General features: G+C 43.2%; 1 protein-coding gene across 1 annotated transcript; it reads right to left on the bottom strand.

Moving 5' to 3' along the window:
* Positions 1–16,901: 16,901 nt before the first annotated feature.
* On the bottom strand, positions 16,902–91,268 carry ELOVL6 (ELOVL fatty acid elongase 6). Its single transcript, XM_083756929.1, has 4 exons — positions 90,926–91,268; positions 28,964–29,095; positions 25,285–25,436; positions 16,902–21,395 (listed from the first exon to the last, which is right to left on the bottom strand). The coding sequence occupies exons 1-4, from the start codon at positions 91,012–91,014 to the stop codon at positions 20,971–20,973; spliced, it is 798 nt and encodes a 265-aa protein (XP_083613055.1). The 5' UTR covers positions 91,015–91,268; the 3' UTR covers positions 16,902–20,970.
* Between the last annotated feature and the right edge of the window lie 42,342 nt (positions 91,269–133,610).

Below are 133,610 nucleotides of genomic sequence, written 5' to 3'. Positions count from 1 at the left end.
TTTCCTATGCAGATTGTGTTACTTATTTGAATATCACTTGTTCTTCAGCAGGTCACCCAGCTAAAATCAGGAGGATTTATATGTGAAACAAAACCATTCACTGTTTTTAAAGGCAGCATTTCAAAGAAGTTCATGCAGACGTCTCAAGGCACTGGGATTTGCACTGAAAGCTATTGTAGAATAGTGTGTGTCGTCTGCTGTCACCTAGAAACATTATTTTCACATTCAGGGATTTCATATTAGAGAAAATGAGAATGGTCCACAGATATCCTATATAGTGTCATTCTGGGTCCCCTCAAACCCCACCCCATCTCTTAGGTAGGGGGTTGGATTCTACAGAAAGAGAGGATGCTAAAAGAGGCCAAACCAATTTTTGGTTCAGTGAATGGCTCTAGCCAAGCATGTTAAATATAACCTTTGTTGTGTTAAACTGGGGTCAAAATGGTGCATAGGAACTAAGAGATGAAGACCTTTCTAGAAGGTAGGCTGAGAAGGACACACTTTCCCCCCTCCCCTGGCTGAAGGTGATGTTGTGGGTCTGTGGACGAAGTAGTCAGATTGGTAACTGGAATCTGGAAAAAAGGGAGGGATTGTGGCCCTCAAAATGTAATGGGGACCAGTACCTGTTGGAGTGCTAATGCTGGGAACCACTTATCCTGTATATATGTGCAAATAGAACTGTATATACACTGGAATCTCAAATGACCTTCATTCTGTGGAGATAATAACACACAGTATGTGTGGAGACCTTTGCAGTCTCTTACTTCTCAGGGACCGGGGTCTGCCCCATACCAATGCTAATAGCAAATTCACTCTCTGAGAATGGATGCTTCTGGAGTTGTATGCAAGGTGACTCGGAGCAGACCAACTGAAGTTAATGAACCTTAGTTATTTTCATGAATTTCAGTGTGCCTACTCTGAGTCAAATATAGTCAAATAATAATAATAATAATGATGATGATCATGATAATAATAATAATAATACCCTACCCATCTGGCTGGGTTTCCCCAGCCACTCTGGGTGGCTCCCAACAGAATATTAAAAACATGATAAAACATCAAACATTAAAAACTTCCCTAAATAGGGTTGCCTTCAGATGTCTTCTAAAAATCAGATAGCTGTTTTTTTCCTTGACATCTGATGGGAGGGTGTTCCACAGGGTGGGGGCCACTGCTGAGAAGGCCCTCTGTCTTGAAGACCACCCTAGATCCAAAACAGCTCCAGTCACATACATAAGTGAGGGAAAAGCAGGCTATGGGGAACCCCAGGATGTGCAAAAGTAAAGAAACCTTAAAGGGAGGCAGGGATCACAAATAGATCCATGAGGACTGAGCATGCTCAGTGGGCATAGAATGTTGATTGACTGCTGGGGAAGTATTGGAGTATCCTACAAAAGGATTGGTTCAAACCCTGAACATTCCAGTAGTGATTCAGATGGCACCATTTTGTTGCAGGTCCTGCTTGCTTCCTACAACGTCTGTCTTGCTGAGGACAATGTGGAACCGTTGTGCATGAGGGGTTCAGTGTGTGGAATAGAGTGACCAGATCACAGCGGCAGTATTTGTACACGTGGCTTAGTAACAGCAAGAGAGCTCTTTGCCAGTTACGTTGGGGAAGCAGGCAACCTGATCCACCAGCAAGAAGTGTAGAGAGTCCATGGATTTAGGTTGGTTTAGTTAAAGTCTCTGTAAAGCTAAGTAAACAAAATCAGCTTAAGTCCACATGACCCAGTTTAACTATTCTGTGAACTGGGTAGCTGTTGGATGAAATCCAGGTAATCTGCCTTCAGTGGCTTGGGGATCATGACTTCTGCTGGCAAAATGGAAGGTTGTCATAATTCCCAATGAGCTGCAGGTTAGATTCTCAGTACTGTTAATAAAAAGTAGATAGACAGACACCAATGACTGTCACAAGTTTCCAGTAAGGTTGTTCAGGTTTTTCTCCAAAACAAAGAAAAACAAACACAATTTTCCACCCTCATTTCTAGTGAATGGGAACAGTGCTGAGAGATATGACAGGATTAAAAGAGAATGGTTTTCACAATGTGTAGCTAAAAACAGATGCTCAGCACTGTTATTTTATTAGTAATGACATTCATGTTTTGCTTCTCAGAGGTGTGCTTTAGATTGATGGGAAGTAAGAGAACACCTTGCTTAACCTGATGTTTTACAACCCAAATTCTGTACACGAGGAGCACTTTTTGCCTGTAACAACCCAGCAGTGGACATGTGAATCCCCTGTTCTTCTGAGATCTGTAAATTCATAGCAGATGCGATGGAAGGAAGACAGGCTTCTCTCTCTGGGCATCGTTCAAGGCCCAAATGCACCCTCCAGCAGGACAGTTTTACAGATCAATTTCTCAAGGTCATAAAAAATAAATGTAAACGCTCTTGGAAGAGTACGTTAACATTTGTACTGCTGCATTATGCATAAGTCTTACCCTCTTAGGGCATGGCTAAACTTTGCTAGATTCCATTAGGCTTTCCCCATTTTATGTTGCTAAGAGCTGGCCAAAAATGAAAAAGAAAAAAGAACTCAAACTGGCAAATGCTGGTTGTTTCATAGCCTTTGCTGAGATCTTTCTAGACATTCTTAATAATACTGTACAACCTTCCTTGGAGTTCTATTCCCGCATTGCATTTCAGGTCGAAACTATGTATAATGTGAAAAGTTATTGTTTTATTCTCCTGAAATGTTTTGTTGTTTGCCATGTTGCTTTTATTGTAATTATCTTTATGTTTTAATAGATTGCATATAAAATATATAAAAGTTTTAATTCTGTTAATGTGTAATTGTTTTTTAATGATCCCTCCTATGTTTTAGCTGCTCCTATTTTATCTGTAGGGACGCGGGTGGCGCTGTGGGTTAAACCACAGAGCCTAGGACTTGCTGATCAGAAGGTTGGCAGTTCGAATCCCTGTGATGGGGTGAACTCCCATTGCTTGGTCCCTGCTCCTGCCAACCTAGCAGTTTGAAAGCATGTCAAAGAGGATAAATAGGTACCGCTCCAGCGGGAAGGTAAACGGCGTTTCCGTGTGCTGCTCTGGTTCGCCAGAAGTGGCTTAGTCATGCTGGCCACGTGACCCGGAAGCTGTACGCCAGCTCCCTCGGCCAATAAAGCGAGATGAGTGCCGCAACCCCAGAGTCGGTCACAACTGGACCTAATGGTCAGGGGTCCCTTTACCTTTACCTTATTTTATCTGTAAGCCCCTGTCAGAGGGAAAAGGCAGGGTAAAAACAACAACAACAACTGACCCATTTATAATTTAAATCAGAAGTGGGGAGCTTGTTGTGAATTTCAGGTGCCAGTACCCTTGGTCAGGGATGAAGAAAGTCTAATTTAGGGTTGACATATGTCCGGAATTTCCCAGGCATAGGTGGCAATCAACTGTTGGAAACTGTGTCTGGATGGGAATCGCGGAAACTTCAATTTTCTTTGGCCACTTTTTTTTTATATAAAGCTCAACAACTTTCTGTTTTTGTTTTTTTAAAATATCACAACATCAGGAGGGCCCACATGTTCCCCAACTGAAACTAAGTTAAAGCAGAGGTGATCATCCAGCAATTCCCAGAATAATTTGTGAATTCCCTGGAGCCTAGGACAAAGGGCATTTTTCAATTCACTGTACCCTGCAGGACATACCTCCCCTTGCTAGGATGGCTGCTTAATTATTGACACCTGAAGCACCTTAGCAACCTGGGAGGGATTGCTTTGAAGACTGAAGCAAGAACTGGCATTACAATGGCTGAGGAAGCTCAAGTGAGTTTTCAATTAGCCAAAGTAGTTCTTTGATACTAGAAACCAATTTTGCTTATATTTTCAACAACAGCAACAAAGGGGTTGGAAGCAAAAAGAGAGAAGAAAGTCTTTTGTTTCTGTATCTCATTGCACAAGTCCTGTCAGGAGAAAGGGGCCGTATTGTTTGTGAATACAGATTATTCCCAGTAACGGAGTAATTACTATTTGTGCATCTGCTTTTTGAAGCCACGTGGATCAAATGTTGGGCCCAATGAAGTTGCACTCGGACAGCACTTTATTCTGTTTCCCTGACATTTCCTTACCTGATAATCCCATCATGTTATATTATCTTTCACTACTGCTTTATTCCACAGGTTTTCCAGAAGTTTGGTACATATTTTCATGTTACTTGCTTCCAGAAAATAATTTCAGATTTCCAGAAAATCTGTTTCTAACCCCACTAATCTGGAAAAGTGTGGGAATTTCTGCTCAATAGCAGGTATTTTCTTCTATTCTTTCTGCGCTATTCAATGTCATTTCCTCTCCCATATGTAAAACCAACAGATGTCTTCTTTTTGCCAAGGCTTTAACTGACCCGTAATATCAGATCCTGATTTATGTTTTTGAAGTCCCCGAATTCCTGTTTAATTTCTTTTTTAAAACAAAGCTCTATACTATAGTTTTATGCCATGTTTTTATTTTCATTATATTGTTTCTTATATTGTACAGTATTTAGGGATTTTTTTAACAAAAAATGCTAAGCAGCTTATACATGCTTTTAAGTGAACAAATAAAAATATAAGAGTAACCATTTCAGCAAATGAGAACAGCATTACTCTGCCTCTTGTGGTACATTGAATGGTCACATTCACAGCATAGATTTAAAGCATTCGTATGCCACTTTAATAGTTATGGAGAATCTAGGAACTGCATTTAAATCTATGGTGCGGATGTCATCCAAGTTCCATCATACTGGGAAATAGCTTCTCCTCACATGAACCAACCTGGATCCTGCGGTCATCATCTGCGCTCCATCTTTGCTTGCCCCCTCCACAAGAGGTCTGGAGGGTGGCAGCATGAGAGCAGTCATTTTCTGTGGTGGCTCCTTGTTTGCAGAATGCTCTGCCCAGGGAGGCTCACCTGGTGCCCTCTTTACATATCTTTAGATGCCAGACAAAAGCATTCCTCATCTCCCAGGGCGTTGGCTGATTGAACAACCTGTGGCCTTTTCAATGTTTTGGGGTGTGTTTTTTGGTCATTATGTTATGTATCTTGTGATTTTATTTTCTGGTTTCATGTTGTAAAAAGCCCTGTGATCTTCAGGTGGAGGGTGGTATATAAATTTAATAAAATAAAAATGAAGAATTAAATATTTCTTGCTGACAGCTGGCCAACTACCAGACCTGACTGCAGCAAACCTGATGAACTGGGAAGAACCCCAGCACCAAGTGTAAAGTTATTTTCTCTCTCTCCAGGCATATTATTATTTTCACCATTTTAAATTTATCCAGTTGAATTGACCAGTGTCAAGCTTTGGACAGAATGAGGAAGTCTATGCAGTTGTGCAGTTACGTAATAACAGACTCTGGGCTGATGGTGCTAACACCTCTACCCTTTTAAAATGGCAGTATGCATTACTCCACCTACTTCTATATTTGGTAACCCAGCCTTGCTGCATTCCAGGATCACCCTGCTCATTCTCCGCCAAAGTCGTGCTTTTATGGCACCGTTGGGTATATGTCCAATCTTCACATAAGAGTATTTTGTCTTTCCATTTGTCATTAGAGATAAATAAATGGCAAAGGAAGCAGTGAATTGAATGAGAGCATCCTGCAGATCCCCAGGAGGACTGTCATGTTAGATGAATATTACAGTAAACGTTGCAGCAAAAGAAATCTTGGTGGAAGCTTTCTGTATCTCTTATGCTGACCTCAAAATAAAGGCTGTGAGGCACTTGATGTGACTTAGAGATTCTTCACTTGGAACATTTGTGACAGAGAATACTCAGGGCCAAGTTCAGCATGCAGAAAGGGCACTTTGTTCCGATCTTCTTTGACACACATTCTCTCTATTTCTTTAATAATATTTTATTAATTTTTTCAAAAACAACAGCTAAAGCTTCATCAACAAATTTTTAAACCATAATTTTGGTCGACTTCCCTCCCCTTCTTGGTTTCATTGTTTAATACTCATTCACACACGTCCTTAAAATCTTATAACTTAATATTTCATTTTTTAACCTTCTTTATCTTATTACAAGTGACTTTTAGGTCTTCTTTGACACTCTAGACCCCACATGGGAGATCATACATCTGAATGCCCCCTCTTGTACGAGAATCAGAGAATCATGACAAAAATGGAAAAAGAAGCAGAAATTGCTTCAGTTCAGTTGTTTGTCTGTAGTCAGGAATGGAAATCAGTCAACAATGTGCAATCAGTATTCATGTTCACATTGTTGTTTTTTTAAGTCTGCAAAGGATAACCAACAAATTACTCTTTTAAATAGTTTTAATGTTTCCTTTGCATTGAAATGAATGTAACCGATAGAGTTATGTAGCTTAAGAAACGAGAAATGACAGTGAGATGAATATCATAGAATTTGACAGTGAGATGAATATCATAGAATATCATAGAATTTGGTGGAAAGTGAACTGTAGTGGAATAGAAACAGGGCTGATTTTGACAAAAAGTGGCGGGAACAGAAATTGTTGCTTACTTACACCCCTAAGTTGTCTAAAACACAAACCAATATCATTCCTGTATGTGGAAAACAAGAATGCCAGGGAAATACTGTACTTTGTGGATTGTATGGCATTTATGTCTTAAAACAAGAGTGTCAGGTGTGCGTGCAGGAGCCAGGCCCTGTGACCAGTAGGGTTTTGCAGGACTGGGATCTTCCTAAGTTTGTTCTGGAGAGGCAAGGTGTGTGCACCTGGTGGCAAGAGCCAGGAAGGGATATAAGGTCAGCATTTCCTTTCAGTTCTTTGCCACAGCAACACGTTCCCTGCCTTGGGCTCCTTGCTTCCTGATCCTTGGACCTCGGCTCCCTGACACCTTGCTTCTTGATCCTTGGACCCATGACTTTGTGACTCCTTGCTTCTTGATCCTCAGACCTCTGACTTCATGACTCCCTGCTTCTTGACCCTTGGACTCCTGACTTCTGGACTCTCGTTCCTGCTCCCACCCTGCCATCTTGCCCCTTGTCCCGACGTCCTCAGCAGGGACTTCGATCACCCGTTGATTAGACCGTGACAAAGAGAGACCTGTAAGAAAGTGCTTCTTTCTCAGCCTAACCAACCTCACAGGTTTTTTGCTTGGGTAAAAGAAGTAGTGGAAAGGAACTGCACGTGTTACCTTGAGCTCCTGGGAAGAAGGGTGGGATGTAAGTCTATTAAATGAAAATGCATATATTTGGAGAGTCACAGAACTTTTGACAATGCCAATGCACAAATTTATGACCCGAGAGCGTGAAAAGCTGTGAATTCCTGGTTATAGGAAAGTGTTATTATTTCAGACATTTTTTGGCAGGGCACGCTGCCAAGCCCTATGGAAGTGGCTCCCTCATTTGGCTTGCTCTTCGTCATTCTTTAAATCCCTCATATACTAATGTAAAATGTAAAGAGTGTATCTATTTTCGTCTGTCAAAGACGATTGGAGGGTACACACTTGATGTGTTAGCCAAATGGAGATCTTTTCAACATGATTTTCATTTTTCTTATATGAATAATGTAACTCTTAAATGCTGTCAAAAAGCCAGTGTATTCATAAGCTTTTAAGGTACATTCATATGCTTGTTCATCTGCATTTTGATAATGGTTGTAGGGGTCTGGAAAAGGTTTTGTGGTCTATAGGTCTATTTGATTTTCCATGGTTCCATCAGCCTAGAATCTAAGGTCTAGCTCATGGAGACCAGGAACAGATTAATTATTGGATAATGAAGGGGCAATTCACCTGTAATTCTGCCTGACGCTGAACAGAAAGCAATTCAAGGCAGAGGAAAGTATTATTTTTGAAGGAGAAAGCTGTTTATTAAAGGTACAGTAGCCCTGAAACAAGGGACGCAGTTGGCGCTGTGGGTTAAAGCCTCAGCGCCAAGGACTTGCCGATCGAAAGGTCGGCGGTTCGAATCCCTGCGGCGGGGTGCGCTCCTGCTGCTCGGTCCCAGCGCCTGCCAACCTAGCAGTTCGAAAGCACCTCCGGGTGCAAGTAGATAAATAGGGACCGCTTTCTAGCGGGAAGGTAAACGGCGTTTCCGTGTGCGGCTCTGGCTCGCCAGAGCAGCGATGTCACGCTGGCCACGTGACCCGGAAGTGTCTCCGGACAGCGCTGGCCCCTGGCCTCTTAAGTGAGATGGGCGCACAACCCCAGAGTCTGGCAAGACTGGCCCGTACGGGCAGGGGTACCTTTACCTTTACCTAGCCCTGAAACACCTTGTTAATGTTTTTCCTGTCCACATTTGAATTGTTTTTAAAGTGGAAAGTAAAGCTGGATCTGAGAAAGGAAGGGTAGACAAGACAGAAAACAGTAGAACTCAATGCACTGGATAGAGTGCTGGATTTATGTATAAGCGAAACAAACTAAAGCTTAGGGCCCCACTCTCTTGGGGGACCCCAAAAAACTAAAGGGAAAAAATGCAATTACTTTGATAAAATACATATTTTGAGCTGTGCAAATGGCTTTAGATACCTATTAGGCCCATAAATTGCCATACTTAACATCGCTTATGGCCGCGTCTCACCGATATGCCTTCATTAGAGCTAGGTTCAATGTCTTTCCAACAAACGTGCTGAGACATAGATTCACTAAGGGCCAAGTCCCTTCAATGTGTGCTTGTGAAATGAAAACAGCTGAATCTCTACATCATGTTACGTTTATCTGCCCTTTGTACAGTTCAGCCCGTGCTAGTATACTAAACCCCATAATCCAGCCTATGGCTGACAAACCAGTAGACCTACAGCTTGCCTGGGTTCTTCAAGATGTGGATCCTTATATTACCCTACAGGTTGCTAAATTCCTAACAGCCGTCCTCTTGTACAAGAGACGGAACGGAATGTTAGCTGATTATTGATAGTTATAAGAATTTTCTATAATGACATCAGATATTGATTTTAGTGTAGTGCCAAAATTTTTTAATCTTAATCTTAAACTTTTCTTATGAATGGCTAATATCCGTCCTTGTGAGTTGTGAACTGTGTTATACTACTTGTGGTTTGTACGAGTCCGCTGTTTTATTTGTTGTTTTGTTGTGTTGTGTTTCATGATGGGTGTAAAGCCGAATAAACATTTTGTTGTTGTTGTTGTTGCCATATAACATATATTCAACATAAAAGTGACAATTTGTTGTTGACAAAGGATAGTGGGACATATAAAGGGCCCCATTACCTTCAGTAGCTTAGGGCCTCATCAAACCTAAATCTGGCCCTGGTTGGATAGCATCTAGGCTCCCTGTATAAAAGTGATTGATTGAAGGGTGTCAGTTTCAAGACAAAATAGCTAGTGTGCAAGCAACCATCAACAGGGAGAGCAGACGAGGAATGGGAAGCTGTGGGGAAAGATCCAGGATGCAGGGGGTCTAAAAGGAAATGGAGCTCACCTGGGATAGCAGAGTGGAAAACAGACTGAGAAGCTGTGAAGATGAGTGGAAGATGCAGACCAGAGGGAAAGGCTGACAAAGGAGTTGGGGAAGGGGGACAATAGGAAAGTTGGAGATAAAATGGCATGCAGAAGGGACAGAAAGGAAGAAAAATGAGAGGAACTTGTACACTGGAAACTCCAGATCAGGAAACAGAGGAGATGTGTTTTTATGCAGTTCATAATCCCAATGATGCACCACGCAACATAGTTAACACACATGCTGTGTGAGAGTATGAACTACCCCAATGAGATCGCTAAAGGTAAAGGTAAAGGTACCCCTGCCCGTACGGGCCAGTCTTGACAGACTCTGGGGTTGTGCGCCCATCTCACTTAAGAGGCCAGGGGCCAGCGCTGTCCGGAGACACTTCCGGGTCACGTGGCCAGCGTGACAAAGCTGCATCTGGCGAGCCAGAGCCGCACACGGAAACGCCGTTTACCTTCCCGTTGGTAAGCGGTCCCTATTTATCTACTTGCACCCGGAGGTGCTTTCGAACTGCTCGCTAGCCAGTCACTTATTTACAGAACATCAGAGCATGGATAGAGCTGCAGAACGCAATGTGCTGAACTTGCTGACCTAATTATGGTCCTCTGCTGCTGTTGCAGGGACTGGGAGTGAACCAGTATGAGCTCAGCTCAAGGCTTCTTTGATTTGCCCAATTTGTATGCACACAGGATGCAAGAGGACTCAGTAATCTTTCTTTTCCTAAGAATACTTTTATGAAAATTCACATTCAACTTTGCTCTCTTACTGGCATAGTATGCTACAGATGTGGCCCCATAAAAGCAGCTATGAATCACCAAATGACATAGAGCTGCCTGCCACACACCTTTTGGTTTTGTAACAAACACATCCAACTGGAGAGACTTGCTGGCTGCAAATGAATAGGGATAATAAATGTTCAGTTCTCTTCCAACCTATAAAAAGAACATTTTTCAGCAGAGGGCAGCACAGCTATTAATCTTTATTTATTTATCAAATATGCTGCTCAGCTCTAGCAATTAGTCCAATTTCCTCAGTTAATGGGGTAAACATCATTGACTGGTGATCTCAGTTTATCAAAAGGTTGGCTAGTAGAGGAGTAGCTAGCGGGATACTGAGCAATGAAAGGCTTTAAGTGTTCCCCCTGTTTATGCATAACATGCCCTGTTCCCAGCATTCAGTGTCTGTGACAACATTAATAACCTTTTTATCAAAAGCAAAAAAGTGCTGTGCTTTGTATATATAAAATGCAATTAAAAGATACCCTGAATACTCATGTTGGATCAATATTTTGCAAAAACTGCAAGGTTTTTAGCTGGGGCAATTAGAATAAGATCTATTATTTGATTATATTGATGTAAACCTCCAAACTATATTTTGTATAGTAGTAGTAGAAGAAGAAGAGGAGGAGGAGTTTGGATTTGACATCCCACTTTATCACTACCCTAAGGAGTCTCAAAGTGGCTAACAATCTCCTTTCCCTTCCTCCCCCACAACAAACACTCTTTGAGGTGAGTGGGGCTGAGAGACTTCAGAGAGAAGTGTGACTAGCCCAAGGTCACCCAGCAGCTGCATGTGGAGGAGCGGAGACACGAACCCGGTTCACCAGATTACAAGTCTACCGTTCTTAACCACTACACCATGCTAGTTAAGTTTTTACCTCTATCTTCAGTACATTTTAGTTTATTGCTATGGCTAGTGGCTGATGCAAATAAATATTCTTCTGATCTGATCTGACCTTGTAATAGTTGCAAGATATGAAGGCCTCCAGAGTTTTGTATCACTCCCTCAGCTCCCATTGAACACACAAATCATGAAAGGGCACAGGACAGGATGTATTTAGTGTCCAAGCCACGAGCCTACATGAGAGTAAAACCATCAGGGCTCAGTGTGTATTGCTATAAACAGCAGAAAAAAGTGCAAGATAACTGAGACAAGAGTCCAGGGGAAGTTAACTTGATGCCCCAATTTATTTGCACTCTTAGCAACCATATGCATACACACATCCATTCTTACACAATGGAATATTGCCAGATAGGCAATGTTGCTGTTTTCCAGCAATGGTCTCAGGTTTACACAAACCATCCCAGTTTCGGATTTGTTCCCAGAATGTCCTGCTTTTCCATAGGACATCAATATTTTCATCAGACATATGTTGGAGGGTATGGAATAGGATGTCCCTATTTTCATTGGAGAAATGTTGGAAGGTATGGGATAGATAGACAGTGTAAGAAGACGCAGAACCATGTGCTATTTTAAACCAAAAATCAACATTTTATTTAGAATATCCATATACCAAAAATAAAATTAAAATCAAAAATTTCCTTTGTGTAGTGAAATATCAATATTTTGAAAATGGTAAAATAAAGCTGTTCCTAGTCATTATCTCATAGATATTTTACAGAACTACTTGAATCTGAATGTACATCTAGCTCAAGCGTTAAGACACTTAAGAGCCTAAAGCACTGAACGGCTTCGGAGAAAGCAGACGAGTGAGTGAGAACAAGGCGGCTTACATGTGGCAACCCACATAACAAATAGAACAGCCTTTGCCAGCCCAGCACGCTCCAGATGTTTTGGACGACAACAACAGCGCAAACATCTGGAGGGCACTAGGTTGGCAAAGGCTGGTGTAGGGAGGACATGGGGTCAATGGCTCCATATTTGATACATGGGAAGAAGGACTCCAGACAAAATTGGGAAGCTGGTGGCATCTCATGCCTGGAAATGTACATGCTGAGGCACTGGGACTCCAGCCTACCCAGAATGTCTCAGCCCAGTCATCAGCAGAACTATGGTGGTGTTCCATACAGCACCTCAACAGCTCAGCTGCAGCTCAGAGAGACTCTGTTGCACAAGTATGGGAAGCAGCAAATGTTGCTGTATGGAATGACAAGTGAGAGGAGATCATTTCATCTCTTCCCAGTTGCTCATGGATAACTTTAGCTGCTTTGGTACAAAATATTATCTGTGCTGCAATAGCCAAAGCTGATCCAAAGGACTGGTCGGAAGTAGCCTCCCTCAGCAAAGCTGATGGAATTAAGCTGAGACAAATAGCTTTTGCTGATTTTGCTAGGTGGTTTAAATTGCTTTAGCAAGGAACACAACATACTACTTGTTTTGACAACAGAATCAAATATACATACATGGACTTTGCAACTTTGAGAGTTAGTCTGCAAAAGCAAAGCGTTCAACAACATGACTTGGCTTCCTGTAAATCTCTGAGATGGATTTAATTGTGGAATTGGAAAAAAATAATAATTACTAGCGTTTTTATTTTAATGCCCTGGGTGTTTTTGTGTGTGTTTTTTGAGCCTTTGAAATGCAATGTGTCTATTTTTAAAAAAACATCACAGCAACCTATTACAGCACAACCAAGCAGGTCTACTCAGAAGTACATCCCATTGAATTCAATGGGACTTCCTCCTAGGTGTGCATATAGCATTGCCGCCTTAGAGAAACTGTTGCTGAGTTTGCTGGACTTTGTACTGACTATTTCATGCGCCCATAACTAGACTCAGGGATCCAGTTTTATCTAGTTGTGCTTTGTCACCTGTGACACCTATGGCCCTGGCTGAAGAGACACCCTCAACCTTACTGGGCATGTCGATCAAGTTCAAGGGGGCACTGGTAAGAATTGTGCAGCATATCAGCATCCAGATGTGCTTCAACATCAGCTTCCTGTGTGGAAGGGGATAGCCCTTAATAGATCGGGGCAACCTTCTATAACAAAAAAGGATGGAGAGAAATGGAGTTGCAGTCTTAATTATGCTATGAAAACAAGCAGCAAATTACCTTAAAAGGTCTAGCTCTCATGCTTCTTTTTTGATGATTGGGTCACACCTTTTACCCATAATTTCCAAATGGTGAATACTTCTAATTATTGCACCCAGTGGACAGAAAGGTCTGAGATTGCTTATGACCTAGAGCACCAGACTTGAGCGTTCTTTATGACGTGACTACTACTCGTGGTGAGAGAGGTAATGTGCATCAAATGAAATAATGGGTAAAATTGGCATTAGTGGAGATTTACTGGGCTAAGACTGTGACTCAGTGGGAGAGGGCATAGATGTGACACCTAAATTTCAGTGTCAGTAAGTCAGCTTTATTGTACATGGCCAAGGGCCTTTACAAGCCAGAGGTCTTTTCATTTTAAAAGAATGAAGGTGCTGGGAATGACCTCTGTCTGAGACTCTGGAGAGACATTGACAGAATAGACAATATCGACAACCGGACCTTGTAAAAATGAAGAGAAACTTGGCTTATTCACAGATCCGTAGCCTTATCTGAGTCCAAGATACGTTAGCGCTTTTCCAAGGGTCAAACTAAGTGTGACGGCTGTATTGCACCCAGTGGACAGAAAGGTCTGAGATTGCTTATGACCTAGAGCACCAGACTTGAGCGTTCTTTATGACGTGACTACTACTCGTGGTAGCCCATTTAAACTGGGACTGCTCCAATTGTGTTTAAAAATGACTGGTTTTAACAGCAAAAGGGGCAAGCAAGTGATGCGCTTGCTCCCTGAATCCAGCTCTTTTTGCCCAGCTGAGTTTTGGCATTGGAGCTTATCTAAGAAGGTAAGTCTCACACAGTTTGCTCTTCCCATCCACGTGAACCCATTGCTGCTAAAATCAGACAGCACCACATCCTTTTAATTGTAGTAAATGGAACTGATGCCATCCCACCTAGTTTGCCCCTAAAGGGTCGCTGGCTCATAATTCAAGCATGCATTTATTTTAGAGGGCACGTATCCATTGCTACAAGTAATGCTGCAAGGGGCTGAGCACCTTCACAACTCACTCAGCCCAATGAGATTTGAGCAGTAGCACAAGTAGCGCTGGGCATAAGAAACTCTTGCCCAGGCAACAGCGAAGTAAAGTGCACAGCTGAAAGATTACAGTTCCTATACACTAATAATAAACTCCCCTTCTCTGAGCATGGAACCTTATGTAGCCAAGATGGCACTATCCATGCACATGAGTGAGTTATCAGCACATTTTGAGAAAGCCCATGATTTGCAGAATGAGAAAGAGAGAGGGTGAGAAATGAAGGAAAGGAAAAAACAGCCCAATGTGGATTTAGCATGCTCAGAGGTAATAGAATGCTGGCTTTTGCTGCCTGGGGGCAGGGGATAGAATGGAGTATCCTGGCAGGCTGGAATGCTGAACAGGAGCACGCTACACTTCTGTTGTAGGTCACATTGATACCTCCTATGACCAAAAGCTAGGGAAATAGTCTCTAAATATGTCCCCCCCCCCCCATTGTATAATGTTTTTGAGTTTTCATTTGGTTTTCTACGCCTGGTTTAAGTGTGATAATATAGGTGTGTGAAATACTTATGTCCCCAGGATGCCATAAAACCTGCAGTCACAGTTAAGGAGTTCTAAGCCCATGTGGTTACCACCAGCAGTCACAGCTTTCCTCCAGATAATAGCTCGCGGATGCAGGTGCCATGCATACAGAGACTGCTGCACCAGTTAAAAACCCTTTAAATGTAACACCAGGCAGAATGGAATCCTGTGCAGCTAAATGCTTTATACATACCAAAAGTGGCTTGTGTAAATTGGGTTCCAGCCACGAGAGATGGGAAGTAAGGACCCAGATTCTGGATTTCTGACCAACATAAAGCAAAGAGAACTGTCAGCCATAGCTTCAAGCCATTTACTACTTTGGAGATTTGGGCTTGAACCAAGTCTCATTACTGAAATCGGTATTTGAGATATCTATTTCAACGTTAGTTAAAAAAATACTGCTTCATACATACTGTGTTGCATAACATTAAAAAAAATCACTGGGAGGTTTATTTTTCTTGCTTTCAGCTACAATTTCTTACTTTCAAATATATGCAAAATTTTAAGAAATGCTTCATGTCCTTTGGCATTCCAGATGTTGGTGAACTACAACTTCCATTAGCCCTAGTAAGTATGACCACAGGCCAGGGGTGATGGGAGTTGTAGTTCAGCATCTTCTGGGGGATATCTGCCCTAAATCAATGGAATGATCTTCAAATTATTCTAAAGTGGGAAAACAAGTGGAGGGCATGCACACCTAAGTAACCATCATTCATGACAAAGTGTCACAGATTTCAGGAGGACTGACTCATGAGTAAGTGTGCTGGAGCCTTTTGCAGGCTTGCGAGCTATGTATGTCATTCTACAGAAAAGAACACTTCACACATGCTTTGTTCCACTACCCACCATGTTGCTGAGTCTGCGAGACAAATCCTACCCACCTTTAAACATGCATTTTGAATGCAAACTTCCAGTTAAATAGCCTGACTATTGTTAACTTGTGCCACAATTTTCACACCTAAGAGGTATCTATTTGTATAAGCAATGGCCAAAAAAATCAAGATTAATGGAAATAATGAGAGCATGTGCTGTTCATATGTAGATCCAGATGTTGTGTTGGCTGGCAGTGTTTTCAGGTAATTTGGGTTCTTAAGGTGTAGAGATCATTCACTTTTACATTGCATATCTGAATCAAGAGATGAACACATGTGGGAAAGCTCTCCTATCCATAATGTTGTGCAGCCCCAGAACAGTTAAAACAATAGACACTGCACATTAGAAGCTGGTTAAGGAATCTATGGGCAATAAACAACTATATCCTAGAGCAGGGGTAGGCAACCTAAGGCCCATGGGCCGGATGCGGCCCAATTGCCTTCTCAATCTGGCCCGTGATCGGTCCAGGAATCAGTGTGTTTTTACATGAGGAGAATGTGTCCTTTTATTTAAAATGCATCTCTGGGTTATTTGTGGGGCATAGGAATTTGTTCATCTCCCTCCCCCCACAAAAAAAATAATAGTCTGGCCCACCACATGATCTGAGGGGTAGTGGACTGGCCCACGGCTGAAAAAGGTTGCTGACCCCTGTGCTAGAGTATACCAATTAAAATCAACAGAAAAGTCCATTTTTCAGTGGGTCTTCTCTGAGCATTTCTTAGTTGGATAGCAAAGACCCTTTCCCCTTATCGAGATTCAAAGATTGAGGTACCATCGGTTTCTGAAGGGCTTTTCTGAATTACTTTGAGTCTCATAATTGAAACTCATGAATGAGTAATCCTTCTGAATTCAATGTGATACTGACCCAAAAGTGGTGGACAGGATGGAGCTATTAATAATTGTTTTTATAGATTTTGAGAAGAAAACTAAAGGAGGTGTAAAATGTCCATTTGTCTCAAAATACTACACATATCAGCATAAGAAAATGGGCACAATCAAGTTAAAATTAAGCATTTTTAAGAACCATTGGTTTCAATGGGAAAGTTAGCTTATGTTTACATTTTCACATTTCAAATAATGGGATATAACAGTGCAGTCCTAATGGGACATAACAGTACAATATACACATCTACTCAGAAGCAAGCACCGTTAAATTAAATGGCACTTACTTCCAAGTAAGTGAGAACACATTTCTTAGAATTATTACCTCTGTAAACATCCTATACTTTTTTTTGTCAATAGCTTGCTTGTTTCTTGTGATGTTTATTTGGGTGTTTGAACACAAAAAGTCTGAATAACTAAATGCAATAGCAACAACAAGAATAGTAATCACTGTTTAATCATGGTAGAAGAATTGAAGCATTTTTCACAAGTGATATTAAGAATACCTTTCTTCACCTCTAAACTTTGAGAGTCTAAATTATCATTGCTGTTAATGCAAGAGTGTAAGTGGAAGAAAAACACATTTTGAAATTTGCAGAGCAATCCTATATCTGCCCACTCAGAAGTAAGCCCCATTCATTTCAATAGGACTTACTCCCAGGTGAACATGTCCAGGATTTTAGCTTCTTATGTATGCTGTGATTACTGTTGTTTGTTCCTTTGGTTTATAGAGAAAAGAAACTATAATGCAGTATTGGCTTCCCTTATGAAATACCTTTTCATTTATTTCAAGATAAGATCTGTGGAAGTGTTGATTCACCAGATCAGTCAGCACAACAGGAGGAACAAGAGTCACAAAAATGAATGGCACCATTGAAAGTTACTCACTACTGCTGCCCAATAATTTTGTTATTCTATAATAACTGGTTTTGGTTTACTTCAAATATTAGAAACTGGGGAGAAATACTTAGGCAGAAAAGGCTCATTGTGGAATAGAATCTACTCCCAAAACTGTAAAGTAACATTATTAATTTTTTATACATTTTAATTGATATTTCCATTTATACAGGAGTCTATAATTTAAGATCATGTCATATGTTTCAATGAACATAACAATTTGCTTGGGGAGGGGGATTTGTACCATATAACAATGTCAGAACATTAATAACTTAAATGACACAGACAGAAACTTCCCCCACCATTTTTCACAGTTATGATTAAACTCCAGAGAGCTTTCCAATTTCCTTTTCTTAAAACACTGTTCATATAATATAGAATGCAGCAGTTTTTCTACACAAGGTGAAACACTAAAAGCCCTTGTTATGTCTAACAGAATATTACATCAGCTTTTTGTCATGAATGGTGGACAGCAAAGTTGAAGCAAAAATAAGGGAAAATATTACTTGGTATTGTACAGTCTCAAAGCAGGGAAGTTGGGAATATTTTGCATTAGCTGGGGAGGGTGGAGATTTTGCCCCTACCCAGGTTTTTATTTTTTATTTTTGGACAGCTCACATATGTGTTATGGTTGTAGTTATAGGCAAGTATGATTTTTCTATGTAGAACAGCAGTTCTTAATTGGTTCCGCTAGTTCTTCTAATTGTTTAGTTAAAACTACCAAACTGATACGATTGAGAATACTATGTTAACACAGTTATAACATCAAGTTTACACACTTGTTTCTTTGAAGTACTAGGAACGTTTACACATTTTATTTGGCTTTGTAAGGACTGAAATCTTACAGATAATACAATCTACTTTTCCTTGTAGAAAATATGGCTCTTTTCAGCTATTTCTCTGAGGTTGTCCTTTTATCTGCAGCTGACTGAAGAACCAGGTGTCTTTTTAAGCGACCAAAGATGCTACAGTATATTTTTCTACAGATTTCATTTTTTTAAAAAAATTAAGAATAGTTCTCTCTGGACATTAGAGTTAATTTGTTGCAGCACAATTACTGCATTTAGGCTTTCAATCCCTTCCCATTTAAAACCCTCAGTGTGATGACGCCAAGCGTATGCCTTTTACTGTAGTATCTCCAAGTGACCAGATGAGGGCACTTTAAACATCTTTGCATTGCTTGTGAGGCAAATGCAGAAGCACAGTGTTACCTAAAGTCACATATAATCCTGTAGAACACTATTAAGGTTGCAGATATCTATTCTTCAAAGTTCATAAAAATATAAAATATGTACCATACCACAGGGTTGTTTTTTCCTGAAGTTTCCATCCAACACTAACAACACCCTCTCTAAAGATATTTAGTTTTCCCATTTGTCTTTGCACCTGTCACTCCAATTGCATTTACTGACTGCTGTAACTTCAGGGCTGTTCTGTGTTTATAGCAGCTGCTGTTCTCGTCTGCCCATGATGGCTCATTGCTTGCTCATGGTTCTTGGGATTTTGGATTTATGTGCTAGGAGCAGAACCGGACATTTTGCATGCGTCTCCTCAAAAATAATAATAATAATATTAAAAATCACAATTTTTCTTTCATGAAAATGACTTTGCAGATCATGTGGTGGGAACCATCATAGGCAGCGCTAGAATCAAAATGGAAGCTGCCACGATCAGGATATTTTAAAGTACCATTTCCTGTTCCAAAGACCAGTCCCACCATAATGTTTTGCATTCACAAGATGGCTTTTGGAACAATTCCTGTGGTGGATGTATGCACACAGGGCCAGCTCAATATACTCTGCTGCCTGAGCTGAATCAGAAAATGGTACCCCCAGGAATTGGAATTTGTTAAGGGTCCTGGGTTTGCGGAGGGATAGGCAATGTTAGGTTCATGGAGGCAGGATCAGGTGCCCCTCCCAGCTTGCAGAGCCTGCTGCCTTGAGGCAACTGCCTCACCTCGCCTCATGGGCCCTGTGCGCATAGGGAAGCATCACATCAGAATCTATTCAGCTTCTCGAAAGAGACTGCATGAAATGGATCTGTCTGTAGGGTGGCCGTTTGCACAGCACCAAAAAAGAAGAAATCACCGTCCCCCCTGCCCCCCGCCAAAAAACAAACAAGAGGGCACAGTTAGCATAAAATTTGCATGTTCTTTTTATAACGATAGATGCCAATTTGGAAAGAATAGCTGAAATTTAAAGAGAAATATAATACTTCTCACTCTAGTGAGAATGGCAGTCTGTTGCCCGAGGGCTGGCTGTGGTTGGGCAACCTCAAGACTCCTTCTTTCCCTTGTTATGGTTCTTACTCTTTAACCTGTGCTTGATGAGTCCCTGGAATTGACTTTGGGCAAGTGATGTTGGTGATATATTCCCAACAAAATGCACCCACAGCAATCACACTCAGAGCCATCCTGTGCGAGAATTAGACTTCAGAAAAATAAATTATATACTGTACTATGACTCTCAAACGCTTCTCACCAGTATTTTGTAGGGCACATTGAGGACTGGCCTACTCTGCCGTTTCTTAGCTCCTTGATTCCTTTTCCCTGCTCTCCTTTATTACTAGCCCCAAGCATATTTAATTATAACTGACTGTATATTAAATTGCTCTTCTATACACATTGCTTTTGACCAGACGATGCACTGGAACACATTCTCTCTGATACTGCATCTCAACAGTATTTAATTCTCAAATCAATATCTCATACCAGGTCTTCTCACAGCATAATACACAGTACTAAAAACAAAACAGAAACCCAACCAATTCCTCTCCATTTATTACTTCAATTGAGCTTAAACGGCTGTCTATAGCAGGCACTCAAGATTAACCTTTCATTTTCACATTGAAGCTTTTAGGTTTCAACTCTTTCAAGGAGATAACTTTTAACTTTGCAAAAATCTGGTATTGTTGGGGGTCAGAGCTCAGTGGGAGAGAAGGTACTTTGCATGCAGAAAATGGCAGGTTTGATCCTGGGACTCTTTGAGTTTTTGTTTTTATTTTTTAATGGCTGTCAGGTTGCAGAACATCTGCCTGAGACCTTGCAAAGCAGCTGCCAGTCAGAGGTGACTCTATGGGGCTAGATGCAGCTCTGACAGGTCAAAGTCCTATGTTCATATGACACAGATTGTGTGTTTCCTCTGCTCAAATCTTGTTCAAGTTTTGTATTTTAAAAACAACACGTTAGAAAGTATATATAAATAATTAGTTTGCTTTTTAAAAATAAAAGTCATCTATGCTCAGGGAAACCATTTATTTTAACATTTTATTTTGCAAAATCATTATCTTCTTTTGCTTTCCCCCCCTTCTTAAAAAAAAGTGTGGTTGGTTTTTTTAAGAGCAGTAAGATGTCTAAGAAGGAAGATGTCTTACAGCAGCCTTTTGAGATGCCAGATCATTCAGTGAGTCCTCACCATGACAGGATCATAAACTTACTGGTTTTGAACAAACTTAGCTGTCCCTCAGCTGCTGAGTTTTAGTTGCACCATATATAAATGTTTCCTTCTTGTGCCATTTCTGTCCCCCCCTCCTCTCTTTCTCTCTCCCCCTCTTTGTGTTTGCCATTTTGTGGATGACCTGAGCAGCTGCTTCTTTCTCTCTCTCCTTTCTAGCTTTACTCGGCCTTCCTTGTTTTTCTGGTGTTGCTAACATATGCGTCAAAGAAGAAATGGCAGAAGAGCACAAAGTAGCTGAGGTACATAAGAGAACACCAGATGACGTTGGAAATGTGTGAGTGACACTGGCCTTGTTGCATCCAGGCGAAGACCAGGTAGTTGATGATGCAGCCCACGAACATCTGTGTGATCTGCGATAGTGTGATAAACATGGCAAACTTCCGGGACACTCTGAAGCCAGCAGCCCGCAAGGCGTAGTAAGTGTACATGAGTGCATGCACTCCATAGTTCATGGTCATAAACCAGCCACCACCAGCTACCATGTCCTTGTATGAGTACCAAGAGTAAAGCAGTACAGTAATATGGTGGTACCAATGGAGGAAGATAAGCTTCTGTTTCCTAAGAACAATAAATATTGTATCTCCTGGGGGGAGGAAAAAACATAAGAAAAATGTTAGAACCCTGAAGCGTACTTGTGAATTAGGTGGCACTCCTAGTCACGGAGGTCACCTGGCCCTCTAATAACAAAGATGCAACCAGGACTACCCCCAAACTATGTACCTGCCCATTTAGACATTTACCTGCCCATCCAACACAGGCAACTTACTTATCTTCCAGACATGGAAACCACAAAACTTCAATCTCCCCAGGGTTCACACTCAGTTTATTGGCCCTTACCCAGTTCATTAAGGCCCTGGCCCAGAATTTGCACAGCCTCTTCTGATTCAGATGTTATAGAGCAGGGATGTCCAACTTCCAAGAGACTGTGATCTACTCCCACTAAAAAAAACCTGGCAGTGATCTACCCATTGTATTGACCAAAGTTGTTGAGCTTTCTTGACAATCAACCAGGATAGACCAGGGACGCCTTGTGATTGACCGGTAGATCGCGATCAGCCTGTTGGACATCCCTGTTATAGAGAAATTGAGCTGTGTGTCGTCAGCATGCTAATGGCACCGTGCTCAAAAAATTCTAATGGCCACTCCTAGTAGCTTCAGATGCTAAGCAACATTTGAGACCAAAGGGTGCCCTGCAGAACCCCATAGCACAAGAGTACTTGCCCAATGTTATTTTCTTGGGTAGGAATGGAACTAACATGATACAGTATCTCTGATACCTCTCCTATTCAGTTGATCCAGGATGACACCATGGTGAATGGTACAAAAGATGCTGAGAGATTAAGTAAGCATGGCAGGGTTGCAATCCCACACTACCTCTCCTGATTCAGGTCATCCAGTGGGGTGAGCAAAGTCAATTCTGTCCCATAACCTGGCCTAAAACCAGACTGAAGTGGTTCTATTGTAGATCATCCATGTCATCCAAGAACATTTGCAGTTGATTATACTGTCAAAACCTATGTAAGGTCGTTTAGGAATTTTTTGTCCAATTTAGTTGCAAAGATCAATTTTTCAATGTGATTGATGCTGCGATCCTACTCCCACTGACCTGGGAGTCAGTCCCATCGAACTCAAATGGGACTTTTCAGTTGACGTGTATAGGATTGCAGTGATAGAACCAAAAGTCAGCTTATGACTGGGTTTTCACGGAATTTAAGCAAAGGTAGACATTTGACATAAGATATTACTGAGAAAAAACTAAAATACATTTTTGAAATAACCTATTATCTTTCTAAGCATGGATAATGGCTATTTATCTTGTTTTAGCCTGAGGAAAATGAAAGTTAAATATAGATGAAGAAAATGCATATCAATCCAAGCCCTAATTATACTATGGTCTCTGAAGTCATTACATTTAGTCATGTCAATAGGTTCCAACACAAATTAACTTTACATTTAGGGAGAAGAAAAGTACTGTGCAAATGAAAACTATTGTGCAACTGGAATCAAATCCCTGAATTTTACCTATACAAATTGCTTTCTGAACAATGTACGACTTTAGAAAGAGCGTAAGACAGAAAATCTCCCCACAACTCAGTTCTTAATACACTACTTAGAAGATTAGATCTACTCGAAAAGACGCTCCCCAGCTAAAATGGCACAGCTCCCTCGTAGACTGAAACATCACAGGCTCCAGTTGGGATGTTCTTATTGAAATTGCCTCTATGGGGAAACTCTATCAATATCTAAACATATCTCTTTAGATACGTTTAGAGAGGAAAAGATTGCAAGTAAACAATGCCCTATCAAACTTAGTTATTCCATGATTCTTTCTAAGATCATTTTGTATATTGTGAGGGAGGTTTGTGTGGTACTAATGCCCCAGCAGAGCCAAACTGGCACCCCCACCAATGTGTGTGCAAAGTGCCAACATTCCCACTGCCTCACCCCTCTGGTAGGCTGCAGAGACACTGGTTCCAGGAGGCCAGTAACATCGCTGCCCTGCCCTGCAGCCGCCCCTGCTTCAAAACTCAAACAAAAGAATACTAGTAAGGGATATGAACCAGTGTCTTCGTTCCTGTAACCCAACCCCATACATGTTTACTTGCAAAGAGGAAGGGGGTGAAATGGTGGTGCTTAGGATGGTAACCTAAATCAGCAGTAAAGCTGATTAGTAAATCAGTGTTCATATTTCGCCAGGTCATTTTGTGACCAAGTGAAGATGCCTGGTCACCAGGATGGCACCTGACATCTCCACCATCTGGAGGTGCATGCCTGGGGATCCTTGGATCTTGACTGTTTTCACACACTAATAGGACAGCCTGTGGAATTATATCCGTTATATTTTATCTGCACAATCAGAATGAATTTCAGGAACCAAAAAGTCGTATTGAAAAAATACAACTTTCGATCAGTTTGGCCACCAAATGGCAACTAGACATTCCATTTTGGCAACTGTAATGCTGGTTTAAGGAAACATTTGGTGCCTAGCTTATATATACATGAGTTTCTAACACTGCCCCATTTCCATAAGCAACTGCAGGACTAATATAGGTAACTCACAATAGGTTTTCACACATTCCCAGTGCTTTTTTTCTGGGGGGACACAGGGGTATGCATACCCCTAAACATTTTGTGAATCTAAGTTTGGGCTCATTGGGGGGCAGTATTTCAATATGAGTAGGAAAATGAGAGTACCCCTAAACGTGGTTTTTTTAAAGAAAAAAGCACTGGACATTCTCACCAGCAGTCTGAAGGGTACAAAGTGGTACCATTCTAAATGATGTGAAGCAGGTCTGGCTCTGGTCAGTGCACTTGGGAAACACAGGTTCCCTTGGGCCCCAAGAGGAGAGTAAGGCAGGATACACAATAAAGTTATTATGAAGGATATCTCCTTCTGGCTGATGCTGAAAATCAGCAATGCACTGAAACAGCATATTCTTAATAGTCATCATTGTTTTGTTGGGTCGGAAGCCCTGTGAGGTTTCCTGAGAAACAAGCTGTGGAACGTCTGCCAAATCACTGCTTCCTATTTCCAGTTAGAATTTGCCTAAGAAGCTTCAGGATAAGCAAACATAGATGTGCAAATGGGTTTGCTACTTACAAACTTTTTAAAACTGCTGGTGAGGAAACTGCTTAGACACATCTTCATAAACTAAGTGATGAAGGGAGACTAGGATTGGCCATTATTTCTAGGTGAGGAATTTGTTAGACCATTCTGTTGGCAGGCATATGAGCAGGCAGTCATATATATGACTGATTTCCGTATTATTGTTTTTTCCTGTTCTGTTGGCCCTTGAGAAGTTTGACCCTTGAGAAGATTGTATTGGTTATATACAATATTTTGATAGGAGTAGAAGTATTGCAGAATGAACAATATATGACTGTATCTGTGTTAGGTAGACTCTGCGCCACCAATGGGTTAAGGTTTTTTGGCTGCATTGGCCATTCACTGGGTTGGTGAATGGTCACTTTGTGTGGTTGCTAAAATGCTACTTTCTTGCTCTTGGAAGATGGTGAGGAACAGCAGCCAATATAGAACCCATGAGCCTTAATAATCCAAACAGTATGAGTTAAGGACAACAATTCCATCTGAAATTTTGAGAGTCTTTTTGTTTGTCGTCGACATATTCTTCATCTTCATATTATTCTTATCTGTATCTGTTATTTTTTTCACAAATGTGACCCACAATGACTTAACTATATTACAATTTTGCTCCACTGAGGAAAACTCATTTGAGACCACAAATACAAGTGGTTGTACGCTGATTAATATATTGACTGAATGCAAAATTTTAAAGGCATTTTTCGAGCACTGTTATGAAGCAATCAAACAAGCACCTTTTTCAAGCACATCAAGGCGATTTACAAATATACCATAAAACAAGAGAACTGCTATGGAACAAACCTGTCACACCTTTGTCCTTTTGCTCCAAATGTACCCTATGAAGTGAAAAAGGAGAGAAGGCACTCACCTAGTTCTGGTGCTTTGCTTAGCACAAATGCATAAGCCCAGAATTTGCTGACAGGTCCATTGTAAAAACTCTGGTCACAAACTGACTGCTTCAGTCCTTTGGTCATCAAAATGTACACCATATAAGCACCCGTTCGAACAGCACCAAATATACTTCATGACCATAAAGAGAAAACAAAAAGCAGTCGGTTATTGTCAGAAAGCAGAAGACAAAATCCTTAGAGAGCCCAGATATAGTTACTGAGTGCAAGAAGCAGGAAGTACCTTCATTGTGCCTATCCTGACCTCCATTTAAGAACATGAGGCGAGCCCTGCTGGATCTGGTCAAAGGCTCATCTAGTCCAGCAACTTGTTCTTATAGCAGCCAACCAGATGCTCATGGGAAGACTGCACCCTTTCTGAATACTTGAATAAAATGTTCCCACAGAAGAATTTAGTTAAGGATGCTGCTATTCAACACATTTATTGGAAACAAGTTCCTTTGATTTTGTTGGACTCCAACTTCCATCAGTCCCAGCCAGCATGGACAGTGGTTATTCCCCAACTTAGAGCTTATCATACAGATAGCTCAGCTGGTAGAGCATGGGACTCTTAATCTCAGGGTCCTGGGTGAAAGATTCCTGCATTGCAGGCGGTTGGACTAGATGACCCTTGTGGCACCCTTCTATGAGTTCAAGGCTACCCCTTTACAGACAGTGGACACTTCCTCCATGTCTCCTGTGTGAGAGACAGGGCTTCTAGTTGTGAGGATGATTGGCGAGTCAATACAGTTTAGCACAGGGGCCTTCCAGTTGTTGCTGGACTCTTAACTCCCATCAGTGCCACTCAACAAAGGCCAGTGGTCCAAGATGATGGAAGTTGGAGTCTAACAATATCTGGCTGTCCATAGGCAACAGAACTCTTGAAATAAATATGCAGCACCATATCCTCTCCATAGCATTTCACATCTAGTTTCCAAGTAACCCCCTAGAATTAATCAATACTGAATTTCATTGCTACAGAAGACAGAGTGTCCTTGCTCTTGTAAGATTCCTTTATTTTGAAATTACTCATCCGCTCAAATACATTTGTGGGTAAATTCAGCATTTACAAATAAATATATCAAAGCTTCTATAATTATGCCAAAGTCTGCCGAAGGCCTTGCGGAGACTGGGACATAACCAAATTTTTTTATTATTAAGGAAATATCTTAGTTCCGCCACATTCACAGTTAACAAGACTGGACAGCTTCTGGATTTTATATGCAAAGGCAATACTCACTTTTTAGCTAAAACTCTGTTTGGCAAGAGATCTCATTGGAATTAAGGAAGCCACTTAATAATCTTGAGGATGGCACAGGAGGGATTCATAAGCATGGTATAACACTGAAATAATCCTTAATGAATACTTCAGGGATGTAGCCCTGTGAAGTTACTGGGGTTGGCAGGAGAGGGCTAGGCTCCAAACAGAATCTGAAAATACTGCAGTAATCTGGAGATTTGAACAGTAATCCGAAAAGGCAGAATACCTGTTTCTAGAGGATACCCTTTAAGGTTCTTACAAGATCAAAGGTATCCAGTTGTTATAGCAACTAGAATACTTAGCCCTGAAAAGTATGTATCTATGTGCCTGTTTAAAATTATCCTGAGCAAACAATGAAAAAAGTAAGAAAGCCTTGAGGTAAATAAATGAACTCAATAAGGCTAAACTATAAAATAGTTTAAGCAGATTATAAATGGTATGGAAAGGTTCAGATGGCTGGAAGGGAAAAGCTGAGTTCTAATACAATTATAATAAATTGGTGAAAAGAAAAGATCTTCAATAGGTGGTTCTAAGCTGTTTTTTAAACTGTGTTTTTTTAATTTATTTTGTATTTCAAATTGTGGCTAAATAAATAAAGGGAGGGAATTTCAAAGTGCCACCACATTAAATCTCTGATTCTTATACGAAACACATGGAACAGTATCTGCAGGAGGCGCTGCCCTGCACAGCATAGCAATCCATTGGGTATATATGTTACATATGATTTTTTTGGTATCCTGGTCCTAAGATATGTAGGGTTTTGCATACCAGTGCCATCACCCTGAATTTAGCCTACAGCTAACTGGCACACCAGGGCACTGTGGAAAATTAAAATGGCCGTTCCCAGACTATTATTATTATTATTATTATTATTATTTATTTGTCAGTTGCTTTATCTTGCACAAGGCAACCCAAAGCAACTTACAACCAAGCAAATCCCACATAGACACTTTAAAACCAAGAGGAAAGAGAAATACATGAAAAACACCCCACCCACTTCTAAAAGGCCACAGATATTTAAAGGCCAACAACCTGGCTATAGAGGAATGCTTTAGCTTATATTAAAGGTGGGGGGCTAGATCAGGCATCAGCGGTGGTAACAAAAATGGCTGCATGCTGATGTCAGGCCTGATTGAAAGTTACACTGTTCTTTTAAATCATACCTTATTGCAACAGCCATTAGGCTCCATGCAGAAAGCACACTTTTTCAGGATGTGAAATCTAGACTCTTGCCACATGGGGGTGCTTTCACCATGTGGGAAACATGTTTGCATGCCTTTCATTTATTTCCATCCAGCCTTTTCAACGCCTGTTCCTGGTGCAGGTACCAACTGAATGCTGAAGTTTGCAATGTTAGGGCAGCTGGCAGTAGCACAATGCAATTTTCTCACTCGTACACTTTGCCTAGCCTTGTGGTTGTTGTCTTCCTTCCTGCTGCAATGCTTGTAGCGTGCTGGAGAAAGCGGTTAAGGAACCGGCAGTAATTAAAGCAGCCTTCCCCCACCAAGGCCAGATTTAGGGCTGTTAAGGTGGCTCCTTCACACAGGCCGCTGAACTGAGAGGGCGCAGAATGGAAGGCGAGAGGGAGTGAGCTCACTGCCTGGACCTCCTCCTTCCTGTCTGTACTTTTGATGTGAAAATGCCCAACCACAGAGGCTGCTAGGTTACAGAATTAGCTTTTCTAAGAACTGACAGCTTCTAGAGCTATCATAGTAGCTGGTTTGTGTTGCCTGCTACTAAGAACTAACTGAGCAGAGGTCAAGTGGTGGGTGCATCACGACTGAACTCGTGTCAAGTGGGTCTGTGACCTGGGTCCAAGTCACAGGAAGGCATGAAAGAAAGGGAAAATGGGGGGGATTTTATCCTTGCTCAAGGTGCCATATGACCAAAGATTGCTCTGGCCTCAACCTGGTACCTTTTATCCTGTGAACCGCCTTGAGACCTGTGGGTATAGGGTGGTACAGTGGTACCTCTGGATGCGAACGGGATCCGTTCCGGAGCCCTGTTCGCATCCTGAAGCGAACATAACACGTAATTGCGCGTCAGCGCGTGTCGTGTTTTGCCGCTTCCGTGCATGCACGTGATGTCATTTTGAGCATCTGCGTATTCGCAAGCGGCAAAACCCAGAAGTAACATGCTCTGTTACTTCCGGGTCGCCACGGAGCGCAACCCAAAAATATTCACCCCGAAGCTACTTCAACCTGAGGTATGACTGTATATAAATTTAATAAATAATAATAATGTAGTTAAACTGCATGTCTCACCATCACTGACCATTGGCCATGGTGTCCAGGACTGAGGGGAGTGGTTGGCTAAAACATATGGAGGATATCAGTTTGGGGTAGGCTGCATTATAGGATATTGATTAAGGGGCATTCTTGTCATATTCCTCAACTTACCTGAAGACTGCCAGGCACAGAGACCAGAGCACTAGTGGTTTCCTCAGTTCAAATTTTGCTCGTTTGTTCATTAGATGTCGACCACCAAATATAAAGGCAGCATAAAGAGCTGAAAACAGGAAAGATTTTTTCCTGGGGGAAGAAAAACAAAACCCACAATCACCAAAAGATATTCAGTGAGCTTTTTAGCTGCATAATAATAATAATAATAATAATAATAATAATAATAATAATAGTTTATTTATACCCTGCCCATCTGGCTGGGCTTCCCTAGCTACTCTGGGCATCTTCCAACAAAATATTAAAATACAATAATGCATCAAACATTAAAAGCTTCCCTAAACAGGGCTGCCTTCAGATGTCTTCTAAAAGTCTGGTAGTTGTTGTTCTCTTTGACATCTGCTGGGAGGGCGTTCCACAGGGCAGGTGCCACTGCCAAGATGGCCCTCTGCCTGATTCCCTGTAACTTGGCTTCTCACAGTTAGGGAACTGCCAGAAGGCCCTCAGCGCTGGACCTCAGTGTCCGGGTAGAACGATGGGGGTGGAGACACTCCTTCACATTTACAGATCATCAAGGTTGCAACCCCAGATCCCTATATCTGTAAGACCTATTAAACTCAATGGGACTTACTAATGATTAGACCTGCATAGGATTGCCTGTTGGTTGGGGAAACACATTTGGTTTGGAACAAGTTAGTAGAGATGTTTCACACAATACATTCTTTTGTCCCTGAAAGCAGGTATATTCCTGGCTCATGCTGATAAAACTTTGACCAGTTTGCCGCCAGAGCATTAACCACAGATTTCCTGTCTAGACTTAAGAAGCATTCACAATGTTCTCAGTTTGAAAAACAAACAAACAAACCCCATAGTTTCTTGGTCTGAGTTAGTTATATATTTATTTCAACAATTTATATGCTGCTTCACATCACCATCTGTTGAATAAGGGTACAAAAAGATACAACAGAGATCTCTACATCTGAACCTGACCAATGTTTCTCATGCACAATGGAAATACATCATGACTTGATAAATCACATGCAGATAAATCTGCCAGTTTTAGTTGCAGAAGGGTTTTTATTTTCTTTTTTTAATAAAAAAAATGATCCAGATCACACACACTGTACAAGTGTGCCTCAGGAGCTGCATGTAACCAACAGGCCATATGTTGTCCAAATCTGCTCTGCTAAGTTATTTTCCATCAAAGACTTGCAGTCATCATACACAGCCTGAACCAAAATCTAGTGAGAGCAATTCACTAACACAAAGGCCAACCCACAACCCAATGGATTTAAGTTTATTTATATATTGCATTTATATGCCACCCTCCTGCCAAGTCAACCCAAGGCAGTTTACAATTTAAAATACATTAGAATAAACAAAATATATTCCCTCCCAAGCTTCAGGAGCTGGTGGCTATTAGTTCCCTGCCCTGCTCTTCTTCACTCCTGCCTTCCCCCTCAGGGCACTGCAGCTAGCAGAGTGACATCTCAAAAGTTCCTGTCACATGTTTCTAAAGCAGCATATATCATGCAGATTCAGGAAGAAAAGCCAAGCCCAGCTTTTACCCTCCAGGAAAACTGGTTTGTAACCTGAACACAGCTAGACACAGTGTTTTGTGAACTGCCTTGAGACCTCCAGGTATAGAGAGGTATATAAATTCAATTAATAATAATACAGTCATACCTCAGGCTGAATACGTTTCAGGTTGAGCGTTTTTGGGTTGCACTCTGCGGCAACCCTGAAGTAATGGAATGCATTACTTCTGGGTTTTGCCGCTCACGCATGCGCAGACGCTCAAAATGATGTCATGCACATGCGCAGAAGTGGCAAAACACGACACGCGCAGATGTGCAGTCATGTGTTACGTTCACTCCAGGATGCGAATGGGGCTCAGGAACGGATCCTGTTCACATCCAGAGGTACCATTGTAATAGCTAGGGCTGGAGGAAGAGGGGTAACTTCTGCCTGAAACCCTGGAAAGCTGCTGCTAGTCAGTGTAGGCTAGGGATAAATAACCCTTTTCACCCCAAGGGTCAGTCTTCTAGGGACCACATACCAGTGATGTGCAGAACCAGAGCAAAAGAAGGTGAAACAATGAATGTTGATTTTACCTTTCTATAGCAGACTAGTTTCTGCACAAACACCCCTTTCTATCCTCCCTCCAGGCAAGCAAGGACACATTCCAGCCAGGCAAAAACTCTCAAGGAGGGCATGAAGCAGAGCAGCAGATGTGCCTAAAGAGGGAGGGTGGCCTGGAGAAAGCCTCAAGGGCCAGATAGACAGGAGTGAAGGGCCACACTGGCCACCAGCCCTGAGATTCTCCTCCTCTAGTATGGATAATACTGATTAAGATGGGCCAACAGTCTGGCTCAATATAACACAGCTTCCTGTGTTCAAATGCTTTATCATTGAGCTACCATCCTTCCCCAGCTGCTTTTCCACCATATTTCCCCCTCCACACCTGAGAAAAAACACCATCTTGTCCAGCATAGTCCTAATTAGCCCCTCACAGAGCTACACATCCCAGAGTGCCCTGGGAAGAGGGATTGATTGTTAAGCCACTCTAGGAGCTGGGGTTGGGGGTCGGGGTGCAGAGTTGGGGAGGCTTGTTCCCACTTTCCTCTTAACCTGCAGTTCATTCTCCATCACCATTCTGGTTGAACCACTGAATAAATAAATAAAATCACCTTGCTGGAATCTTTGCCACAAACCAATTCCAAATTTCTTAATGAATACTGTAGTGTCACCATTTAAAAAGCCACTCTAGGAGCTGTAGCTCTGCAAGAGGAATAGGGGTCTCCTAATAACTTTTGGCACCCTTGACAAACTACAGTTCCCAGAATTCCTTGGGGGAAGCCGGGGCTATCTAAGTGCTATAAGGGTGCTTCAGACATATGGTAAGGCCATGGCCAAGGGCTAATTTGTAGTTAAAACTCAAAGCAAAGAATTGGGGGGTTGGCGTGAAGCGACAAGATGGGATGGAGTCTGACATTTCAGGCTGCTGCCTTTCTCTTTTGACTGCACCCTTGAAGGATTGCTTCCCACACAGTTGGCGCTCCTGATCTGTTTTCTCTTAGCCCCATGAGGTATCTCTTGTGTCTGCCTTTGCAAGATGGTAGGCTGTTGGTGGGTGCCACAACACTGAGGTTTAGCCGATGCTTACATTTCCCCAGGGAAGCCAATTAAAAGCAGTCAGATTTGTTTATAGCCAATCAATGGCATCCTCTGGGCCCATGGGCAGAGTAAAACTACCTACAGCTCATATTTAAAATTTAAAACTACAGGACAGACTCAAATTCTTTCATGTAGCTAAACAGCTCTTTACCTCTGTTGTGAATGTATATCAAGCAGAATAAAATTACAAAACCATTTATACCCTCTTGCAATAGAACTTACATCAGTGCAAGATAATAGACTGGAGAAACCTGACCTCTCTCCCAGTTCTTTGATTTTTTTATAGGCACAATGTAGTTATTTAACAGAAAATGGCACCCAAATTACCCCTATTACTTTGTGTTCAAGCTGTATTAAGTAGGTCAGCATCTATAATTATATCTTAGGTCACTTCACAACTTTTTAATTAGCTCCTTATTTCTGACTTTTAAAGGTCATACATTCTACATTATCTGCCTGTCTACATTATCTACAGAAGGCGTTATTGCTGGGGATCAGTAAAATGAATGTTTTGCTTCCCTGGCAAGATATTTAAACAGCAGGCCCTACAAATGGGCCACTGAGGCCTAAAATCTGTGGGGAAATGACATTATGGAACAAAGGAGTGATGGCGTTCAAAGGAGCAAAAGAAACACAAAGAGTTATGGTGAATACAGAAGACCACATCAAAGTGTGTGTGTCTAGTGGTTGGTAATCCAGTCATCCATACTGTCATTCACAGGAGAGGAGAGCAGGAAAAGACAAGAACCTATACAATAATAATACATGGGGTAGCAGACCCTGAAATTCCATTTGGTTCAGGTGTAAACCCTGTGCGTGAGTTGGACAGGCTGGCAGAAGCATGCAAAACTCTACCCTGGCATCATCCTCAGTGGGCAGTGGGAGCTAGCAGATGCTCCCACCTACCTGGATAGCTCAGCTGGTTAGAGCATGGTGCTGATATCTGAAAGGTTATAGGTTTGATCCCTGTATGAGACAACTGCATATTCCTGCATTGTATGATTTAGAACCCCGATTATGCAGGGCATTATGCAGGGAACTTCTATGAGTAGAGGAGACTTCTCACTCCCTACAGGGGATATCCCCACTTGTCTCCACTCAACCTAGCTGTGTGTAAGGATTACATGCAAACAGAACACCCAAGTAGAGTTGAAGAGCAACAAGAAATTGTGGTAAAAAACCAGTCCATCAGAAAGACTGCTTTTTCTGAGTCATGAACCTGAGTGAACCACAGAAAAGTAAAAAAGCAAGAGGAAAAAGAATGGCCTAAAATGAAAGAGGGGAACTGAAAGCATGAAAAAAGAAAAGAAAAAAAGAAAAAAAGGTGATGCTACAGTACAGATAAAGGTAAGGTCTTTATGCTGTGCCATCAGTGTGTGTTCATGGAGTACAAAATCACAGATCCCTGCCCTCTTACAAACTAACATGTGACACAAGCGAAACAACAGATGGAAGGGAAGGGATACTGCAGTAATGTCTCATTTATATTCTTCGTAAAATACTGAAAAAATTTATGGACCCACCACCCTACTGATCTCATAAAACAGTCTTCTCCGAAACCCCACCAGTTGATGCTGGATTCTAGCTCCCATCAGCCCCAACCAATATGGTCAATGGTAAGGGATGATGGGAGTTGTAGTCCAGCTATTATCTAGAGGCCATCAGGTTGGAGAAGGATGTCATAACATATAGCACTGGTACCAAAAACACTAGACCAGGCACTGGCTGTGGTCAGTATCATGCTAAACCATTGTTTAGCATTACATGCACAAGCATGAGTGAGCCATGTGCTCCTCCTCTCCTCTCTTCTCCTCCTGCCCTGAAGCCAGGATGAGGCCTTCAAAGATATTTATATCCATTTTCTCTGAATTTTGGTTTCTTCTGTTATCCAGAGCAGGGATTGCAGTTTATAACAAAATCTGATTAGTTTAAGAAGTCAGGCTCATCGCTGATAATGACCTTAAAGACCAAATGAATGGAAAGCAAAAATGTATGGAAATGTGTCAACATTTATGGGAATGTGCCAGAGACGTACCATTTTCTCTCTCATTTTCTCTGAAATAAAATATTTGGCTACCACATGCTAAATAATGTGTTTCTGTGGACTACCAAAATTGGTTTATATTTTCTACTCAAGTATATTTTGTTTGAATGAACAGATGGTCCCAGCCGCATAACAGATACATAGAAATATTTTTACATTATATTTGGAAGATTGTGGGTTGCTTCAAATATAAGCATCTAATAGTTGATGTGAATCTCCGTTGAACTCAAGTAAGGGAATTCCAGGCTCAGCCCATCTGAGCTGTATATATTAGAAACCACATAACATCCATTGTGATGGCTTCCCTTTGAAATCCCTTCTGTGCCTTTCTCCACAGTGGACTGACAACACAGCAACAGATTGTAATGGACAGCAAAGCCATCTCATTTACCTCCCTGCTCCATCCACAGATTGATTAGCTCATAGTGAGCTGGACAACATCAGACAAATGCTTGGAGCTGGCTGTGCTCCAGTAGTCTTGGATCAAAGACCTGTCTTCTCTGTAACAGGGGAAAATCCAGCTGTGCATATTTTCTGTGATCAAAATGGGACCTTGTATATTTTGGTTCTGTGGTCCTTGAGAGGTGGGCACCTACAGAAAAGGACTGCAGAGCCAGAAGGAGGGCGCCTATGGTCCAACACATCAAACATTGAGGGAAGGCTCCCAGGAAGACAGGAAAAGATTAAAGAGGGAAAGGGAGTTGGAGGATCTTGAGCGGGGCCCAGTAAGCTGGCTATGAAAGCCCTGACCCCACCCACGGAGAGAGAGAGAGGGAAAAGGAAAAAAGAGAATTGAAAAGAGGCAGCAGAGGAATAAGAAAAACAGGAATTTCAAATCTGGAGGAGGTGTTGAAGGCAGATGCCCTGCTAGCGAAGTCCACATTTGGAGCCACAAAATCCTTCACTATCCAGAGGGCTGCTGAAAATTCCTACTATGGATTTATTACATTTATGTCCCCTCCTTTCCTCCAAGGAACTCAAGTGTCAGGGATTGGCTGGATGAGGAGTTGTGGAAGTTGCTTGACCAAGAGGCTCCCCAGGGAAAGCACAGAAGGGGAGGGTTTGGATCCTGACTCCTGGTGGTGGGAAACCAGCCACACCCCAGAGGAGGGGAAGAGCTGGGAAGTACTGGAGGCTGGGAGTTTGAAGGATGATGATAAGGAAGAAACAGGCAGGTGCCCCAGCACAGGGAATCAGACTTGGCAGTTCTACCACAAAGCCACCCTGACAGCTTCTCTGCTGACAGTCTGCAAGCCCCCCCCCCCTGCTCCCAGAACAAGGGGTCTTTTGCATGTTAAAGAGCAGAGAGCCAGGCAGAGGCAGGGAGGGTCTCTTGGGGCTCGCCATAGGCAGAAGGAGGGGCCTGACACAGAGGAATAGGAAGTGAAGGGGCAGTTACAAGCAGTCTGAGCACACACAAGCAGTCTGTGTGTTCTCTGTTCTGCTTTCTGAATAAAGAAACTAACTGTAAGTTAGCCCGTGTACCTTTGTCTTTCTGTGATCTGCGAACGCCCTGCTCTCTCCTTGACATCAAGTGATGTACATGGTTTCCTCCCTCCCCATTTAACTTCACAACACCCCTGTAAGATAGGTTTGGCAAAGAGACAGTGTCTGTCTCTAGAGCACAGAACACTATCTCTGTCTCTGTGTGATGTGAACTCTCTTTTTGGCCTCAGAAAAGATGATTCAATGCTTCCTATGGTTCTGGGAGAAGGTAAAATGCAAGATGAAATTCACCACAGCAGAAAATTTTACTAACCATGGTCAAAGATGTACAGAATTTAAATGTGAGTTTCCTATTCATCATCTTCCCTAACCAAAAAGATTCAAACTTCCTGGCTGAAATTCATTGCCCTCTTCTACTTCAGATAATGTACATGTTCCAGGTAGGTCTCAAGTTGACCAGATTTATTTTAATACTGTGTTTAAACAGGGTGAAGGGGATATTGGGGAGAAAGGAGAAACATACTTGTTGTTTAATTGCAATCTCATCAACTGCAAAATTCACCAGCCACCACCAGCTATTACCAAATGTTGAATTATTCTTGCAGACATAAGTAAAACCAAAGGTATAAAAGTATCATATTTCCTATTTTATCATTGCTGTTGTTTTGTAGCTACGTCAGAAGCAATGTATTTTCAATGGGAATTTCTACCTCGCCTACCACTGTTCCAGCAATACAGCAAACATTTAAGTTATGTTGCTACTCGAATCTCCTAACACCACAAACATGTCAAAAACTGTAATTCCATAAATGTAATACCTTTCAGTACAACAGGGAGCTACATTAATCCATGCCTAGATGAATTAGTTATGAAACATATAACATATTTTGTACAAACATAGTGCTAAAGCCAGCAATTGTCAAGGCAAATCAATTTTCTACGTCTATAAGGATTTCTGAACTTTGTTGCCCAGGGAAGATTATGGGCAAAGACTATAATGATAAAATTAGAAATTAACAAGACATCCTCTATACAGTCATGTGGACTGCACCCCGCCTCCTGGAACCATTAATTTTAATTGAACAGAAAGCATAGCTGTTCATGGGGGAAGGGAAGGGGGTAGTTGCCTCAGATGAACCATAAACTCCAGATTCTCAGCTTTCATTTAAAAAGAAAGTAAGGGTATAGTCACACTAGAACAGGCATAAGCAAACTCAGCCCTCCAGATGTTTTGGGACTACAATTCCTATCATTCCTGACCACTGGTACTGTTAGCTAGGGATGATGGGAGTTGTAGTCCCAAAACATCTGGAGGGCTGAGTTTACCTATGCCTGCACTAGAAGCTTAAAATGCAGCAAGGTCACTCCCCCTGATAAATTGCATGCAACATTTGCATGGGGTTGTTCACATTGGAGAGGGGTTATATTCACCTGATGTGCACGACCTTCTTGGTTTCCCTGCCCATGGTACCCCCCTGAAACTCCTAACCATTAGGAATTTCTCCAAAATATAGACTTATGGGCCTCCATACATCCAGAATTTCCTGGACATAGCTGAAATGTCCAGGGAAATTCAGACGTATGGCAACCCATAAGACACTTTTGTGTCTGGATTTTCACTTTCTGAAATATGGCAACCCTGCATTAAACTGTAATCTGCACTTGTATGTCTATCTGCACCTGCACAATCAATCAATCATTTTATTTGCATGTCATGTTTCCAAAATAAAACCATGCTCAAGGCAGCTTACAACATATAAAAAATTACGTAGCTACAAAAATAACAAAAGTAGTGATAAACAATAAACCAAACATCAAAAAGTACACAACCAAACTGAACACTTTCCACATACACCATAAGATCCAAAGATTTAACAGCAACAACACTCGCTAAACAATACCTCAGCCCAATATTCTGTTCAGCAGTCTCAGCTTTTGTAGCTGGAGTCAATCAGGGTTCCACCCTCACAGACCTAAATATACCAAATGAGGACAAGCTGACTATATAACAAGCTGGATAAGTTCTGATCTTTCTTCTAGGGCCCACAAAGAACCTGATAAAACTTCTTTCTCTTCTCTTCTTCTTTTTTTCCTGCCTGCCAATGTGGGGAACCCAAAACCTTGGGGTTTAGCTGAAACCTTTTGCCAGGCCAGAAGATATTGCTTGTGAGCAGCAGTTGGTTCAGTGGCAAGTTGCACAGGACAGGTCCAGGCAAAAGGGAGCAAAAGGGAAGCCAAAATTGCCTACATGCTGCTTCAGAAATGAGACAGTAATGTTGTAAGACAAGCCTTGAAACAGAAGCCTCTGGGGAATACGGTTAAGGCGGAACTTACCCCCCCAAAAAAAACTGCAGAAAAGAGCAATGTTGGAGGGGAAGACAATGTCACCTAGAATGAGGTCAGTGAAGGTGCCTAAGGCAAGACTAATAAATATCTTTGCTCCTCGACTCTTCTTAATAGAGACTTTCACCACGATGGCTTTATCTTGTTAAGAAAGACTGACAGAAGTAGAAGACTCTTCCATAGGGGGCTAAACACCCCTATAACTTCTCACCCCATAGTTCAATTGGTAGAGCATGAGGTTATAAGTTAAATAATAAGAGTCTCTATAACTTACATAATAGCCAACATAAACAATGCAGCTTGTGCAAAACAGCCTGTGCTTGAAAAGTAGATTAATTCCGGCACTGAAAATAATACATTATATTTTCAGAAGCATTTTATTATTTCCCCAACTTTTCTTTGTCAGATAATGCCCTGAGAGACCAGGGTTCAAATCTCCATTCAGCCATGAAGCTCACTGGGTGATTTTGAGCGAGTAACCGACTCTCTGCCTAACCTACCTCACAGGGTTCTTGTGAGGACAAAATGGGGAGGAGGAGAACTATGTATGCCATCTCGAGCTCCTTGGAGGAAATATAGGTTATAAATGTAATAAAACAGACAGTCGGATGGACAGACAAATAATAAAAATTGTGATTGCTTGAATTGTTTATACTTTTGTGTTGTTAGCTGCATTGAATTCTACTGTAGAAGAAAAGGAAGATGTAACAAAAATTAAATAAATAGCTGTGTAGCACAGAAACCTGAGCATAAATGTAAGGTGTTATTTTGGATCTAAGAAAACCACTATGGTAAAAAAGAAAAAAGAAACCAACCAGCTTCAGGAGCAGCAGTTATGAGAAAAATTACCTTTAATTATCCTGCACAAAGTTACAACTTCCGACGCCCTTAACAAATTACAGTTTCCGGAATTCTTTGGGGGAAGTCATGTGCTTTAAATGTATGGTGTGAATAAAGCCCTGGTTGTAAATTTTGCAATGCAAATGGATTGCAATGCAATGCATTCTGCAATGCAGAAAAACAGGACAAAAACAAGTAGACAGGTCAGTGTCTTTTTAATTAATGAGCCTACATTATAAATATCTTAAGTACGTATGTAGATAAATATATAAACTGGTGAATATGCAAATGATGTAAACATAATATTTTCCTTTAAACAACCTGTAAAATTTATATTTATCAATATCAAGTGCATAGTCATTTAGAAAGAGAGTCAAAAACTTATTTATAACTGCTAAAAGAGGGCTTAACAGTAACCAAGTTACTACTTAATTCATCTTTCCTTAAAAATCGCACATAGTTTATTCCGATGAGTAATATTCATAATTCTTTATTGATATATTGTGTAACAAAATTCCATCTGTTCATAAAGTATTGACATGTCATAACATCAATGTTACTTTTTAATGTTACCCAAAATGGTCCATAATTATCCTGCCCTGGATTAAAAGTTTTCATCATTTTGTTAGGCCCTGCTCGTTATTACCCTGTCAGAGGAGTTCTATTCACACAAGGCTTCCTTGCCCCTTCTCCAGCTGTAGGCTTCTGAAATCCTGTTTTTAATGGTCAGGGTTAGGGGCCTCCAGAATGGTATGCCGGGGCTGCAACAGGTGAAGAAAATGTAGATTTGGGGTTGGGGAAAACCCAACTTGTATGGAATTGGCTTTCTACTCACAGAACAAGCCACTTGCATTGGCAATACTATATTTTGTTAATGGTGGACTTCTATTTATTTCTTTAATAGAATGTTGTGTACAGTGTTTGAATGTATTTTTGCAAATTTTGCATTTTCTGGTTCTTGTCCAATGAATGAATAATATTAATATTTTATACTGGGAACTGGGCCTTGTGCATTTTAGTGCTGACCTTTGGTTTTAAGCAAATAAATGACTGACTGAATTAACAGTTCATTTTTATTGATTTTTATTGTTCAATCAATACTGTTTTTTTTAAGGAAAAGTAAGCATATAACTAGTTAATAGCTTTAAATAAGAGCTTGTGAGGTCAAATGCTCCTGCTGTAATAATTGTATCACATAATGTGCCTTAAAAAGGAAGACATTGATGAATCTGTACATTTTACTTAGGCATGTAATTTCATTGGCATCGTGACAAGATGCCATTATTACATGATTCCCAGCTGTAATGATTGTTTAAAAACAATTCATTGACCTTTAAAGTGTTGTTAGATTTTTTAAATTGTTTTTATTTATTTGTAGCTATCCTGGAAATGGCAATGACCAAAAATGTCATAAGATGGTGCATAAACTTTTGAATTCTCCAAAATTCTTCATCAGGCTAAATCAGTTGTGAGGAACCTTGGGCTCTTCAAATGTTGCTGTATATCTGCCATCATCCCTGGGGACTGACTCCGCTTACTTGGGCCGATGGGAGTTGTAGCTCAATATCTGGAGGACCACAGATTGTCCACACCTGGGCTAGATGAACAGAGTAAGGGAGGCACAGAAAGAGCCTCATTTGAATGTTTGCTAGCTCCTCCCATATTCCATCTTGGAATGCAACTCTTATAAATGAACAAATGCAGTTGTCATGGCTCCAACATTTAACCAACACCCTCCCACCCCGGCCCCCAGTCCTATCCCTTTACCATCAAGCCTGGTGACATTTTGGTTAATCTTATTAAGGTATTGTTCAAATATGGATTCCGGAATTTTCCTCATGGGCAAGCCATGCTACCATTTACATTTTGTGTATAAATACAGCAATACTAAAACAATGTCATTTCTAGTGTGGCTGTTGTGAAGTTAGGAGGGAATGAAGTAAATTCATTACACCACATTATTCTTTCATTCTTTTTGGGTGTAAACCCAAATCTCTCCACGTGTAAACAAAAACATGAAGGGGATCTGAGGAACACTGCCATGCTCCTGCCCATCACTTTCACACCATTTACAGTTCTCCACAAGTTTTTAGGGTGAAAGTCTGAAGTGGGGGGGTGGGTGAACCCTTTACTTATCAAGTCTCCCAGAGAGATATATAACCAGGGACATAGGAAGGGGTGGGGTGGGGTTGCGGTCCGCCCCCGGTGCCATCTTTGGGGTGTGTGTGTGACAAAATGGCACACCACGGGGGGCAGCACTTACTGCAGGGCCTGGCCTGAAGTGTGCCCAAGCCACACTTCTCTCCTGGGAGTGACGTGGTAGCTCAGGACCCCATGGTGCCCGAAACAGCAGCAAGGGGCTTGCGTCCACCAGACAGACTCTGTGGGCAGCTTGCCGCACCCCCACCCAGGGCGGATCGCTCCAACCCACTGCTCTGGGTGCTGGAGCAGATAGCTACGCCCCTGTCTACAACCTTGTTTGTACTCATTAGCTCTATTTCAAAACCAGTGGCAAAATGTGAATACAGTGGTACCTCAAGTTACAAACGCCTCAGGTTACAAACGCTTCAAGTTACAAACTCTGCTAACCTGGAAGAGTTACCTCATGTTGAGAACTTTGCCTCAGGATGAGAATGGAAATTGTGTGCCAGCGGCACAACGGCAGCAAGGGGCACCATTAGCGAAAGCATGCCTCTAGTTAAGAACTGTTTCAGGTTAAGAACGGACCTTTGGAACAAATTAAGTTTGTAACTAGAGGTACCACTGTACCTTGTCAGTTACCAGTTCTAATTACTAGCCTTTAAAAAATGTCCAAGGAGCTGCCAAATGACATGACGACCAAGAACAATGAGTGTGGCAGACAACCAGAAGAACAATGCTTGGATAGTGTGTGCAACCATTGGCCCAGAAGCTTCAAACAGCATAAAATGTCAGAGTAACCCTTGGTGAAGGCTACAGCATGTGCTCCTTCACACTCAGAAAGCTTGCGATGAGTGGAACTGCCTCCTAAAAACTATTTTTTAAAAGCATGTTTAATTTATTTCAAGAAAAACTGGAAAGGGGTGCAATGATTCTGGAACCCACAAATCCCCAGGGTCTGAAAACATGGTTCTAAGCATAAATGACCATGTAGAACTCTGGGGATGGGAAAATCCTCTGAGGTATGATGGTCTGCTTTCTGCATGCTGGACTGCAGGTATGATGTTGTAGCAAGTTAAGTTAAATTTGTGGTTAAACTATCAAAGGTGCGAGGTCCATTCTCATAGCACCCTTCTGCAGGAAAAACCTGAGTTAACTTGGATGCTTTAGCTAATGCATGAATAAATGCCTGTAGTTGAAAAGTACATATGGAAAGTACAAAGAAATGTGCCAAGGCGCATGTCTTGGACAACCAGGATGGCAAAAGCTACCCAGTCACTGCTCAGTCTCAACTGTGAAACCTATTGCAAGGAGAAATCATTGTTGATTTTTGTACACATTTACATTGGACTATATGAGATTTTTCTTTGGTTGTCTACAGGAACTCACCAAGCCTGGAGCCCAGGACAGAGAGCCAAAGAGACACAGATGAGCCATCATTATAAAAGAAGAAGAAGCAAGAATGGCTCTGCTCTGCTGTCTCCACCACTGTGAACATGAAGAGCAAAGAGGACCTTGGATGTCTGAGAAGACCTGATCCATCAATGTTCTCTGCTCCTGGAGTAAAAAAATCCAGACAATCTGCCTAACCCAAAGAGACAATGATCTACATGAGAGGTATAGTTTGCTTTGTATGTGCTTTTATTAGCCTCTTATTGCTAAATGCGTTATGCTAATGTGCTTAAACAAACTGATTAATTCGTGAACTCTTGACCTAGTCTGTTCAGCTGAACCTAAAAGAGGCTGTGGTTACTGTAATTGGCTTACAGACAGCAACACAGTTCTACAGAACTGGAGTAGCCACCAGGGTTCCAGGACACTGTTGAAACAACAGAAACAACACAGAGTGGGCCCATCTGGGGCAGAGTTAAGCCCACTGGGATAGCTGGAGACAGTCTGAGCCAATAGGCAATTTGAGTCATGGGAACTGAAAAACAACGAGCACATTTGCACTAATAGGAGAAGGCAGTGATTGGTTGTTGCTTGCTATATTATTTGTTGCATATAAAATCTAAACTTGCTTTCTGCCCTGTCAAAATCCACCTCTCATTTGGAATGAAATGAACGAAAAAGGGGAATTATCCAAAACTAGGGAAGGTGAGTCAAGGTATGCCCTCCAGATGTTGTTGACCTACAACTGCCATCATCCCTTGCTCATCCAACAACATCTGTAGGGCATGATGTTGGCTGCTGACGCATTAGGCTAACTTGAACTTATGTTTGTGGTGCACCTTCCTCAAGCTGGTGCCCTCCAGCTGTTTTGGAATACAACTCCCACCAGCTCCTCCAACACTGGCTAATGGAATTGAAGTCCAAAACATCTGGAGGGCACTAGGCTGAGGCAGAGTGACCTAAACGGAAAAAAGAAAAGAAAGGCTGCAATAAGAAAGGTACTGTAGCAACATGGAATGTGGCAACAATCCTACGCACTAAGATTTGTCAGAAAAGAAAAAACCAGCTTCAGATGGCAGAAAGCCAATTCATTCAGGTTCATAATATAGACACCAACATTTTGGCATGCTTCTAAAAGATGGAAGGAAGTGGCGTCAGGGTCATTTCAAAGGGTCAGTTCAAAGACAGAACGCGTTGTTAACATGCAAAAGGTTCCAGGTACAATCTTCAGCAACTCCCATGTAGGGCTGGGAATAACCCCATTTCAAACTCCAGAGTACTGCTGCCAGTAGTACAGTGGTACCTTGGTTCTCAAACTTAATCCATTCCAGAAGTCCATTCCAAAACCAAAGCGTTCCAAAACGAAGGCACGCTTTCCCATAGAAAGTAATGCAAAATGGATCAATCCATTCCAGACTTTTAAAAACAACCCCTAAAACAGCAATGCAACATGAACTTTACTATCTAACAAGACTATTGATCCATAAAATGAAAGCAATAAACAATTACTGCAGTCACACAATCAATCAATCAATCAATCAATCAATCAATCAATCAGTAAGTAGCTGAACTGGGTTCCACACAGTCACAAAAACAAAACAAAAAAGCCGCAAAAACAAAAAATAAATAGCAGAAACAGACAGACCTAGGCGTAACACTCAAAACGGAAGTGTGGTACTCAAATTGGAAGCGTAACACTCAAAGCAGAACATGTTTAGCTTCCGGAAAAGGTTTGCAAACCGGAACACTTACTTCCAGGTTTGCAGTGTTTGGGTTCCTAGTTGTTTGAGTACCAAGACATTTGAGAACCAAGATACCACTGTAATGAGCTATGTAGGGCAATGGTATGATTCAGTGCAAGGCAGCTTACTATGTAAACATTTACCCACGTTGGGGGGGGGGGAAGTCAAGCACTTCCTTGAACCCTGCAGCAATGAGAATATATAATAGGGGAAAACCCCATACAACTACATACTGTAGCACAAATGACCTCCTTAATTACATCCTATGCTGCAAAGTCCAGGAAGGGCATGTCCAGGAAGGGCTATGAAAGCTTATGTCATGGTAAAATCATTAATCTTTCAGGTGCCACAGGGCTCTCTGTTGTTTCTGAAGAAACAGACCAGCACGGGTATGTTGTTATGTACGGTTATTACCACAAGTCCCCAAATCACCTTGAAATGAGCCACAACTGGAGGATAAAATCAGGACTCCATGTTAACTCTTTTAAACAGCATTAAGCAAAGAAAACAAGCAAATGAAACTATAAAGACAAGAGAAGCTTTTTGGGTTTATGAAAATCCCAAGCATATATGTGGCAGGCAAAATATCTTTGGCTTAATCTCCAGCTTCTCCACATGGGGGCAGGGCAGCCAGCCACTGTAGACGTAAAAGCAGAAGGAGGAGAAGGAGTGTCTTCTTCACCCCCATCGTTCTGCCCAGACACTGAGGTCCAGCTCCGAGGGCCTTCTGGCAGTTCCTTCACTGTGAGAAGCCAAGTTATAGGGAACCAGGCAGACGACCTTCTCGGTAGTGGCACCAGCCCTGTGGAATGCCCTCCCACCAGATGTCAAAGAGAAGAACAACTGCCAGACTTTTAGAAGACATCTGAAGGCAGCCCTGTTTAGGGAAGCTTTTAATGTTTAACAGACCACTGTGTTTTAATATTTTGTAGGAAGCCGCCCAGAGTGGTTGTTGTTGTTGTTATGCCAATGGTGTATCTAGTCTAACATCCTGTTTTCATAGTGACCACCCAGATGCCCGTGGGGAATTCTCAAGCTGGACCTGAGCACAAGAACACTCTCCTGTGGTGTCCAGCAACTGGTATGCATTACTGCCTTCAAACATGAAGGCAGAGCATTGATAGCCTTATCTTCCAAGTACTCAGATGGACCAATGATCTGGTTTGTTATAAGGAAGCTTTCTATGTCCCTAAACTACCAGACTAGCCTGTCCATATTACTTGACACTATTGAATCAAGTCTCTCTCTCTCTCTCTCTCTCTCTCTCTCTCTCTCTCTCTCTCTCTCTCTGTGTGTGTTTGTGATGGCAAAGGTTTTTTTTTAAGTGATGGGGATAGTCTTCTCAACAAACCTACAGATAAGTGAAGCCATGACTCTTTGAAGTGATATGATACTGCTTTAAATGCATAGTGCAGATGGGACCTAACATAGAGGAAGTCGGTTGCATTTCAACTAGCAGTAGATACTTTGTTAAAGTTCTCTGTGTTTGACAAATTGCACCCACATATTCAGAAATAATCACCACTGAGATCTTTCCCCAGGTGACCGTGTACAGTGGTACCTCAGGTCCGTTCTTAACCTGAAACTGTTCTTAACTGTGGGACTTAACCTGAGGTACCACTTTAGCTAATGGGGCCTCCCGCTGCTGCCACGCTGCCGCTGCACAATTTCTGTTCTCATCCTGAAGCAAAGTTCTTAACCTGAGGTACTATTTCTGGGCTAGCGGAATCTGTAACCTGAAGTGTCTGTAACCCGAGGTACCACTGTATAGGATTGTAGTCATAGTGATACTAACATTTTTGGCATTGTGCTATGTACTACTACTATTTGAGATGCATGTGTGTGAGTGACAGATAAACACAGCAGCTTGCATTTCTGAAGTCTTATTGGGAGTCTGGCTAGGGTGATGGGGAGCTCCTGCTTTTCAAAATTCACTGCTACATCACTGTGCAGGAAGCTTAGAGGCCCATAATGCTCATGGAAAACCTTGGCTATAGGTCTCATAAGAGGAACGTTTACCAGACCCAAAGGAGTGATGAAAATCCTCCATCACTTCCCCCATTCACACAAATGATTGGCACTGCATGCTTGCTGTTTCCATGCCTAGGCAGTTTGCCTCAGTAGTTTGTACAAGTGATTAACATTTTTCCCTGCTGGCATTCTGTACCTTTAAGCAAGTAAAATTGCAATTGCACCTAATATATCTGCTGCTGCTTCTTTCAGAGAGCTTCTAGTGAGCAAAGGCAAATTGCCATATGTATCAACTTCAGTAAAGAAAATTAAAGCTGCAACTTCATTTGCTGCTCTCCTGGAGCTGGATATACTTGTAGATGCCAAACATGTATGCAGATACAAATAAAATAGGTGAAAAAAGGGAAAGTGTGATGGTCAGGCAGGAACAATGTGGGGATGTGCACTGACCACAAGAAACTGTTCATACCCTAATCTGCCCCAGCCTGAGAGGCTTTGTAGGCTGCCCAGTTTGGCCCCATCTGAGTCTGCTTCATGCCCTGAGCTATTGGGAGATCAAAAAAATTGTTTAATTTTCTTTTTACAGAAATTGTTGAAATTTGAAGGCATAGTAGTCCCTCCAATCTACAGGCAAATAGGTCCTGGCTCTTTTGTGGTTGGCCCCTTAAAGTTTGGGTTTTTGGGAGGGGAGAAAGGGACAGCCCTAAACCCATTTTGAGGAAATAATTGCTTTTTGAGGAATTGCTTTTTGAGGAAAGGGACAGAATTGGATAAAATTTGCTGGCAAGGTCACTCTTCTGAGGTCATGTATCTTGCTGACTTTGAGAAGGATAGCTGTAGGGGCTTTTCTGTAAGGGTGGTCAATTCAGTTTGGGGGTAAATAAGAAATGTATCACTTAATTTCCCCCAGTGTTTAGTTGGCAGTTGCTCTGAAAATTGTAGAGAGAGGTGTGCTGGGTAAGGAACCAGCCAAGTCACAGACAAAAAGCCATGCCACATTTGAAGCTGATTTTTGAAGGGAAGAACCAAAGGGGATCTTTTTTCTGAATAAAACCACTCCCCTTAAATAAAACTTTACCTGTCAATCACAACAGAGCTTTCCCTCTTCCCACGTTGGTGTTTGTTCTCCCCTCCCCTAACACTCTACTCCAACATCATTCCTTGTATAGTAAGCTTAGAGACATCACTTTTGCATTTAGCAGAGTGTTGTCCACAGCATTTTTTAAGATGCCTGGATCACTGAGGCACTACAAAGCCCTGCAAAGACCTCTGTTTTGACTCATGCAGACTTGTACTGAACGTGTTTCACCTCTGACAAGTCCAAAATCCTTCCAAGGTCTTGACACAGGATTCATCCAAATATGACACACACCCATACATTTTAGTTTCCACTCCAAAATAAGTATTCAACTGTATTTGAAGAGCAAGTTTAATGACAAACTGTATTTGAATAGCAAGTTTAAGTACAAGAACTACTCCCACTTCTGCAACCTGGTGCTCTCCAGATATTTCAAACATAAATAAGAATGACATAAATGTTCTTGCCCTAACAGTTAGGTGTGGCTCATCCTTCAGGGTGAAGCGGTGATGCAACTCATTGCTTCTCTCATCCCACTTAACAATTTCTTCCCAGCAACAGAAAGTTCTTTAAGTCATGTTCCCACAACTGTGAAGGTTTAACATGTCCTTGGTGCCTATATGAAGAAAGGTAAAAGCCCAAGACACACAACACTAAGGTGATATTTAAGTTCCATTATAAAAAAGCAGAAAAAATGTCACTCTTTAAAGCAGACTGCAATTTATGCCCTATACTCTTTAAAGAAGATCACCCAAATGTTTTTGGCTATGCAGAGATTGTAGCAGAGGTGCAATTAAGGTACAAAATATAAAGCTGTTTGATTTATTATTATGTAACTCAGTTCACAGACCATTATTTTCAACTGCCCTTATAGTGGCAACTCTGGTGGTACTGGGCTGCAGTGGCTGGGCATTTCTCTGGTGCAGATCTATCCTCTTTAAGGGCATTACTGCACTTGGTCTCAAGAGAAGGTTGGTGCACCTGGTTCCTCCTGGCAGCCTCAAGCTCATGATGAAAAGGTTGTCGGCAATGTGTTTTACAAAGAAGCTTGAATAGCACCTGTAAGTGAGTTATCTAGAGAACTTGTTTAGCTGGGCATGAAGAACCCTAACTATATGCTCAAATGGGCTGCAGTGGATAAAGTATATGACCCGGCCACATATTTGTTCAGTTCATGATGTTCATGTTTGCTTTATTTTGAATATGTCCCAAAAAATTTTTCCATGGGAATGGGTTAGGTCTGCACAAGTTATTTCAAGACTTGGGAGTGAACTACAGGCTGGAAGGTTTGGAGGCTGGCTATGTAATTTCTCTCATCTGATGTCCCCAGCTGCTCTTAGTATGAACTATGATAAAAATGTGTCCTCTAGTAAGGTATAATATTCTATCTGAATGTAGCAGGGAAGTCTCTGGGCAATGTACAGTTCAGTAATCACAAAAGACTACAGAAAGAAAAATTAAAGGAACTATTCATTCACCCTTAGGTCAGGTCACTCTAGGTCATGACTACTAGTACATACACATGGCTTTACATATACAGTTCACATCGTTTCCAAATATATTTAGCTGCAACCTAACCTCACAGAGCTTTTTCTGTATGCTTGTGTATTTACACGCATCGAGGTGAGGTGGAAAATGTGCAAGTTAACAGTCCAAACCTAGAGGGTTGCTGCAGGAACACAGAAACTCGGATGACTGAACAATTAGTTGTCCGCCCCGCAGGCTACGTAGGAGTTTATGGAGTTATCGCATCAATGATCTCTTCATGCCGCAGCAGAGCCGTGTCATGCTCAGTTCTGCCCTATCCTGACTTAGCTTACTATTAACACTTCCAATCTCCTTGGCATCACTTGGGCCACTTCAAGGTGCTTGCAGGATCCAGCCAAGAAAAATGGCGTGGTTCCACTGCTTGCTGAGAAGTTTCTCTCCTCCCCCTCTTATGCATACACAATGGGGCTGGCTGCTGCCAAGGTGGCCTTGAATTTCTCAAACACATTTTGCAGAGGGCTGTAGAGCAGTGGTGGAGTATTTGCTTTGCATAAAGAAGATTTCGGTTCCAGGTAGGGCTGGGTGAGACCCCTGCCTGAAACTCTGCAAAGCTACTGCTACTCAATGTAGACAATACTGAGCTGGATGGACTGAGAGTCTTATTTGGTATGAGGCAGCTTCCTATATGCACATGTTTGTAGATATGATAGGGGCCAAAAACAGTGATGGCAGTTTCTTCTCATTATCTGTCTGTCCAACCACCTTCCCCTGTGACCATTTCCCCCTTCAACAAGCCACCCAGAAATGATCCTACAGGTGACTCTCAACTTATGTGGGGGCTGCAATCCAGGGATAGTGCATAAAGCCGAAATTGCATAAAGTCAAAACATATTGGGTGCAATGGCAGGTGGGGTTGCCAAAACCTTTCCCCCCGGACGCCCACCCCTTTTCCATTTATTTTTGCTAAGCACGTAAATTTGAATGCACACAAGCTAAATGTGTTTGAGCTGTGTGTTATAGGCAGCAACTGATTTACACATGTCTGATGTGTGATTATGCATGTGCTGAACCTGGAAGTGACCAAAAAAATCACTAAAATGTTGCTAAAATGGAGGAATGCTTTATGTGGGCCCCACTGACGCACGCGGGGGTCCAGAACATAACCCCCATAGAAGGGGGTCATAGAAGGCATGGTTGTTGTTCTGGTGGAGTGCTGCTACCTAGCACTCAACAGCCTCATTCTAGTGTGAATGTATGACATCACACACACATATCCTAGCTCTTTGCCGTGCAGTTAATTCCAAATTGTCTTTTGCTCTGATGCACTTTAAAACAGTGTTTGTTTGATTGTCGTTTAGTGGCTGATCTGTGATTGTAACAACAAAGATTGATTTAATTAAAAAAATATGTTATTTTTAAAAAACAGAAATGGCAGCTTTTCAGGTAAAACTGTTGCAAAAAAAATCATAACTTCTCCCATCTCTGATGTATTGCTTTTTCAGAGCCCCTTCCCAAAGACCACACAAAGTTCCATGAAAAATTTAACAGTGGAGCTTCTGGGCAGATTCTAGTTTATATACCACTATATGAAAGAATATAATGTTACAGACAGGGGAACCGTGTATTTCCAATTGTGATCTACTTAAACTATGCAACAAGTAAAACAGTGCTAGCCAAACAGTGTTAAGGGATATCTCCAAATTATTGACTGTGTTCTCAGGGGAGACTGATGCCCATTGTGTTCATTGGAAATCACAGCGACTCAGCTCCTATTACCTGTGTAGGCCAAGTGCCAGGGATGTGTCTAGCTGTAAAAGAGATACTATTCAGTTTCTCTCTAAACAGTCTCCAAAAGGGACCAATCCAATTGAGGGATTACCCCTGTTTTTCACATTCATGCATCTTTTGAGATTGCGAGGTTATAAAAAGTTTGCACCATCATAACTGCTTCAGTGTTCCAGTGGTTTGCTTTTTCAGGCTAGATATCCTACATAAGAACTGGCTCACCCAAGTCAGATATTGGACAGAATCTGCATTCAGATGATATGTTAAGCCACAAACTATGGTTTGCTGCGAAGGAGCAGCATGCCCAGTGCATACTGATGATTCACTCCTGCTGCCCTCCTCTTCTAACATGAGCAGAAGCAGCACACCACAAACCCTGGATCATCAGGGCAATCAAATCAGAGCTTATAGTTTCTAGTTTGTTCAGGGACACAAACCATGAGTCAGGGTTCAGACATCTCAGTAAGCAGGAATGAACACACACTAGCACACTGCTTATTCATGGCAAGCCATGGTTTATGGCTTACCAGATAGCTAGCAAACATGGTACCCTTCAGATATTGATGGACAACAACTCCAACCAGCCCCAACCAGCTTTGCCAAAGGACAGCGATGATGAGAGTTGGAGTCTAACAACACCCACATTGGCTACCTCTGGCTTACTGTGTCATCCAAATCCAGCCCAAGAGTGATTCACAGAGGATACATTATCATTATGGATCTTTCATCAGTACTGGCATAGATTTCATCTGAGGAAGTGCAAATGATGAAAAATCTCTTGACTCAAGTCTCCTGTTTTAATTGCTGTGTTGACTTAATTGGACTTTCCCCCATATTTTAATTATGGGTATTTGTATTTTATTTTTTAAAATGGGTTCTTTTACTGTTTTAATTATAGGTGTTTATTTCTTATCTCCAATGCTGTTTGCTGTCATGAGGCATTTTGGGGCAAGATGCCACCAGTATGCTGGAGATACTCAGCTCTATTTCTCCATAACCTCTGAATCTGGAGAAGCTTTGGAAACCCTCACCCTGACCCCTACCCACAAACTGCTTCAGGAACAGATCCGGGAGGGGTTAAGTGGGCCTTGGCCCCCAGGCAGTACAGGGCGAATCAGTATAATTGGTTGGTGGGTCATAGGATGGATAGGGGATCCATGAACAGCCTTGGCTGCAAATATTTGGTTACAGTAACTACTTTCCCCACACCCTTAGCTTTCTGAGGGACCAAATGGTGTGTCAAACAAGACAGAACGTATCTTTTCATGGCTACAGTAGCAAATTGACCAGGATGTAATGTTACTGCTCCCCTGTTTCTGATAGTTATCCCATTTGCAACAGTGTCATTTCCCATCCTACCTAAATTAAATTTGCTCTCTCAGTGAACAGCAGCTCTGCTATCAGTAAAAGGCAAGCGAGACACAACACAGTCAGTGTGCGCATCAGTCTGCATTAACCCTTGCCAACCTGGTGCCCTCCAAATATTTCAAAATACAACTTCAATCAAACCCAGCCAACCTTCCTCCTCCAATTTACTGGAAAAAGTTAAAATCAGGCTGTCCTGTATAAAACGTATACCCACGCCATCAAGCATTGACCTACTACACTTTCTCATGCCCTCATGATTAACCTTCCCCCCCTCTCACTCTTTCTTTAAATTAAGCTGTAAGGCCAAAGCTCATCTGTTTTTATGCTATGTCTGTGAGTAAATTATAAATGTTATTTTTTTATTGTGACTGCTCCCTATTACATTTCAGCAAAGTGTCCAGCAAAATGAGTTGATTTTGTGTGGGCCACCCTGGTGTTATTACTGAGTCATGGTGCTTCCAATTTTCCAGGGTGCTTTTTTAAAAAGGAGGAAGTTTCAGATCATGACACCAACTGGAAGGAGTGCTGAACACATGGGAGAGCTAGACTCCTCTACCACCTTGCAAGGGTGGGGTGTCTGAGTGGTCTTGGATGGGGTATCTGGGTAGTCTTGGAATCAGCATCTGCTTCCTGTCCATCACATTTCTGATTCAGTTCTGCTTAAGGCTTGCAAGAAGTATTGACAGATCTAGAATAATGCTATGCAGCTTCAGATGTTATAATGAATTGGTGCAAAGGGAAGCAGAAGCAATTTGGCCTTATGTTTGAGTCTCCAGTGTTGATGGAGGGACTTGCAGAGCTGCCCTGGAGAAAGATAGGAAAGTTTCAGAAATGCATAATACAGTCCATGCATCTTACTGTGTGGAAAACACACATTCTCTCATTTTATATGTTCCACAGACAATATGACATAAATGTAATTTGTGCTTTCTCTCCTGCATCTATAGAACATCTGAAAATGCCCTTTGTTGTGAACAGCAGTAAGGATAATGTGATACGGACTCTGTAATATGTTGCAAATGCTAACAGGGGATGAAATGAAGCAAGATCTAGCTGTGTTATATCTGCATACGCATTTCTGATGATTTATTTAAATGATTGCATTAAAAGCAATTCAAACCTGGCACTCTATATTTAAAACACACTTCCAGATCAATGTTTAAATGAGTCTTGTCTCTTTCATGAACTACAATGAGCTTTTGTTTTTGAAATTAGTCGCTCTTTGCTTTTTAAAAAGGTAACATTTACCTAATGAGAGAGAATTTATTTTGCAGGACAAAATCAGCCTCTTCTGCTACTAACAGATGCACTTCAGTGTAATTAGTTTCATGACTATTAATGAAATAAATCATTTGAGCTTCTGCCACTCAAATGTTAATGAGGGGGACTGAACAGTGGCTTTGTAATGGGATCTAGATCCATTTACCTCTGGTTCATTAGTTCAAATCTGTCCACTGTCTACAGTGACCATGGGTCACTTTTGCCTGAAGGATATTTAAGCTGTGCAATTCAGCTATTGTTGTCAGCACTCCAAGCATCACAATCTTGACCAAATCAATGTCCTCCTCTAAAGATGCCATGCCAAGTCTACTGCACACTTCATTATTTTGTTTAACATTTTGTTGTGGCAGCTAACAGGGCTCTCCCATTCATTTGCTGACCAGACCCAAACCTGCTAAGCTTCAGCAAGATGGCCACATCATGTGTGTCTCCAGACCATGCACAAATTATTCAAGCACAGCAATTCATAGCAAGTAAATTTAAAGCAATTTACAGTAAACAGTACTTTCAATATAATGTCTATCCCTTCTAGTCTTTTTTACGATTCATGTGTGCTTTCCCCCTCCTCCAGTGTAGACATCCCATTGCAGGGATACTGTTTTTGCCAAAACTTGATCTGCAAAACTTTGTACCTTGGAAAATACTGTTCATGGTTGCACTTTTGAAACTTGGCCCACAATTCCTACTCGTGTAGAACAATCTTGTGCATGGTTATTCAGGAGTAAGTCCCTCTAGCAGAGCTTCTTCCAAAGTAAATGCACTAAGAATTACAGACTTAATAACTGAGAAATATGCATTTCATTTAAAAATAAAAGGGCCTTCTTTTTAAAAATGCTATATTCATATTGTTTGGGAGTGTTGCACTGGAGGCTGAAAAGTGATCTCAAAGCAGCCAGTTTATACCAACTTGAATGACCATTGTCATCTAAAATTGCAGTCGTCCCTTGGCTAGCTGCTCTTTCAAACATTAAATCAACTGTACTTCCTGATACTTCTCACAGGTCTTGGAACATTCTCACTCACTAGTTATAACGGATATGTTTCAGTCATTCCTAAGACAGGGATACCCAATGGATGGCCTTCAGATGTTGTATGAACTCCAACTCCCATCACCTTTGAATATTGGTCATTCTGACAGGGGCTGATGGAGTCAAATAACATCTAGAGGGCACAATGTTGGTGACCCTTGTCCTAGAATGAACAAAGATCTATGCTAATCAATGCATCTATCTCTTTACGTGGGTGATGTCATCTATGAATCATTTATCTGTGATGTAAATCTGGGGACCTTTCGTCTTTGCATGCCGACAATTTTCTTCTGAAAGTTGAGAAGGAAGCACAATAGAAGCCAGAACTTGAGAATACCTTCCAATAGCATTGAGAATACCTTCCAATAGCATTCCTGAAATAACTGTGGAGAGAGAGAATAATGAGTCTTCTCTTGACTACAGCTTCTCTAATACAAAGTAAGCAGCTTAAGAAGGCTTAGCTCATCTCTGCTTACCTAACTGAATATTTTCCTTCCATGACAAGCTATCATATACTATTCTTCCCAAGACAATACAGTCAAACACACATCCTCCCTGCGCAAGAAGAGCACGCACCTGCTCTGCCCCTTCGTATCACAGCAAGGCATGCTGCCAATCATTACCACTCTGATGCTCTCGTCCAAAGAGAGAGTCTTCATTCTGAGAAACAGCAAAGTGTGTTGGTGGTTTCAGTGCTAGCAGTATTTTTACAACTGTTTCTGTATTTTGCCTGCCTTTCGGTGAATAATCATCAAGCACAGATGCTGCATCCAACTTCCTGAAGGCTGGCACCACTTCAGGAAGAGGCAATTGGCACTGCTGTGTTTACACAGGATCAGCCTGCAATGGAGAAGAGCCCCCTCTACAAAGAGCATGAGGTCACTTTGCTGAGCAGAGCAATCTGGATGTGGGTGAGCTAGAAAGGAGACTGGAATACAGCAGCACTTTGACATCCTCCTGCACAAAGGATTCCCTGGACATTGTTAGGAATAATAATATTGCCAGCTTAGCTACCCATTGCCTGCTAAATTATGTATTCGGACTAGTTAAGTTCATGAACAGGACATCTGTTGTTTTAGGACTAGTTGTGTGTGCGCGTGCACACACACAAACTCAAAATACACACATCTGTAAACAAACAAAGCCCTGCAGATCAGATGCTGTGTATATTTCAGTGATTCTGGCTCTCTGAGGCCTGCAACACAGTAAAATGCTACAGATCTTCCTTAACTGCCTGGAGGAATGATCTGATTCTTCAAAAGAGGGGTGTGCTGGCAGTTAGCAGAGGAAGTTAGCTGAGACAGAATTGGAACAGCAGAAGCAATTTTGAAGAGCTTGTGAATACGTATCCCATATTTCTAATGTAAAGAGTTCCCTTTACTCTTGAAATCCACACCCAGATTGCCAACACACTACAACCTGATTCATCTGAACAGCTTGGGAGAGATGCAAAGTATACAGGTCATTACCAGAAGTTTGAATAACTAGGAGTGTCATTTGTTTTAAATTCTACCTACCCTTTTCACCCACAGTATTTTGTGTGTTTGTTCATTCTCATGGGACCCTGCTTACCTTGAGGAATTACTGTACTGACATGTGTTATCAATGCTATATATTATGCTGGGGATCATGAATAAAAATAAAAAGTATATTTGACAGGATTTGTTTTGCTTCACTCGTTCACCAAAATAAGTGTCAGATTATCTTCTAGACACAAAAGATGATGCCTTGGGGAAAGAGTTTGGTAGCTATGTAAATATGCACAATCTGATTTTAGAATCATAGCATAGCAGAGTTGGAAGGGGCCACAAAGGGCATCTAGTCCAACCCCTGCAATGCAGGAATCTGTGACCCAACATGTGGATCAAACCCATGAACCTGAGATTAAGGGTCTCATGCTCTACCAAATAGTGGTGCTGTGTGAACAAACACAGTTGTGCAAGCCATGCATTTAATTAAATTTCTGTGGTGTTTTTTTAAAAAAAGCATAGTCACAAATGAGTGGGGAGAGATGAAACTCACATATTAACTCTGGGGACCAGTGCATCAGAGATCCAGTTTCTTTAATTTACATCCGCATGTGGACAGCTGTATATGTGTGCAAAGTTGTTATTGTGACTGATTATAAATGTATGCCATACCTTTATCCAAAAGTGCATATAGAGGCTTACACAAAACCAACATGGTGCTAAAAGAGACCTGAAAACAGAACAAACTAAACACACAAAACAAGCAGCAGTAAAAAATAAAAAAGCAGCAGTTTTAAAAGCAATGGATCACATAGTCCAAACACTGGATGCCATGAGATGGCACTTGCCTTCACTTCTTTTGCTCAAATTACTAGCCTGAATCAGTGTTCCCCCTGAACCAAGCTAGCATTTGAGGCTGTGCTCACACTCAGACTCGCTGGCATTACCTGTGCTTGTCATCAGTACCATTATTCTTCCCTGCTCCACTAACAGGTTGCAGTAATTCCTCCACAGTTGCAAACAAGAAGGGAGCTTAGCAGCTGCAGTCAACATGCTTTTGCATAGCTGCTGGCCCAATGGATTCCCCACCCCTTCCACAAAAAGACAATCCAATGCCCAATCAACTAAAATTGAGATTGTAAATATGTGCAGAGCTCTAGGCATTATTTGGCCTTTCCTCCCCTTGTATAGATTACTGTTCAGCCTGCTTTTTCTTCAGCCATTCTTTTAGGCACTGGCATGAACGTGAAAACAACATTGACCTTTATCTAAAGAGCATCCTTTGGTTGCATAGATTCAGGCAGGGAGCTGTGTTGGTCTGACACGGTCGAAATAAGTAAAAAAATTTAAAAAATTGTCCAGTAGCACCTTAAGAGACCAGCTATGTTTGTTTTGGGCATACACTTTCGTGTGCATGCACATGTTGACGATATAGCAAGTTTTAGCGCATATGAAGCTTACTTACACACATCACTTCACGGGGGAAACCGTGAAGCCAGCCAATGCTGCCCTTTGCAGATTATGGCGAGCGGGGGAAGGTTTTCCACCCCAATATGTGGACCATAATCAGAAGGATGAGGCATGAATAAACCCAGGGCCAGCCCAACCAGTAAGCAAAGGGAGGCAGTAGTTTCAGGCAGCAGATATTGGAGGTTGAGGAGCGGTGATGGGGTGTTCAGAGGACTGAGTGGCAGGTGCCACATGATCCGCCCTGCACCTCCTACCTTAACTTGCTGCCCTGCCCTCAGATGTGGTGGCCATTGGTGTTTCGTTTTGATCAATGTATGTGTCATGCAGCCAATACTTTTTTAAAAAAAAATCCACAACCTTATGAGTCACACAGTTCTCAACTGTGCAGGCTGCAGTGCCAACAATTTCCATATTTATCAGCTATGTTGTTGACTATCACCACCTGCAAACAGAAAACTCCCAGCCCTTCCCCACCCAGGCAGATCCAGGCATGCTGTATAGCTCAGTAGTACACATGTGCTGTATGCAGAAGATTCTGGCTTTAATTCCCTGTATCTCCAGGTAGGGCTCAGAAATGCTAGAGAGTTGCTGTCAGCCAGTGTCAAAATCATTGAGCTTGATGGGCCAGCGGTCCCTGAGTCTGCATAAAGCAGTTGGTTACATTCCTGTCTGCGTGCTTGTGCAAGGCAGCCCTAGGCGCTCCTGTGCAATCGGAATGCGCTGCGTTATTTGTGCATTTCCTTTTCTTCTTTTGTTTGTTTTTACCACCTGCCATCTTCTCTCCCTTTGTTTACCTTTTTAACTTAAGTCAAGAAAAGTAACAGCCAGTTCCAATGGAGAAGCTGCCACAGGAAGGCTGTTTTGATTGCTTTCCCCATGGCAGGTCTCTCCGTGTGGCACATTTCACCAGAGGTACCAGTTACAGAAGGGTGCGGGACCTCAAACCACTTGCTTGCCTGGATGAAGGTTAAAGAGGGTTGTGGGGGTGTAGAGAGACCTGGATAGCAGCCATGTGCCACAAAGAGAAGATGCCCAGGTGCCAGGATAGTGCCTGATATCTTCATCTGGAGGTGCATGCCTGGGGATAATAATAATAATAATAATAATAATAATAATAATAATAATAATAATTTATTTGTACCCTGCGCATCTGGCTGGGTTTCCCCAGCCACTTTGGGTGGCTTCCAACAAAGATTAAAAATACATTAAAATCCTTGGATCTTGACTGTTTTCACACACTAGTAACACAAACCACAGGTGCTGGCTATAGGGGGCAGAAGGGGCTTCAGCCCCCTCAATATTTTGAGGCAGGGGGCTGAGCCCCCCCACCCCGATTGAGGGGGCCACCATCCCCTGCTGCTCCCGGGCATGCACCAGGCAGGGGTGGGAGGGTTGGAGGGCAATTTTCGCCCTCCGTGTTCCCCGCCACGATTGCCAGAGCATCCTGGCAGGTGCCTGCATGTCCCGACAGATGTGGTCCAAGGGGGGGGGATGTTGCACATGTGATGTCATGCATGTGTGACAGCTCTCCCCCCCCCCCCAATGTTGGGCCCAACTTGGCGCACCTGACATATCCTGGAGAATTCAATTTGATCTGCACAATAAGAACGCATTTCAGGAACCAAAACATTGTATTGAAAAATACAATATTTGAACTGTCTGGCCCACAAATGGCAACTAGACGTTCCATTTTGGTGACTATAAGTCTGGTTAAAGGAGCCATTTGGCACCTAGCTTATATATCTGATCTTGCTGTTCAAGGTCCAATATGCTTTCCTCTACTCATGCCAGTATCTGTACCTTAGGTATACATATTGAGCAATAGCTATTACTCACTAGTTTGTAACAACAATTATACAGCCCAGTGAGCTGCCCTTGAAACACCACAGGGTGGAACTGGCAACCATTCCTGCAGTTGACTTCCCCTTCTTCCTATGCAACAAGTTGGCAGGTGGACTGAGGTGTTCCTTCTCATTTCTGCTAAGCTTTTTAATGGTCTTCTGTCTCCATTCTGAGCAGACAAGTTTCTGTGAGTAGGGCTAAATTTTCAACCAAGTGTGACTTTCAACTACAAAACATGAAGCCTGAAATGCTATAGCCCCATTAAAGGCCTAGCACCTTGTTTGTGACTACAGTCGTCCCCCCCATTTGCGAGTGATCAACTTGCATGTGGCCACATATATGTGCGGTGCCGGAAAATAAATTAACAATTTGATTCATACCTGGAAATGGCAGGAGCAAGCTGGAGAGTCTTTGTGGCTCATGAGGAGACCCTCCCCAGAGCCTGAAGAGGATGGAGGAAGCCCCAAAGAGTCTAGAGGTGCAGCAGAGCTGTGTTTATGCTGCTCGGCCTCCCCATCTAACAGCTGATGTGCAGGGTAGTGCAGCAGCAGCAGCTGCGCTTTGCTGTGTATCCTCCAGCCTCCCACCAGCTCCAGAACTTCAGTTCTAGCTCTGGATATTTTTTGATACAGTATTTTTGGTATGGATTGAAGAAAGAGGGCATTTAAACGGTGTTTAGAGAGTGCCCTCCCCCCACATTACGCGATTTTTCACTTATGTGTGCAGGGCACCAGACTCCTATGTAAGTGGTGAGTCCTCTGTTTTGAAAACCCAGTTTTGAAAAGTTCAGATAGTGTTGTTCATCGAACGTTTCCGTGGGATTTTGTTGTGTACATTGAAAATTTAAATGCCTTCTTTGCCTCAGTCTTCTCCGATAAAGAAAACAATGCCTGACCTGAAGAATTTGGAGCAAATGATTCAGCAGAGGAAACACAGCCCAGAATAACTAAGGAGATAGTACAAGAATACTTGGCTAGTCTAGATGTATTCAAGACTCCAGGGCCAGATGACCTGCATCCAAGAGTATTAAAAGAACTGGCAGATGTGATCTCAGAACCACTGGCAGTCATCTTTGAGAATTCCTGGAGAACAGGCGAAGTCCCGGCAGACTGGAGGAGGGCAAATGTTGTCCCTATTTTCAAAAAGGGGAAAAGAGAGGACCCAAATAATTACTGCCCAGTCAGTCTGACATCAATACCAGGGAAGATTCTGGAGCAGATCATTAAGCAAACAGTCTGTGAGCACCTAGAAAGGAATGCTGTGATCACCAATAGTCAGCATGGATTTCTGAAAAATAAGTCATGTCAGACTAACCTGATCTCGTTTTTTGACAGAATTACAAGCCTGGTAGATGAAGGGAACGCAGTGGATGTAGCCTACCTTGATTTCAGCAAGGCATTTGACAAGGTGCCCCATGATATTCTTGTAAAGAAGCTGGTAAAATGTGGTCTTGACTATGCTACCACTCAGTGGATTTGTAACTGGCTGACTGACCGAACCCAAAGGGTGCTCATCAATGGTTCCTCTTCATCCTGGAGAAGAGTGACTAGTGGGGTGCCACAGGGTTCTGTCTTGGGCCCGGTCTTATTCAACATCTTTATCAACGACTTGGATGATGGACTCAAGGGCATCCTGATCAAATTTGCAGATGACACCAAACTGGGAGGGGTGGCTAACACCCCAGAGGACAGGATCACACTTCAAAACGACCTTGACAGATTACAGAACTGGGCCAAACAAACAAGATAAATTTTAACAGGGAGAAATGTAAAGTATTGCACTTGGGCAAAAAAAATGAGAGGCACAAATACAAGATGGGTGACACCTGGCTTGAGAGCAGTACATGTGAGAAGGATCTAGGAGTCTTAGTTGACCACAAACTTGACATGAGCCAACAGTGTGACGCGGCAGCTAAAAAAGCCAATGCAATTCTGGGCTGCATCAATAGGAGTATAGCATCTAGATCAAGGGTAGTAATAGTGCCACTGTATTCTGCTCTGGTTAGACCTGACCTGGAGTACTGTGTCCAGTTCTGTACACCACAGTTCAAGAAGGACACTGACAAACTGGAACGTGTCCAGAGGAGGGCAACCAAAATGGTCAAAGGCCTGGAAACGATGCCTTATGAGGAACGGCTAAGGGAGTTGGGCATGTTTAGCCTGGAGAAGAGGAGGTTAAGGGGTGATATGATAGCCATGTTCAAATATATAAAAGGATGTCACATAGAGGAGGGAGAATGGTTGTTTTCTGCTGCTCCAGAGAAGCGGACACGGAGCAATGGATCCAAATTACAAGAAAGAAGATTCCACCTAAACATTAGGAAGAACTTCCTGACAGTAAGAGCTGTTCGACAGTGGAATTTGCTGCCAAGGAGTGTGGTGGAGTCTCCTTCTTTGGAAGTCTTTAAGCAGAGGCTTGACAACCATATGTCAGGAGTGCTCTGATGGTGTTTCCTGCTTGGCAGGGGGTTGGACTCGATGGCCCGTGTGGTCTCTTCCAACTCTATGATTCTATGATTCTATGAAGTACACATGGACAGGACTAGGACAAAATAATTCCTAGTATAATGCTGCTGAGCTGGATTCCAACAACTGATGATGCAGTAAGTAATGTTATTAATTGCTATATGAATTCTGTTATTCAGTAAAGACATTCATTACTGATGACTCTGCTGTGATTTCAGTACAGTGGTACCTCGGGTTACATACGCTTCAGGTTACACACTCCGCAATCCCAGAAATAGTGCTTCAGGTTAAGAACTTTGCTTCAGGATAAGAACAAAAATCGTGCTCCGGCGGTGCAGCGGGACGCCCCATTAGGTAAAGTGGTGCTTCAGGTTAAGAACGGACCTCCGGAATGAATTAAGTACTTAACCCGAGGTACCACTGTAATTACATTTACTCAATCTTGCGCTGGAACAAATGTAGATCAGGAAGTCTTAACATGCATTAACATCTACAATTCTTCTAGCATGCGTGTGATACTTATTTCCTCCTGTGGATACAAGAGCACATGTGCGGAGAGATCCCTACAAACTCAACCATTTCTAGCTGCCCTGCTCAGTTGGCTACACTTAGGCAGGTGTGTAGCCACTGTAGTAAGGCAATTTTTGGAAATAAGGAATCTGTGTAACATTTTGGAAATAAGAAATACTCATCTAGCTCTCTCCTTCTAGCACAATCAAATTGTGTGAGTCCCAGAGTAGGGAAGGATGATATTCAAACTGGGGTTGTTGCTGTTGTTTTGCAACAAACAATAGAAAGTCCAAATAAATTATTATTGAGGTCCTGTTTGGAAGAAGAGGATGCCTTGATGCAGACAATTCATCACACAATACAAGAAGCAATATATTTCTCCCTAGGGATGCCACAAAACACATCTTTCAGGTCTCTTGGCCAATCACACAGTTCAAAACTGACACCACAGCATCCTTGAATGCTTCTTCAGCATCACAAATTTTCAAACTATTTTATATAAATGCTGTAACCTCAGGCTAAACTCTGCTATCCCAGCAAAAAGCAAACAGAAAATTGCAACTCATTCTGGTCAGGCAAACCAAATAAAGTTGCCTTGTTTGGGTGCAGTAATTTTTATTTTTTACATTAATTAGTTTCTAATTTAATTCTCAAATTGCAAAGTATATACATATTCCTCAAATGTTCCATTATGTAGTAGGGCAAATGATAGCAGTTAGTTGTAGGAAGCAGTATCTGTGGTGAAATACAACTGCGAAAACACTGTCTTGGTGCAGCCCTCTCTCAGGCTACCCCAGGGGTCTGCAACCTTTAAGACAAAAAGAGCCACTTGGACCCATTTCCGAAGAAGAAGAAAAACTGGGAGCCGCAAAACCATTGCGACATTTAAAACAAATATATCTCCAGAGCCGCGATCTGACAGCGGGTGGGAAGGTGACGTCGGGACAGTGCGTGACTAACGCACGCACCGCCCCCATGCGACATCACAGCCAGTACAGCACCCGTCACAGTGGGGAGTGTCAGGGCGCACAATGCGCCTCCTCCCCTCGCTAGTATCCGCCCCGGAGCCGCGGCAAAGGTGTAAAAGAGCCACATGCGGCTCCGGAGCCGCGGGTTGCAGACCCCTGGGCTACCCCTTTCATCTTTGTGCCAGTAGGACATTATAGTACTGAGAAATCTCATGTAACCCTCCCACACCATAGCGTGCTAATGTAGTTCTTTGATCACTCATCATGGGATGCCAAAGGAGTCAGACAACGCTGCCTCTCACCCCTGCCTCTCACCCCAGGGGAAGTTTTAAAAGACTTCCAAGGCCTTAATGTTTTTATATGCAACCACCCTCTCAAGAACACTGCCCGACAGTGGCGTAGCGTGGGTTGTCAGCACCCGGGGCAAGGCAAGTAATTTGCACCCCCTAACCTGTGGATTTGCACCCCCTAACCCGTGGATTTGCGCACCCTAACCCTAACCCCCAGATGTTGTGCCCGGTGTGGCTGGCCCCCCTGCACCCCCCACGCTACGCCACTGCTGCCCAATAAGGGGAGACTGGCAACTCGCCAGGAATTACGGTACTTATGATTTTCTGAATCCACGGAGGATTTCTTTAGGAGTAGTTTTAGCACTGCCTCCTTCAAGCAGACAGGGACCAGCCCCTCTCACAATGAGGCACTAGTCACCTCCATGGCCCAGCCAGCTGTCAACTACCTTCTACTTTTCATTAGCCAAGATGGGCAAGGGTCCTAAGAGCAAGTGGTCACGATGACCAAACTAAACATCTTGCCTATGTCCTCCAGCCTTACCAATTGTATTCTTGAGCACACAGAAGGGGGGAATGGATCCTGACCAATGCAACTGAGTGCTGTTCGGCACCCGCTTATGAGAGATTCCTTTCCTTTGCACTGTGCTAGACAGCTACATTCTGAATAATTCATTCTGCCACAGCAGCAAAGCCTATATAAGCAAAATACAAGTGTGGGTGTCACAGAGTGTAGGGGAAAGGGGAGCTCATTTGCCTAAGAACTCAAAGTTTCATCTTACCTTATGGCACGGTGCCAGGTATATACCCAGAACATTTGTTTTGCTTTTTTTATGACAGAACCAGGATGCCAAAATGCGCTCTTGTCCAGTTTACAGTTCCTAGAACAATTTAAGTTCTCCCCCCTTTCAGTTTCTGGATGACATCTGATGTACAAAAGAAATGGAAGTGATGTCAATTGATGTTCTCCATGCCTTAAAATAGGTGGCATGGAATATGTTTTTCTCACAACAGAAATAGAAATCCAGAAAATGGGGCAGGTCTATTTTCTTGCAAGAAACTCTCTTTCTTCATTTGCCCTTTCCATGGCTAATTGCACACCATGCTTTACATCTGAAGCCAGTGCAAATGTGTAGGATGGTTGGAATTTAGAAGGTGGCGCTGTGGGTTAAAGCCTCAGCGCCTAGGACTTGCATCGAAAGGTCGGCAGTTCGAATCCCTGCGGCGGGGTGCGCTCCCGCTGCTCGGTCCCAGCGCCTGCCAACCTAGCAGTTCGAAAGCACCTCCGGGTGCAAGTAGATAAATAGGGACCGCTTACCAGCGAGAAGGTAAACGGCGTTTCCGTGTGCGGCTCTGGCTCGCCAGAGCAGCAATGTCACGCTGGCCACGTGACCCGGAAGTGTCTCCGGACAGCGCTGGCCCCTGGCCTCTTAAGTGAGATGGGCGCACAACCCCAGAGTCTGTCAAGACTGGCCCGTACGGGCAGGGGTACCTTTACCTTTACCTTACAAGAACTTCCAGGGAAGTGCCCACACAAACCAGGTGCTGCTTAGAAACAGTGCCAAAGTGAGAAGCATGACTGCTTCCCATATCAGAAGGGATCATAACTCAGGGAGCCCATGCCTTCAATTGCAAAAGGTCCTAATTCCAATATCAGGTGATATGGAAGATCTAAACTGTGAGCTGCCGGCCAGGGTAGACAAATGTTGCATTGTCCTGCTTTTGCTAACCTACAGTGCAGGTTATAGTGCCCTTCCTGATGGCAATAATGGAGCAGCATTGGGAAAGTATTGCAGAACAACTAATAAAGCAGAATGTGTGGATGATCTGTTATAAATCTACCACTAATCCTCTACTATTGCATCAATGCCATGTTGCAAAACACCTGCAAAACAACGACAATGCACAGTCTGGAGCAGCTCAAGGAGTGAAACAATACTTCGTTGTAATTTAAATGGAAAAAAAGTCTACACTGGTTGTGCCAATCTTCTGTTCCCTAAAATCTCTGTGTGTGTTAGGAGGAGCTAAAAGTGTCATTGCACTTTTCACTCCTTATCTGCTTCCTATTCACAGCTGATCTATTACAGTACTTCAGTTCCAGGCGGGCATCATCCAGCTGTAATCCTACCCAGTCAGGGATCACACAAAAAGCTTAATGTCATTGTATAACCATGTTTTACAACCTTTCTCCAGCCTTTAGAAGGTTCTACACTTCCCACCAAAGGAGGGGTAGTGAAGCAGTTGCTTCAAGCTTGGATTTGGTCACGGACAGATGGAAAGAGATAATAGTTTGTAGGTGTAGCTGGACTGGTAGAGGAGCTCTGGCAGGATTAGCGGTATGCTGTTCATTCAGGGACAGTGATGCAAGTTCCGTATGGTAGGAGTTATTTGGTTACGAAGGTGCTCCCTCATATTTGTAATTAAACACTGCACATTGTAATTAAACATTACACATGTGCCATTAATCTCAAGAGCTCTCTTACCCAAATAAAAGTTACAGAAATATTATTATCATTTATTTGATTTGTTTGCCACCCTTCATCATAAAGTCTCAGGGCAGTTCACAGACTAAAATATGGGATTGAAACAAGTAAATAATTAAGCAAAACAATAGCCCCATCTTCCTACATACACATATTTGAAAGGCTGTAGAATATTAATCAACCAAAAGCCTGATTGAAAAGCAATGTTCTTGACTGGTGCCTAAAATATATATAATGAAGGTGTAAGGCTAACCTCCCTGGGGAGGGCGTTCCACAAACAAGAAGCAACTACAGAGAAGGCCCGTTTTCATGTTGTCACCCTCATGTGGAGGTAGAGGAGGCACATGAAGAAGGGCATCAGATGATAAATGCAGAGGCTGGGACAGTTTATATGGGTAGAGGGATTCTTTGAGGTACTGTATTGTGGTCCTGAGCTGTTTAAGGCTTTATAGGTCAGAAACTGCACTTTGAATTGAGCCTGGAAGCTAACTGGCAGCCAGTGCAGTCAGGCCAGGATATGCTCAAATACTGCACTCATGTCTTGCTTGTGGGCTTCTGATAGGTCTCTGGCTGACTATGGAAGGAAAAGAATACTGGACTAAATGGGTCTTAGTCTGGTCCATCAGGGATCTCATGTTCTCAACCTGTTGCACAACCCTGAACTTCTTGGGACAGTAGAGTGTGTAGCAAAGATCTTGATAGTGATTCCCCATTTATGGAATTCCCTCCAGCCTGAGGTGTCTCCCTCCTTCATAATTAACATTCAGGAAGAATTTTAAAACATTCCAATTCTCCCTGGCATTTGCCATCTGAAATAAACTGCACTTGAAATTATTAGCTGTGACTGTTTTTAAGCACTTTAAAAATTGTATTGTTTTGCTGTTGTGTTGTTTTCTGCTCTGGGCTACTTTGAGAGAAAAGACAGGCTAGACATTTAAAACTAAACAAATAGCAGTGCTCTAAGTCTCCCATCTCTCTTGCACCCTGTTAGCTAATATCCTCAGGCAACTTACAGAAAACACCTTATATCTGCAACTCTATTGCATCTTGGGACGCAGCCGATCGAAAGGTCGGCGGTTCGAATCCCTGCGGCAGGGTGCGCTCCCGCTGCTCGGTCCCAGCGCCTGCCAACCTAGCAGTTCGAAAGCACCTCCGGGTGCAAGTAGATAAATAGGGACCGCTTACCAGCGGGAAGGTAAACGGCGTTTCCGTGTGCGGCTCTGGCTCGCCAGAGCAGCGATGTCACGCTGGCCACATGACCCGGAAGTGTCTCCGGACAGCGCTGGCCCCTGGCCTCTTAAGTGAGATGGGCGCACAACCCCAGAGTCTGTCAAGACTGGCCCGTACGGGCAGGGGTACCTTTACCTTTACCTTAAGTCTCCCATCTCTCTTGCACCCTGTTAGCTAATATCCTCAGGCAACTCACAGAAAACACCTTATATCTGCAACTCTATTGCATCTTGCTAATGTAAATGAAATCAGTTTCACCTGGTTGGGTGAGGCAAGGAAGAACAGGTGTGTGCTCACATCTCTGTCTCACAGCCTGGTGTAAGAAAGATGAAAATGAATAAGGCTCCGTTCTTTTACATATCAAAGCCTACACTGTGCATTTCTACAGAAGAGTCTTCAGAGGAGGTGGGGGGTTGAGGACGCCTTTCACAGCCATCTCCTCAATGCATTGCAACGTGATTGCCTGAAGAATGGCACTGACAAGCAAAACTGCAGTTCTCTAAAAAATGGAAGAACAAATTACCAGAATGTAACTTAAGCTCAAGGGGCCATAGTCAGAATGCTTCAACCCAGTTGCTCAAAGGCTCGCCATGGGGACTGTGAGGTGTGCTTCCTACACACCCACCAGAAAAGAGCTTAATGCCCATAGGGCCATTTTGTAGCTGAGACCCTCAGAAAAATTACAGATACCAACACTGAACCATTAACAGGCATCGAAACACTGGACTGATCTGCTGAAGTGAGATCAATGCAGACTTAACAGCAAAAGTACGCGCCGCCTTGTTTTTCCTATTATGCCCTTAAGCTTTCTACTCCAGTAAACGAAGACAGATTAACACTTTGGAATCCCTATGCCAGAGCCAAAAAATATTCCTGGTTTTGCCCATTTCTGGGATTACAAAAACCCAGCCGCCCACATTGCATGGCCAGAGGTTTGGATCGCACAGATGTGTACTGTAAAGATGAAAACAAAAGCCCCAGAACTTTGGTATTGGTGATGTAATCTTTAGTCTTCTCCATAGGGGAAGTGTCAAGAGCCAGAGTTAGAGCACATGCTTTGAATCCCTGTTATCTCTAGCTGGGAAGGGGATCGAGCCCTCATGGAAACCCTGGATAACCACTGCTGACCTGCATGGACCAGCCGTCCCTTACCTGAAGTTCTCCAGATGTTTCAGACTACAGATTCCATAATCCTTGATCATTGGCCATGGTGGGGGAGGCAGTGTTAGAAACAGATATGAAAGCTAGGGGCTAGATGGCACCTTAAACCTAGGTTATGGGCACAACAATGGAATGTCTAGGCATGCTTGTTTTATATATGACAAAGCTGCAAATGAATGAACTGCAGCTAAAATATTATGTTCATTTTATACATGGTCTGGTCCTTCCCCTGCCCACCCCCCTAATATTCTTAAGAGGGTCTCTTCTACAGTCTTCAGAGAGTAGCTGGAAGTGGGGAAGCAGAATAAGGTCTTCCTTTCCTTCCACTCCACTGTATTAATCTGAAATCTTAGGTGCAGTACAGTACCCAGAGCTCAGAAACTGCTTGTGCTAATGTTGCAAAATGCACCTAGAACAATGGGAGTTTCGAACACTGGGCTGGGGCTGATGGGAAATATAGACCAAAATATCTGGAAAGCAACAGGTTTTTTGAAGGCCAGTGTAGCCAATACTGATCTAAATGGTTCAATGATCTGAATAAGGTAGCTTCCTTTGTTCCACATAAACACACACTTAACCCTACTGTCTAGGTTAGGTAGTTTCCGTGCAACTCATTATTTAAAATGTGATATTTGCAATTAATATACACATTTGTCAGGAGCATTTATATGGCAAGTATAGTAACAATAAGTAGACGAAATCCTTCCTAGCATTCGGGGATGGTAGTGTTTAGTATGAGCCCTTTAATATTAAAGGTGAGGAACTTTAATATTTGAGGCCATTGGAGTCTAGCTTCAAGGAACACACAAAGCATTTTAATGGGCATATTGACAACTCTTACCAGAGTGTGCATGCAGGACAAACAAGAGCATCCTGGGATTCAATGCCTAGTGCACTGTCAGAGCTAATTGCATTTTAAAATAGTAGCAGAGGCAGTAGTTAGATTACAGCTGCCGAGCACCACCACACAAGTAAAGGTAACATCAAATTATGCCAGAGGTGGGGAAGCAGTGCAACCATGACTCAGCAGACTGCCTTAATCTGTTCGATTGACAAGCATTTCTGACTATTAAGATCAATGTGTGCAATCAGACTTCCATCCGGCTCTGCTGAATGAGACAATACATCAGCCTCCCTATTAAGACCTCCTCTTCTGCAGCAGGATCTATTTGTTTCAATAATACTTTAAGCAAGGCTGAACTGCAGTTTTCTTTGCAATCTCTGAGGCAAGAGCAAAATCTAGATGCAGTTTCAACAGAGCATGGTTGCAGCTGTAAATTTATGGAGTGCATGTAGCTTCTGGAATGGGAAAGGGAGCTGTGTGGAACTTCTGGTAACCATTTGCCAACTGCAAGCATTGGGAAACAGAGGCCATGGGAGATGGCTCCATTAAAAGATTTGCAACAGCAGTCTAAGAATGCATATGTAGGAGTACATTGCCATGATGGGGAAACTGAGGCTAATTATTTGCCTGTCTGCACCTTAGCCATTGTGATAGGAATTTTATGGTCTTAGATATATGGTAATGTTCATAAGTGTATGTACCAAGCACATACATAGATCAGCACAGGAAGGCCAAGCTGGAACCATTTTGATTCCTAAACTGACCAAATGTTTTCTCTGCAAGGTCAAAGTGGGAAACCTCCCCATTGTCTCTTTCCTCGCAAATCCTGTCTTAAGGACACATTTAAGATGTGAATAGGGTGTGAGCCTGTGACCTGGCCCAGGAACTAAGTATTTATCACTACAAAAGAATGGCTGGGCTCCCCAGGCAATCCAATCAAGTAACCTGCCAGACAGGAGATAAACAACAACAGGAGAAAAACAATATTCAAATTTCTGTTTTAGACCGCCTTTTCTGTGATGCAGGTGTGATGTATCTGAGGGGTGGTCTTAGGTTACACCCCTTCTGTGATGTATGTATGATGTTTCTGGGGGTGGTCTTGATCTACAGGATGGGAATTTCAAAAGTCTTTATAAGGCCTTGCATGCCATTTTTCTAGGTCCCTCCTCCTCTCCTACGGGTGAGGGGAGCACCCTGTTGCAACAGATCAATAAAGATCAAGCTTACTAGCTACTTTGCTTCTCAATATTCTCTGGTTGGCCTCTTGTTATTCTCTCCTACCAATAGGGAACCTATGTAAGGACTCTATATGGGCTCTTGAATACCCCATAAGGGAAAAGGGTAATTTTTGTTTACAACACCATCTGCCAGCAGTTTGAGCTGGCACAATATGTTGCCAACTCAAAATGTATGAAACCGGTATCATGATCTGAACATCATACCAGTCTCAGATAATTAAACAATATATCGCCCAGCTCTATTAGGAATGGCATACAAATGCATCATTTTGATTATTCTCTATCTTAGGATGTCCCAGTTTTTCTAGGAAGACTCCTGAGCTTTCATAAACTAGCTGACAAACACAAGGGCAACAGGTGATGCTTTGCCTATCACTGCACCTTCGTGAGAAAATCCCGAAAAATTTCAGCTTGAAAACACAGCTGGTGAAAGGCACAGGAGTCCAGGAATCAAAAAGAAAGGAGGTGGGGAAATGGAAGCAACAATCAAACTCTGTATTTACACAATCTTAAAACTCGGAAAACAATGGACTTTTTCCTTGTGGGAGTTTCACTGGTATAGGATTGCTCCTCTTATGTAAATAAAAGCAGTGTATAACCAGATAAGCTATGGACACACCAAGTAAAAAAAAAAAAAAAAGCATAGTGGTGGGTGTGCCTGAAACCAACAATACAACCCTTTAATGGCAACAAAATGTCCTATACTGCAATGAGATGTTGTAACAATGTTCTGTCCTAAGTACTTAGAATCATAGAATCACAGAATCATAGAGTTGGAAGAGACAACAAGGGACATTGAGTCCAACCCCCTGCCAAGCAGGAAACACCATCAGAGCACTCCTGACATATGGTTGTCAAGCTTCTGCTCACAACCTTTGACATGAGTGAGTTTATAGGCTGGAGCTTTTACTTGTTAATTCTGGGCCTTGCTATTTATTTTGGTGCTGGATACAGTACAGCAGTGTTTCCCAACCTTGGGCCTCCAGCTGTTTTGAACTACAATTCCCATCATCCCTGACCACTGGTCTTGCTAGCTAGGGATGATGGGAGTTGTAGTCCAAAAACAGCTGGAGGCCCAAGGTTGGGAAACACTGCAGTACAGTAAAAGGTAAAGGTAAAGGTACCCCTGCCCGTATGGGCCAGTCTTGACAGACTCTGGGGTTGTGCGCCCATCTCACTTAAGAGGCCAGGGGCCAGCGCTGTCCGGAGACACTTCCGGGTCACGTGGCCAGCGTGACATCGCTGCTCTGGCGAGCCAGAGCCGCACACGGAAACGCCGTTTACCTTCCCGCTGGTAAGCGGTCCCTATTTATCTACTTGCACCCGGAGGTGCTTTCGAACTGCTAGGTTGGCAGGCGCTGGGACCGAGCAGCAGGAGCGCACCCCGCCGCAGGGATTCGAACCGCCGACCTTTCGATCGGCAAGTCCTAGGTGCTGAGGCTTTAACCCACAGCGCCACCTGCAGTACAGTATTTTGAGTTTATTACTTGATCCATTTAACTTTCTGCATCTTGTTGTAAATTGCTTAGAGTTCATGACCCTGTGGGATATGTAGAATCTCAGAGTTGGAAGAGGTCTAGTCCTACTTCCTGCTCAATGCAGAAAACACAGAGTTTGAGCATCACCAGTGGTTAGCTGTAAGCAATCAATTAGTAATACTGGGGATTATAAATACAAAGTTAATGCTAACCACAGCCACGTCACAGCATGTTATGAAAACAGAATTTTCATTTGTCTCATAGAAATGGAAGCAACTAGAAAATCTGAGCAGAAGGCCTTCCATGTCCCACTGGGATTCAACAAGTTGTAACAGCCATCCCTAACCCGGTGTCCTCGAAATGTTTTGGGTTATAACTCCCATCAACCCTAGCCAGCTGTGCTAGCTGGTTGAGCTGATGGGAGCCGTAGTTCAAAACATCTGGAGAGCACCAAGGCTGACACAACATAAGGGAAAATTCATGATACACAAATCACAACTATCACCTCTAAGCATGTTCCCTATGCGAAAAGCATTTTGCTTGACTGACATATACAATAACACAAAAGCTAATTGGAAGTAGGTTCAAGGCAAACCAAACCAAAAGTACCTCTTTGCTCAACACAATATTAGTTTATGAGATGCATTGCCACAAGCTGCAACAGTCATAGATTTAGATGGCTTTTCTAAATAATTAAGCAGATTTATGTACACCTTCATTCCCTCTCACAAGTCTATTTCCTCCACCATTTTCAGGTTTCTCTAACTATAATTTGTTGTGACATTTGTAAAAGGTTAAAACCTTTAGTTGCCCAGGCATTTTAAATTATGATATTTTTAGCTGGCTAGCTGGTTTTCTTCCTATTTATTTTACTGCGTTACTGGTTATGTTTTATGTCATACCTGGAGATTTTAAATTTTCTTGTACACTGCCTTGAAATTCATTTTTGGATACAGGACAGTTTAGGCATTGTTAAAATAAATTGGACAGCTGTAGTTAGCACTTGCCTCCAAATTATGGTTTGGGTTTAGCACTCACCATAGATTGCTTGATTTGAATGTCATAGCAAAGTACTGATCTTCAACATGTGGATGAGGATCACTAGTAAGTCATGGCCTGATCCAAGGTGGGTCACAACAAGACCATCACCATCATGCAAATATATGGGAAAAGATTAAGAATGGATCCCCAAATGGATTAAGAATGGGTCCCCAAATGCATGTTTGGGTTAAAAGTCAGTCCTGGGTCAGAAAAGGTTGAAGATACCTGGTTTAGAGAAAACCATAAATTGGAAGAAGTAATCAGTATGCGCAAGAAGAGAAGTGGAGGGGAGGAAAAGCTCAAACGGACAACATATCCAACATATTTCCAGTCCTCCAAACAGTGATCTGAGCAGACAACTGAGCCACTTTTGTCAGAAAATAGGCTAAGTGATGAATCTGAGTGAAGAGTTCTGTAGGTGTCCTGTTCCCTGCCTATCTCTATTCTTGTCCACCCTGTATGTTACAATAATTCTACTCTGGAAGCAGTAGTAAGTCTTCTGGTCCTGAGAACTGAGTTGCTATTACAAAAGACTGTCATAAGTTATTGCCATAAAATTGGCGAGTTACAGAAGGCAAGTTAATTGAATGTTGCGTGTGGCTCATCTTGCAGTGCTCTTCACTCTGGGGCAGGGTGGCAGCAGATGGTGACATATTTTTTTATAGATATTTAATTATTGTTTTAATTATATATTTATTACTTCCCTGGGACCTTTGGGGAAGAGCAAGTTACAAATTCTACAAATAAATTGAGCAAAACCTATTATAAAAGATAGTGTAACTTAGGCTGACCTAAGTTACCCAAACTCCATTCAGGAGCATTTGGGAGGAGCTACTGTTGACTGAGCATGCAGGTGAGTGTGGGCCCAATTGTTGAGGATCAGGCCCTGGATCACATTGCTGAGCTGAATAGGATTTGGAATAGGTGTCTCTTCTTGCCTCCTTTCGCCTTTGCCACACCTCCAGAACACCTCTTTTGGGGACTAACTTCAACATTAGTTCCACTGGCTGAGGCCTGGCTGAGCCAGGGTGAGGGAATTACACTAACATAGCCCTGGCTGAGTTCAAGATCCATCGAATCCAAATTTTCTCATCCTGGAAGAGCTTTGGCTTGGATTTGGCTTATAATGATCTAAATTAGAGCCCTCTGGAAGCTGCCCTTATTTGTATCCAAGATTGGCTGTCACCAGCTACACAATCAAAGTAAAAATGGCTTTTTCACCTAACAGCATAAATTGTTGCAACTCTGTGTGTGGAGAGTTGGAAAGATTTGACATTTCTGCTATTGATCTAGAAAGCAGAGGAAAAGGGCATTAGAGAGATTGCTGTGTTGTACAGAGAAAAATAAATGCAAATATATTTTATATATATATATCTATTCAAATATCTCTTTAGTTTCGTATTTTTTTTCACCTGCGCACATAAATACAAGAACATTCCTTTTTAATATTTCTATTTCTTTTTCATGCACCACTTTTCTGTTACCCTAATACTCCAAGTAGTAATACTCAATTTTTTAAAGCTAGATTTTTTTTCTTGCTAGGAATACTTGGTTTACAAACTGCTACAGGGGGAAAGCTTGAATGCCTGTTTATAAAGAGCACTATAAACTTAGCCTAGGCTTTTGAATCAAATGTGTTTTTTTATTATTTAAAAACTGCCTCTTTTAAAACAAAATATATTGGCTGTTGTTGTGGAACAAGCTTTCCTAGAAAACACATTTGTGGTACCCTTATTTAAAGCAAGTTTCCACATCACTTTGTATAGAGAATTGTTCGTCACAATAACTCTGATCTTATGTTAAGTGTGTGTGTGTGTGTGTGTGTGTGTGTGTGTGTGTGAAAGAGAGAGAGAGAGAGAGAGAGAGAGAGAGAGAGAGAAGAAAACTGCAGCCAGTTTCAGAGCTGTAACAAATATACCAATCCAAATCCAAATGAGTCTTTAAAAATACAGCTTTACAGGGCAAAACTACACTGAATGCTTCATGGGTGTTCTGAGAAGAGAAGAGTCAAGTTTTGATGGCATTTCAAACCAACCCCCTCCCCTTCTGATGACATAACCTCACTCAATTCTCTCTGAGCGGTCAGCACAGACTTCCTGAGTTCCTATTGGTGTGCCCTGCATCAGCAGACATCAGAAGACAAATATTACTGGATGGACCATTACCAGGGAGGTAACTGTCATTTACTGCTGATAGCCTAAAGCTGACAGTCTGTACAAATGAAAGAAAAAGTGGGGTGTTGTTGCTTGCTCAGTGGTTTGCTTGGTTTCCTTTTTTTAAAAAAAGAAAGAAAACAAACTAATTCTACAGTCACCGACCAATTTTTGATACTTCTGTAGCTGTTTTGTCTGAATAGCAGCTTCCAAATCTATTTTACAGACCCTTTCAACTAGGATGGTGTTAAGTTTATTGTGTGCAAACTCTGTGTAACTCATCTTTTGCAAGAAGTGCAATCGGATCAACTGCATGGCTGAACTTTTGGGTATAATTATATACCTCCTTAGAGAAGACAGTTGTTCTGCACAGGAGTTTGCTCTGCTGAATGTTTAATTAAAGACTGCAAAGGAAAAATCTGAGGTGTCCTGTATACTTGTGCTAGCAACCCCAAAACATAATTCCAAGTGTGCCTAAAGGACCTCCATTGAAGAAGCCCTTCTTGAATCCCACCATACTGGATAGCTATCAGACCATCCCCAACATCCCATTTTTGGGCAAGGTACGGGAGCGTGTGGTTGCATCTCAGCTCCAAGAGTTTCTGGAGCAGATGGATTATCTAGATCAGCGTTTCGCAAACTTGGGTCTTCAGCTGTTTTTGTACTACAATTCCATCATCCCTGACCACTGCTTCTGCCAGATAGAGATGATGGGAATTGTAGTCCCAAAACAGCTGGGGACCCAAGTTTGGGAAACCCTGATCTAGATCAATTTCAATCTGGTTTCAGGCCTGTTTATGGGACAGAGATGGCTTTGATCATCTTGGTGGTTGACCTAAGCCAGGAACTGGACAAGGGGTTCTGTTCCAACCCCCATGCTATTTACTGTTTACATGAAACTGCTGGGAAAGGCTACCCAGAGTTTCAAGGTTCTGCATGCTCCTTTTCTCCTAAATCCAAGGAAGCTGTCTCAGTTCTAAACTGGTGTCTATCATCAGTAATGGCCTGGATGAGGGTGAACAAGCTGAAACTTCATCCAGACAACCCAGGTCAGTCAGAAGGTGCAACAGGGAATAGAGATTCAGCCTCCCTCTGAAAACACAGATTGGGTGTGCTTCTGCAGTCAGCCCTGAGTATGGATGCACAGGTCTCTTCTCAACAAGATTTTGGGAACTGACTGCTTTTAATGGAAAGGCTGGTGCTGTGTTGCATTATTGTAATTGTTTGTCTGGTTTTAAGAGATTTTATATAAGTATATAGTTTTAATTCTATAAATATTGAAGGGTTGTTTTTTCTATGTTTTTGGCCGTTCTTGTTTTTATCTGTAAGCCACCTTGAATCCTATTATGGGAAAAGGTGGGGTATAAATATATGATAATGGTGATCATCATGGTGATGGTGGTGTTTATGTTTATGACCTTATACCAGGTCAACTAAAGAGTGTCAAAAACATGGAGTAGGAAGTGTGAGCTAGTGTAGTATTGACAAGTTGCTGGATTTACTTTGTCGGCCAATTACTGGCCCATTTCTCAATACTCACTCTGCAATACTAGCCAATTATGTCTGTGCAGCAACCAGGTGTTGTGAAAAGAAAAAGTAGATAAGCTCATTGGCTGCAGGTTTGGAATCTGAGAAAGGAGGAGCTGCGACAAGTGGGGAAAAGGACAGACCATGAGATAGCACTGAATACGAGCCTCCGCAGGTGGGCAGGTGCTCCTTTCCCCTTCTCACAACCAGCGCCATTCCACCTTTCTGAATTGATAGCAACAGGTGCTGGCATTACTGCTGGATAAGGACAATGGCCTATCTAGTCCAGCATCCTGTTCTCACAGTGGCTGCTAAGATGGCTGTGGGAAACCAGGGAGCAGAAAGATGAGCACAAGAGCATTCTCCCCTCCCATGCTTTCCAGCAACTGGTATTCAGAAGCATTGCTGCCTCCAACTGTGGAGACAGGGCATAGCCATCACGGCTAGTAGCCATTGAAAGCCCTCTCCTCCATGAATTTGTCTAGTCCTCTTCTAAAGCCATCCAAGTTGGTGGCCATCACGGCCTCCTGGGGGAGCATGTTCCATAGATAATACAGTGGAGCCTCCGGATACGAATTATATTCATTCCAGGGATCCGTCCGCAACCCGTAAAGTTCATAGGCAGAGGTGCCATTTCTGTGCATGTGCACAGTGCACAGAGCGCTTCTGCACATGCACGCATGGCAAAACCTGGAAGTATACACTTCCAGGTTTGCCGCGTTCATAACCCGAAAGTTACGTATCCAGAGTGGTATGTAACTAAAGGGTCCACTGTACATTAAAAATCCCCACCCCACCCCAAGAAAACAGTTTGATTTGCTCCACTCAGATCCTAAAGCTTTGACCACAAGGCAATGGCAGCACTTTGGAATCTATCCACCCAACTATCTATTTATCTATCTATTTATCTTTATGGAGGCGAAAACAACACTACCCATAGACAAGACAGAGGAAGGTGTCAGTAGGTGTGGAGAAGCCACAGGGATTGCAGATCCAAAAGAGGAAAATAAGACTCGGCTAGCTTAATATGCATGGCATGATGAATGACTCCTGATAACACACTCCAGCTTCCACCTGAGGCAACCAACTGCCTCACTCTGCCTAATGGTAGGGACAGCCCTGCAGATGCTGCCCATTTTTTAAAGCAAAATCACACTATTGCACACAATTCCATTTCGCATAGGTAGAAAACCAGGCATGGGGAAGGGAAGAATTGGAATATTCTGGAAGAGGACATGGAACCCTAAACAGGAGCACTCCACACTGCAAAGCTTTGTCTCAGGTCTCATGTGTATAAACCTCACTGGGATCACAGGCATGTCATTTTCAGAAGGGAGCCTATAAACAAAATACTGGTAAATAGGATTATGTTCTGGTGCTGTTGTTTTTCAAAACGCATTTGGGAATGTTCCACATTTTTGAAAAGGCTGTGTGTTTGAGCTCATTTCTATCCTCTGACTCCACTGAACATCATCAATAGGAGCTACTTCCAATTGGTAAAATAAGATTAGTATTTTTTATGTATCTACAGTGATACCTCAGGTTAAGTACTTAATTCGATCCGGAGGTCCGTTCTTAACCTGAAACTGTTCTTAACCTGAAGCACCACTTTAGCTAATGGGGCCTCCCGCTGCCACCGCGCCGCCAGAGCACAATTTCTGTTCTCATCCTGAAGCAAAGTTCTTAACCCTAGGTACTATTTCAGGGTTAGCGGAGTGTGTAACCTGAAGCGTATGTAACCTGAGGTACCACTGTATGTATGTTGGGGGAAAACAATTCTTACCTTTATCCCAGGGTGGATTGCAACAGAAAATTCAATTGTGAAAACAGATAACACCATTACAACTATAAAACAGGTATAGCCTTCCTTCCCATGGGAGGCGGTGATGGCCAATAATGTGGGTGACTTTGATATAGGACCAGACAAATTCATAGGACCGGGATATCAATGGCCACTGGATACGATAGCTATGCTCTGCTGTCACAGTTGGAGACAGCAATGCTTCTGAACCCCAGTTGCTGGAAATCATGCTAGAGGACAGTGTTCTTGCGCTCGGGTCCTGCTTGCTGGTTTCCCTCAGGCAACGGGTTTTCCACTGTGAGAACAAGATGCTAGACTACAAGGGACATTGGCCTGATCCAGCAGGCTCTTCTTATGCTCTTATGAAGTCTACCTGAAACTTTGGATTAATTTCAAAACTTGACCTCAATAAGATCAATAGCGTGTTATGGAATGTTTGACTCCATCAAACATTTTGTAATACGCTATTGACCTTATTGAGGTCATCTTTTGAAATTAGTCCATAAATTGTTTGATTGATCTTATTGAACCTCTACTTAAACAGGATTAATGGTATGCTAACATACTTGTGTTGGTTGTACAATGGTAGTATGCAATCCACTGTGGCTTTAAAGTAGCTTCCATTTGTTGCCGAATAGCCAGGGAGGGAGCCTGAAATTGCAAGATAGTTCCCTTCCCTGTTCCTCACCCACAAATCCCCATGCAGATGCTGACAAGACTGACAGCTGGTTATTATTTTGACAATGACAATGGAGAGGACTTCGCAACATGGTGATTGGACTGGGAATCTGATGGCTCTATAAGATTTGGCTCCGTAGAGGGAAGAGAGTGACATGCCTCCCCCAAAAAACACAAGAGGAACATTGGGGTGTCTCAGGGTTCTACAGACTCACTGATGGCCCACAGATTGACTCTCTAGAAACTATTTTACTTCTGGTAAAGTACTTTGGGATTTACTCTGATGATGTCAAAATTAACAGATTTACAACTATGTACTTAAAAGGCATTTGCTGGCTAAAAATCAAGATCAAAAGAAGAGGACAAGATTATTCGCTGTGAACACTGACTAAAATAAATTTAATAACATTGATTTACTATAGTAGATACTCTTCACTGATTGTTAATATCAGGAGACTTTAAAAGCAGCTACTGCGCAGTGTTGAGAGACAGAAAAGGGAACATCAGAGAGCCCCAACACCACTATCTTAAACCTTCAACTTATGGTTGTTCCACTTGCTGGATCATCACCTTGTCATCCATAGTCACTTATGGACTCATTGTTAAATCCGTATTTATGGAAGACAATCTTACTCGGCTACGAGTGATCGCCAAAGAAGAAGAAGACTTATGATTGTGGAAAGGAAAGTTTTTAGCAATTCAAATCTATTTAATATTACTATGTTGGATTTTATAATTATTTTGATGTGAATAAATGCAAAGATTTGAACATATAATTGTTAAAAACTGATATTTGTGAGCAATGTGGAAGAGGGGGAGGGATTAGGTTTGAAAAATAGTCTTCCTCTACTGAGTCTATGACCTTGACCAGGGGTCAGCAAACTTTTTCAGCAGGGGGTTGGTCCACTGTCCCTCAGACCTGGGGGGGGGGGGAGACTATATTTTGAAGAGAAATAAAATGAATGATTTTCGCCCACCTGTAAAGAGGCCTGAAGATGCTTCGCTTTACCTGTCCCAGTTATCATCCCAATAGCCGCAGTTGGGCTTCCCAGCCAGCCAGACACCATGGCAGGGCAGGAGGCTGCGTTGGCCGGCGAAGACAGAAGCTGAAGCCCTGGCAGAGGAGCCATGGATGGAGGTCGGGGAACCAGGGCGTCACCAGAGCTTTTACCCACCACCTGCTGCTGGGAGGCACCACGGAGAAGATGACAGAACTGCCCCCCAACCAGCAAGCAGCAGCCACGGCCAATGCAATGACCTGCCTGAACGCCATGGGAGGAATGAAGGAGGTGATGAAGAAAGTGTGTGAGGAAGCAGCACAGAAAAGGGGCACAGAGAAGGAAGGAAGGGCAGACTGAGGGAGAGGGAGGAGCAGCAGGAGGAAAATGCCTCAGCAGCCGGCAGCTGGCGTCACACGCCCCCTTCACAGTGTCGCCCTGCTGAGGCGGGCAGGCAGGTGAGCCAACTCCTGCCATTGACAGCACCCGGCGTGGCACAAGATTGCTCCATCCCTGAGGAGAAAAGTGCCACCATGTGAGGGAGAGGGAGGGAGAGGGAGAGGGAAAGAACGCGCACAGTGGTGATCCACATGGCAATTCCTGGACCGTCTGTGGGCCAGATCTACGGTAGAAGGCAATTGGGCCTGATTCAGCCTGCGGCCCTTAGTTTGCTGACCCATGACCTTGACAAAGTACTGATAAAACTAAAAATAATATACGCCATGGTAGAAAAGAACTTTGTGTTTTGGAATTAAACTCTATAGAGGTAGCTGAGGAAAGGGGAGAGAATTGGTCCCCCCTCACTCTAAATAGGAAATGGCAAAAGGAAAATGTTCAATGTTAAAACTAACTAGCCAGGCCGCAAGGCAAGAGAATTTAAAATATGAAGTGTCTGATTATTAGAGCAGGGTAGTGATCCTGTTAAATTCAGGAGGCTCATGTGTAAATCTCTCTCAGCTATGAATGGGTGACCATGGATCAGTCATTATTTCTCTGCCTAACTGGGTTGTTGTGAGCTCAAAGTGTTTGTCCAGGGAGAATTGTACATACTACCCTGAGCTCCTTGGAGTAAAGTCATGATGAAATGTGGATCAGCTGCTGTAAGTTTGGTTTGGGGAAAGGCAATTCTTGCAAAGGTCCCATAGACTGGAATATCTTTGCACTGCATGAGAATTTGCAAGAAACGGGTGTCTAGTGCCAGGGATCTGTGGGCATTGGGCTGCAAGGAGGAGGAAGAAGGCAACAGAATATTGCAAGGGCATTAAGGCTCATGTAAAACTGGTCCTGCCATCCAGTCCTCATCAGCTCTGCCCCCTGCCACACTTGCTTTGGGAGTTAGAAGAGGGAAGCACGCTCTACATGCTATGGATTTTGAACCCAGCACAATCAGCTTTTCACACCATGGGGAGAGGCTAAATGCCTAGAGCAACCTCATCTTTGAGAGCCCCCCCCCCCATGATGCATGGATGGCAATAATAGCTTTCCTGTACAATCCTACCTCTCACCTTGCATACATAAATTCCATTAATTTCAATAGTGCTCATCTCCCAGCAAACATGCCTAGAATTCCAACCCCTTGCTAATAATGCAATCTTTCTTCTTTACTGCGGGGTGGTGGTGGAAGTGGAAACTGGATGTCTTGAAAATAAGCAGTCCCTAGAAATGTAGGAAACATTTGCATGCAGAAAGTTCCGGGTTCGATCCCTGGAATCTCCAGGTAGGGCTGGAAAAGACCCATCCAAAACCTGGACGAAACCTTTCTGCAGTACTAAGTGTAAACACCACTGAGGTAGATGGACCAGTTTCCTGCGCACCCTCCTCAATCTTTCCAGTATTTTCAAGGAATTTAGTAAACATCTCCCGAGTCTCGGTTCCATTCCATTTTCTACCCCATCCTAAAGCATTATGAAATGAAGCTTAAGGGTTTGCTTCACTGGGGCCCTTTAACACAGTACGCAAAGTCACACATTTGATATAGACTTGCCGCTGATCTAATACCTGAAACTGGAAGGAATCAGTGTAAAAGCACTAAGTTCCCCCATGAGGCAAAACAGTGAGAGCTTGCTATTACTGAGATCCCAGCAGGTAAACTTCTGCAGCGAATTAAGATACCCAAGGGATTTCATAATGAGGGTTGTGGTTTCTTCTTTATTAATACACAACACCACATTCTGCATTTTCCCTGTTCGCAGAGAGCTCCAGAAACAATAAGAAATTACCGTATTTTTTGCACCATAACACTCACTTTTTTCCTCCTAGAAAGTAAGGGGAAATGTCTGTGCGTGTTATGGAGGGAGTGCCTACGGGTGGCATGCCTACGGATTTTCCTCCTCTAAAAACTATGTGCGTGTTATGGTCAGGTGCGTGTTATAGAGCGAAAAATACGGTAATCCTCTTCGAGGTAAGTGTTATTCTCATGTTACAGCTGGAGAAACAGAGGCAGTTGTATGATCCCTACAAGGTCACTCAAAAAAGATGCACATCAGAGCCTAGCTGAGAATACAGATTTATACAACGGTACCTTGGTTCTCAAACGGTTTGGCTCCCGAACAAATTGGCTCCTGAACGCCGCAAATCTGGAAGTAAGTGTTCCGGTTTGCAAACGTTTTTTGGAAGCTGAACATCCGACGCGGCTTCAACTTGAGTGCAGGTAGCTCCTGCAGTCAATCGGAAGCCACACTTTGGTTTTCAAACCATTTCGGGAATCAAATGGACTCCCAGAACAGATTAAATTCGACAACCAAGGTACCACTGTAAATCAAAGTGTCCCTGTAGTTGACTTATTTATTTTATAAAACTGATACTGTACACCACTTTATTGTAAAAATAACCTCAAAGCTACTTACAAAAAGAGTTTACCTGCTGAGTCACTTTTGTACTGAATAATAGTTCTACATTAATAATCTTGGAATGCAACATGTATTGCCCAATCATTGTAATACTCGAAAGTAATCTACTTCATTTAGCTTAACAAATATTTGGTAGTTGGTTTTTTCTTTTAATAGTGTGACCTAGCTATTAAAAATAATTGCTTAATATTAGAACCATAGGCATACCTAGGGTGCCTTGGCAAGGAACTGTATCAGAGTACCTCCCCTCCCCCCCCAAAAAAAAAATCAACCACAACAGCCACACCAGAAATTGCTACATGTTACAGAACCCAAGTACTTGAAGAGTCCAGGGTAAGGACAAAGTGAGGAGGAGGAGGGAGGGGAAGCATGCATTTGTGCTACAGTGCAAGAAGGAAAGGAAGCTGCACCTACATTTTATCTCACCACGATGCCGCACACATACGGTATATTTCACACTCCATAGTATCCCACAGTCTACCTTCACACTCTCACTCGCTAGATCATCACCTTGTCGTGGTGAGTGAGCTTGAACGTTCCTATGACCCTTGTGAGTGAAGCTGCCGGGAGTCTCGTACTCCCAGCAGGGTCACCCAAGACGGTAAGGTCAAAGGGGAGAAGCTAGATAAAGAATGACCCAAGAAGTCCTCAATGGAAGAACAGGCGGATGATAACAAGCGGTATGTTACAACGGCTGTGAAGGCAGATGAAGGCTGCAGCAGAAAAGAATATACCGGTCGTCGTGATACTTATGCCATTGAAATAGAGCCTTACTGCGAAGACCGTGCGTTGGTCAGCGTGCACTGATCTACACAAATAAAACAAATTCATGCACAGACATCTTCCAAAAAACCATCCCAAATGGACTCAGTGTTAAAACTGTGTTTATGGAAGACAATCTGACTCGGCAAAGAAGAAGAAGACAACACATAGAAGATGAAGACACTGCCTTGCCATTTCTCCTACCGCTCAGCTCTCAGCTCTTGCCTAAACTTACCACCTTACACAGGTAATTAAAGACAGATTTCTGGCAGCTGGTTTTCCCAATCCTTAGATATGCCTCTGATTAGAAGTAAGTACCATGTTGCAAATCAATATCAATAATATATACTATGAAACACATACCGTAAGTAGTTGAAAGATACCTGGTGTAATTCTTTAACTGAACCTGCACACACCTTGAGTTTGACTAGTACCCCTAAGGAAATGTCTGGGAAGCTAAAGCACAAGCTCATTACAATGTAAACAATCACTAAAGATTAGCAGCAAATATCATTTGACAATAAGCATCAGTATCACATATAATTATTGCACAAGTTTGAAATGTTTCATTTCCCCCTTTAGTGAGCAGTGTGAAGCTCAACATATATTGCTCCCAGCCCTACAAAGCTCCAAGAAACTTACCAGAGGCAACAGAAACTATCTTTTTCAAAACCAGACAATTTTCAACCTCTCAAGGCTACTCTTCCTCATAGGAGACAGAAGAAGCATCCACACATGACTTCTTTTGTGTTACTTTCCAATAAATTTTGAAGGTCACACAGAAAATTCTGAAGATTCACCTAACAGAGTACAGGTTTGTTTGGCAAAGTGAGTAAAAAATGAGAGTTGGGTATTGATACTTGTCCAGCTCTCAGCCATTCTGCTACTGTTTACTATGCTTACTATAGATATAGGAGAAAGACATCTGGACAAAATTTTGTGTGTAAATCAGTACTGGGGGTAATAATTTATCCCTTCTCTCCCAAATGGATAAAACAATTAGAGAGCTTGTTGGTGCAACAGATAAAAAAATCAGAGATGGGTTGAACAGGATAGCTCATTGCAAACAATGAGGCAAAGTACTATAGAAGACTATAGAGAGGCCGTAAACTAGAATACATAGAATCATAGAAATGTAGTGTTGGAAGGGACCCTGAGGGTCATCTAGTCCAGTGATGACTACTTGAAAGAGTGAGATACAAAGCAGATGTCGAAAATAAGATACAGACTGGAGCATAGGTGTGCTAGCAATGATGATATGTGGGGTACAGAAGATAAGCAACAGACTGCAAGGTGGCACGCTACCTGGGGAACATGTATGAAGCTGCCAACAGACACAAGCTGAAGAAGTAAAAGATAGTGGGTGACAAAAGTGGGAGGTGACACAGTGGCATCCAGAAAAGAGAGGGAAAGGATGTGGATGGAGTTGTGGAGAAGGGCCTGAGAGCATAAAGGTAAAGGTAAAGGTACCCCTGCCCGTACGGGCCAGTCTTGCCAGACTCTGGGGTTGGTGCGCCCATCTCACTCAAGAGGCCGGGGGCCAGCGCTGTCCAGAGACACTTCCGGGTCACGTGGCCAGCGTGACAAAGCTGCTCTGGCCAGAGCCAGAGCCAGAGCCAGAGCTGCACACGGAAACGCCGTTTACCTTCCCGCTGGTAAGCGGTCCCTATTTATCTACTTGCACCCGGGGGTGCTTTCGAACTGCTACGTTGGCAGGCGCTGGGACCGAACGACGGGAGCGCACCCCGCCGCAGGGATTCGAACCGCCGACCTTTCGATCGGCAAGCCCTAGGCACTGAGGCTTTTACCCACAGCGCCACCTGCGTCCCGGCCTGAGAGCATAAACTGAGCTAAATTCCATCTGTTTTCAGTAGCTAACAGTAAGGTGGTACATTGATGCCATTTCTATAAAGGTGTTTCTGTTGAAAGAGAAGTGCCTCAAATCTATTTGACAATTTGATAATACCATTTTTTTCTTCAGTTAGGCTTTCAGTGTCAGTAGAAGAACCAGATTTTTAATTCAGCTTAGAGTTCCTAATGTGAGGCCTATTTTTGGAAAGTGATGTGCCCTGGCACATAGATTTGTATATGGTGAAACTGTTTTTTCCTTCCTGTCTCCAAGCTGGTAAAGTCTTTATGAATGTACAAAACATGCCTTCTCTGCACCAGCTATGGACTTGAGTCTTTCAAGGGGTATACTATTCCATCTAGAACAGGATATACTCTATATCCCAATTCCCAGTTCAGCTCTCCTATTGACCAGAAAGATGTTTTGACTGATAGTATCAAAAACCAGGACTACACTCCCCCTAACCAGAGGGTGGGGGAACCTGTGCTCCTCCAGATGTTGTTGGACTTCAGTTCTCATCAGCCCCAGCCAGCATGGTCAATGGTCAGAGATTATAGGAGTTGCAATCCAGCCACATCTGGAGAATCACAGGTTCCTCACCCCTGCCCTAGTCAATTCCCAGTGAAGGTCACCCACCAAGTCAGTTCCCAGTGAAGGTCACCCACCAAGGTGACCAAGGCAGTTTCAGTTCCAAAATCAGTCCTCAACTCAGATTACAAATGATCCCAATAATCAGTTTTGACCAAGGAAGCCTGGAGATGAGTCATTGCCACTCATTGTAGCAATTTGCTATGAAATGAAAAAATGAGAGACTGGCTTAGAATTGTCTAAAGTGGCAAGGTCCACTGAGGTCTTACTACTGCTTGCTTTAAAGTAGATGGTGCTGTACCTTCTGCAAAAGATAAGATTTAACCAATCTTGCCATCTTGCTCTGCTAGTGGCTTTCACCAGCCAGGATGGACAAGGTCAACAATAACAGGTTTGGTCTCAAAGCTCCAAGCAACTTGTCCACATCCACAGGTTGAAGAAACTGAAATGTGTCAATCAGAATATGTCAAGCTAGTATCAAGGGCACATACATTGCTCATGATTTAAATGCAGAGTGAAGTTGGAGCGGATATGGGCAACTTTATCAGCAAAGTGTTGGGTTTTTAAAAATAATTGCTCAAAGCGGGTTTTCAAAAGTTCGTTAGCTCCAGATGAAATAAGGTCCTAACCACTGAAAAAAGCTCTGCTGGGCTGGCACTGAACTGATGCGATGGTAGCAGAGAATTCAGATTTCTTTGCTGCCATCATAACTATAGAGTAGTCTCTAAAATGATCTAAAGCTTGTGTTTGATGTATCAAAAATCTTCATCCAATTATTTATTTTTATTATTATTATTATTATTATTATTATTATTATTATTATTATTATTAATGTATTTATGTCCTGCCTTTCTACAAAAGTACACAAGGCAGCATAGGCAAAAATCAATGTCATACCAGCACAATCCCAAAGGTTACCTGGAATACAAATCAAACTACCATCACCCTATGCCATCTCCAGTCATTTCAGTAAACCAAAGAGCAGGAGCACTTGCAGGCAGGAGAGGGTGCTTGAGGTATCAGGAATGAAGCCCCAGCCACAACTTCATCCTCCAGAGCAGTCAGGAATCCATCAGTGTCTGCAGACAGACCATTTTAATTGGCCCTTCACCCCTGCAGAGGTTAGGCATCTCAGGAAGCCTAGATGCTACCAGTTAAGGATAATTAATTACAATTAAGTGTAATTGTCATCCCCAGATCACTACCATCCTATCCCAGATGGACCACATCAAACATGTGTGACATCACATGATCAACTGAGACAGGCCCATGGTGGTCAAGGAGGGCATGAAATTCTGAGCTGCTACAGATGAGGGGGGCTCAGGATGTGAAACCAGTACCACCCCCACCAGGGAAACTTTTGGGGAGACAGATGGATATAAGAATTCATTTTAAAATTCATTTTTCAAAAAAATTAAAGGAGGGATATGAATGTTCTAAAGACATTAAAATTTAGATCTCTCAGTATAATACTGTCACAGTCTTCAGTACAGCCATCAAGAAAGATGTGCTGAAGGTCCTCAGTGCCCCCACCAGTTTACTGTTAAAAGAGCATTTTTAAGGTCAATGAATTACTTCCTATATTTTCTATCCTTTCAAACTGCCGAGAAGAGCTGTTTGTACAGGTTTTGATAGATGGCTTTTCCTTATTTTTTCCAAGATTTTTTATGCTTGTACTTTTGTTATTATTGCATTCATATTGTTTGCTGCCCTGGGAACTTTTGAGTGTGTTGAAGATATGTGATATAAATTTAATGAATAAATTTATTGTGGAAGAACCCTCTAGCAATAGACAGTGGGAAAAGGAGATGCACCCCCCTTTCTCAGCTTTTTTTTAGTGAGCAGTGCTGCTGAAGAAAAGTAATGGAGCAAAGAAATCTAAGAACCAGGGGTTTTTGCAGGGTTGGGGGTGAGAGGAGAACGTATAGAAGTGTACACCAACATTTGCCATCCTAGTGTCCTCCAGATAGACTACAACTCCCATCATGTTGAAGCCTCATTCATGCCATGCATTTAAAGCACTATGATAACATTTATTCCCCAAAGAATTCTGGGAGCTGTAGTTTGTTAAGGGTGCTGAGAGTTGTTTGGAGACCCATATTCCCCTCCCACAGCTAGTTCCCAGAGTGGTTTTTACAAGAAGTCAATCTTCACATGGAGCACTGGGAACTCCTTGTGAGGGGAGAAGGCAGTTTTGTGAGGGGAGAAGGCATCTCCTAACAACTGAGTACTGTTGACAAACTACAGCTCCCAGAATACTTTGGGGGGACCCGTGCTTTTTTAGCGCAGTATTATAGCGCTTTAAATGTATGGATAACTCAGTTGGTTAGAGCAGGGTGCTGATAATGCCAAGGTTGCAGGTTCAATCCCTGTCAGGGAGCTGCATATTCCTGCATTGCAGGGGGGTTGGACTACATGATCCTCAGGGTCCCTTCCAACACTATGGATTCTATGAATTTGGCCTGGGACTGATGGGAGCTGTAGTCCAAAACATATGGAGGGCACCAACTTGGCAAAGGCTGCCACACTACTTGAAAGTGAGAGGGCCACAGCTCACGCAACAAATGTTTGCTGGCTAAAAGAAGTACAAAAGTTGACTAAAAGTTTGCACAGAATAGATGAGGACAGGGGGAGAGACAGGGAGAATATTTAAGCTGCCAGACAAAGAGTATCTCTTTTTTTTTGGCATGTCCCCTTTGACAGCGGTTTGACCTGCAGCAATCATCAGGTGATCACGTCTGGCTCTATCCCCCGCAGCCCCCAAGTCTCACCTGATGACTGCTGCAGTCAAACCGCCGTGAAATGGGGCCAAGAATGAAACATGCAAACAGACAAATCTAGACATTTGGCAACCTCGTCTGAGAAGAGTTCCAAATCGATCGTCTAGCAGATCTGTGCCAGGTGTGGAAAGGAGCATCGTAGCGAGCCGCGCACTTGCCTGCATGCCAACCTGATCAGCACACAGACTGGTCACCTCACTACAGCAGGGTGACAGCAGGGTGACTACGTCGTGGCACCGTTGTGCAACGGTGCCCTCGTTGGCTCTTGGAGGGCCCAGACACTTCACCCCACCGATCTGCTGACCTCCCTCATGTAGCTGCTGCAGTTCAGGTGAGGACAGGCGAATGCTGCGTGACGACCGAGAGAAAGAGAGAGGGGTGGAGAGATTTTGAACGCGGGGCGGGCCAGGGCGAATCTGCTACCTGGCAAGCGCGGCCCGGCCTACATAAGGAAGGAAGAAGGGGCGGAGCAGGATGGCAGATTTAAACCTGAGAGAGCATGAACTGGCTAGGGGCAGGCACGTGTTTGTGTCTGGAAGGATGGCGGCTCCCCGCAGGTCGCAGCGGCAGAAGCAGGCCAGGAGGACAAGAGGAGACACACACACGATCAGCTCCATCCTTCTCCCTCCATGCAGGGAAAAGGGGTTGCCTTCTCCACCCATCTCCTTCCAACGCGAAATTTCTAAGACAACAGATGCCAGGGCTCAACCTAACCCGGCCCCTCCCTGCCGGCGGCCTGGGTCACTCCGTGGGAGCGCGCTCTGCTCATGCGCGGAGGAACTGGCCACTCTCCGACTTGATTTGCATGGTCCCGGCGTTTCAAAAATAGGTTCAGGGACCGAGCCCGGGTTCAAAATTAAGCCCTGTCCGCGCAGCGGCTCCCATGGCGTCACCTCATTTCCCCTCTCCATCTCCCCACTGATTCGCCCACAACGGCATGTGCTTGTTTGAGGAAAGGCGCGCGCGCATACACACACAGTCTCGCTGGCCGGCTCAGGCTAGATCCGGGGGGTGCTATGAGTCTGTCTGGAAAGCTTCCCCCCTCCATTTTCCTCCCTCCGATGCGGACCATCATCCTCAAAATGGAAAAAAGGATGCATTTTTCAGTCCTCTTGGGGTGGCACGTCAAAGTTTACTTAGAGAAGGTTGTCAGGATCAAAGGCACTTTTAAGCCAAGGACATTGTATCCGAGACTTTTATTGTAGCAAGAGATCTCGATGGAGATCAGATTTGGGATCGCGGCAGCAGGGAGGGAGAAACCGCCATAAAATAAAAAAAGCACCTGACGAGTCTAGCCTAAAGTCTAGCTGTGAGCAGAAACTCCCTCCTACGGCAGAGTCAGAGAAGATGCAGGCCACTTCGTCAGCGGCAAATGCGTATAATTTTACATTTGCCCCTCTCACCTTCTTACTATTGCTTTACCTGAATGCTGAATGTGACCAGCCTTACTACTTCTCGGCTCCCAAGTTCCCAGCCCCTCCCTGCCTTCCAGGCAACCGGCGGCAGGAAGAGGAACCCCTCCTCTCATCATCCTCTCCAAACCCATCCATAGAAATCTACCCCGCGCTTAGATGCACGGCTATAACGCGAAGGCAAAAGTGATCCCAGCCCCACCGAGAGATGCTGGGAGCGGCGGCTTCTTTATCAGCAACGAAGCGAGGAGGCTTTTTTTTTTCATTTTTGCATGGATCGAAACAAGCCTGTATTCACCTCCTACACACATACAAAAGGGGGTGGGGGGGGGAGAGGAAACATGCATGGTGAGGGGTGGGGGGAGGTAAAGGACTCCGAGTAAAATTAGGAGTCACAACAGAAGAGAGGGTGCGAATTAAAGACGCATGGGGCGCAATGGGTGAAACAGAGCGAGGGCCTAATACAAAACGGTCGTGCTGGAGAAGCAGATGGTTTCTAAGGACGAGGAACAATGTGGGAGATGTGCTCTATTATATAATATATCTATATACAGTATAGGCATCCAAATAAACAACAGGAACACTGTCTTCCCCAGAAGACAGTGGTGTTCTTGTTCCAGCCTGGGAGGGTTCCCAACACTAGACCCATTCACGGAAAGCGTTACCTACACGCGATGCGCGCCGACCCACACGCCAATAATGCACTCTGTGGCGCACACACGCGCGCGCGCGCGCGCCCCGGACGCACAGAGGCGTCTTGGGCACATTGGGCGATCTGCATTCTCTCCCCTCCGCCACCGCTCGCCCCGCTCCCTTCCTCCTTCGCTTGTAATCCTTGCCACGGCAGGAGGGAGGGAGCGAGAGCATCACCCGGAGACGCACACGCTTTGCTCCCAGCCAGAGAGCACCGGCTCGCCCGGAGCTGCCGCCGCCGCCGCCACCACCATCATCACTCACCAGTTCTCTTGCATCCATTGAATCGCTTCATTCTCGTTGAACTGCTTCTCGAATTCGTATTCTTGCAGAGTCAACACTGACATGTTCATTGGAACGATCTTGGAGGGGAAGCTTCCTTACGCCTGGCTGACAATACAAGGTCTGCGAAAGGCCCCCCTTTCCCCCCCGCTCAGCGTCTCGTCAGGTATCCCCACCACACGGCCTCATCCACCACCTTCTCCTTTTCTTCTTCGCCCCTCTTTCTCTCTCTCAGCTATATCCTTGTTGTAGCATTGCTTTTATCCTCTTCCTATAACCTCCTCTCGTGTCTGGAGATCTCTCCTCCTCTCCGCTTCTGCAATCCACCCTGGGCGGAAAGGGAGCCGCGGCGGTCTTAGTGCCCAACCGTCGTTCAGAGCCTCCCCAAGTCCATTCATTCCTGTTGGCTTTCCTAACTAGGCAAGCTTCCAAGTGTGGGTAGAAAAGAAACGGGTGGAGGGGCGGTGAGGCGGGGCTTGCAGCAGTGCGAAGGTTTTGCTTTCCTAACCATGCTGAGTGACACATGCAGGCGATTCGCACGCTTCCATACCGTGAAGGACCTTTTCTGCTCAGTTTGCACATCAGATAACACCTTCAACCTGGCTTTCAAACCTTGGCAGCAACACACTTTTTAGGGACGTGTTTTAAACTTGTCTTTACTCTCCAAGCCTTCCTTGATTCCTATCATTCCCATAACTTGATTAAAATGTTGATTGTGGGACACCTTCAGGAGAAAAAAAGGCTAAGGAGTAAACCCTAAGTCCCTAAGACAATTGGATGCCACCTTGTTTGCCCTCCTTCCAGCAACTCCTGCAGCCAAGCTGGTGACAAACATATTACTCTTCTTTCCTTTGGACCACATCAGTGAGGCTGAGAGGGGAGTCTTGTTGTCTGGGCAGCCCAGGACCTCCACACACACTGCTCAGGCTTGCACCCCAGGGAGGTCATTTCAGTGCTGCTAACACAGCAGTTCATCTTCACCCCTGGAGGTGCACTCCATTGTTTCTTGAGATGGGCGGATGCCAACAAGTAAGAATGCACCAGTGCTAGGAAGAACCAATTGAGCAAGATCTATTTGGGGAATAGATTTGAGTAAGAGTCTCTGCGGAATATCTTCCTTCGGAGTCATTGGCATTGTTACGGGTGCCACATAATGCTCCTGGCCAGGGCAGGCCCACTCTTGAGGCAAGGTGAGGCAACTGCCTCAGGCGGCAGGATCCACAAGGGCAGCAGGTAATGTTTTGCCCACAGCTGCTACTGCAGTGGCAGTGACAGCAGCAACACGCTCCTTAGAGGCCTGATCTGCCCCCTCCTCAGCAGGCCCCCCTCTATAGGGGCCTCTCAGCCAATGGGAGGCATTTCTGGTCTCCTCCCACTCTTAGGGGTCTCCTGGATTCTGCATCCACCTTTCGCCCTCCCATTCCTTCATCCATCAGCTGGGGTTCCTTTTATCCCCCCCCCCTTAGAATCATAGAATCAGAGAGTTGGAAGAGACCACAAGGGCCATCGAGTCCAACCCCCTGCCAAGCAGGAAACACCATCAGAGCACACCTGACATATGGTTGTCAAGACCTCCAAAGAAGGAGACTCCACCACACTCCTTGGCAGCAAATTCCACTGTCGAACAGCTCTTACTGTCAGGAAGTTCTTCCTAATGTTTAGGTGGAATCTTCTTTCTTGTAGTTTGGATCCATTGCTCCGTGTCCGCTTCTCTGGAGTGGCAGAAAACAACCTTTCTCCCTCCTCTATGTGACATCCTTTTATAAATTTGAACATGGCTATCATATCACCCCTTAACCTCCTCATAGGCGCCGACTCCATGGGGCCTGAGGGGGCCCGAGCCCCCTCAAAAATTCGTTTGGGGGGGCTCTGCCCCCCCAATAATTTAAGAAATTTATTATTTATATTATGCTTTGTAAAATCACAAAATTATGTTGGTATTTTTTATTTTCCTTGTTTGACGATAGTTACCTTTTAAAATACATTCAGTAATGAGTTAAAACAAAGCCACTCCTGATCTAGAGAGGGGGTGGGGTTGCGGGCTCTCGACCCATCAACAATCTCGCGGGGCTGGCGTCAGCCCCGCGAGAAGCGGGGATTCCCCCTAGCTCATTAATATTCACCGCCCACGGCGGCAGCCAATCGGCTGCCGCAAAGGGCGGGCCCTCACAGGTTCACTTAAGGTTGGGGCAGCCCGGGGCTCGCCCCTTTCGTTCCCCCAGCAGCAGCGGTTTGGAGGTCTTGGGCCCCCCCAATATTTTTTATAAGTCGGTATGGGCCCCCGCCCCCCCCAATATTTTTTATAAGTCAGCACCCCTGAACCTCCTCTTCTGCAGGCTAAACATGCCCAGCTCCCTTAGCCGTTCCTCATAAGGCATTGTTTCCAGGCCTTTGACCATTTTGGTTGCCCTCCTCTGGACACGTTCCAGTTTGTCAGTGTCCTTCTTGAACTGTGGTGCCCAGAACTGGACACAGTACTCCAGGTGAGGTCTGACCAGAGCAGAATACAGTGGCACTATTACTTCCCTTGATCTAGATGCTATACTCCTATTGATGCAGCCCAGAATTGCATTGGCTTTTTTAGCTGCCGCGTCACACTGTTGGCTCATGTCAAGTTTGTGGTCAACCAAGACTCCTAGATCCTTCTCACATGTACTGCTCTCAAGCCAGGTGTCACCCATCTTGTATTTGTGCCTCTCATTTTTTTTGCCCAAGTGCAATACTTTACATTTCTCCCTGTTAAAATTCATCTTGTTTGTTTTGGCCCAGTTCTCTAATCTGTCAAGGTTGTTTTGAAGTGTGATCCTGTCCTTTGGGGTGTTAGCCACCCCTCCCAGTTTGGTGTCATCTGCAAATTTGATCAGGATGCCCTTGAGTCCATCATCCAAGTCGTTGATAAAGATGTTGCATAAGACCGGGCCCAAGACAGAACCCTGTGGCACCCCACTAGTCACTCTTCTCCAGGATGAAGAGGAACCATTGATGAGCACCCTTTGGGTTCGGTCAGCCAGCCAGTTACAAATCTACTGATCTACAAATCTACAAAGACCACATTTTACCAGCTTCTTTACAAGAATATCATGGGGCACCTTGTCAAATGCCTTGCTAAATCAAGGTAGGCTACATCCACTGCGTTCCCTTCATCTACCAGGCTTGTAATTCTGTCAAAAAACAAGATCAGGTTAGTCTGACATGACTTTTTTTTCAGAAATCCATGCTGACTATTGGTGATCATAGCATTCCTTGTTCCCAGTGTAGATCTTTATCCCCAGCTTGATCTTGTTGTGTAGATCTTTACTCAACCCTCCTTCCCTGGTGAGGTGGTGCCATTTTGTGGTTTGCCTCATGTGTCAAAATGTCTTGTGCTGGCCCTGCTCATGGCATTCGTAAAGAAAATATTTTGATGTGGAGGCACCCATACTTTGGAGCACCCTGCTTATTCACATCAGGCAGGTACATTCTGGTGACTGCTACAAAAAAATTCTGTTTAGGCAAGTCTATCCAGACATGTGGTTATGCTGACAGGTATTTTAATCTCGTTTTTAGCAAAACCAACAACAACAAACCACATTCTTTTTGAAGGTTTTTAATTGTTGCTTTTAACTGTGTTTTACTTATAATTTCATTGTTTTATTCTTTTTGTTAACCACTTTGAGGGTTGTTGTTTTTTAACAACCAATCAGTATCTAAATTTTGTGAAAAATAAATAAAATTATTGTCCTTTGTATTCTTCCTCACTGCCCTATACAAATGCAGTAGTGACTCTTTATTTTGTCTTTTCTTTTCTTTTTTAAAAAAATGGTGTCATCATACAGCTTGGGCCAAGCCTACTTTGTTATGGGCGAAAGGATGAAGGGGAAATATCCAGAATGAACAAAAAAAATACCAACAGTTTTCCCTTATTTCTGCCATATGTTCAGCACTGCATTCACAGCAAATAGTGTCTAGGGAGCTACATAAGGAGATCGCTGCTGGATCAGACCAGTGGCACATCTAGTCCAGCATCCTGTTCTCAGAGTGGCCAACCAGATGCCACTCTGCTCACCTTTGATTCTTAGCAACTGGCGTTCACGGATATAATGCCTCTGAAAGTGGAGGATACATAGATAGACATCATGCCTAGTAGATGCTGGTAGCCTTAGGCTCCACAAATTTGCCTAATTTTGCCTTGTTTAACTAGGTAGCTGCACATTTTACTGGGGAACCACTGAACTCAGGTTTGCATCTAAGGAATCATGCTCAGTTTCCAAGCTGCACCAAGTGTCTACAATTGTATCCTTTCCTATCTAGAAATAGATTGTGTCTTGTTAGTTTGTTTTGGTCATCAGTACTAGGTGAGAATCGCCAGTCCGCAGGCACTGTAGTCGCTAGGTTAGCCAACCTTTAGAACATTTTTTATTGTTTTATTGTTGTTAGCCGCCCTGAGCCCGACTTCGGCTGGGGAGGGCGGGATATAAATAAAATTTATTATTATTATTATTATTATTATTATTATTATTATTATTATTATTTTAAGCAATGTTCTGTTAGCCATTTTTTTCAGAGCATGCTTATAGCACTTATCAGGAATCTGTTAATTGGTTCTCCAGTTCCAATCAGTCCGCCCGTGATTACAAACAAGAAAAAGTGGATTAGAAACATTGTTTCAACTTCACAAATGCTAATCTAAAGAAAATCTGTGCGTGGAATTCCATTTCAGTTACCTTAACTGTGTGAAATAAAGAGTTGGATCTGAATAACCCCAGGGAGGATCCTAGCATGGGGGGAGATGTAACTGGGACCCCAAGAAGTGTCTGAGCTCAGGGAGGGTGCAGGGAATAGAGAGCTGGATCTAGGGGAGGGACCAAGCAGGTTGGCAGAGGAGTGTACTGCCCCTGTGGAACCAGACACCCCATCTCAGATACCTCCTGTTGTGGAGCTGCTCCTCAGTGCCTCCTGCCAGTGAGGAGAGGAAATTGGATGTCCCACCTCTGTCTCCAAGGTCATGGGGACCCCAGCACCAGTGCAAACAAACTTTGTAAGCTCAACTCATTTGAAGGAGTGTCCATCTGCTTGCCCAATCCCAGGACTCTACCTGCTTGCCACACTAAGTACTCTCTGCCTGCCCTGTCCTTCAAAAAGGAAGGTGCAGGGGTTATGTTGCTTGTTGGAGAAATATCTTAGCTTGAGTTAGGGATTTGCCCAGCATGTGAAGACAGGCTCTGGGGGATTGAGTGCATGAGACCAATAGCGGGCCCAGTTGTCAAGAAGGTGGTTTATGTGCATGCTGTAGGGGGGAGTGAAGGGCAGGTGGGGCTTATCAACCTGGGAATGTAGTCCATCTAGGAGAAGGAAAAATCTGACCCATAACCTCTGCTGCTTTGCAGGATATCTCTGGGAGAAGAGAAGGTTGGCACGGCATCTTGTACACCTCCTTTTGGCAACTGCTGTAGCCAAGCTGGTGCCAAATGTATTGTTCTGCTTTCCTTTGGACCACAACAGTGAGGCTGAGAGGAGGTTCTTGTCGTCTGGGCAGCCCAGGACCTCCATACGCGCTGCCCCAGCTGCTACCCAGGGAAGTCACCATGGTGCTGCCAGCACATCCATTTGACCATTGTCTCTCAAGACAAATGGATGCCAACAACAGCAACATGTATCTTTATCTTTATGCACCTGCTGAGTCTTGTAACCTGTCCCTTGCCTATGCACCCATCAGATTTGTGGATTACAGACTTCAGCAGAAACCAAACGAGGCGTTTGAGTTCTTCTTCCAACAATGAGGGCTAAGACAGTGTGTGGGTGGTTCCCATGTGTACCTTATATTTTGGAAGTTAGATGTATATCCTGTTTTGAGGGATGCTACACTCCAACTGAAGGATCAGGTTCATAATCTGGGAGTACTCCTGGATTCCAACTTGTCACTGGAGTCTCAAATGACTTTTGTGGGTAGGAGTGCTTACCCCCAGCTTTGGCTGGTTTGCCAGTTATGGCCATTCTGGGTCAGGGATAGCCTGGCTTCAGTTGTTCATGCTCTAGTGACCTTCCACTTGGACTACTGCTATGTAGCCTACGTGGGGCTGCCCTCGAAGATTGTCTGGAGGCTGCTGTGTGTGGGCAACCCTGTGACACCAGTCCTGAAAGCAATGTCCTGTCTTCCAGTGAACTACTGGGCCCAAATCAAGGTGCTAGTACTAGCATATAAAACCCTAAAACGCTATAAGGATTTGCTGAGCTAACAATTTAAATTGGAATACAAGAAGGGGAGGTGTGAGGAGGTCTGAGAAATAAGGTAAAAGAAAATAAGAAATTGAAATTTTATGTGTTTTTATTTTTGTATGTTTGTTATTTTTTGTTTGTTTTTGTTTTATTATTGAAAATGCTAATAAACATTTAATTAAAAAAAATAAAACCCTAAAAGGCTTAGGACCCAAATACCTAAAAGAACACCTTTCCCAACCACTTTGGGCCCTGTGTTCAGCAAGTGAGGACTCGTTTGTGCTGCTGCTACAAGGGACTGCACAGTTGGCAGGGCCTGAGTTGAGAAGGCCCCAGTGGTGGACCCCTGGTTGTGTAATGTGCTCCCTAGTGAGGTGCACCTGTCTCCATCATTATTATCAGGATAAATTTGAAAACATCCTGTTTAGTCAGGCATTTGATGGCTGAATAGCACTGTTCCATGCATAAATATTGGTGTTTTCTTAATATTTCTATAGGCATGTTCAGCTCATCCTGATTTGACTCTTAATGTGATACACCTTCTGATTTGTGTTTATTGCAAATGATAATCAGATTATTGGGCATAGCTTAAATACGTATTAAATCATATGTGTGGGCTGGGGCTGATGTCATTCAAAACATCTGGATTACACCTAGTTGAGAAAGGCTCTAATCCACTTGTCCTGGTTCCATTTGTTCTTTTCCCCTTTCTGTTCTGCCTTCCAGATTCTGCAACCAGAGGACATGGACAAGACTCTTGAAGGGGTGAGAGCCATAACTAGCACTCTTGATCTTTACCTATTCCTGGATTATATTTGCTACAAGAAGACTAAGCAACTGGACCAGGAGGGTAGTAAATGCCTACACAATGGAGAAGGTGGTTCCCATAAACCTGAAGAGGACTGTGGTTAGATGACATTGTTTCTCTTTAAAAAGCCCACATATGATTTGGCTAACCCTATTAACTTTAGACAAATGGTCTACTTGAGGAATATATTGGAGCATATTGTGGCAACCCAGCTCCAGAGATTCTTGGAGGAGGATATTTTGAACCTTTTCTGTCACTTTTGATTTGGTTTTGGGACACAGATAACCTTGGTTGACTGATTGAAGGTTCTGTGCTGGGATACAGAAAGGACCATGAACCTGGATCTCAAGTGACAATACTGGATCCAGGAATACCCCCAAATGATAAACCTGCCCCTTCCAGGGGAGTGCAACCCTGTCTACAACAGGCCATCTTCTCACCTCCTGGATTTGAGAACTTGGAACACATAACTCCTCTGTCTATTAGGATTCAATTTCAATTTCCTGGTCCACATCCAGCCCATCACTGCCACCTGTAAGCCAGATTCGGATGGAACAGAGGGACAGATAGAGCTGGGTGTCATCTGCCAAATTGGTGACGTTCCTGATGACTTCCCAGAGGCTTCATATACAAGTTAAATAGCATGTGGGAGAAGATGGCAAGCTCTTGTGGCACTGAACAGTGAGTGACTTCCCATAACAACTTTATGGAAATAGCCCTGGAGCTAAGAGGAAACACTGACGTGAGGTACCTACAACTCCTTGAGCTGCACCAGAAGGATAATGGTTAATGTATTGAAAGAGGTCAAGAAGAAAGAGTGGGGCTTAACTGCCCCCATCTCTCTCCCAGTAAATGTCATCAACCCGGGCAACCAAGGCAGTTCCAGTGCCATGACCAGGCCTGAAGCCAGACTGAAATGGATTTAGATATATTCAGTCTCTTCCAAGCATTCCTGAAGCTGGACCGCCACCAACCTCTTAAGCACCTTGCTCTCTGTATGTGGGTCCCCCATGCACATCTTGTAACAACTAGAAGACATGTATTCAGTGTTATGGGAACATGTCTGTGGAATTCCCTCCTGAGATCAGACAAGCACTCCGCTTGCTGAACTTCAGGCACATGGCACAGACATTTTAAGGTAATGCTCCAGCTTATGTTTGGTTTTATGCTGAACATTTATTGTTTTCTTCTCTGTATGGTTTATTTTTATATACACTGCTTAGAAATGCTAATGATTATGCAGTATAAATGCCTTAAATAAATAACAATGGACAGTGATTTAATTTTTACATGTGCATCTACACAAACAGTTTGCCCTCCTTTTGGCCTTCCCTCTTTCAAAAGTTAGGTATTTTAATTGATGTCAATGGGAGAGCGAAAGAGCAATCCCATGCCCAACTTCCTAGGAGTAAGCCCAATTGACCTCAGTGGAATTTGCCTTTGAATAGCTATGCAGAATACTAAGATATATGTTTACTCCCAGCTAATGGATTCAAATTGCAGCCTAGTCACTTAATTCTTTTACACCCTATTTTTCATCAAAGGAGCTTAAGGTGGTGTTTATAGTTCTCTCCCCACCCCATAGTGACATTTTATCCTGGCAACAACCCTGTGAGGTAGGTTTGGCTGAGTGACTGCCTGGCTCAAAGTCACGGAGTGAGCCTCGTGGCCAAGTTGGCACTAGAATCCTGCTCTCCCCCAGGTCCTAATTTGACACTCTAACCACTACACCATACTGTCTCTCAGCAATTCAGCGAGGCAACCAAGTTTACCGTTCCAATATCTTCCTCAGAGGCAACTGAGGAAAGCTTTCACTGTTAGGTTCGAGGAACGCACTTTCCTTCCCTAGATAAGACGAAATTTTAGCAAACTACACTTCGCGTGCTTTAAGACCCAGGAGCGCCCTCGTGGTCTGCAGTTGGCGAAGCCGACAGGTTTCCTAGCGGAATGTCACAATGGACTGCACCACCGAGAGCTGGCAAGGGGTGTGTGGATAGAGACTTTTTAAACATTTCTATATGAAAGATATGCGATGCACTGAATCCACAGTGCCGAAACATGAGTAAGTGGAAGAGATTTTTTTTTTTTTAAAAAAATAATCCGCTGCAGGGGGACCGACTTAGCTCAGGGGCGCGCGCCGAACTCAAGCAACCGGTTTCGAGGCATTTATAAACCGGCGAGAGAAGTTGGGCGGTCCAGCTTCCCCCTCACCTTTGTCTCACTTCGAACGAGCCCAGGGTCTAGATTGTTCTGCAAACTGGCGGTATGAATGAAATGACGTCACGCCCAGCCGAATGCCCGCGAAAGAGGCAGAGCGCGGAACAAGAGGGAGAGCTGCGCGGCGGAGGGGGCGCTTCGCCATTATGCCGGCCCACGGGCTGTAGGCGTGTCCTTGGCCAATCATCCGATGTGCGGCAGCTTAAGTAAATAAATATCTTTTTTGCAGGTGAGACTACCAGCGCCAGATCACCACCAGCTGAACAACAACAGCAGCATTCCAGTGGGATAGATTTCCAAAGGCGTTTGCATTTTAGTCTTGCAGCTTTAACTACTCATCCTTACTACCCACCCATACACCCCCGAGGAAAATCGCTTTAAAGAAAGCTGTACATCGTACTTCTGCCAAAGGCGATGGCGCTTTCCCTTCATGACATGCAGAGCTTCACATGTTGATTTATGCATAGCAAATCCATATCCAAGTAGAAAGAGCACAGACCTGGCTGGCTAGGTTTCTTTTCTGGCCAATAGCCAGCCCTATCTCGCCCTATCATAGGCAAGATGTTTCATCTCACTTTGGTGATCAGCTAATGTTAGTATTGTGTGGTTTTTTTGTGGGGTAGGATATATGCTTCAGCCCCCTTCAGGTTGGATTCAATTCATGGAATAGCCAGGCTATTTTCTTGGTGAGGCAATGGCCCTCTGTGTACGGGCCATTAAGGTAACAAAGGAAGTGGCTCTGTGGCAGATAACAAAGGGTGTTTCCCTCCCACCTTGCTGGTAGTTAGAAAGACAAAGGACAGAGTGGAGTTATATGAGCTAGAAGCTGGAAGCTGCGGGCTGGGCAGCTGGGAGACACAGCTATGCCTGATTTCTGTTGGAATCCAAGGCTGTGGCCATGGGAGAAGCAAGACCCTCTTGAGTGTTAGTGTTGTGAACCAATCCATCATAGGTCAGGTTGTATATACAGTGGTACCTTGGGTTACATACGCTTCAGGTTACAAACTCCGCTAACGCAAAAATAGTGCTTCAGGTTAAGAACTTTGCTTCAGGATGAGAACAGAAATTGTGCTCCGGCGGTGCGGCAGCAGCGGGAGGCCCCATTAGCTAAAGTGGTGCTTCATTAAAGAATATGAAGAAGACCTGCAGAAGGGACTAGGAAAAGAGTTAAGAGCCTCGGACATAAGATCTCCAGGTTGATGGACTATATGGAATTGACGGAAAGGACTGGCAGAATCCGAGACCAGGGAGAAGAGATGGTGGAAGAAGATTGGAAAATTTAAAGTTTATTTATAGAAATACTGTAAAATTAATGAGTGATAGAAAAATGTTGGAATGAAATTTTATGGCCTTAGCAGAAATGTTATAAGGAGTTAAGCATATACAAGTATTCTAGTCTGAATGGAAAATAAGGTTAAAAACATGTTAAGATATTTATAGTATGACAGAAAATAGAGAAAGATGGAAAGGATTTGCTGAAACAATTAATAGAAGTGGAATACAAAAAGGGAGGTGAGAGAAGGTTGATGAAACAAGGGAATGAAAAACAGAGTATGGGAAAGGTGTGATGTATGTTTTTAAATTGTTTTTAAATTGTTTTTGTTTTTATTTTGTTTAGGGTTAGGGTTAGGGATAGGGTTTTGTTTAGTTTAATGTGTTTAGTTAGGTTGTGTATTGTATTGTTTATATTTTGTATTTTTTTTTCTTTTGTGTGTCCCCCCCCCTTTGTTTTCTCTCTCTCCCCCCCTATTTTGTAAGCTTTAAAAGTAATAAATATCATTTTTAAAAAAAGAACAGTTTCAGGTTAAGAACCAACCTCTGGAACGAATTAAGTACTTAACCTGAGGTACCACTGTATGTGTAAATTGACCATATACCATTTTTTAAAAAATATTTATTTGTTTTTCCAAGAACAAAAGAAACATCCAAACAACCCAAAACAGCAAAACCAATACACCGAATAAAAAAGAGAAAGTTAAAAACAAAAACTCCAGTTTTCAGCCTCATGTTTACAGAACCTTCTTTCTTGACCTCCTCACGCCTCCCTTTTTTGTGTTCCTCTTTGTCCAATCAGATACAGCAAATCCTTACCCTTCTTCAAAACTCATTTCTAATTATTGTAATCCCTTCTATTATGTCTCCAATCTTTCCTCCTTATAATTAACCACCTTTAAGATATTATTTACTTTGACATAATATAACCTTATTTTTTCACCCTTTTTCTATTACATTTTTTGCATATTTTTTAACACTGTACCACTGATGCCATATTATTTCATATCCAACATCCTTTTAACATTCATAAACTTTGCAGTGTTTCTGCAGATAATTCTTGAACTTCCTCCAGTCCTCTTCCACCGCTTCTTCTCCCAGGTCTCGGATTCTGCTAGTCATCTCTGCCAATTCCATGTAATCTATTACTTGCGTCTGCCATTCTTCCAAGGTGGGCAAATCTTGTGTCTTCCAGTACTTTGCAATGAGTATTCTTGCTGCTGTTGTCGCATACATAAAAAACGTTCTATCTTTCTTTAACACCAATTGGCCGACTATGCCCAAGAGAAAGGCCTCTGGTTTCTTAGGGAAGGTATATTTAAATACCTTTTTCAGTTCATTATATATCATCTCCCAGAAAGCCTTCATATACCATAAAGACACCACAGTCTCCGCTGTCCCTCACGCTGAAGGGTAAGCGCCTGGAAGCTCTGGAATCTCACACTGCTTTGAGATTGGGGTGGCATGCAACAGTATATTACTTTCTCATTACAAGTGTGCAGCTTCCATAGGCTAAGGTTGCAAATACTCAAACCAGTTGAACAAGATTGCTTGGTTTTAAGCCAGTTTCCTAAATGCAGCTGAACAACTGTAGATCCTATCATTCCAGTTTAACTAGTATGTTAAATGTAGTTTACTGTTGCATTTCCGTCACTTCAAGCTTTCTTTGTCACAATAACGACCTGACCCAAAACATTATTATTAGTAGTATTAGTGTTAGCATTATTAGTTTATTTATACAGTATACTGCCTTTTCCCCTCATAGGACTCATGGTGGCTTACAGTTAAAAACAAGAATCGCTAAAAAAAACCCCCAGAAAAACCCCATCATTAAAAAACAACTAAACACTGATAGAACTAAAACTACAAACATATACGGTATATAATCTGTTTAAAACATACCAGTAATTACAATAAAAACAACACAGCACCAGCACTTTCATTAAAAACAGTCAATTCCCAAAAAAACCTGTAGGAACAAGAAGGTCTTCACACCTGCCAGTTGAAGGACAACAAGGGGAAACCAGTCTATGTTCTCCAGGGAGGACATTCCAGGGCCTGGGGACAACCACTGAGAAGGCCCTTTTAAAAGAGAAATCCCACAGATTTATTGGAATTCTTAGCAAGCAAATGTAGACTGCAATACTAGATACACTAGCTAGTAAATCCCACTCAAAGCAGCAAACTTCAAATGAAACAGGAAGCTGCCTTACATGGAGTGAGGCTATTGGTCCACCCAGCTCAGTATTGTTTACACTGACTGGCTGTGGCTGTCCAGGATTTCAGACTGTGGTGTCTGCCAACCTTACCTGCGAGAGGTAAGGGAGGTGGACCTGGGATGCAGGGCACTGGACTTGGGATGTTCTACATGCAAAATGTAGGGTGTACCGCAAAACAACAACTCTTCTAATGTATAGGATTGTGTTACAACAATGAATAAAATATATAGCTTTTGAAATTCGGCTTCATTTGAAATGGAACCAAAAATAAAAGAAAAGAAAAGAACATGCAGAGTCCTGCAGTGGTATGTGTGATTACTCTCTATGTACTGTATTCCAAAACATTTGCTCTGTAATAAATTTAGGCTTTCTTTTCTGTATCAGATTTCTTCGCTGTTTCTATAGACACTCACTGGCTTGTTTTCAACAGATGCAGAACCCCCTGCAAAATCAAACACATACACACATCAGGAACTATCTAGGCTTGAAGGTTCCCGCATCCCTTCATCAAATATCTCTACCCAAGAGGTGTTTGCAGTGTGCACAGAACAGATACACATTGAAGAGGAGCTTGCATGAGGGTCTTCCAGATTCCCTCAGGCCTTTGCTGTTCAAATGGCACATATTTCTGCCTATTCAGTGAGTGCAGATTTCTTTTCCAGTTTTGCTGCTCCCCATCTCTTCCGATGGGTTAACAGAACCCTCTTTTTAGTCTTCTTGAACTGCTGTTCATATGAGACAGCAACAGCAGCTTAGAGCTCTTTGCAGAAAGACCAAGGTTTAATCCTTGACATCTCGTCTTAGAAGAATCAGAACAGGGGTTCCCAAACTTTTCCAAGCCATCATCTCCTTGGTTCTATAAACTCATCCCCGGTATGCTCTACCCTATAAAAAGCATTACTGTATTCAGAATAGTGGTTTGCACAACCCACTAAGGAAGATAATAACATAATGAAATTCAAAATAGTTGCAATTAATTGCATATTTATTCAAAATCCCATTAAGACTAAATAGTTTAACTACTTCAGCAAAACTTCATCCAGTGATCTCTTGTCATTTTCACCTTCAGTGCCCCCTTGCCTCTTAGGGCCCCACTAGGTAATCCTACCAGCCTCTTCTGAGATAGAAGGTGTTGGGAAAAATCTCTCCTTGAGAACCTGGATGTCCCCTGCCAATCTGAGCAATCAGAAATGAGTGGGCAAGATGGCCAAATTGTTTTTGTTGTTATTATGATATGTATTTTTGTGTATTTATCTTGCAAACCACTCTGCGATCTTCAGATGAAAGTTGGTATTGAAATTTTAATAATAATAATAATAATAATAATAATAATAATAATAATAATGTTTGATTTGCTGTGAGGCAAATCTAGACTGTTTTTGTGATGTTCCAGGCAACCAACACATCTGATCTGTGCATAAAGCATGCTTTGAACAGGTAGAACCTGCTTCCCCTTAAGCAAAATTTTCAGGTGTCATTTACATCAGTGATGACAATATGGCAAGTGCAATTTCCAGAGCTTAGCATCTCCAGTTCTACATGTGTCTCTAGACTCTCACCTGCATGCCTAAACAAGTAGTTAAGGAATATCAGACCAATAATAATGAGAACTGGGCCTTTGAGCATTCTCAGCATCTTTTCTCTCTCTCCAAACACTGGGTGAGCTGCTCAAGATACGAAGCTTGGATGCCCACGCAGAGTTAAAGTGTCATTCTCTCCTGTCCCATGCTGGTTTCACTATGCTCACTATGCAGTCAAACTAGGTTCTCAGCAACAGTGAATCAGCTTTCCTAATTCACTTGAAGATTAAAGTAGAAGTTATAGCATTCAAGTGGATTAGAATGTTTTGGGTGTTGCTTCCCCCAATTAATGTTGTGATTATTACTGTTTGTTTTGAGATTACAGTGGTACCTTGGCTAGCATCTGCATGGTGGTCCTTTCTGGCACTGGGTGAAGATGTTTTCCCCAGGCTCTTCAGCTTGTTTGCTTTCAAGTACAGTGGTACCTCTGGTTAAGTACTTAATTCGTTCCGGAGGTCCGTTCTTAACCTGAAACTGTTCTTAACCTGAAGCACCACTTTAGCTAATGGGGCCTCCTGCTGCTGCCGCGCTGCCGGAGCACAATTTCTGTTCTTATCCTGAAGCACTATTTCTGGGTTAGCAGAGTCGGTAACCTGAAGTGTATGTAACCTGAAACGTATGTAACCCGAGGTACCACTGTAGTACACACCCTCCAACATTTCTCCAATGAAAAAAGGTACCTCCTATTCAATAGTAGTAGTAGTAATCATAATCATCATCATAATAATTTTACTATGTATATCCCACCCATCTAACTGGGTTGTTCCGGCTACTTGGGGCAGCTTCCAACATATATAAAAACATAAAACATTTTAAAAAACTTCCTATACTGGGCTACCTTCAGATGGCTTGGGGTTCGGATAACTCCATACTGATAACTTCTGCTGTTTCTAGTTGGTTTTAGATTTCATATTTATGCTTTATTTTTGAGCTTTATGAGCATAAGAGCCCTGCTGGATCAGGCCAGTGGCTCGTGCTGTCCAGTATACTGATCTTACAGGGGCTGAACAGATGAAGATAGAAAGGACCTGAAGGACCTGCAAGAAGGACCTGAGTGCAAAAGGTCCCTCCTTGCTTAAGGTACCCCTGCCCGTACGGGCCAGTCTTGCCAGACTCTGGGGTTGGTGCGCCCATCTCACTCAAGAGGCCAGGGGCCAGCGCTGTCCGGAGACACTTCCGGGTCACGTGGCCAGCGTGACAAAGCTGCTCTGGCCAGAGCCAAGCCAGAGCCGCACACGGAAACGCCGTTTACCTTCCCGCTAGTAAGCGGTCCCTATTTATCTACTTGCACCCAGGGGTGCTTTCGAACTGCTAGGTTGGCAGGCGCTGGGACCGAACGACGGGAGCGCACCCCGCCGCAGGGATTCGAACCGCCGACCTTTCGATCGGCAAGTCCTCCTTGCTTACCATTTCTCAAATGGGTGCGCTCCCGTCCCTCCTTGCTTACCATTTCTCAAATCTGTATTACTTATACCCAGAGAACGTTTTGTTAATTAATATTTATGATGACTTATAAATATTGTGATTAAATGAATGTGATATAAAGATATAGAATTAGCACTGTTGGTTAATCTCTCTTGATTCACATAGGTCATTCAATAGTCAACATTCAGAGTTCATGGAAATTTTGTAAATACTACCTGAATTCCCAAAGATGGCAGCATTTCAATGCATATATTTTGTATTACAACTCAAACTCACCATAGGGTGTTGGGTTATACTTGACTAAGTCCTGCTCAGAGTAGACCTGTGTCTAACTCCAAGGCCATTGATTCCATCTAAGGTCTATTCTGTGTATGACTTATTCAGAAATAGTCCAGTATGACTTTAGGTTGCCACCCACCACTGTTCATTCTTAAACCAAAGTCTAAGGTTAGATGGAACATTACAGAGATTGAAGTAGTTGTTTATTTTGTGCCTTTATACTGTATTTTAGCTTGTGAACTGCCTGGAGATATTTGGATGAATAGTGGTATATAAATTTAATTAATAAATAGTAGTAGTAGTAGATCCAAGCCTAAACTGCAATGTAAGCCTGCAGGAATGGTCTGTTTCATTCTTTAAAAGTTTTTGCAGTGCCTAGTGCTCTTGGGCTCCATGATCACTGCAGATGGTGACAGCAGTCACGAAATTAAAAGACGCCTGCTCCTTGGGAGAAAGGCGATGGCAAACCTTGACAGCGTCTTAAAAAACAGAAACATCACCTTTCCAACAAAGGTCCGTATAGTTAAAGCCATGGTTTTCCCAGTAGTGATGTATGGAAGTGGGAGCTGGACCATCAAGAAGGCTGATCGCCGAAGAATTGATGCTTTTGAATTATGGTGCTGGAGGAGACTCTTGAGAGTCCCATGGACTGCAAGAATATCAAATGTATCCATTCTTAAGGAAATCAGCCCTGAGTGCTCACTGGAAGGACAGATCATGAAGCTGAGGCTCCAATACTTTGGCCACCTCATGAGAAGAGAAGACTCCCTGGAAAAGACCCTGATGTTGGGAAAGATGGAGGGCACAAGGAGAGGGGACGACAGAGGACGAGATGGTTGGACAGTGTTCTCGAAGCTACAAACATGAGTCTGACCAAACTGCGGGAGGCAGTGGAAGACAGGAGTGCCTGGCGTGCTCTGGTCCATGGGGTCACGAAGAGTCAGACACGACTGAACAACTAAACAACAACAGTGCTCTCGATACTTAATAATTATAATTGGTAGTAACAACAGTGTTCATCATCACTATAATACAGTAGTAGTACTGTGGCCAGCATTAACCTCTGTATGATTAGTAACAAACCACATCTTTCTTCATAACTCCCTGTTTAAAATCCTCTTAGGTAAGTATCTCCATTTTGCCTGGGAAAGTGACCTCACATAGGACAAGTCACAAAGGGCAAGAAAAGAGCAAGCATAGGTCGGAGTGAAACAATATAAATTGAAAGCATTTGCAGATGACCTGGTATTAACATTGCAGGAGCCTGTCTCTAGTACTAAAAGAGTGTTAGAATTAATATCGGATTTTGGTCGGGTGGTGGGATTTAAGTTGAACAAGCAAAAAACAAAGGTTCTAGCAAAAAATTTGACAACTACAGAAACAGATGAGTTCGTGAAAGAAACAGAATTAAATGTGGTTAAAAAAGTAAAATACCTAGGGGTGTATCTGACCTCCAAAAATTTGAATCTGTTTAAAGACAACTACGAGAAATGTTGGTCAGAAATCAAAAGAGATCTGGAAACGTGGTCAAGATTGAAACTTTCCTTGTTGGGCCGAATAGCAGCTATAAAGATGAACGTTTTGCCAAAAATGTTATTTTTGTTTCAGACCCTACAGATTGTGGACAAGGTGGAATGTTTTGGAAGGTGGCAGAAGGATATCTCTAAGTTTGTTTGGCAGGGCAAAAAGCCCCGAATAAAGTTTAAGATATTAACTGATGCGAAAGAAAGAGGGGGATTTGCCCTGCCAGACTTGAGGTTATATTATGAATCCGCGGCCTTCTGCTGGTTGAAAGATTGGATCTTACTGGAAAACACTGATGTCCTAGATCTGGAAGGGTTTGACAATGCTTTTGGGTGGCATGCATATTTGTGGTATGACAAGGTTAAAGTGCACAAACTGTTTAAAAACCACATTGTCAGGAGAGCAATTTTAATGGTCTGGACAAAATATAAAGACTTATTGGAGAGTAAGACTCCGAGGTGGCTCTCACCGGTGGAGGCCAAGGCACGTAAGAGACCTAATATGGAAGCCAATTGGCCTAAATATGGGGAAATTATTGAAAAGATTGGAGACAATTGGAGGTTGCAGAGCTTGGAAAAACTAAAAAACAAGGTGCGAGATTGGTTGTATTATGCACAAATTCAAGAGGTCTTTAAAGTAGATAAGAAGGTTGGATTCCAGGTGGAAAAATCGAAACTAGAGACAGAATTGTTAGAACCAAAAAGTAAACTACTTTCGAGAATGTATAACCTGCTGCTTAAATGGAACACTCAGGATGAGACAGTCAAATCCGCAATGATAAAGTGGGCGCAGGACTTGGGGCATAACATTATGTTTGAAGACTGGGAAAGGTTATGGAACACCGGAATGAAATTTACGGCATGTAGTGCCTTGAAGGAAAACATTATGAAAATGATATACCGGTGGTACATGACCCCAGTCAAGCTTGCTAAGATATATCACCTGTCTGATAATAAATGTTGGAAATGTAAGGAGGCGGAAGGGACATTCTTTCACCTCTGGTGGACCTGCCCGAGGGTGAAGGCCTTTTGGGAAATGATTCATAATGAACTAAAAAAGGTACTTAGATTTACCTTACCTAAGAAACCAGAGGCCTTCCTCTTGGGCATGGTGGACCAGAGGGTGTTTAAGAAGGATAGAACTTTTTTTATGTACGCCACCACAGCAGCAAGGATTTTGATTGCAAAATATTGGAAGTCACAAGATTTACCCACACTGGAGGAATGGCAAACGCAGTTGATGGACTACATGGAACTGGCCGAAATGACTGGCAGAATCCGAGACTTGGGAGAAGAAACAATCGAGGAGGACTGGAAAAAATTTAAGGACTATTTGGAAAAACATTATAAGTTGTATGAATGTTAAAAAACGCACCTTTTAGGAAATTCTAGCTTCAGTATTGTTAAACTAAAGAAATGGAAATTAAGGTACAAGAAGTCAGAGATAGAATAATGAAACAACTTTATTGTGTTAAAATGAAAACGTACATGTTTTGGGTTACAATATATTTGAAATTGGGTAACATGATGAAATGAAAGATACAACAAGTATTGAAACAAGTTAACAAATTGCTGACGTTATGTATCACAGAGAATGCAGGGTTGGGAGGACGCGGGGAAGTCCAGTAGATTTGGAAAAAAGAACAAGAAAATTTGTAACTTTCTTTCTTTATTTTTATAATATGTTCTTTATTCTTTTTTCTGTATTTCATAAAACTAATAAAAAATATTATAAAAAAAAGAAAAGAGCAAGCATACAATGGCTATCCTTTGTTGATATAGACCATTGGGGTGTCTCTCATGTTTATTCGGCAGATCTGGGTTCTCCAGAATATGTGCAAATCCTTTCCACTCAGTCCTTCATGTGATTAGGTCTTGGGGTACCCCTATTAGTTGGCTTCTTAAAGACCTAGAAAAGGGAAGGCACACACAGCAGTACACATCAAGGTTAGGAATCCCCACCCAAAGGCTGCACACTGCACCCCCTTTGTACTACACACATATTCACCCCCCCTATGGTAGGAAAAAGGAAGTTCTACTAGAGTCCCATGGACTGCAAGAAGATCAAACCTATCCATTCTTAAGGAAATCAGCCCTGAGTGCTCACTGGAAGGACAGATCCTGAAGCTGAGGCTCCAATACTTTAGCCACCTCATGAGAAGAGAAGACTCCCTGGAAAAGACCCTGATGTTGGGAAAGATGGAGGGCACAAGGAGAAGGGGACGACAGAGGATGAGATGGTTGGATAGTGTTCTTGAAGCTACTAACATGAGTTTGACCAAACCGCGGGAGGCAGTGGACAACAGGAGTGCCTGGTGTGCTCTGGTCCATGGGGTCATGAAGAGTCAGACACGACTAAACAACAACAACAACAACAACAACTAAAGATAAAGGTAAAGGACCCCTGGATGGTTAAGTCCAGTTAAAGGCGACTATGAGGTGCGGCATTCATCTCGTTTTCAGGTCAAGGGAGCTGGCATTTGTCTGCAGACAGCTTTCCAGGTCATGTGGCCAGCATGACTAAACCACTTCTGGCGCAACGGAACACCGTGACGGAAACCAGAGCACACAAAAATGCCATTTACCTTCCCGTCGCAGCAGTACCTATTTATCTACTTGTACTGGCCTGCTTTCAAACTTATGGGCTGGGACATAACAACGGGAGCTCACCCCATCGTGGGGATTTGAACCGCCAACCTTCTGATTGGGAAGCCCAAGAGGCTCAGTGGTTTAGACCACGGTGTCACCTGCACCATGGAAGTTCCACTAACATTTATCAATACCCATCCTCTCCATTATCTTATGTGGTGGGGCAGGGGCAGGACCCCACTCGCTCGTTTTATAATTCTCTCTCTCTCTCTCTCTCTCTCTCTGTGTGTGTGTGTGTGTGTGATTCAAAGAGCATTGACATCTACCGTAATTATAAGGAAAATAATATTTGAAAAAATAGACAGACTGGGCAAATAATGGGTGAGGAAGATAAATGGGGGGAAATACTAGTTAAAGGTACTGCCATATGAATTCATACTTTGCAGGGACTATATTGAGATAGGGGCGACTCTTAAGATACGTCGTAAAGGTCCACCCAATATCCACACAATCCTCAAGCTCTGTGGTTCCCTGCAGCACATGCTGATGACAAGTAAGTTTTTCCATGACTGCAGTACACTCCATATACTTCTCCGTCTGCTTCTCCATCTGTCACAAGTATTATAAATCAAGGCTGATCTTCATAAGCCTGGTGGAAAAGAAGCACTCGGTGCACCTGGTAGTTTCGCAAGGGCCCTTCAGGAACTCATAACTCACCAGTGCTCACCAGGGCCTTTTCAGTTGTGGCTCCCTGTTTATGGAATGGTCACCCCAGTGAGCTCCAACTGGAGCCATCACAAACATCTGCTAAAACTTTTACTCTTTCCCCAGGCATTTGATAGACTATGATGATGTTGACTTATGGAGCTGTTGCTGCTACTTTATTGAGGGTCACACATGGATTTTTTTTAAAATTAAGAATTATATGTTTTGTTATTATAAAGTATTTTATCCTCACAATGACCTTGTGTGGTAGGGTAGGCTGAGGGTGACTGATAGACTGTGAGCTTCGTAGTCGAGTGAGGACTACAACCTTGGTTTCTCTCAGGGCCTAGTCCGATACTAACCACTACATCACACTGGTTTAAAGACAAAGTTACCTTATCTGCACTTTTTGAAACAAAATATGCACTTGCAATGCAGTTCTGCAGCCAGGTAATGTCTATAAAAATGCATATACCGGTGCAAAGTGTCCATAAAAAATGCATATATTAGTGAAAATAAATGCATTTTAGTTGGAAACATTCTTTGCAAATATATGTATATCGGGGGGGGGGGGGATATTGCGTAGATAGAGGTGTATCTTCTGGCAGCTCCCTCACTGTGAGAAGCCAAATTACAGGAACCAGGCAGAGGGCCTTCTCGGTAGTGGCGCCCTCCCTGTGGAACACCCTCCCACCAGATGTCAAAGAGAACAACAACTACCAGACTTTTAGAAGACATCTGAAGGCAGCCTTGTTTAGGGAGGCTTTTTAATGTTTGATGTATTACAGTATTTTAATTAAAAATATATATATTTGGAAGCCGCCCAGAGTGGCTGGGGAAGCCCAGCCAGATGGGCAGGGTATAAATAATAATAAATAATAATAATGATGATAATAATAATAATAATTAGTAGTAGTAGTATTAGTATTACTACTACTACTACTACTACTACTACTACTACTATATCTTAGGAGAAAATTGTACTAAAATGCTGATGTATTTTCTTGAGATCTTGCAGTTTGTTTTTTAAAGCAAACTAATGTATAAACCTGGATAACTGACCTCAAGAAGGAAAAAGGAGAAACTGAAAGAAACAGAAACGGACAGATCTGCCCATTCCTGCACACAACCCAGCAGCCCTTGAATCTGCGTCTGATGGACACAGTGTCCGCGCCAGACCCCAGCGTTGCTGGGCACATGCCAAGTTCCCAACAGGGAGCCCATGCAACTGCTGCTTGTCCTCCTTGCCGCTGCCGCCTGATCACTTGCCCTTTCAAGGGTGAGTGAGCAATGAATGAGAGGAACATGGAAGAGAAGTGCAAATGTAAACACATTGCTGAAGTGAGCAATGGGCTGGCTCTTCCTCCTTAAGAGAGGAATGGAGGGAAGGGAGGAGAAAGGTATGAGGACAAAAGTTTTTTTGCTGCTGTTCTCTTGGTTCATGCACTGTACTAATTCTGGAGAAAGTGATGAATAGCAGGCAAAAAGCTGTTCCTCCACTTTGAGGCACCTGCTTTGGCACTAGGCAGTGCTGAAGCACAGGTTCATTAGTTCTGCTGCACCATCTGGAAGCTGTAGAGAGTAGAACATAAAAGGAAATTCTGGTCAGGTACTGCTTTCTACATTTCAAATAAACCTATACAATTTAGTGCCAGGAGAGCAAAAATCCAGAGCTTTGACTTTTCGATGCATGTGACCCTAGCCCTCTTCAGAAGGATCTCCCACTTTTGGCTCCTCTCACTTTCTCTTTTTATTCAGTTTTGATTGCCACATGTCTGCAAAACATTTGCAACTGTGTCAACAGTTTAGTGTGAGGCAAAAACATTCCTCTTATCCCAGGCCTTTGGCTAATTAATCAATCTACAGTGGTACCTTGGGTTACATACGCTTCAGGTTACATACGCTTCAGGTTACAGACTCCGCTAACCCAGAAATAGTGTTTCAGGTTAAGAACTTTGCATCAGGATGAGAACCGAAATTGTGCTCCGACGGCGCGGCGGCAGCGGGAGGCCCTATTAGCTAAAGTGGTACCTCAGGTTAAGAACAGTTTCAGGTTAAGAACGGACCTCCGGAACGAATTAAGTGCTTAACCTGAGGTACCACTGTATGGCCTTTTAAACTGCATGTGAGTATTGTTTTTGTTTGTTATGCTCTGTATTTTTGTGTTTTTATATTGTACACTGCCCCGTGATCTTTGGATGAAGGGTGGTATAGAAATTTAATAAAGAATGCTAAGAAATAATAAATGCGCCCATGTTTCTATGCAATTCTGCCCAATGGGCTCATTTTTTGGTAATGGTTTGTTGCCAATACTGGGAACAGTCATCAGGTGATTTGGGGTCAAGTTCTAACAATGTACTGATGACACCCAGCTCCGTTTTCCTGTTTCATTAGTGTCAGAAGGAAAGCTCTTGAATTGATGTCTGGAGGTGTATGGACTGGGTGTAGGCAAACAAATTGAAGATAAATCTGGATTAAATGGAGGTGCTGTGGGTGGTTGCTGCACTTCCCTTGTCTGTTAATGAAGGATCACTTTGACCTATTCAATTCTGAAACTAGGCCTGAATCCAGATTATCAATATCTGCAAGGAAAACAGTATTTGCAGCTGGACAGTGTTATAGACCAACAGATTCAGGGTAGCAGGGGTGGTGTGTCCCATTTTGTTGGTTGAGGTGAAATGAGAAGTACTGCTCTGCTCTTCTACCATCCCTGCCAAAATGGACAGATTCTTCCATGCCTGTATTTCATGCAACACAGCTATTTTATCTGCTAACAATGGTGTTCCAACGTTCTAGTATTGCATCATGTTTTTTATATAGTGCTGGCAGTAACACCACACGTTTACCCCGCCATATTCAATGGGGCTTTCTCCCAGATAAGTGTGCATGGACTGCAACCATTCTGCCTAAGTACTTTGGGTGAAATATTCCTTCGGCTTTCAAACAATACCATTTACTAAGATGTGCAAAAAGATTCACAAGGGTTTTGACAGAAACTGAGATAGAGATGGAACATTTTATATTTCCCAAGTGCTGTGAAAATTTAAAATTATGCTGTTTTGTTTTCAATTTATTGATGTAATCTGCCATTCCCGTTTAAACAGAATGGTGCTTTATTTACCATGTAGGTCCACCACGTGGGGAGAAAACTACCTCCATTTAGTGATATTCTGAGTGATATTCTGCCAAGCAAGTGCATTTCTATCAGAAATAATTACATATAGATTAGAAACAGAAGAAAATACTTCCTCAATATGTGCTGATGCTCTCTCAAGATGCACTGATCACTGGGCCTTCTCCTTAGTGTGTTCAGGATTGCAGCCATTTAATTCAAGTTGTCGCTGTTATGTTTCCTTGTGGTCATTATTTATGGACAGTCATATAACACATTATCACTACCTGACCTACCAAAGTATTTGTTCATTTCAAACCAACAGGAATCTGAATGTCAACAGCAGTTCTGGCTAGTTCTATGAATCACATTCTTCACTCCTGTGAAAACACCTCAGAGCATTCAGGCCAAATATCAAAGCTAGGATCACTCAAGTGAAAAGGAGCTTGTCATGGAGATGATATGTGTGGATCCAGGAAAAGAAGATCATTGTGCTGGGTCAGTCAGTGCTATTATCAACTTAGCCCACTATGTATGCATGGTTTGGCAGAAGAATGAAAACCACACAATTTTACTTGTGGGGAACATCACAGATTTGTTTTTAAGGCCAATTTCATTGTACAAATGCACAGCCATGAAGTGCTCTGTGATCCACTGCTGTGCCTAGATTCTCACTGATGATGATGATGATGATAACTTCATTATTTATACCTTGCCCATCTGGCTGGGTATACAGTAGTGGCCCATGGTTCTCCTTCATCAAGTTTCATATGCTGAGATATCTGCAACCCTTTGGATTAGAGCTAGTCTGACTTAAACCTTTCATCATAATTCCTTTGTAACTATGAGGCTATCATATACTCTGCGCAAACAATTATTATCTTAATAGCTATTTGGCAGGGGCAGACTTTTGTAATATGGAACCTTGAGCAAGGACAAAAATTGGCACCTTGTGTGTGGAAATTGCTTGCACCACCCTAAATTCGTCACTGTTACTTGGAAGTCTCAGTAGGATGGGGTTATGGTCACAGACTTCAACCCTTCACTTGATTACTTGAACACTAAATGTGTATAGGTGGCTGAGCTTAAGTGTACTATCTCAACCTCCCATGAACTTCGGATGCATTTCCTTCCCTGAACTCAAAGAAAGGTCTGAATGTGGTAATGAGCCTCCTTGATACTGCAGGGTTTCTGGTTGCACCGAGGTTCCTAACTAGATCCAGATTGAATGCAATTAGAAACCCTCTTTAGAAGCATTGATCGGAGCAAGAAAGTCTGAGCAGATGAGAACCATGGGATGGGGCTTGTATGCACACCATGATCCTCTGCAAATATCAGGGACTGAACTCAAGAGGGTGAGGTGGAGGAGGAGGGATGGAGGAGATCATCCCCTTCCCTTCTCCTGATGCTGCAAGGAGACAGCTTTGATTTACAGCAGGGCTTTGAGGGGTTTAAGGAAAGTCACAGCTCAGAGAGAGACAAACAGAAAAGTTGGGAAGTGTTAGAAAAAGGGGGGGTGGACTGCAGCAGGGCAGCTAGATGACACGTTGTCACTGGAAAGTATTTCTGATCCCCCTTCTCCCAGAATGCGGCGTTCATTAAGAGTACAGGAACAAAGGACTCAAAGACATTTGACCATGAGTGGCCACCGTAGGGGAAGATGCTGTTGCTAGGAAGGAGGAGCCCAGTTTGGAGCAACGTCATTGTTGAGGCTGGTTGCATTCTTTTGTCTCTTGCTATTAGGATTCAGTAAAACTCATTTAAAAAGGACTCTACCTTGTTTTCTCTGCCCTTGCTGCAACCAGGGGAGGAATAGCTTTCCCAAAGCCTTGACAGAGCCTTGGCATTAACCCTCATGCCTTCAGGCAAATGTTATTTATGTTATTTATTGTTATGTTTATATCTTGCCTTTCCTGCCAGGAAGGTGGTGTACATCGTTCCCTTCTTTTCCCATTTTTTATTTTCACAACAACCTGTGAGGTAGGTTAGGCTGAGAGGGACTGTGACTGGCCCAAGGTCACCCAGTGAGCTTCATGGCTGAGTGGTGATTTGAACCCTAATTTCCCAGATCCTAGTCCAGAACTCTAAGCACTACACTGAGAGGGCTTTAGATGGCTTTAACGGTGGATTAGGCAATGTCATGAGAGATAGCAGTATTTTGAAAATTCTTGTATTGGTAAAATAGGATAGCAATAATCTTCCTGCTTTGTTCAGTGTCAATATTGACTTAACCCCGACCAACAGTATATTTCCCTTACAGTCCTCATTAATTTTAATATCATTAATCTTATTTACATAACTGACACAATATATTGGGTTACATCCAGAGTGTCTCTTCTGAGAGTGAAAACACGCCTTCAGTTTTTGGAAAGCACTGAGATCCAGCAGAAGTTTCTGCTTGTGGAAGCAGAAAGAGGTAAGTTCCTATGCCACTCCTCATATCTCCTCCCACATCATTACAGAGTGTCCCCCAAACCTTCCAATTGGCTTTTCAATTGGCACAGAGGGCCTCAGGGAAAAGAGGGACTGGCAAAAGAAACTGCCTCCCAACCTCAACAATGTCCCATGAGTGAAGTACAACTCATGGGAACTCTGGATACTTCTCATAAATCCTTAGGCTGTGTACACACCATGCATTTAACACACATTTCTCTCTCCCAAAGATTCATGGAAACTGTAGTTTATTCTTTATGGAGCTACAATTCCCAGCAACCTTGACATACTGCAGTTCCCAGGATTCTCTAGGAGGAGAAAATATGCTTTAAATGTCCTTTAAATGTAAGGTGTGTACACAACCATAAACCCTATGTATATTCTGTGCCACTATTTCTTAAGCATTTTTGATCATCTCCCCTAACTCCCATTTTCTAAAATAAAAACAGAAAGACTCCCACTGGGTGCTAGTACCTAGAAAAGAATATAAGGATCAAAGAAGGTAAAAAGAGATCCACCTCAATGACTCTGCTACAATAAACCAAGTCCTGGAAATATTCTCTACATTTCATTGTCCTGAATCCTATAGCAGGAACACCTTCATTGTGCTACACCATTCTTTTCGGAAACAAGTGCCCCGATCTAGCAAGGGAAATGTGCAAGCAGAAGAAAGTTTCTGTATACAGAACTGGCATGTTTTCAGCAGCACATCCAGCACTCATACACAGCACAGCATTTTTCTAGAGTCCTTTGAACTAGCTGGGAATTTGATGTAGCTGGGAATTTGTGTTTCCATCTGGGGCTTATAGTTGTTCTGCATGACTAGGTGCCCATAACTGGAGCTGGATGAGGGCCAAAATGCCTAGTTTGTACAAATTTTCTGTCTGGGCGTAGGGTAAATGCTGCAAGTGAGAGATGTGCTAAACTCATATGAAACAAGCATTAGTGCACGATAGACCACTGATACAGAAAAACCATCTATCTCACCGTCCTTTCATGTCAATTTATGCAAGAACTTTTGGTTTTCATTATGAAATCCATCTATGAATGTGGACTAAGTAAAATCTGCTTATGAAAAAATTAATTTGCAGTTTAGAGCTTGATAACTTTCTGCACCTCATGACGCCACATGATTAATCACCCAATAAAATATATTAATGGGGATTGTAATGGCGAATGAAGAATGATAGGCAGATCCTGATCTCAGTTATAATGGTATAAACTAAAAGCAGCCACATTCCATTCTCCTTTAAGGTTTGAGGCCATTGTTAATGGTAGCAAAATTCCTAAAATCCTGTATAAAGGGGGTGATACCTTTACTATCTCTCAGAAAGTGAAGGTATGACCCCTTTTATACAGGATCTCAGAAATAAGAATTACATAGCTAAAGTGGTCATCTAGCAATCCTGCATGATGCGAGGTTTATTAAAGGTAGTTTGGTTTAGCCTTACTTTTATTTATATTTATAAACTACTGTGTCATCCATAAAGTCCTTGAAGTGACTGTTTTAAAAGTACCAGGGACTGCTTAACACACATTCAAAAGAAGCGCCAAAGCAAGTTTAATAATTTTTGCATTTTCAGATAAAGAAGATAAAAGTTATCCCCAGAGGGCAAATGAATGGAGACCTCTTTCTCTCCCTCGCCTGGCTGGTAGTTAGAAGGACAAAAACCAGAGCAGAGTTTTGTGTGAGTTACAAGCTAGAAGCAAACAAAAGCTAAAGAGATAGAGCCACGCTTGGTTTCTGCTTAAATCCAAAGCTGTGGCTATGGGAAGTGTTATGTACTGAAGTGCTCACCCTGGGGGATACAGCAGGGGGATACTGTAGATAGTTATGCAAATGAAGGATTGAAAAGTGACGTTCAGTGATTGGATAGTTTTAGAAAATGGCAACAGTTGCATTGTTCTGGAGCTCTATATAAGCAGGCTGACTGAGCTCCTCAGCCTAGTTCTGTTCTGGCATCTGAATAAAGAAGAGCTGTTTAAAGAATCGCTGTGTCGTCTGACATGTTTGCCCACAACTTAACACTGGTGATGAGGATGGGATCAATGGACATCAGAGCACAGCCAGATGCAGCCACCCTCTGAGCAGAGCTGAATCACTGAGTGAAATCACTGAACAGAACCAATTCAGAGCTGACTGTTCTGGCTAGAGCACGGTGTTCCATCCATCGCCCTTCTCGCCGGCATCGGAATCATGGCTTCACTTGTGCCTCTACCGCCGTTTGTGCCAGCCTCTGAATCATGGGACTCCTACCTCGCTCGGTTCGACTGCTACCTCCAAGCCAACGAGCTGACGGAAGTATCAAAGGAGTGGAAGCGGGGCCTGAGGTGTTTGAGACGGCCCAAGCATTGGTTGCGCCTGAAGCAGTCCAGGCAACACCGCGTCTTGCTAGGGAGCCAGTTCCGGTGCATCATGAAGAGGCCAGCAGTGATGAGGCATCCTCCAGTGAAGACGATGATGTGCACCAGACAAAGCAGGAGCGCAGGAAGTTCCAACAGAAGTCCAAGGGCCAACCGGAATGCGCCGGCTGTGGAGGCAACCATTCCCGTGCCAAGTGTCGATTCAGAGACGCCAACTGTTGGACGTGTTCCAGAAGGGGCCACATCGCTAAGGTCTGCCGATCGGCTCCGTCTGACACCCCCCCTTCACCGACTCACAAGTCCAAGTCTTCACTCCAGTCTGCCAAGGAAAGGTGTTTCGCTCTCACCAACTGCCGCTGCCTATCTGGAACCACGATTGGCCAAACTGACTCGCCTACACAATGCTAGCTGAATGTCACGGTGCTCATTGAAGGAGCTCCATGTGACATGGAGATCGACACCGGGTCTACCCTGTCTTGGAGAACCATCAAAAGACTGGTACCCAGAGTGTCCAAAAGGCAACTCGACTCTCATTGCGTACACCTGAGAGACTACCAGGGAAACGACATTCCCGTGGTAGGCGTTGGCCGGTTCCGGATCGCCTTCAAGGATTTTTCGGGCCTGCTCCGGCTGGTGGTGGTCGAAGGTCAGCGGCCAAGACTCCTAGGGCTAGACTGGTTTGATGCCCTTGGCCTAGAAGTCACTGGCATCAACAGCATCTCTAACGCAGAGACTTTGCCGAGGTTTTTAATGGCACTTTGGGGCAATATACAGGTACGCCCATCTCCTTTAGCCTTGATCCACAAGTTGCCCCATCAAGCTAAAGCCACGCTGGGTTCCCTTTGCTCTCAAGGCTAAGGTGGACGAACAACTGGACAAGCTGATCGCCCAATGATTTTTGGAGCCGGTTGACCACGCCAAGTGGGAAACCCCCATCGTCACGCCTGTCAAGCCAGATGGGTCAGTGAGAATCTGTGCTGACTACAAGTGCACGATCAACAAGGCACTTCAGCAGCACGCTTATCCGGTTCCTGTTGTCCAACACCTGCTGCATTCCCTGGGTGAGGGTAAGGTCTTCATTAAGCTGGACCTTGCCCAAGCCTATCAACAACTGCCCGTTGATGATGCCACTGCTGAAGCCCAGACGATCGTCACCCACTGAGGGGCATTCCGTTGCCGCCAGTTGCAGTTCGGAGTGAGTGTGGCTCCTGGCATCTTCCAAAGCCTTATGGAGCGTCTCCTGCAAGGGCTTCCGGGCGTGGTACCATATTTTGATGACGTCTTGGTTTCCGCAGACTCACACCAGCAGCTGTTCAAGCACCTCCGTGCTGTGCTGACCAGGTTCCAAGAGGCCGGGCTCAAGGTAAAGAGGGAGAAGTGCCAGATCGCTGTTCCACAGGTGGAGTTCCTGGGCTATCTTATCGACGCCTCCGGCCTTCACCCGACCACATCCAAGATCCATGCTATCCAGCAGGCCCCCATCCCAAAGAACAAGACAGAGTTGCAGGCATTCCTGGGGCTGCTGAACTTTTATAACATGTTCCTGCCCCACAAAGCCACGGTGGCTGAGCCTCTTCACCGACTCCGCAGCACAAAGACGCCTTGGTCCTGGCGTCATCGGGAGACGGTGGCCTTCAACGCGGTCAAGGCTCTCCTTTTATCGGACAGTGTGCTGGTACAGTACAGTGAAGCCAGGCCGCTGGTTCTTGCCTGCGACGGCTCACCTTTTGGCATCGGCGCTGTCCTTAGTCACCGTTTTCCAGATGGAAGAGAAGCACCGCTCGCCTACTTTTCCAGAACGCTATCTCTGACTGAACGGAATTACAGCCAGCTAGACAAGGAGGCACTGGCACTTGTGGCTGGAGTGAAGAGGTTCCATGAATACCTCTATGGCAGGACCTCATCACTGACCACAAGCCGCTCCTGGGCCTCCTCGCTGGTGATCGTCCAACTCCACCGGTCCTCTCGCCACACATGCTGAGATGGACTGTTTTCCTGGCTGCCTACCACTACCGGCTCATCCATCACCCAGGGAAATCGATGGGCCATGCCGACACCCTCAGCCGTTGCCTTCTTCCAGCGTTTGTGGAAGACCTGGCTCCAGCTTCATTGCTCCTCCTGATTGAGGATCTTCCAGCAGCGCCTGTATCGGCTGCCACTGTGGCCTCTGCATCTGCCCAGGATCGCACCATCAGCCGTGTGCTCAACTGGGTGTGGAGGGGGTGGCCACAAGGGCCGTTTACATCGGAGTTCCAACCGTTCGCAACCAGACAACATGAACTCTCGGCTCATTGCGGCTGTCTGCTGTGGGGAGACCGTGTCGTGATTCCGCAAAGGCTCCGTCAACGCGTCCTGGAGGCTCTGCACGTTGGCCACCCGGGAATTGTCAAAATGAAGGCGTTGGCTCGGTGTTACGTCTGGTGGCCTAACATGGACGATGCCATCACTGCCTGGGTGTCCGCCTGTCAAGCGTGCCAAGAATCAAGACCTGCACCACCGGCAGCTAAGGGACACACCTGGGAGATGCCAAAGACACCCTGGTTGAGGGTGCACATCGATCTGGCCGGCCTCTTTCACAGCCGGACCTTTATGGTAGTGGTGGACTCCTATTCCAAATTGCTGGAGGTGGCCCTGATGCCCTCCACCACTACTGAGGCTGTCATCCGGGTGCTGCGAGGCCTGTTTGCGACGCATGGGTGTCCTGATGTCCTTGTCTCTGACAACGGACCGCAGTTCACGTCAGGCACTTTTGAGCGGTATCTTTTGAGACTGGGCATCCGCCATGCCCTAACGGCACCATTTCACCCATCCAGCAATGGGCAAGCAGAGAGAATGGTGTGCTCAGCAAAAGAGGCACTGACGCGCCTGGACCGGGGAGACTGGCACGAGCGGGTCACCGAATACTTGTTCGTGAACACATCACCCCTCATGCGGCCACAGGGCGGACTCCTGCTGAACTGCTTATGGGACGCCGCCTCAGGTCACTGCTCGACCGGTTGCACCCGGACTTTGCCTTGGCCGAACCCCCAGGCTGTGCCAATGCGCCACGGTCATTTGTTCCAGGAAACTAGGTCTTTGCCCGGAACTATGTGGGGGACATTCCTTGGGTGCCAGCCACAGTAGTGGGAGTCACTGGACCTCGCTCGTACCAGGTGGCACTCGAAGACGGACGCTTGTGGCGCCGGCACATAGACCAGCTTAGGCGCAGGGTTGGGGACTTGGACACTACCGTGGTGCCCCCAAATGCGCTCGTGGCTCCGGAAGAGACACTTACAGATGGCGAGGCTCCACCTACACCTCCCTCGCAAACTGCCAGCGTGGAGCCGAACCAAACCACTTCAGAGGGTCTGCCAGACTTACCACAGGCTCAGATCTCTCCGCTTGTGGAGGCTCCACCCACAGCAGCGGATCCAGGGGATTTGGTTTCAACGCCACCTAGGGTCGCACCACAGCCTCAGCAAGAATTATGTGGCCCCCTGGACTTGGCTACCAGTCCCCGGCGGTCTGACAGAGTTTCCAAGCACTCAACTGATTTAAAGGACTATGTTGTTGGACATGTATCACTGTTGGTCTAAGTATGTGAAATGTAACCGATATGCTTTTGTGCCTAATTGAACCATTACGCGTAGTGCTGTATATAAGGAAACCATTACAATTGTAACTAACGCCTTATCTCGGTGGGGAGGGGTGTTATGTACTGAAGTTCTCACCTTGGGCCGGCAGGGGGATACTGTAGATAGTTATGCAAATGAAGGATCGAAAAGTGACGTTCAGTGTTTGGATAGTTTTGTACGCAAATGAAGGATTGAAAAGTGACGTTCAGTGATTGGATAGTTTTAGAAAATGGCAACAGTTGCATTGTTCTGGAGCTCTATATAAGCAGGCTGACTGAGCTCCTCAGCCTAGTTCTGTTCTGGCATCTGAATAAAGAAGAGCTGTTTAAAGAATCGCTGTGTCGTCTGACATGTTCACCCACAACTTAACAGGAAGAGTAAGACCTTCTTGGCTGGTGTGGCACATATGCTGTTGTTGAGGCAATCCTGACATATATGCAATAGTGGCTTTGCTGGACAGGCCTCATAACAAGAGACAGAGCATTCCATGAGGGGCTAGATTTCAGGTCGTCTGATCAGTCACATGTTTTTTCTGCTTAGAACCATATAGGAGGGATCTTTTTTTGCCATAGCTGTACTTTTGGATTAGGATCGGCTGAGTGGTAAAGATTGCTGATTGGCCAGAGAACAACAGATTGACTGAAATGTTTGCAGAGCTTCTGCGAGTTCGAATAGAAGTATAAAATGGGGACAGGAAAGTGTGAGTGGTTTTGAGATTTTGAGGGTATTAAAAAGAATGTTTGTAATTTCCACTGGGAGGGCTGTGCACCAGTAGCCCTAATGGGCCCACCTTTACCAAGCAAACAGTGCTAGCTTGAATCACTAGTTTTACGCCATGTGGACAGCAGCCCTTCTGAGCTTCAAAGGTACTTATTTAGTAACAAATCCAGCTGCATACATTTCCACAGCTAATGCTAGGTTTTCTATCCCCATAGTTCCAGACTGGGGAGGAAGGAAATAGAACTAACAAGGCAATTACCTAAATCCATTGTTCACATTATAGAGATGCATTGCTTCAACAATTAGCCCAAGCAAATTCTAACTGGAGCAGAAATGAATCACATTTTTCCATCAGCTTGCACATTTTTGCCCTAGAAACTTTGAACTCTTTGACATTTTTATGTTCTAAAGCATAGCATAGATCAGCTTGCAGATGTCGTCAGATAGATTATTGAGGGGGCTGTTGTATTTGTTGTTGCCGTGGGCATAGCCAGGATTTTTGTTAGGGGGGCAGGCCTTTTGTTGTGGGGGGTAGAACCGCAGTTTGCTATACATTTATATTGAATATTATTGATTTGGGGGAGCAGCTGCTGCCCCTGCCTCCCCTTGGCTATATCCATGTTTGTTACTATGTTATATATTTTTGTGTTTTTATACTGTAAACTGTCCTGTGATCCTCAGATGAAGAACTGTATAGAAATAATGATAATGATTAATAATAATAATAATAATAATAATAATAATAATAATAATGCTATAGACAGAGATATAGACTGGTGAAGAGACCATATGGGTAAAAATTGTAGGAGAAGGGAACAGTGACCTTACTGTGAGGGTCTGCTATAGACTGAAGCCAGACTGAAGACTTTGATGATGCCTTTCTAGAGCAAACATTCAAAAACAAACTTGGTGGATCAGGGAAATGCTGTGGACATAGTGTATCTTGATTTTAGTAAGGGTTTTGGCAGAGTCCCCCATGATATTCTCTCATGGAAACGGGTAAAATGTGGGTTGAACGAGGTAACTGTTAGGTGGATTTGTAGCTGGTTGACTGATCAAACCCAAAGAGTTCCTCATCATCCTGGAAAAAAGAGACAAGTGGGGTGCCACAGGGTTCTGTGCTGGGCCCGTTGTTGTTTAACATACAGTGGTACCTCGGGCTAAGTACTTAATTCGTTCCGGAGGTTCGTACTTAATGTGAAACTGTTCTTAACCTGAAGCACCACTTTAGCTAATGGGGCCTCCTCCCGCTGCTGCTGCTGCAGTGCCGGAGCACAATTTCTGTTCTCATCCTGAAGCAAAGTTCTTAACATGAAGCACTATTTCTTAGAGAAGTCTGTAACCTGAAGCATATGTAACCCGAGGTACCACTGTATTTATAAATGACTTGGATGAAGGAATTGCGGGGATGCTCATCAAATTTGCAGATGAAACCAAACTCTATGATTCTATGATTCTATGAAATCTTTTGAGGTTGAAGAAGTTGCCTACTCATGCTTTAAGTTACTTCTTTTAAGCATCCTGCCATGCTCACAGTTATAGCAGCCAAAGGGTGATGCATTTAAAATATATCATTGCTTATTCAGTGTGGCATGGCCAATTCTTTTCCCACATTGTAGTTATGGGGATGATCAACAATTTTCACCTTGCACTGCTGGTTGTTGAGCAACGATGTATTTTAAATAAGAGCAACAGCTTAATAGCATTCTGCAGAAAACTGACCAAACCAAGCAGATTATATAAAACAGGACAAAATGCTGCCTTACAATAGCTAATGCCCTTGTTCCTTTCCCTTTAAGACACGAACCTTATTGCAATTTATAAATGGACTAGTCCTTTCACCACATTCCAAGGATTTCCCACGTTTCCTTAAATCCTCAGTTTATAAGTGGTCTAACTGAATCTCCTCCCTCCCTCCAACTGCTCTTAGAGCAACACTGTTCAGCCACATTTCTACAGTCTTCAGAGCCAATTGAAACAATGTGCCTCCTTTCTTCTTTCCTAATAATTAACATAGTGATAATAATTTATTAGTAGCAGAAATAATAATTTTCCAACAATTAACATATAATATATTTTATTCTATATCTCTTAATCCATAGACTTTACAATGGGTGGACTTTACACTGATGCTTTTATAACTATAAAGGAGAGTGCACAAACAGAACTTCACACAAGCTGGCTCCGGATCCAAATATATAAGCTACTGTGATTAGCAGATAATGTCCTAAATACTTCTCCCACTAGTTCCCCAACATCTGCCAGTCTTCCATCCTGCCTAGAGAAAAGCTCCTGCATCAAAGGGAGGGACCAATTTGTCCCATTTGTGTTAAGATGTCCATCCAACATTTTTAAAATATCACTTGGCAATCAGAGAAGGCTACTGTAGCAACCACCCTCATGGAAGGGAGGCAATGCAAAGGGATTTTTGATTGGCTTTAAAGCTTAGATGCTCCCTGTCAGAACACTTGAGAGGTCTGTTGTGGTAATGTTTCTTAATCTGTATGTGGTAATGTTTCTTAATAACCAGCAACAACATATTGCAAATACGTGAAATTAGAGTTTGTTACTGCTTAGCAAATTAGGGGATCAAAATAAGGATGTCATTGGTCTTACACTACAAGGAAAACACTCCCAGCTCCCTCTGCCATATGTCTCTCCTTGGGGCAGAAGTTGTGAGCATGTCAGAAGTGCAACGAGCTCCTGGCAGAACTGGAAGTGTTAGAGAGGAAAAGGGAGTGGTGGGTGTGATAGCTGGATATCTTTCCCACAATGACAGCTCCCCTGCTGTCAGGGAGAATGAAGGTCTTGAGAAAGAATAGCATCACCTTCTATTCCCTTAGAAGGTACCCATTCCTTGGCGGTTGATAGTGTATCCTCACATGCTGAGGATACCTTTCTAGTGGGCAGTGGGATCATAGTAGTGGCAATTAAATTGATAGGCCACAGGATGAACTGCCTGCCTGGCACGAGGATTGTGCCTGTTGCCTCGGTAGGCTGGTAGATAATGCTGGGGAGGTGTCAGTGGTTGTGGTACATGTTGCCACCAATGACATGGGGAAATGTAGTCATGAGGTCCTGGGTGCCAAATTTAGGCTGCTGGGTAGGATGCCAAAAGCCAGGACCCCTGAGACAACTTCCTCTGAAATGCTACTGGTTCTACACTCAGGGCCAGCAAGACAGGCGCTGCTTTGTGGGCTCAATGTGTGGATGAGGCGATGGTGTTGGGAGAAGGGGTTTGAATTTGTTAGGCACTGGGGAACATTCTGGGGCAGGTAAGGTCTGTACAGAAGGGATGGACTCCAATTGAACTAGGATGGAACCAAACTGCTGGCACTTGAATTCACAAAGGTTGCAGAGCAGATTTTAAACTGACTATGGGGAGAAAGCCAACAGAAGCTGAGGAGGCTCTGGTTCAGTATGAATGCACTCCCAGGATGTAGATGATAAAATCAATCAACATTCAAACATTCAAAAGTTGCAGAGAACTGGGCATTGTAAGTAGAGGGGCACAAGATAGCAACGCAGAGAGACCAAAGGACTGCAAGTCAAAATGTGAGTGCCAAAGGCACTTGAACAGAGAAATGGCATACAAATTTTTATATGCCAATGTTAGAAGCATCAGAGTCGAGATGGGATTATTGATATAATGAGCATAATGGAAACCTGATGGGACAGAGAGAGCCAGCAGGACATGGTTATCTTAGGATATAAATGCTATAGAAAGGACAAAGAAGGATGTACCCAAGATGGTGTCATTCTGTACGTCAAAGACAGTAATGAGTCCAGCAAGCTAGAAATCTCACAAGGGGCTGACTCCTCCACAGAATCATTGTGAATAGCGATACAGGGCCCCAATAGTAAGTTAGTACTGGGGACGTGCTATTTTCCCCTGATCATAATGCTCCATGGACAGAAGTAGAAAATGGAGTCCCACAAGGATTGATATTGGGACCTGTGCTCTTTAACTTGTTGATAAATGATCTAGAGTCAGGACTGAGCAGTGAAGTGGCCAGGTTTGCTGATGACACTAAATTGTTCAGGGTTGTTAAAAACAAAAAGAGATTGCAGAGAGCTTCAAAAAGACCTCTCCAAACTGAGTAAATGGGTAGTAAAATGGCAAATGCAATTCAATGTAAGCAAGTGTAAAGTGATGCATGTTTGAGCAAAAAAAACACCTCTGGAGTATTATTATTATTGTTTTATTTATGTAATTGTATTTATACCCCGCTCTCCCCGGCCAAGACCGGGCTCAACTGACAGATCAGAAGAGAGACCTTGGGGTCATAGTAGATACCGTACTTTTCTGTGTATAAGACTATGTTAATTTCTGATAAAATAATCTCTAAAATTGGGGGTCGTCTTATACATGAGTAGTGCAGAGTGGGGATGGGTGATTGTTTTCTGCTGTGAGCAGGAGATTTTCAGCGATGATTGTGCAGTTGATTGGTGGCAGTGACAAGGGCTGCTGTTGATTGGCTGGTGCTTTGGCAATTGGGCTGGTGATTGGCGGCTGCTGGTTGAGAGCGGGCAGATGATTTAAGGCCTATGTGATGTGCGTGGGCAATCTCCCTCCATTTTATTAATTTTGAGTCCCCCCAAATAGGGGTCTTATACACGGGGGGGGGGGGCATGTTATACATGTAAAAATACGGTAACTCAATGAGCATGTTGACCCAGTGTGGCAGCTGTGAAAAAGGCAAATTCCATGCTAGGGATCATTAGAAAATGAACTGAAAATAAAACTGCTAATATCATAATGCTGTAATACAAATCTTTGGTGCAACCATATTTGGAGTACAGTACTCCTGGGAGAAAAGCCAAGAACCAAAAGGTCGGAGAAATCTAAGCAAGCATCACATACGTTGGGTGTGGACAGCAGTTGCTGAAGAGTTAATGAGTCAGATTTTAGCATATCTAGATTAAATATCTAGATTTAGCACATCATATTTCTACTTCTAGGACTTTAATTTTATTATTATTATTTTGAATTTTTTTATTTTCAATGCAAAATCATATTCTTTAACCCTGTAAAGCATCATACATTACATACCAATATACTAACTCCAGAACAATGTTTTTTCATATACTCTTTAGCACAACCCCATTCTTTAAAAAATTTCTGGTCCGATTGTCCCCTTATGTAAGCTGTGATTCTTGCCAGATTTATGTATTCACAAAATTTAATTTGCCAATCTTTCACTGATGGAATTTTTCTGCCTTTCCAGTTTTTAGCTATAAGCATCCTGGCAGCTGTTGTTGCATAAAGGAATACTTTCCTTTGATTTTCAGGGATCTCATTTGTAATTAAACCTAAAAGGAATGCCTCCGGTTTTTTACTAAAAGATATTTTAAACATCTTTTTGAGTTCTTCATAGATTTCATTCCAGAATTGTTTAATAGGTCAGCATTCCCACCACATGTGAAACATTGTTCCTATTTCTTTTTTACATCTCCAACAGGTATTTGATTTTAATTTGCAAATTTTTGCCAATTTTACCGGAGTTAAGTACCATTGGTACACCATTTTCATTAAATTTTCTCTTATTGTATAACATGCCGTGAATTTAATATCATATTTCAATAATTTCTCCCATTGGTCCAGCCGAATTACATATCCTATATCACATGCCCATTTAATCATAACTTCTTTTACTTCTTCATCTTTTAATTCCCATTCTAATAATAAATTATACATTTTGGATATATATTTTTTTGAGTTTTGTAATAATACTGTTTGTAATTTTGATTCTTCTTTTTCAAATCCTATTACTTTATCCTGGTTGAATATTTGTGCAATTTGGTGATATTGTAACCATGTGGTACAGTATTGGGTCACCTCATCGTATGGTCTTAGTTTTAATTGGCCCTGTTCTTCCTTTAGGAGCTGCTGGTAAGTTGCCATTCTTCCTATAGTATTTTTCTTTTTAACCAATATTACTTCTAGTGGTGAGACCCACCATGGGGTTTTTGGTTCTAACAACCTTCTATGTCTCACCCAGACCTTGTATAGTGCATTTCTAATTACGTGGCTTAGAAATTCTTTATGGACTGCCACTTTGTTATAAATTAGATAGGCATGCCAACCATATCTGTTGTTCCATCCCTCCAAATCCAAAATGTCACTGTTATCCAATTTGATCCAATCCTTGATCCAAGTAAAGCATGCTGCATCGTAATATAGTCTCAGGTCTGGGAGTCCAAAATCTCCCCGCTCTTTTATGTCGGTTAATAATTTATGTTTGATCTGTGGCTTTTTGCCTTGCCATATAAACTTTGTTAGGTCCGTTTTCCATTTTTTAAAACACTCATCTTTTCTACTTCTAGGACTTTTATCTTCTCCCTACTTTTCTTTCATCTTTAACCCTTTTGTTTCATTATATCATGCAATGCTCCAGCAGAGTAATACCTGATGGCCCATCTAGTCCAGCATCCTGTTCTCACAGTGGCTGCTAAGATGGCTGTGGGAAACCAGGGAGCAGAAACACGAGCACAGGAGCATTCTCTCCTTCCATGGTTTCCAGCAACTGGTATTTGGAAGCATTGCTGCCTCCAGCTGTGGAGACAGAGCATAGCCATCACGGCTAGTAGCCATTGATAGCCCGTGCGCTCTGGTTCTGTCACAGTGTTCCCTTGCGCTGGAACCAGTTTAGCTATGCTGGCCACATGACCCAGAAAGCTGTCTGTGGACAAACACCGGCTCCCTTGGCCTGAAAAGTGAGATGAGTGCCGCACCCCATAGTTGCCTTTCACTGGACTTAACCGTCCAGGGGTCATTTACCTTTACCTTTTACCTTCTCCTCCATGGGTTTGTCTAATCCTCTTTGGAAGCCATCCAAGTCAGGGGCCATCACTGCCTCCTGGGGGAGGAGGATGAGGAGGAGTTTTGGATTTGATATCCCACTTTATCACTACCTGAAGGAGTCTCAAAGCGGCTAACATTCTCCTTTCCTTTCCTCCCCCACACTCTGTGTGGTGAGTGGGGCTGAGAGACTTCAAAGAAGTGTAACTAGCCCAAGGTCACCCAGCAGCTGCATGTGGAGGAGTGGAGACACGAACCCAGTTCCCCAGATTACAAGTCTATCGCTCTTAACCACTACACCACACTGGCTCTCTGGGGGAGCGAGTTCCATAGTTTGACTATGTGCTGCATGAAAAAGTACTTTCTTTTATCTTCAAATATTCAACTTCATTGGGTATTCATGAGTTCTAGTGCTATGAGAGAACTTTTCTCTGCCTACTTTCTTTATGCCATGCATAGTTTTATAAACTTCTATTATGTTGCATCTCACTCGCCTTTTCTCTAAACTAAAAAGTTGCAAACACTACAACCTTTCTTCATAGGAGAGTCGCTCCACCCCTTTGATCATTTTGGGTGCCCTTTTCTGAATGGGATTCCTCCCATTGCAAGGATCACCAGATCATGTTTGTTTTACTTTCTGCCTGAGAGAAAGGAGGAGGTGGAAGCTACTCTTCCAGTCTTCCGTCTCTAGTACTGTGTGGCTTTTCCTTTGATCTGTCTAGAGACAAGATGGCAGTATGAGAGAGCTGTTTCTCTTGTACATGTTTGTTATTGTGGCAGTTGCCCGTTCGTTTAGAGCCTGTACCAGTACAGGGGGCGAGAAAGGGTTAAAAATGTAGACCAGTAGGAAAGCCGGAGGTAGAGCCCACCTGTTTATAAAAGGGCTTAGCCTGAGGTTTGAGTTAGTTGTTGGTGGGTAGTTGGTTGGTTTAGTGGGTTGGTTGGTTGGTTGGTTGGGAAAGCAGTTGGAAAAGCAGTTGGCAGGCAGTTGGAAATAGAGAGGCAGTTAGTACAGTTTGTTCTTGTGTGAGGGGCGGTAGAAGAGGTAGAGACAGGATAAAATAAGATTAAGAAGGTAAGGAGTAACAACGTTTGGAATGCAGTTAAAGTTTGTTTGTGTCTGAAATAAACTACACTCTTCTTGGTTAACTTGAGAACCTGACTGAGACGAAGTGATTTACTGGGGAGGACCTGGTTGGTGGCAGCGGATTAGTGGTGCACAGGTCAATAGTCTGTGAGACGACTGGGGGCTCCATACGAACGCCACAGTTATGTTCTTTTATTTGGTTAATTAGAAGAAATAAATTAGGTATGCAACAAAATCTCCACAGCTTTGCTTCCATTGCTCTGCTGCATTTGAGGTGCTCACATGAGCAAATGTGAGTCCACTGCACCAGAACCTATTCATCGGGAATGCTGTGTTGCTGTTCCTACGTTCCTGTGATCTGAAAGTCAGAGAAGGTGCACCCGACACCCAGGCCATGCAGGCGCTAAAGACATGGGCTGTACATGGGTGTACGGAAACAATATCCTTTTTGAGGTGAGGTTACTAGATGGGCCGTTGGCCTGATCCAGCAGGCTATTCTTATGTTTGTATGTGGTCAAGGTCTATTGTATACAGCAGGGATGTCCAACCAGTAGATTGCAATCTACCAGTAGATCCCTGGCTGATCCTGGTAGATCGCGGGATCCTTATTGTGTACGAAAAGTTATGGGGGAAAGCAAAAAACCCTCTGTGCAATCCTTCCCTGAAGAGCTCAATAACTCTGGGCAATCCAGCCACCCCATGCACACTCCTTCTCCCTCCAATGACAATTTTTTTTATACTGGGAGTAAATCGCAGTCTCTTGGGAGTTGGAAATGCCTGGTACAGTATACAGTAGATGAGCTACTGAGGTGCTGAATGATTCTGCAAGGCCACCTAGTGGGAAAGATGGAAAATATTATGCACAGAACACCTGTTCAAATGGCTACACATATAAAGTGCATTATAATATGTAGCAGGTACAGCAGTTTCTTTCCTATAATCCCTCTATGAGTCCTATAATCCTATAATCCTATAATCCCACAGATGAGACATCTGTGGGAACCAATGAGAGCCATGGAAATTCCTGGGAGTACCTGAGAGAAAAACCAAGAATCAGAATGCACGAGAAATCTAAGCAAGCATCACATAAGTTGGGTATGGACAGCAGTTGTTGAATGAGTCAGATTTTAGCATATCTAGATTGTAGGCATTTAAGTACCCGTATTTACACTTCTAAGACTTATACCTTTCCCCTACTTTTCCTAAAGCTCTATTTTATTTCAACAGTTCATATATACCGCTTAACAACATAGTGTTTAAGCTGTGTATAATGAGGTTACAAAAGAGACACAAAAGATCAGCTAATATTAAGCAGACAGTCAGAAGTAGAAGGCAGCAATAAGTCTCACCGGGGAAAGATGTGGGTTTCTTTGGCTTTGCTCATATACAACAACCAGAATTTTAAGGGAACTTACATAATATTCAGTTGTAGAACTCTTCCATCTAGAAGTAGAAAAAGAGATGGACAGTCTATAAATACCTAAACCGTAGACCAGATAATAACCTAGATCCCCCTGCATAAGCCATCCAAAGCTGGAGAAAAATGCACATCACAGCTGAATATCAAGAGAAAAATTGTTAGCTCACAGAATCGGAGTTGAACAATTCATTATATCCATTGAGAGGGAGAAAAGCTGTTAAGTGGAAATCTCGCTTTGACAGCAAAGGTGCTAAAATTACAGCAAGAATCTAAGAGTTTCTACAGGAACGTCTTCCTTCTGAA

This window comes from Podarcis gaigeae (genome assembly GCF_964106915.1).
Source record: "Podarcis gaigeae genome assembly, chromosome: 9".
Lineage (NCBI taxonomy): Eukaryota > Metazoa > Chordata > Lepidosauria > Squamata > Lacertidae > Podarcis > Podarcis gaigeae.
This window is presented reverse-complemented; position numbering and strand designations above follow the sequence as displayed.

What these genes read in the sequence shown, in the direction of transcription:
- ELOVL6 (XM_083756929.1), bottom strand. Translation starts at nt 91,014, where the DNA reads ATGAACATGTCAGTGTTGACTCTGCAAGAATACGAATTCGAGAAGCAG. An exon ending in CAATGGATGCAAGAGAACTG is followed by an intron (nt 29,096 to 90,925) that starts GTGAGTGATGAT and finishes TTCTTCCCCCAG; the next exon opens with GAAAAAATCTTTCCTGTTTT. An exon ending in CTGTGCCTGGCAGTCTTCAG is followed by an intron (nt 25,437 to 28,963) that starts GTAAGTTGAGGA and finishes ATGGTCATGAAG; the next exon opens with TATATTTGGTGCTGTTCGAA.